Source organism: Catharus ustulatus, chromosome 6 (genome assembly GCF_009819885.2).
Source record: "Catharus ustulatus isolate bCatUst1 chromosome 6, bCatUst1.pri.v2, whole genome shotgun sequence".
Classification (NCBI taxonomy): Eukaryota; Metazoa; Chordata; class Aves; order Passeriformes; family Turdidae; genus Catharus; species Catharus ustulatus.
In genome coordinates this window covers 17,485,755-17,607,650 of record NC_046226.1, presented here as the reverse complement: position 1 = coordinate 17,607,650, position 121,896 = coordinate 17,485,755, and the positions used below count along the sequence as shown (strand labels likewise).

The 121,896-nt window shown below is 40.1% G+C and overlaps 3 protein-coding genes and 2 long non-coding RNA genes across 13 annotated transcripts in view; 4 read left to right on the top strand and 1 right to left on the bottom strand.

Annotated features, from left to right (window-relative positions):
- The first annotated feature begins 10,761 nt into the window (after nt 1–10,761).
- PSMC1 (proteasome 26S subunit, ATPase 1) lies at nt 10,762–18,757 on the top strand. The gene is made up of 11 exons (XM_033063444.1): nt 10,762–10,834; nt 11,215–11,268; nt 12,086–12,182; nt 12,578–12,702; nt 13,172–13,357; nt 13,548–13,676; nt 14,577–14,673; nt 14,858–15,047; nt 16,074–16,225; nt 17,515–17,669; nt 18,463–18,757. Exons 1-11 carry the CDS (start codon nt 10,832–10,834, stop codon nt 18,595–18,597), a joined length of 1,323 nt encoding a protein of 440 aa, XP_032919335.1. The 5' UTR covers nt 10,762–10,831; the 3' UTR covers nt 18,598–18,757.
- A 207-nt stretch (nt 18,758–18,964) lies between these two features.
- Nucleotides 18,965–69,658, bottom strand: NRDE2 (NRDE-2, necessary for RNA interference, domain containing). Of its 3 annotated transcripts, none has more exons than XM_033063443.2 (15): nt 69,521–69,658; nt 67,352–67,416; nt 44,836–44,944; nt 42,465–42,683; nt 40,287–40,436; nt 38,133–38,595; nt 37,532–37,934; nt 34,095–34,228; nt 32,006–32,123; nt 29,797–29,972; nt 28,729–29,115; nt 27,442–28,370; nt 25,125–25,263; nt 22,887–22,958; nt 18,965–22,233 (listed from the first exon to the last, which is right to left on the bottom strand). In XM_033063443.2, exons 1-15 carry the CDS (start codon nt 69,529–69,531, stop codon nt 22,108–22,110), a joined length of 3,501 nt encoding a protein of 1,166 aa, XP_032919334.1. In that variant the 5' UTR covers nt 69,532–69,658; the 3' UTR covers nt 18,965–22,107. The 3 variants fall into 3 exon arrangements, with proteins under 3 accessions (XP_032919334.1, XP_032919331.1, XP_032919332.1); XM_033063440.2 differs by having other exon boundaries at nt 67,352–68,229; nt 69,521–69,615; XM_033063441.2 differs by lacking the exons at nt 67,352–67,416; nt 69,521–69,658 and adding an exon at nt 48,723–48,900.
- LOC116998089 lies at nt 49,348–63,134 on the top strand. 7 transcript variants are annotated; one of them, XR_004418303.2, is made up of 6 exons: nt 49,348–49,902; nt 50,207–50,369; nt 51,463–51,923; nt 53,237–53,293; nt 56,540–56,645; nt 59,332–63,134. It is a non-coding gene; the product is annotated as an uncharacterized LOC116998089 (long non-coding RNA). The 7 variants fall into 7 exon arrangements; XR_004418304.2 differs by having other exon boundaries at nt 51,463–51,927; XR_004418302.1 differs by lacking the exon at nt 51,463–51,923 and having other exon boundaries at nt 49,812–49,902.
- An 8,306-nt stretch (nt 69,659–77,964) lies between the features above and the next one.
- Nucleotides 77,965–88,976, top strand: CALM1 (calmodulin 1). The gene is made up of 6 exons (XM_033063830.2): nt 77,965–78,176; nt 81,056–81,086; nt 82,029–82,172; nt 84,180–84,286; nt 85,735–85,870; nt 86,101–88,976. The coding sequence occupies exons 1-6, from the start codon at nt 78,174–78,176 to the stop codon at nt 86,127–86,129; spliced, it is 450 nt and encodes a 149-aa protein (XP_032919721.1). The 5' UTR covers nt 77,965–78,173; the 3' UTR covers nt 86,130–88,976.
- Nucleotides 88,977–117,026: 28,050 nt separating this feature from the next.
- Nucleotides 117,027–121,896, top strand: part of LOC116998301 — a 9,098-nt gene continuing 4,228 nt past the window's right edge. Inside the window, exons 1-2 of the long non-coding RNA XR_004418346.1 lie at nt 117,027–117,171; nt 117,946–117,983. This is a non-coding gene — a long non-coding RNA (uncharacterized LOC116998301). The remainder of the gene's footprint in view (nt 117,172–117,945; nt 117,984–121,896) is intronic.

The window sequence follows — 121,896 nt, the reverse complement described above, 5'->3', positions numbered from 1 at the left end:
CTGGCTAGGCTGACTTTATGGGACGTGAAGTGTTGCCAGGATATCTCAGCCCAGAGCCAAAACTGTATGTCTTTTACCATGGGAGGAATCAATTGCAGCAATTTTTGCCTCCTCCAAAGAGTTTGAGAGCACAGAGATATTACATTCCTGCTGGTTTTATGTTAATTGGATACATGTCAGACCTCTGCCTCCCCAGTGCTCCTTTTTATTTGGGATGCATGTAAACAGTGATCTTCCAGTGCTCCTACCACAAGCTAGTGATGAAAATTGAATGATGTTCCCATTTTTAGCAGTTTATTGTTATACATCTCCTCCAGACTTTTACTTTACTCTTACATAAATACCTTCTCTGGCTATAGGTGTCAGCAATCAGATGAAATCCCATTGTACTTCAGCCAGTAACCAGGCAGCACAGCCCTATAAAACTCTGCTCCCCTGCCTCTTCTTTCATTGCTTCACCTGTTGTTGCCTTTTATCTAACCAACTGTTTCTTACTGTTTCATCATGCCTTGCAAGGTTTGTGCTCCTGGAGTGTTCATCAGTATTCATGGGATTTGTCAGTACCATGATTTTATTGATGAATTGAGCATATTGAACACTTTCTGTGGAAAGTCCCTGTGTCACTGTGATCTGGGACAATCTCAGCTTTTATAAAAGAAAGTACTCTGTCATGGTCCCAAAGAAAAGCTGGAACACAAGGTCCTGGTGCACTCTCTAAAGTCATAAAGCTGTGGGCAGAGGAACCATTAAAATGTGTTTCTAAAAATCATGGAAAATATTGCAGTTCCCATTTCAGTGTTTACAGCATGGCTTTGGGATTTGAGGTTGGAAGTGCTGTGAATGTTACACACGAGCCCCGCAGTGAGCAACTGTTAGCATGGGGCTGTCTTGTCTGCAACTCCCACAGAAAAATTACCAGGAGGAGACAGCAGAAAAGCCTGAGAAAAGCTTACAATGGATTTAGCTCCTTGAGGGGTAGAGTGGACTCTGCAACCTGGTGAGAACAGAAGGTACCCAGTGCTATGAACGTGTAGACTCAAGCAAATGGTGCTGGCTGCCTGCCTGGGGGCTGCACTGCCTTCAGACAAAACTTTAGCCTGCTTGGCGTGGAAATCAGTGACTTCTGACTCCGCAATGCAATCCTGGCTTCTGCCCTGAACAGTCTGCAAACAGCCCATGCACCAGCCTCCCACAGCTTGTCCAGATTGCTGTTCACTGATCTGCACTGCTTCAGATTCAGATGAGACACCTCACCTAGCAGAGATCCAGCTCTGCTGCCTTCCCTGCTGTGTTTGGGTTGCTCATCAAACCAGGTGTCCATTCCACACACAGTCAGTGGTCTGTAGAACAAACTGATGGGAACATCGGACATCGAGCTATTCAGAGGAAGACAATGAAACAAACTGCTATTTCAGGATGTCTTGTGGCCTTCTCATTGGACAACCTTAATAAAAAATGTTTATGTTGCACAGGAAATCTGGTTAGTCTCCATGAAAGAACCTCTCAATTGTTAATTTCATTTTGGCCAGAGACTAAAATTTGGCTGCCGTGATCATTGTCAGACTGTTGATCTAATATTCGTAATCATATCCGTAATTACACAGCCAATCACTTTTTAACGGGCAGTAGGACCTCTGAAAAATGTATCTGGTTGGGCTAGCAATTCCACCCACTCTAGAGATCCCTGCTTCTAGTTTGTCTTGCTTATGATATTGAGCAGTTTGAAAACTTTCACTGAAGTCCACACAAGCCACTATTGATATTGTTCCCCTTCACTGTGCAAATGCATAATTTGTGTACTATTTGTTTTGATTCCATTTATCCTGTTGGAATACAGCCAATAACCCAGTCATGAGGTGAAAGACAGATCAGCTGTTTCAAATATCTTGGGGAGACACAGACTGAAGTGAGTTAATGAAAAGAGAGACAGTATTATTATAAGGCAATGAGTCAGTTTCTTTTTTAGTTTCCTTATATCTTATAGATAGCATTTTGATTCCTTATCTCTTAAAGACAGCATGTTCATAGCTTGGAATCCAGCATAAGTCAAAATACCATGACTATACATGCTACAGATTTTTCTGTCTAGAGAACAGATATTTAATGCTAAGACTTAACTATCATAATTACTTACAGTACCATGCCATGCCTGCTTCTCATTTGCCTGGCTGTGGCTCATACTAGTACAGGGGAGTAGTTACTATAGAGATTAAGGCCATATATTTAGATTCTCAAATGATTAAATGTCAAATTGGTCATCAGAAATCCACCAAAATCCTCTGGAATTGCATGATTGTGAATTCCTTCTTGTCACCTCTTGGAAATCATGTCCTTCACTTGGCTGTGGGGAACACCTAGAAAAAGTCAGAACCCCCAAAACAGTGTTGGGCTGTGTTTAAGACATATTGTGTATTATCTACTATAGAAGAAGCATGATATTAAAGAATAGACCAGGACCAAAATAAATGGACTTTTCACTTTCCTTGATCACAGCTGATTCCTGAGATTTATCAGCTTTCTGGGAACACAGCATTGCTGTCTAGGTTTCAGAGGAGAGCCCTACTTTTCTTTTAAAATCACTTTGTAGATAATATGGTTTGCATTTGCCCAAGCCCTGGCATGGGGATTTCACCTTTGTTGGGACACTCACTTTCAAAGCTCCAGTTGTTTCTCCAGAGGAATAGTGCTTATATTAAGCAAAAAAGGCAAAGAATGTCTCATTATCAAGAAATATAAAAAGAGAAAAAAAGGATTGCTATTCATCACTCACATCGTAGACAAGATATGTCTTTATGAAGTCCTCCCCCCAGAGCAGAGAGGAGGTGGACTAAGAGTGGAAGTCAAAATAATGGGAGAGGGCTCTTGCCTACCTTCCAGGGAAACAGTGAGAGTTCCCAGTAACACCAACTTGGAAGCACTTCCAATTTACCATGTAGTAACTCTGCTCCAGTCTGAGTAGCCGAAAGCCTGGACTGGTTGGTAAAATACCCTGAACACCCTGTGAATACTCTGAAACTCAAAGCTTAAGCAGAAGACAGAAAACGAAGTATAAAAATATTGACAGTGTTGCTAATGAACCAATAGCAAATTTGGTAGGTTCCCCTTGATTGCTTTCTGTAACCTTTTCAATAACCCTGCCCCACAGCTGCCATGAAGACTCTGCAGAGCTGCTGCATGGCCAGGGCCAACTCCACCCAGCTCGCCAGCGGTGAGACAGGAGGATGGAGGGAGAGTGCCTTGAGGGTGCTTATCATCTTTGTGTGAATGAAATAACACTACCTCTTGAATGTTCCAACTTTGACAGTCTTGTGCACTTTTGGCAGCATGTGGGAACCTGAAGTGATGCTTCAAGTCAGTCAGAGCTGAGGGACCACATGAACCAGCAACATGAGGAGAGATTTGCATGTTCAGAAGACACTCTCTAAGAAAACTCCACAGTCGTTGTGTAAATAGCTGAACTCAAGGTTGTTTTCAGGGAGTTTTCAGAGCCACAGGCAGTACAGTTACCCAGAGTAACAGTGCAAGACCAACAAATGGTTTCCAAGAGTCACCTAAACGCAGAAAAGGAGGGAGAACTCTGTGACAGTGTAATGTGAAATGTAGTGTTTCCAGCTGTTGGATGCAGAACTGAATTTATTTTATTGCAACAGTTCTATATTCAGTTTCAATTAAATGCACTCAAGAGTCCCATTTTCAAGTGTTATTCATACTGTATGACCAATTCTTCATTTACAAAAGGAGCATCCTGAGACAAAAAGACCACAAAATGAGTAATTCCTTTTAACACAAAAAAATTCCCAAGAAAGCAGGTTTCCGCAGAAGGAAATGATGTGTTCCATAATACTAGGAAGCAGACAATCTAAACACTTCACACTATAACTGTTGAATCATAGATTGTTTTGAGTTAGACGTGATCTTACAAAACATCTAGTTTCAATCCTCCTGCTTTGGACAGGGATGCCATTCACCACATCAGGTTGTTCAGGGCCTCCTCCAACCTGGCCTTGAACAGGATATTATTAAGTATATTGTCCTGATAGATGTAACATTTGAGTAACATGAAGGAAACTGATATAGAGAGCTGTATTTACAGCAGGGAATACAGATAATTCAAGCAACTACAAATGTATATCTGAAAACCTTTGCCAGGGCTGACTTTATGTGAGACTGGGGCAGGAGGGGGAAGAAATCTCTATCAGGGAGGGACAAAGTTTATTTAACAGACATGTCTGTAGAAGTTAAAATACAGCTTCAGAGCCACAGCACCTGCATGGTTCCTATGTTTTTCCAGACAAGACTAGCATCTCCAAGTACTAAAGCTAAAGGAATCATCTGTAAAAACTGCTTCTTGAGGATGACTGACTTGACTAACTCAACAGATTCAATTTGCATTATTAACAATAAACATAATTACACAGATATATCAACAATACTTCCAGATAGTGCTGCAATTACAGGCTGATTGAACAGACAATGCATCATGAAATCAAAGCCACAATTACTCAACAGAGAATGTGAACATGGTAAGACACTTGTGCAGTATTAGATTACAGTGCTGCAGGAAATGACAGAGGAGCCATTACATTATAGTCAACAGATTAATGCAGAAGCAGTACTTCAGGGAGGAGCAATTAAAGCCAACATATCTTCAGTACCAGTGGCAAGGTGGTGAACTAGTGGCTCCTAGCTTACCAGGGACCTTGTTTTTCTGATATCTCAGACAATTACTTCTCATTCCCCTACACTGATGATAGTCCTCTCCCTTCTTTCCAATTTTTACTGCCTTTAATACTCCAGTGCGTTCAGCCCATGTATGCTTTTCTTTGTTAGATTCAGCCTTTCTTTGCATCTGCCTCAGTGGGCTTTGGGACTGTCCCAAAATGCTTTCTGACTTAAAGACTCTTGTCCAAACTCCTGTCTTTAATGAAGACTTCGCTGATGTATTTGTGTGGATGTGCTCTGCCCTCTGGCCTCCCTCTGCACTGCACTGTGAGGAGAGGACCTGGAGCAGGCATAATGACTTTCCTGGGTTTTGCAAAGCAGGAGCACTTGCAGCATTAGATGAGTAATTATAACAACTCTGCCTTTTCATGATGGAAAACATACGAATCATTAGTAGTTAATAAAACAATGGAGCGCAGATTTGGCAAACATTTATTACTGTCTAGGAATTTCAGGCTCACAGCCTAAGTAGTAGTCAGTATAATATTTAGAAACCATTTGTGTCCTTAGAAATACTGCTTACTCTGAAATGAAATGCCTATTTCATGTTTTTCTCTTTACATAAAAATTATTTCACTAGCTCTTCATCATTTGATTGAGTCTTGCAAAGTGAATACAGCTAATTTATGTGAATGTTGATGTAATTATTGAAGAAATGTTCATTTTGTTGAAACCATCCTTGGCTATTAGTGTATCAACGGGTTGACTCTGAGGAACACCGGGTGATGGCATCTTTTCAACATCAACAACCATTAATCAGCCAGGTGAAGAACTCTGTATTCTGTTTAGATGATAACTCCATATTTGATCACTTATCTTTCTCTCTTTGCCCCACATGTAGTAAGTTTCTTATCACATAGTCGTTTGTTCCAGCTTCCCTAAAGCTACCAAAAACTCTACAGAATTTGAAGCAACTAATACGTGAGACTTTATGAAAAAAATAAATTTATTACATTTTCCTACCATGCAACAAGAAGTCACCATAGCAACATCATTCTGTGCTCACTGCTGAAGTACCACAGGATCTTCTTTTACCAAAATAGGAGAACCAATAAGCCACACTGCCTGCTATTTTGCTAACCTCTGCACAGTGAGAAAGGTACTTTCTTCTTATACTCACTTTCCATTGGGTTTCCATTGGTCTTGTTCTGCTCTCACTCCTTGGAATTCTTTGGGCCAAACTTTTCCATCACTTAAGGGAATGTGTTTGCCACCAGGTGAATGAGGTGTCCCTGATGCTTCTCTCACTAAGGGAGAAGTAATTTCACTTCAGCTGTTGGATGGCAAGACTGACACAGTCTCTTTCAGCTACTGGCCTGCCTGTAAGACTATGAGCCTAACTTAGCAGAGAGACTTCCAAATGAGATTGTATAAAGACATAGGATATAATAAACATAATTTTAAATTAACTTACTTGTTCTATACTATTCTGAAAACATATATGGAACAATCTTCAAGGTGTTAGAGTTTGCTACAACATGGAAAGACTCCTGAGAATTTTATTACAAAAATGTTTGAAAGTATCCATGCGCTCAAGAGGTTTTGAACTCTGCTTGTCTAGTTCCAAGTAATTCCTGCTCCATGAAGTCTGTTTTTCAGTGGTAATCAGACCATAACAGCAACACATATCAGTGGGAGTTGACATGCTGATGAGTCAGTAGCTGGAAACTCAGGTGAGCTATCCAAATGAATAGCTATTGCAAAAAAAATTAGGCTTATTAGTTGTGGCACTAATCAACACCTACCACAGCCATCATGTAAGCAGGATAAAACAGATACTTTATGATGTGCCAGCACAACTCAACCCCTAGAACAGAAAGGTGAACCAAAATTTATGCCATCCTGTTTTTGCTGTAGTAAAGATTAATACACAGTGGGATTAATACAGCTCTAAGAGTGAAGACTTGCTGTACTGCTCAGCTGTCTCCTTAATAATTATTTACCATGTAGTAAGAAAAAAACATATATTTCCATTTCCTTATGACTCTTGCTATTCAGCAGTTGATAATTTTTTCTTATTTCCTGATCTCCCTCTCTCAAATACATATATTTTAGTGCAGTACTTTCCTTTAACTGTAGCAATGTCTGAACGAACTATGCCCTTTGCAGATAGAAATAATTTTTTCTACTCCATTCAACTTGGCATAATTTGCTCTTCAAATAGATCTTTGATATATCAAATTTGGTCCTTTTGGCTACAGAACCAAAACCAGAACCAAATTTGCTCAACTTTATTTAAGGTAGTTGTTAATCTGGAATATGGACAAACATGTCACTTCCTCCCTAATTAGGGATATCCGGTTGGACATTTTGGCATTTTTCTTTGCAAAGTGTTTGGGGGTATTTTTTTTTCCAAAAGTAAGATTATGGCAAGGGTTGGTTATAATTAATTTCTTTATTCAAAGAAAGCTTGAGAAAAAAACTTCAACATTGTCAGCTCATTCTACTTGCTTTTTAAACTAAAAACAGTCTCATTAATGCTTTACTGTTTATAAATTTCAGCTAATACATAATCATAGAATCATTAGGGTTGGAAAAGACCGCTGATATCCTTGAGTCCAACAGATAACCCAGCACTGCCACCTTCACACCTAAACTATGACCCCAACTTATTTACTTTAAAAGTGACAAATAAATATGTTAAAATCACAACAAATGCATTTCTGTTTTAGAGGGATAAGCACACGGCGGCAGCCCTCTGCTACAGCTGCTTGGTGCTAATCCACAGCCATGAAGCTGTGCTAAAGATGGGCATCCATCTGGGCTCTCCAATGAAATGAGGAATTAGCAAGGTGCCTTCATTTCCTGTTTCTTCTCTTGCCTGGCGTAGCAGCCTGGCCATCAAAAGGAAACAAAGGCAGGGCGAGAGCTCTTTGCACCTTGAGGACACAGCAGAATCACTGCAGAGATGGTTGAAGCTGCTCTCATCCACACTAGAAGCAAGGCACAGAACATCAGGAAAGCATAAGGCCCACAGCCCTTCTCAGCTGAGAAACAACACCGTGATCAGAGAACTTATGACTGATGATTCAAGAAATGAAACATCAGGTGAATCTTTTCTAAGGGAATGTCATCTTTGTGAATACCCAATAATTCACATCAAAGGCATTTTGACTAAGAGTCATTGATGTAGTTAGGGCTGAAGCTTATTGGCTTCCACTCCTTTTTGGGAATGAACTGGCTCAAATGTACAGTACAGATTTCAGGAAAAACAGTGGAGGTGAAGGTGACGTTCCTATTCTTAAAACCTTATTTGATTCTTGGTGATGGGAGAAGGAGGAAGCAATCATGTTGCCTGATATCAGGCACTTATTTGAGCACCTTAATTTTTGTTCCATGGATGGACACTGTAAAGTAAAGACTCTTCCAGAAGGTGAGAAGCCTTATTCTGAGTTTGGGAGAGCATCTTTGCCGAGTTGTTTCTGTGAGGAGCCCACAAGAATTAGTATTCTGCTAATAATTATCCTTCATGTTTTTACTTGCCATTATTAGTAGGTGATAGGAATACCTTCCACTTGTTAACTGTTTGAACAACTTGTAAGCATCAGAGAAGCTTAATGGTTAATTTGGTACTTTGACACAGGCACACTTAAAAAGAATCCCAATGGTCCTTAAACACTTTCATTTTTATTGATTTATTGAAGGTGATGTAAGTTCAAAGCCCATTTACCAAAAGAGGGAGTCCAAATGGCAGCTTTTGAAAATACAACCCACTATATGTAGCTGTAGGTACAATCTGTAGGTTTATTTCTTTTTATGCAAACACACAAAGCTCTAGGCAGCTAGACATACACTAAGAAAGACAAATTGACATCAACAACATAAGCAATCCTCATAATTTCCTGTGTGTGCCAAGGGAAAATAAACCTCTTTGCTATTTACTAATCCCAAGCCCAATATTCTCCCAGCCCTCAGCTGCCTTCTTCCTCCTCAAAGGCCTGGGAACAGAGCTGGGGGCTTTACAATACGCCTAAAAGATCAGCCATAAGTTTACTGTTGAATAAAGAAGAGGGGTAGAAAACACCAACTAAAAACAAACCACAAAAATCCCACCCTCTCTTGGTCTTGGTATTTTTTGATATGAAGAGCTTTTTGATGTCCCTGAGGCTATGTTCATCTTTAACAAACAAGGACTGGGTGTTCCTTCCTGTTACCGCTGCTCACTCTTTTGAGTTTTTTTTCCTAGTAAGCAAAACCCTAGAAATCAGAGGCACTTGGATAATTTTTATTGTTTATACTATATTTATTGTTCAAAGTTCCTAATTTGACATTATCTGTACTCTGAAACCAAACCAAAATTTTGGATGTGTAAAGTTAAGGCAAGCAGCCAGGTTACAGAACCACATTTCTATTTCACTTCCAGTTTACCAGCACTATTCACCCCAAGAACTGAAAGCCATTAATCAGAACACCCCAAAGACAGTGTTTCCCTTCTGCAGTTCATGTTTTCTGTCACAGTTGTTCCATAGAATGTCTTTAAGTGAATGAGCTGGGAGACAATCTTGGCAACACCCTTTTACAGTTGCTCCCATTTATAATTTCCTAATATTTATTAATACTACAAAACCAGATAGGCTGTCACAGACTTGTCTTGTCAGCTTTTAAATGGAAAGTTCAGCTTTTACATTCATCCTACACCCCTACCATCTAGGTCGGTTTTGCCATAATCCTCACAGTTAAGATGTCTCCAAAGCTACATGGCACTAAAATCAGGTTTTCCAAAGGAAATATGTCTCAATCATAACCAGAACTACCAATTTGAATATAATTTGGAATAATTGGAAATAAATATGAGTGTATTTAGTCTAAAGGGAGGTTAAAGGGAGGAAAAATTGTGTGAAGGGAAGAATGTTCTAGCATCTTTACACTGTAAGGTTAAAAGAAATACAAATGCAACCCTGTGAGACTATAAACGCCAAAAAGTGAATTTTATTAAAGAAAATATTTTATATTTAATTTCATTTCAATGTCCTTAAAAGTTACAGAACAGCTGATACTGTAGCAAAAAGGCAGCAAATTAATAAAACAATAAAAACAGTTGAGAAGTCAAATTAAATCCACAGTGCAAAACAGTCACTCTTGTGAGCAAATAGAATCAAAGCAAAGTGAATTATCAAAACCTCACACCTTTCTACACTGCTCAGCCAGTTACATTAATAATTAATAAAGTTCCTTACTCAGACAGGAATTCTAGGGCAAGTGTGAAAGAAAAAAAAACCACATCAAAGCAAAGCAAAACAATCCCACATCCTACTATCTTCTGTAAACTGAAGCGTCTACACAAACGCTCAGATCTCTACACTCAAAAGAGTGATGGATGTAAATATAATCTCTATGCTGGTTGACTGGGTGAGAGCAGGCTGTGAGTATTTTTAGACTATACCCTCATCTTGACTGTAACCTTTCTGCTGATAGTGATGCTCTTTCAGCCCAAAGCAGAGGAAGTACCTGCAGATCTCCCAGGAGCACACAAGAGCTTTGGTTCTGGTGGGCAGATGCAGAGCAGCTGCTTTGGCCCCGCACAAGGACGGGACCTCTGGTACAAAGAAACGGTGTCAAACAGGCGTGACCCAAAACTGGCTTTGGTTCGGGATCGGGCACCTGCTTGAGCTCAGGTTTCACCTTCGGGAGTGTCAAAAGCAGACACTAAAAGTTTCTACTGCATTTCACCAGGAATACCACATACCAGTAGAGCTCAGTGTAGGTATAAAAGTCATGTTTTTGTGAAGGGAAGGACTTCCTGAAAACTTTACCCATATCCTTAGAGTGCTGCCACTCTATAAAAACAATTCTTACAGCACACACAATAATGTTTTTATATTGACCAGCTGATGCAACAGATGGAAGGAAGGATCAGGCCTAGGGAAAAGCCCCTGTAGCTTTAAATAGAGGCCATGAAGGTTTGCCACACTTGCCCCTCTGCTGCAGTTCTGCGCTTCACCGCGGGCGCACCGCGCCCCCCGCCGGCCGCTGCCGGCACCGCACCCGCGCGGCTGCCGGGGAGCGTGCTCGGCCCCGCCCGCTCGCGTGTCCCTCGCCGCTGCCCGTAGTGACGCGGCCGCGGCCCGTGGCGCTGCGGTCCGAGCGGTTCCGGGGCGGTCGCGGCGCGATGGTGAGGGCAGCCCCGGCACCCCCGACCCGGGACGGCACCGAGCGCGGCCTCGTGGGGCTCAGAGCGCGGCTCTGCCTGCGGCGCCGAGCCGGGGCCCCGCGCCCCTTCGGGCTCCGCCGCCAGCGCCCGGCGTTTTGCGGAGTCACTGCCGGCGCCTCCAGGCCGCGGCCTGTGGGGTGGGAGCGCGGGCGGTGGGGCCGGGCCGGGCGGGACGCTTGTTTCTGTTTTTGGACAATAACCTGGAATGTGTTAGCGTTTTGTTTAAAAGGAGAAATTTAATTGCGGGATTTCTGTACGGGGAACTGCCCGTAGGCTTCTCGATTCATAGAACTGTACATCCATATAGGTCTTTGTCGTTTGTTTTTTTACCTTTTGTCTAGGGTCAAAGTCAGAGTGGTGGACATGGTCCTGGTGGTAGCAAGAAGGATGACAAGGTAACTGAAACCCAAATAAATACTTACAGCATGAACTACAAGTGTGTTGCTACAGAGCCTGGCTGCAGTAGGCTTTTAAAAATTACTTTTAAAAAATGATTGTTGTATTTGGAACTGCATAGAATTATGCTCTTGCTGGCTCTAATGAATGTCTTTTCTGGGTGTATGTTGGGGAAAACAGGTGTTCATAAACAAAAAAAGGGAGCTTAAGAAAAACTGAAATTTCTTGACAGTGATTTGTTTTTTAAAGAAATAAAACTATAAATGTGCTAGGGTTAGGAAAGACTAGATGCCTTCAAGGTGTCACTTAAGGATCTGTTGTTGGCTTGTAAGTGACATCACACAGTGATCTGCAGTAGGAGTGTACTTCATGTTGTGGGACATCAGGGGCCTCCCTGGGCACCTGTGGAGCTGAAAGTACAATGCACACAGCAAGAGCTGGGGAACTGAACATGTCTGATTTATTGATTGAAGTGCAGCAGAAAGGTGGAGATTCAATTTTTTTCTCATTATCTCATCTGTTAGTTTTGTGTATGATTTACATCAGTCTTGAGCTTTCCATGTCCTGCATTCACTGAAGACTGGCAGAAGTTTAAATTAGAAACAGGGATGTAAAATAAACAGGACAAGAAATTTTTGAACATTCATAAAAAATAATAGTCATGTTTCTTTTGGGCTTCTTACTACATATCATAAGGAGAAGGTTTTGTTATGCCTTCACCTTGAGCTATTTTTTAGTCTGTGCAATTAACACCTGTGTGTATTGTTTGTTATCCCGTTTTTTTTCTCTTCTTATGGAATTCTTTTTATGAATTAGGATAAGAAGAAGAAATATGAACCTCCAGTTCCAACCAGAGTGGGGAAAAAGAAAAAGAAGACCAAGGGACCAGATGCTGCCAGCAAACTGCCCCTGGGTAAGCATCCTGCCTGCCCTGCAGAGCTGTGGACTGTCCGCTCTGTGGGAAGTACAGACAGAGCTCATCTGTCCTTGAGATCTGCCTCTGGAGGTCAGCAACACAATGCCAAATGTAATTTTATTTCTAATTAACATTTAAGAAGCCCTCTACAGAATAAGATTCTTATTTTGCAAGATGCAGCCCATGTATTCCTAGGTAAGAGAGAGAAAAATCAAACTGAGGAAAACTGCAGGGGAAATATTAAATCTGTTTTTCACCTGGAGTTACAGTGAGACAAGTAAGGTACAAGTTACAGTCAGGAAAATAAAGCAGGATTTCTAGTAATGAATTAGTGGTTAGTTGGTACCACGTCAAACTTGTTCTAAAATACTGTGATTCTGCTTTGCTTACAGTGACTCCTCACACACAGTGCAGACTCAAGTTGCTGAAATTGGAGAGAATTAAAGATTACCTCTTGATGGAGGAAGAGTTTATCAGAAATCAAGAACAGATGAAACCTTTGGAAGAAAAACAAGAGGTGAGGTTTGAGTGAACTGTTACTTCCAATGTTATAGTAAAGGCTCTTAATTAATGTGAAGTACTTCATACCAAAGCAATGGAAATAAAGTACCACCAGTGTGCAAGTTGATACAAACATAGCAGGTTTATTACAATTCCTCATTAATTGGCTAAATTGTTTTAGACCAAACATGGTTCACTACAGGTGAAGCCATGGCAGTTTTTTGTTTCTTAATGCTCTGTCAAAGTGCAGCTTGCAAATATCTATCAACAGAGAAAGAAGGTTCCAGTTATTCACATCCACATAAATGGTTCTGTTGGACTAAATTAAAAGTGGATTTTTTTAATTGACCTCTGCGTTTTTGGGGCAGTAGAACAATAGGAAAGATTGATTCTGCTGTATTCTATCTGAATTATTGAGCCAGTGGTGTACAGGAGAATTTTTGCCTGTGTTGTTCACTTGTTTCTTGGATTCTTCTTGGCAACAGGAAGAAAGGTCCAAGGTGGATGATCTGAGAGGAACACCGATGTCTGTGGGTACCTTGGAGGAGATCATTGATGACAACCATGCCATTGTGTCCACATCAGTGGGATCAGAGCACTATGTCAGTATTTTGTCTTTTGTGGACAAGGACCTGCTAGAGCCAGGATGCTCTGTTTTGCTAAATCATAAGGTGAGTTGTTTTTATAAAATTAAGTTTCTTACGTGTTTTTGTACTGTTTTTAACTGGCCTTTTTTTCTGAAGACTACAGGAGAGAGAATGCTTATTGTTTATTTCACACACCTAAATAAGCGGAATGAGACGTCAGCTTGTATTAAAAATGCTGCTTGCCTTCTTTGATGACTTCTAATTCTTGAATTAGGTTCATGCTGTGATAGGAGTCCTGATGGATGACACAGATCCTTTAGTGACTGTGATGAAAGTAGAGAAAGCTCCTCAAGAAACGTACGCTGATATTGGTGGCCTTGACAACCAAATTCAAGAAATCAAGGTATTCAATTGTACTCACAGTTAAACCAGCAATGTAACTGTTGTGCTAGGAGATGAGAAGGGAAACAGCAGGACTAGCTGCAGTTCCTGTAGTGGTGTACTTTATCTTTCTGTAGTGCATTTCGTCATTAGATTTACTAGGCAGACTTGTGGACCTCAGTCTTTTAAGTGGGTCACCAGAGGCTGTGTGCACAGGAACCTTTCACAGTTGCTCAGGAACCTGTAGAGCCTAGAGCTTATAAAATCTCTCTAATAGCTTATTACTTTGCAACATACAAAGTTTTGGTTGTTACAAGATGAGAGTTAAATTGTAAAAACTGCAGAGGTTATTTTGAGTGTCTGATGCTGTCCAATCTAAGGATAGTCTCTCGGGGCTTGTTTTGGTTTTGCATTTGTCTGTTGTTTGGTTGGGGTGTGTTAGGTTGGTTGTTTTTTTCTCTACCAGCAGAACTCTGCCTGAACCTTACTAAAACTCAACCCTTTTGTTCTGGGTAGGTATCTAAAACTACAAATGCTCTTAAAATCTATGGTATCTGGTAACTCTTTGTACAAGGTACCCTTTCATAAAGGGTTCCCTGGCCTCAAGGTCATCCAGGGGTGTTGGGGGTTTAGGAACTCCAGGGTTCTAAATTTGGGATGATGCATTGAGGATGGAGGAAGTGGAATGTTCGCTGCTGCTCTACCACATGTCAAGTAGAAACCATAGGAAGACCTGTGCAGATGGAGTAGTTGTCTGCCTTAGAACTGGAGGCGACAGAGAGCCATGCTGTTCAATGTCTGTCTTGAAATCAGTTAAGTTCTTTTTGCCTTCACTGCTTTCATTATTGCTGAAGATTCCTACAGATCTTTGTTGTAGACCGCTCAGTCTTACAAAAACATGTTTGTGTTTCTTGTGCTTCAGGAGTCTGTGGAGCTTCCTCTCACCCACCCTGAATATTATGAAGAGATGGGTATAAAGCCACCCAAAGGAGTCATTCTGTATGGCCCACCTGGCACAGGTATTTTACAGTTCAGTAACATCTATGCTGAGATAACACAAATAAAATAATTCACGCTTGGTTAGTATTTAAAGCATTGCCAAGTCTGTCACGAATTTCATACAATTGTTTTGTTAGGGCACTTTTTTCTTTCTCTTTCCTTCTCTGCAAACTAATTACAATTTTTCTTTCCCACTGAAAATAGGCAAAACTTTACTCGCCAAAGCAGTGGCAAACCAAACATCAGCAACCTTCCTGCGAGTGGTTGGTTCGGAGCTCATCCAGAAGTACCTGGGTGATGGCCCAAAGCTCGTGCGCGAGCTGTTCCGCGTGGCTGAGGAGCACGCCCCGTCCATCGTCTTCATCGATGAGATTGATGCAATTGGTACAAAGAGGTACAAGAGCTGCTCTCTCCTACACACACAGGGATTGCCAGGGACAACAAAAGCTTTTCTAGAAACACTTCTTTTGCAGCTATACTAAAACTGAGTTTGTTTGCTCTGCTGCCGTTTGCATACACTGTTTTGATGTAAGCATTTGTAACAAGTAACACTTCAAATAACTTCCATGGGAACACAATATAGCACAGCCTCTTCATACTAAATAGTCATGACCAAAGATAACCTCTGTTCTCTTGCTGCATGGCAGCATCTCTAGGAGAGAGTGTCAAAGCCAGAAAGAGACTCTGTGTAGATGGGATCCTCTAACTGCAAATCCATATACAGTAATTTGCTTTAGTGATCCAATGGTAAAGCAGAATATTTAATGTAGAATATACCTGTTTGTTGTTTGCCTCTTAAGTAGGTGGCTAAATATTTCTGCTTTGAGAGTATTTAACAAGTTACGCAGTGTATATCATGGAGAAGCATTGCTTGTGCCACACTAAACTGTTGTTCAGCCCATATCCAAACTGTATTTCCTTGAAAATTCCGTAGGTTTGTTGGAACTGTCCAATGCAAATAGTCTTTAAAGTAGTCAGTGTTTTTTAAATAAATAAAAAGGTGCTCGTACATGTTTACTACGTGGTCACCAGCCCAAAGTGCCACTAGACTGAAGTGCCAACTGCTACCTCATGTATGAATGTATATGGTTTTAAAAATTAGGTTGTTTCCTTTTTTATATTGGTTTTGTTAGGTGGGAAGAAGATATTTCCAAATATATAATAAACATGGAAAAAAATAATTTCCTTCAAATGATGGCTGTTACATTCCCCAACTACATGAATAGTTCAGTGTCTCTTTACTTACCTAGATGTCTCAACATGACTGAAAACCTGTGTTTTGTTTATGTGGATAAACATTACATTTTTTATTTTAATCTCTTATGGATATTTGTAAACAAAGTTCCCCTCTACCCCTTTTGTTTATACCTTTGCATCAGTTACTTAGTGCTTTTTCAGACTATACTTTTTTTTCTTAAAGGTATGACTCAAATTCAGGGGGTGAGAGAGAGATCCAGCGCACGATGTTGGAGCTGCTGAACCAGCTGGATGGGTTTGACTCTCGGGGAGATGTTAAAGTTATCATGGCTACAAACAGAATAGAAACACTGGACCCAGCTTTAATCAGACCAGGTAAGGGACTTACTTGCTGTGTATGCTTAAGCCACTTTTCTTGTGAAAGGACTTGTCATAACTTGACAAACACAGACTGGTAAAAGGACTGCAAGTTTGTTCTTATTCACCATCTCATCTATGCTGGTGTATCTGTTGAAATCAGAACCCATTCACAAGCTTCTAAATGGGAGAAAAATCTTCGGAAGAGAAGAAATGTGTTAATTTCTTTACGTATACAAAACCAATTTGAATATTCTTCCTTTCTATTAACACGGCACCGCCATTTTAAGTAATTGTTAAGCAAGCAGTGTGCAGCAGCAGCAGCAGCACACCTGCAGCAGCAGGGGAAGGCAGGGCAGCACCATCTGTGTTTTGGGGCTGAGAGCCCAGGCCTTACCAGAGACAGCCTGGATCCTGGAGCAAGGAAAGCAGACCTGGCACACTCCTGCCATTTGGGGGATGAGTGAGGGAGACGTGTTGAACTTGAGCAGGCACAGGTAGTATTTTTAAATGACCTCTAAAAATGTACCAAAGCAGAGTATGTCTGTGGTGTCTGTTAAATTGTAGAAGGTAGAAAACAATTCAGAGAATCAAAAGAATAAGCTTAAATACCTCCACAGTATGAAGCTGCAGAGGTATGTGTTTGTCATAATTTAGGTTTAGACCCTTCAGCTCAAACCCAGTGCTGTTAGAGTACAGAGGAGATAATACTATGCCAGAATTGAAAGAGATAGTCTGACCTTTCTTTTTAGTCCAAGAAAGATAATGGAACTGTTTAGGTTGGAAAGAACATTTCAGGTCATTGAGTCCAACCATTAAGCTAACATGGCCAAGTCCAGCACCAAGCCACATCCCCAACTGCCACTTCTTCACCTCTTTCGAACCCTTCCAGGGATGGTGACTTCACCACTTCCCTGAGTGACCTATTGGAATACTTAACAACCCTTGCCATGAATAATTTTTTCCTTAAATCCAATCTAAACGTCCCCATGTGAACTTCAGGCCATTTTCTCTTGGCCTGTTACCTGGGTGAACAGACCAACTCCCACCTGGCTACAACCTCCTTCCAGTTATAGAGGGTGATAAGGTAATCCCTGAGCCTTCTGTTCTCTAGATGAAACACCCCCAGATGTTCCTTCAGATGTTCCTCATAGGACTTGTGCTCCAGACTCTTCACCAGCTCCACTGCCTTCTCTGGACATGCTCCAGCTTAAGAATTACTGTCAGTCAAACCCTTCAGGTGTTCTTCCTGCTCTTTCCAACAGCTACATGCCAAAAAACCAAGACTGAACTTTTCTTTTGCACAGGACGTATTGATAGGAAAATAGAGTTCCCTCTACCTGATGAAAAGACGAAGAAACGAATCTTTCAGATTCACACAAGCAGGATGACGTTGGCAGATGATGTGACTTTGGATGAACTGATTATGGCAAAAGATGATCTCAGTGGTGCGGATATTAAGGTCAGTGCACATCACCATTGTTTATACTTCAAAGCAAAAATCAAGTCTCATTTTTGCTGCATCCAAAACTATTGTCAGTTGAACTGTTCACTCATTTTCTGTGTCTGCATCACTGAGGGACAGTGGGATGGTGTAAAATACCTTATATGAGTGCCGGGTACTCTGCTTTACAAATGGGAAATTAACAGAATCATAATTGTGAGGTAGCTTGTGTTGATAAGAGTATGTACCTGGTGTTACCTGAATTTGAAAGTAGCAAAGTAGAAACTAAAAGGAAAAGTTGGAGTCATGTGCAAGGTATTAAACACGATTTAAGGTGGTACAGGATAAGCAGCATTTTTAGGGACTATGTTGCAAGACATAAAAATTCCAACTGTGTATTAGGAAACTTCAGGATATCCTGTCTGCTTTTTTAAAGCAGAGAGTCCTTGCTACAGTTACCACACTCCACAGTCATGAGCTTAAACCAATGTGACACTACTGTCACCTCCATGCAGAAGGATCACGCAGCTGGATGTGTCTGTCCTTGCATGAAGGAAATTACTCTTGTTATAAAGCTGCCTATCAAGGAAGTCTTAACTCTTGACTACTTCTGTCCTTTTGGACACACTCATCTGGCTTTATCCAGCCTGCTTCAGTGCTAAAGAACAGTATCAAACTTAAGAATATAGATTTTGTTAACACACCTCACTTACACAGCTACTGGAGCAGTAGGAAGGTGCAGCTGTCTTTCACGGTGTGGTTTGAAGGGGTTGCACAGAAAGTGTAACTGTTCTTGCTTCCTGTGTTGCAGGCAATTTGTACAGAAGCTGGATTGATGGCTTTGAGGGAACGGAGAATGAAAGTAACAAATGAAGATTTCAAAAAGTCCAAAGAGAATGTTCTCTATAAAAAGCAAGAGGGAACCCCTGAGGGATTGTATCTTTAAGTCATTTCTTTGGGAACTATACAGAACTTTCTGTGTTGATGAGTCTTGTGTAAAACCACACAGCCAGTTTTCATTCTTGAATAGGTTAAAAGCTGGTGGGTTGTGGGTTTTCAGTCAACGTAACTCTTCATTTCCCAATAAAACATTCATTTGAATTGAATTGTTTTGGTGGCAAAGCCCTGCTATTTACATGGAACTGTCTGTTGCCTTCTCTGACTTCAAGAAAAAGTGCTGGTGACCCAAGTGCTTGTCTCAGTGAGCTACACCACTTGGGAAGGGAGCAATGCAGGTGCCCCAACTCTCAGTCCTCCTGAGGCATGGCAGTCTCTTACAACTACCTTTAGCACTGCTGTTGTTCTTGATTACCTTCTTATATCTTTTTTGGGTGCTTACTAGGACTAGTGTCACTTTTGAGCAACCTGTGTCATCAGTCATTTATACAAGAAAATCAGTTACAAATATGCAACCCTGAGTAACACTGAGATACACTTTTGGTACCCATCTCTAGCACTTAGTAATCTTATCTTAAACATCTAAACATGTTTGGATTAGTTTATAAATTTGTTTTCCTAAATGGGTTTCAGTTCATTAGATAAACATCCAAGCTAGAGAATGTCTCTGAAAAGAACCAACACAGTAGTTACAGGTTCAAGGGCCTCATGCTGCCCATGGCAGGATATGCACACTCATCAGGCACCAGCCCCAGTGCTAGAGGTGCAGGGTCTGGAATTCTAACTACATGGTCCCATGCTTGGTGTTCTGCAGCAGAACCCTGACTTCTTCCCCTCTACACAGTTCTGTTGTTACTGCTCCATTCCCACAGGGGCTGTGTGTGCGTTGGCTCAGTTGTAGCCATGCATATACCGCTTATGAATTATCCTGTGTAGTATGCTTCTGAGAAGGGCTTGTTAAGTTCTAAGTAATTAATTTCCAAATGTTGTACACGTGATCTTTAAGGTTTATATAAAAGTTCCACATACAAACCAGTTATGCAATGTGCAGTCTTTTTTTCTGGGACCTTTCTGTGGGAGCAAATGCAGGCCAGTAACAGACGGTGGAGAATTACACCAGAGCCAGGCCTTTGCTCACTGTCGGTGCTGCAACAACAATGGCAGCAGCAGGGCCAAGAGATTCTATTTTTCTATGTAAAAATTATGTGGCTCATTGTTAAAAATGAACCCTACAGATGAATGGAGTCCTTTGTTTAATCTGGATGACAGAAATCCTAAAATAGAATTGTTTTTCATCTGGAGCTAGAAAAACAAGTTTTATTACCCATTCTTATAAACCTTAGGAGATCTGTCTCCTTGGAAAGGTCATAAAAAGCTAGGGATTTTTAGCACTTTCTAATCATGGCAGTTGATCTCACTGTTGCTTGAGGGGCTGAAGCGCTTTATGACATGTGTGGCAAGCAAGGCACTTTTTATTTGGGACATGGCTGTTACTGCTGGCTCAAAGCAACAGCCACAAAGAGATGGGTTCAGCTCCCTGAAGAACAGCTGCATTGCATTAAATGAACCCAAGGACTCGGTTCCAGTACCCTGTCTGCCACCACAGGAACTGAAAAACACACGTTTGAAAATTCAGTTTTGAGCTTTTGCAGCAGAATTTAACTGCTGCCACTTTTGCCAGAGTTTCTGAACTTGGCGATCAAGACAGAAGTAATAAATATCAAGAGAAAGTGAACAGCAAGTAATTCCCCACAAGGACAGTAAAGCTAATGGGGTCTGAATTAAAAGGCAGGACTTGCTCCAGGAAGCCTCTGACCATCAAAAGCAAGGAAGCAGCAGCCCAAGTGCTGCTTTGGGATAAACTGCAAAGGAAAGGACTTAGGACAGGATGCACGGAAGAAAAGAGACAGATACAGAAGTCATAGCTGCCATCACTGGAAGTTTTCAAATGTGACTGCAGAGAGAGCTTGTTAATCGCATCTAGGCTCCCTGTCCCACACAAGGCTGGACTAGATGATCTTTCCAGGCCCTTCTCAACCTGGGTTCCTCTGTAACTCTAAGCAGGAGGCACAATCAAGCTTCTCCCCTCCCCATGGCCCTTTCAGGTCTTTAGAGGAAAAGGCATTCTGCTGTGAGATGGGAAAGCATTAACAAACATGGGCATAATTTGTCATGTTACTGTTTATGGTACAGAGTAACTTCTACCTCCAATTCAGGAGCTCTGTCACTTTTGTAGACAGTAAAGATTTAAAAAATAAACTATATTTTTCACAAAGACAAATTGATACAGCCAAACCAGCATCACTTGCAACTACATCAGTATTATAAGGCTCTTGAAAAGTGCTGTAATGCCATTTAAAATTATAGCTATTTCCTGCAATATTTAAAATCATTTTAGAAAGGAATAAATGAAATGCAACCTGAACTAAAGTGCATTCTATCTTGTACCATGGTGGCAGACCTGAGCTAGAAGTTGTACATCTTGGTCCAGACATAGTTTCATGTGTAATAGGATCTCACCAGCTGGATGATCCCAATTGCTTTAGTGCTGCTAGTGACAATTAGTTTTCTCATGAAAAATGTCTGAAGCAGTTTTGGGTATTCTGTGGCTACAGGTATACTTGCTTCAGATGAAAATCCAGTTTCTAAGGCCTTGGGTCTCAAGAGCAGGGATGCTAAATAATTCTTTCCATATTTCAGCATGTTCTGTTTTACAAAATAAATAGGTAACATAACTGTATCTTTAAATTGTTACCATATTTCATATTACTTCTCTAGGAGTTTGCTAAATGTCTCTTGGAATATAAGCCACTTTTTAAATAATCATAGAAGACTATGCCTTCTTGATGAGAATCAGATACAGATCAAACCTCTACTTCTCTTTAATTTTTAATACACTCAAGAGTTCTATTAAATCAATAAATAAAACAAGTTACTTTTGAATTGTCAAATATTCAGGTATTTTCCAGAAATATTTATATTAAAACAGTCATCTGTCAAAGCATACCAAAACAGGTGCCTACTCAAACAAAAATTTAGCTTTTATTCACAGTATATGTACAGATGTAATGGCTGTTTGACTTGGCAGTTACATATACACAGGCATACCACATTGAAGGAAATTACTGAAGTCTGCCAAGTGGAGGACAGTGGAGCATCCATTTGGCAGATGTTTATTTCCTATGCTGCTCACCAAGCCATAGTTGGCATGTACTGAACCTCTACTGAACCCTAGGGAATGTAATTTCAAACAACAGAATAAGAAGTGCAGGCAACTTCCAACAGGAGGCTATTTAAAGAGGGTATCCTTCTGTGGGAGCCAGCAATACTTCAGAGAAATGGATCCATTGTTGTCAACAAAATGCAGTCCTTGATTCCAGAATATTTGCAGATAGTAGAACTCCATTTTGACAGGAATTTATATAAAACATTTAATAACAAAATATATCAAGTACATAGTACCCAAGTCCCAACAGAGTTCCTGTATGAAAAGACATGGATCTAATTGTTAGCTTTGGAAGCAGCTTCTGTACTTCACCCACCCTGCTACAGTTTTCTTTTAAATCTCTAGTAGTAGATCCAGCTCTTCCATAGGTACCCGCACCCTCAGTTCTTTTTCAGTCATTAGATCGAGCGTCTCTTGCAGATCATTGGGGAAATACTCTACTGCATCCATATAGAGTACCTGGAAAGACAACAAGAACATTGTCTGTGCTATCTTTCTAGCAAGAAACACAGTATAAAGAAGTAAGTAGACAGCAAAACTCTGTAGCAAGAATGTAAGAAACATCATGTATTTTTTAAAGCAATACAAATGGAATTAGTACTCCTACAGTGACAGCCAAGTAGATGTTTAATCAAGTCTTTTCCAACTCTTACTGAGTAACTTTATTCAAAAGAGACAAAATGGAGGTCAAGAGGCACTGGAGCATTTGCAGCATATACAGACATTACCTGAGGAGTTGCACGTTCTCCTCAGTAATTTTTATATATTAATACATAAATAAATTTTTATTTGGCTATGTATTTCTGATACTATCATGTTCATGATAAAAGTCTGAAAGACTCAATTATTTATAGATCACACAGGACTTCTTACTGCTGTGCCTCAATGCAACACCCTTCTTCCTGAAATAAAACCAGCACTGACTACTGACCATGTTTCCTTTTAAGATGTATCTCTTACTTGCAGAAAATCCTAACATTACTTCCTCAGAAACCTCTCCTTTCACTTGCATATAACTCCTCACAACAACTACTAAAGATCAACTTTTCTTTCAAATACAGAACTTCAAAAATTAAAGTATGATGACAAGTTTACCTGCCTTCTGTGCTTACCTTTGCCCAAGGACAGTTTTGAAGGGCTTTATAAAACAATCCTTTACTTTTTTCTTTTTTTCCTAGTGAAGCCTGTGTGATAAAAAAATGTTCATGCTTCAGTGCAGTAATAGCTGAAATAATTCTGAGACAAAGAAATAATTGCTGAAAAGCTCAATGTTATTCTGTTTAGAAATCCTTTTTGTTATACATTGGGGTAGCTATGTAATTTGAGGTTACACTCTTCAGATGTCTTAAAGGAGTTGCAGGGCTTTTCTTGTAAAACAAGTAAGAGAACAAGGACTCACAGACATTCAAAGAAACCTGGACAGACCAAGAGCAGAATATGGTGCTTTGGCCACTCCTCTTGATTTTGCACCAAGCTGCAAACTGGCTGATGGTACAGACTCTCATCAGCCAGATCATCAAAAGATGATTCATCCATCAAAGATGTTAAAGGGCACTGGTCCCAGTATCAATCCAGTGGCTGGCTGCAGCAGGAGCTCATGCTGCTGACTACAAGCCTTTGAGCCTGGCAGTTCAGCCAGATTCCAGCCCACATCTTTGTCCACTTACCAAACCCATATTTCATGAGCAAAGAGAAAACAGAGGCATCTACAGAACATAGGGGAATACTGAACAATCACAACTTCTTTTATTACTATATCTGAAAATTTGAATGTTTCTAATTGATTTTGCTTCTCTAAACAATATTATTCCAAACTATTACTGTAACAGTATTTTACTCCATCTTATTAGCATCTAGGAAATACTCCTTGTTCTTGTGAAAAAGGTGTCTTCCATTAATGAGGCACTAGTAATAAAATACACAATGAGTAATCTTTAGCATTTGTGCATACTGTGCATTATTAGTTTGTAAAAACTAACTAAAATAACTAATTCAGTTGTACATTCCTACATACAGTGTTGTATAAAATATTGACAAACATGTATTTGTGTAGAAATGGTCACAATTAACAGTCCCACACAAAAGATCTTCTCAAATACAGAACAAGATCTCTCCTTCCCCTGCCTCCTCTCTATTTCACAGCCTTCTGATTGCTGATCCACCCCTGACAGCTTATTATACCAGGGGACATGAACAGAAGAGTAACACTGGGGAATGAAAGTTACTACTTCAGTATTTTCATCTTCCATATTGTGCTTTGGAGAAGCAAGAAAACCAAGATGGCAAAGCTGACTATATGAAGTTGATTTTATTTATGTACATCCATGGGGAACTGTGGAAGAGACAAACATTATTGCTTTTTAGCATTAAACTGCAATGCCAGTTAATGTAACTGGCATATGCAGCTTTTAAGACTCAAAGGACTGTCAAAATTGAAGGGAAGTTAGAGAAGCTATAGCTATGTTTTGCCTACTGTGCATTTATTTTGCATATGAACTGCACCTCAAGTGTTGAGGGAGCTGGCAGATGGCACTGAGAGGTCACTCTTGGCAATCTTTGATTGATCACAGCAACTGGGAGAAGGACCCAAAGACTGAAGAAAGTAAAACATCACTCCTGCTTTCAAGAAGGGGAAGATGATGTACCCAGGGAACTACAGGCTGGTCAGCCTCACCCTGCACCTTGGGAAGATAAGGGAAGAGCAGTGGACATTGTCTATCCGGACTTCAGCAAGGCCTTTGATACTGTCTCCTGTAAGAGCCACCTAAATAAGCATCTAACTTAACATAGAACAAGTCTAGTTACAGGTCAGTGACTAGTGGTACTCCTGGGGACACTACTGGGACCAGTCTCATTTAACACCTTTGTTCATGGTCTGGCTAATGGTGCAGACCACACAAAACTGAGAGGAGTGGCTGATACATCCCTAGGTCATGTTGCCATCCAAAGGGATCACAATGGGATGAAGAAATCAGCTGCCAGGAACCTCAAAGTTCAACAGCAAGTGCAAATTCTTGCACCAGTATATGCTGGGGTCTACTCCACTGGAAAGCAGCTTGTCATCTATTGGTATCTTAGGACATCCTTTTTATCTAAGGTGACAGACACAATGTCTGCATCTATATTATAACACTGCATCTATAACACTGTCAGAAGCTATTAATCCTAATCCATGTGAATTGTCTTTTACTTAATGTTCCCAACAATAAGGAGCAGTACAAGTCAAATATATCACCTTGCAAATCACAGAGGCATGGCAGCATTTAGTATTCATTTTTCTAAGCAGTATTCCAGCTGTGTTCATGAGAATTCCAAGTATGGTAAAACAAAGCAAATACTGCTCTTCTTACCACAAAGTTCAAATACATTCTCCATAGCAGCGGACAATGGGTACCATTTTCACTCTGAACTGCATGTTCAAATAGAGCTACAATCCGATTTGTTAATCCAGTTTCAGGAATAGTACAATGTATTTCACCAACATCTGCCCTGAAACACAGAGGAGAGAAGAAACAACAGTCCTTTAAACCCAAGCCAAGGGACCACATCCAGGTAAGAAGGGGTAAAGAACAATGTGCTGTCTCTTCACAGCACCATACATAGCCATGTTTTTGTAATTCATGCTATAAACTCAGTGTTATACACCAGATTTTTAGCACTTGCTAATGTAATCAGTGCATTTCTAAATAGCAAAATTAGGAAAAAATATAAATTAAGTATTTTTGTGAGAATTCATGTAGCATGTTCAAAAATCATTTCTCTTTGAACATGACAATCCACTATCAGGACCTTAAAACACCTTAGCCTACCTCCAAGATTATTTATCATTCTAAGCAGCTCAAAAGAAATTCACGTCTGGATCAGCACTTCTTCTGCTGGCCAGTCAAGTTTGTTCAAATTTACCTCCCACTTTTGTAAGGACATACACTGGTCTTAGATCAAGGTCAAAATTACAACTCTGGATTTCAACCAAATTACAACAGTAATTTTCACCCAGAGATTCAAATCCCCTAAAGCTCAAGGCAGAACACAAAAGCAGGTAAGTAGTTTTCACCAAAGCACTGATTTCAATCTACAGCTGATACAGACTGGCTTACTTTTGATGCTTGAGCTTGCAGAAACAGACTGGAGCACTGATGGCAACATCACTTGTCTGTGCATGTTCTCTTAGCCTGCCAGCTTGTTCCACTCACCATTAACATTTGGCTCCTAAACTCTTTTTTTCATGTGTCTTTGAAGTAATTTTCCCTCTCATCTTAACCTTTGCCATGAGGGAAAATTATGTAACCTACTCTGCACGGAGTATATTTGAAGCCTTGTACCTAACAGTGACCTAAAAACATTCCTGTTTTACCCTTTGTGCTCATTTTTCCATCTGAATTCCATGCACTTAAGCAGAAATACAAACCAGAATATTAAATAGCTAGACACAGCACAGATATTTTCTTATTTTGTCACAACATCACAAAACATTAGTTTCATGCATGACAGAGAGGCCACTTATCTCCCTGTTGCAGTAGTTCAGCTATGCTCTTGCAACACCCAACTTGTCCCTTATAGATATAATCTATAGGAAAGGCTTTGCTAGCAGTGAACAATCTGGAAAGGAACTCAATGTCACAGAGAAAACAATTCTGAAATTTTCATTTCCAAATAACAATAATGAAAACCTATCATAGTGTTAATCTGAAATTAACAGTACATCAAATTACAATCCTCCTTTACATTTGATGGCCATAAAATTCTTACAACAATTTAGGATGACACAGACTAACAGCTCAGAAATGTCACTATCATATCTGAATGCTTGTTGCCAGCCTGCAGCAATCAAAGAAGTGGATGCACCATTATTTCAAAGTATACTGGCAATTATGTAACTTCATCAAGTGCGAATATTGTGAGCTTACAGCTGTGTAAAACTTCCAGGTAACTGTTTCCTAGAAATGAATTGCCATGTGCAAACACCAACAACCAAGCTGTTGATGCCACTGGTATGTAGGTAGCAGTGGATAAGTAGCTCCAAACAATAAGACAACAGTTTAGCGAGACTAAGCTCTAAGAATGAACATGTACCTTGTTCCCCTATCTCCTATCCTTTCCTCCTTTCTCAGGAGCAAAAAATCTGAGCCCAGACCACTGTGAATTCATGGAATTTCCAGCCTCTTCTACCTATTAACAGCCCCATGCAAAAACTGAACTCTCAAGGACTCACTATGGAAACAGATCTGCCAGAACTGTATTCTGTGATTCAGGAGTAAAGTAGGGCAGCCAGCTCAGGCAGAAACTGCAGCATTACTCTGTATTATGCTTGTTATTGTTGTAGTGCTAAAATGCAGCCATTTCTAAACTCACAGCATCTATCTTGGCCATCTAAGCAGGCTTAGTTATTTAAAAATTCCTTGAATGTGTATCATCCTGATGCTCATATCAAGTAATCAAACAAATTAAAACACAATCTGGCTCAGTAGAAAGGACATAAGACTATCACCCAGGGCTTTTATTTCTGTTCAAGACATTCCATTGACTCCCTGTTCAGCCTTGAACAAAAAACCTCCAGCTACAGCTTCTTCATCTGCAAAATGAGAACTGTGATAGCATTTTCTCTCCTCTGCTGAGTGACTAGACAGATTCAAAAAAGCATAATTGTAAGGAGCTGCAAGGTGTTACCTCTGGACCTTCTCTGTGAGTTTTTTTCTCATCTGCTCTGCTTGGATTGCAAACAGCCACGGCTCTAAGGAGTTAGTAGACCTTGTGACACTATCAAAAAATCTTCGTGCTTTGCTCGCACTGTGAGACTTCCTTTGGATGTGGATGTATGACCTCCAAAGAGATTGGTTGCTAGGATACCGTTTCAGAGCCTCCGTTAGTGCCTCTCGCAGGGGATTCAAAGGATAAACACTAATTTTCATATGGAATCTCAGTAAATTTGTATGCAGCAGTGTGACAGCTTCAAGAGCAGTGGGAAAATTTAGAATGCCAGAATTCTCTCCAGTATTTTCACATTTCTGTGAACCAGAAACTTCAAGTTTTTCTGAAGCCTGTGTATATATTAATACTGCAGCATCAATCCCAACAGTCAGATACTGGAACAGTGCGTAACAACCAACCAGGTTAACCAGCTGATCAGTATCATTGACCTGATCCTGATCAGAAACTGGTGTTCTGCTTAAATAATCCTGCAGTGCGTGCTCATATGTTTTACGAGCTTTCAGGACATTCACAGGTAACACTTGGCCACTGTAGGGCACATATGGTCCATTTTCAGTCAGTTTGGTCAATATATGAACAGCACGTGACATAACAGCTCCTTCTATGCTTTCTAGCAGTTCTACTTCCAGCTGAGCATAAAGCAGGCTGAGGCTGCAGAGCTGGGCACTCCTCAATCCTCCTGTCCCTGCTGTGCTAAGAGCTGTGTCAAACACCTTCCTGGAATCATCTGTGTTACCAAGCAGCCATTCTAGGTAGGCATAGAGTTTCCAGAGAGAAAGGTTGTTTCGGTTGTCAGCTGCTTTAAGGAAATTCTTGGCCAACTTTTTACTCTTCCTCCCTTGTGCTTTTAGCTTCTTTTTCTTTTTTGCTTGGAGACACTGAATTACCTGCCAGGGAAAATAAAGAGAGTATGTTTTGAGAGGGATGGAAACAGAAGGGAGAAGAAAACCCTCACAGAAATTGTTACAATTATAATTATTAAATTATATATTATCATATAATAACATTTACACAAAACTTCAAAAAATAGTTTGCTACAGGTATGCCACTCTTTAACATGTACTGAGGAGAAGGGGTTTTGGTTTTCTTTTTTTTCCCCTTGTGCAATCTTAACTGGCATTTCCTGATTTGAATACCTAGTTCTGCAAAACAACTTTCATCAACATTTTTAAAAATTCAATATAAACATTAATACAGAAGAAAGCTACACATCACAACATTGATTATATGCAGACTCCTTATTACCTTTGATATTTCATATTGTAGCCAACAAATGGCCAGGTTAGATTTTTCCTTTCCTGTAAATATCTGGGACAGAACATGGAAGACATTCTGTATGAACTCCTCTCCTTCTTTATAGTGGCCTATCTGATGTCTGCCTCGTGACATCGTATCCATGTGACCAATACTGTTGAATCCAGAAAGTGGAAAATCAACAGAAGTCAGCGGTTTATCATCATAAAGCACACTGTCAAAGATGTTATTTTCATCCATGGCAATATAGAGACTGGAAGGAAAGAGTTTACTTGTACATGGAACTCCCAGGAATTGCAAAAAAGAGTACAGTAGTTGATGTTGAAGTTTTGGATTAGAAAGACGGATTAAAGATGGTCCAAGATCATCAAATAACACCTAAAAAAATCCAAATTAAAACAAATTCCATTAATTTATGCAATCAAATAAAAGCAGCAAATCTGTAATTTATGTAATTAAAGAACCTTTTCAAATCAACAGGATTTAGAATTACCATTAAACAGTATCAAAACGTCATTCAAATTAAAAATGGACAAGTTAAACAAGCAATCTGTTTTTCCAGTCAGATTGCAAATTTGCTATCAAGAGATTTCTTTGGCTGTGAACAATGAAGACCTTCATAGAAAACATACAAAAATGAAGGTCTGGAAGGCTTTTTTCATAGGCCTTTTAACATTCTAATTTGAAAATCAATGTCTGACTTATCTCCCAAGGAAAAAAAAATATCCAACTATCTGACTTGAAGGCAATGGAACCTTTGTTTATTTAATGCATATCTCTTCTTAAACACATTCTGTGAGATTTCTCAACACAGATGACAGGAATCACTGAACAGCAAGACAGATTGTTTGCCTGCAGACTTTTTTAAAGTTTACCATGAGCTCCCCATGGTTTTCAGAAGTCTCAGCACAAAACCTCTGGCAAATTTTGAATTTCAAAGAAAAAAATCTTCTTTCCCAACAAAGAAAAGTATTACTCTTCTAAAATATCCACAAATATAGCAATGAATTCAAATTAAAGGATAACTAGTCTTATCTCCCCTTGTTCTATCACAGTGACCTGTCTTTCTGGATCTTCACAATCTTCTTCAGTTTCCTTTTTGGTTTTGTCTGGCCTCCAAGGTAACCAGTGCCTTGCCTCACGGGAATATTCAATATCCAACCAAATACGCCATTTGGGAAGAGTTTTATCTTTTATTTCTTCATCCTCATCTATCTCTTCATCATCCTCATCATCTAAAATCAAATCAATATATACACACACAAAATTATTAAAGAAAAGTTACCCCACCAAATCCAAAGGCCAGGCATGATATACACTTTAACTACAATGCAAATAAATATCATGTTAATATAAAAACCACACAAGACAAAGCTGAGATGTCACAGTACTGGATTTTTACACCAACTCTGTAAGAATAGGAAGGTAAGAAGCTTCCTAACTTTTAGAAGCTGTGAATCAGTGTTAGCACTCAAACTTTTTCACAAAGGAGAAAACATTGATAGGCTATGGACCAATTTTATCAACAGCAATTTGCAAGTAACAGTCAAGAGTCAGTCATCCTCTTGAGAAATTCAGATTCTTCACTTCATATCTGGGCATAAAATTTCAAGTATGCTCTATGAATACTAGCGTGCATAAAACATTTTGGGGAAAGCACTGTACATAAAAAATGGTACTTTAACATTAAACACTGCAAAAGAAGTTTGGCCATGCTGCTTTATAATAAGTGGTATTTTCAACAATTTAATTAATGTGCAGTTGAAACAACCCACGTAGTTACACACACACAAAAAAAAGGATGTGCTTAACCATATCCCACTTTTATGATAATCTTTCTGGACTGTTGGATAAAATTACCATATTTTTCCTCTAATAGCAATACATTCTGTGCAGAAACTGGTGAGCACCTATGGGCAAAGGGAAAGCTTGCAGAGATGTTTCTTTGTTACTGCTGAGGAAAAAAATAGCCCTCAAAATGTAATGGTTGCTTGCTGAGGAAAAAAACAGCCCTCAAAATGTAATGGGTTGCTTGCATTATAAAAATCAAGCAATTTCTACACCACCTCCAAATTCTTCATCCTGACATCTGCCATTAACTAGGTGAAACACTCCCAATCCCAGTTCTTAAATTTCAGGTAAAACAAGCAGGTGGTTGCAAGATTTTTACTCTCTCCATATTTTTGTGATCAACAGTATCTCCTTTAGTCAGCAACTCTATGGAAAAAGACAGCATTTCCACAATCTAATCAAGGTTTGAGGAAACCTGACAGTTTTTAATGAACACACTCAATTGCAAATTGCACCTAAACTTTAGGAGTTGACATATATGAGGAAAGCACTGGTATATACTGGAGCTGCCCAAGACTGGCAGCAGTCCTCTTCTCTATACTGAGTCTTCTCAATTTGTGAACAAAATGTCTAGAGCCATCAAAAGTAAAACTGCTGACCTCAGTGAGGGGTCAAGGAAATTCCATCTTAATCCAGGGACAAGCACATAATCATCTTTTGTTTCCTTTGTTTACTAAAAGCAGGCCCAAACTTGCTTCATCAGAGTTGCTACAGCAGGAGCAGCAAAAGCAAAGACTGCTCCTCTTTCATCAGACACATTCCAGCCTTCTGCTTCCTTGCAAGCTATATCTGCTTCAGAAATATGACATGAAAGGAAGTGCTATAGACCACAAGACAAGGTGAGGCTAAGCAGCAGGGAGTGTTTTCTGCATCTCTGCTCATCCACAAGCATTCCAGTCAAGTGAAGACACAATTCCTTTGTTTTCTGCATCACAAAGAGAAAGGAAATGTTTTCCTCCTATTTTAGCTCTAATTTTGCTTGAGAAACTAAAATCTGATTCCAGAAATAGAATCATAAATCTAGGTATCCTTGAGGTAACTTTCATCTAATAATATAATCCCACCTCACCTTACTAATATGGTGAAAGGGTCTTAAGGGAAGTTGTTTCCTTTCACTTCTGACTGGCATGAATCCCCACCAAGTGCTCACACCTCTAGCTTTTTCAACATGAAGGACATGCCATTCTCTCCTCTAATTCTCATCGTAGGAAGGATAACAATGTTCCATAAACAATATCGTGCCTAAAACATTCAACACATGCTATTTCCTGTGAAGTATGATATACATTATCTTGGTATCAGTAAATTCTTTTTAGAACTTATATACAAAAACATGACAAGAATCTAATTATATCATTCTAATCAAAATGTTTAGAAGAACACAGACATACAATTACATGTAATGAGACACACATACCAGGCTTAACAACCCAGCCACCCTTTTCTTGTTGGTGCATCCATGCTTTCCAGCCTCTTGCTCCTTTTTCTCCAATTCGTGGTTCTCCACTATCCCAAAAGGGTTCAAAAAATTCCACCTATTGTTTTCGACAGGACCAACCAAAACAAAACATATAGAAAAATAATTTTTGCTGCTGTACAAACATCATCTCTGTCAACTTAGGTTTCCCAGACTCTGCAAGCACATATCTGGATACAATTTCTGTATCTGAAGCCTTTGTAAGACACTGCTTAAGATTCAACAGGAACAATTGAGTACTTCAGTTATAGCTGTGGCACACAGGGACTGTCATCAGCTCTTCTCATGAAAATAGTTTTAAAAAGTAATAGGCTTTAAAGAAAGCAAAATACTTTTGTGCCACAATCTTTCACACATCTTTCAAGGATAAAGATCCAAAGTCCCCAAGGTATGGCTTTCAGAACCCAAATCTCCCCTCCTCCTAACTTCTATGGGACCATGAAGAATTTGGCTAATGGAATGATAATTCCACCTATGGTAAAATCAAAATGTTACAGTTGCACATAAATATGACCAGACTAAAGACAAGAGGAAAGAGATCCATAAGGACTTTAATCTTTCAGGTTTAAGGATGGCCAAAAAGGTCAGGGCACTTTCCAGTGAATCAGAAGTTCAGGGCTCTAGACTTAGTGACTTTGTCACTGCCCGTATGCAGTCATCTCTATATTCATCAATTCTTCCTCTGCTTTGTGTATCCTAAGCACTAATGACAATCTCTTGCCTATTAAATGCTTCTGCTGTGTACCAACCCTTGGCTTGGACATTGAGATGTGACTGTTAATACAAATATTAACAATAAAATTTACTCCAAGAAAAACTAAGCATCAACACATGAGAAAATTCCAGGTTTACAGCAAAATGCAAAATATAATTCTGCTCCTCATGGATTTATTCTCTGCTGCAAGTGAGAAAGTGAACTGTGAAAACAGTACGGAAACAAGTAATTCCAGACTGAGTCATAACACTTCTGTAAGACAGCAGAATGTGAGATCAGCTGTAAATCTGGCATTTTCCTATTTTCAAGAACTGCACTTTCTAACCTAAACATGGTCCTTTTAAATCAAGGTTCCTTTTCATCCTGCTGCAAGATTTTTAAAATACTACAGATAATCATGCAGTTTCTCAAAGGACTGGAACTGCAAGTACATGTATCTGTACAACTACACCAAATTTTCCATGACAGCTATGACTGAATTCTAAATTTTAGCTCTTTAAGAAGACACCACTACATTTTAACATGTAAGATTGCTCCATTTGTGGATGACAGCATTAATTGAGAGAACAAGAACTGGAGTCTGAGTTTCTGGGGAAGACAGTGAGGTAACTGAAACAAATTCAATTTTTATCCTCTATAGTAGCCCAGCTACCTAAATGGTGGCCTCTCTACCACCCATTGAAAACGAAACAGCTCCTAACAGTTCAGTGGGATGATGCTACTGGCATCTAAATATTAACTTCCTTATTATCAGTGGGGTCCGTGTGCAACATTCTCCTAAAGAAATTAAGAGAGAAAGTGATTTAGTACTTCAACATTTACCATTATAAGCTGAACAGAATCTCATGGGTCAAATAAAAGGCACTTGAAAGCATGCACGTGTTTCTAATGTAGCCATCAAATTAACAGAAATAGGTAACAGAGAAAGTTCTGCACAAACTGTCTGAACAGAAAGATTTTACGTCCTATCAGCTCTCTCCATCACCAGTAACTAAACAACAGCATTTTGGGGGAAAAGAAGTAGGGCAAGTGCTAACTAACACAGACATCAGTCAGCTTTTCCATTTTTAATTATTAAAAAAGACATGAAATGACTGGTTATCACACTTCAATTATATACAGTAAAAGCAGCCATTTGGACTGTAGTTCCAGAGGACCCACAAGCATGTTTTCAATGCATCACCTTGAAGAACCTCTAAGTAAGCTGTTATCTAAAATATTTCTCTATGTCCTGAAAAATTCATCAACATTTTTCTGGTACAGCATTTTCTGTAATACATAAAGACACACACCCATTTAAATGGAAATTGCTACCTGTCCCCTTGTTGGCAGATCTTTTACACTGTCAGGTTTAAAGAAGGTGAAGTCAATCAGAGCCTGAAACAAAGACACTGCCTTCTCAGAATGGCCAGCCTGTCTCAGAAAGTGGCATTGCTGAATAAATATAGCTATAAAGAAAGGAAGAAAAAATTTTAGTATTTCAAATTTTGTTGCAAAGAATTTTATTACAGCCCACAAATCTAAAAATACATATACGACATGTTGTAGAACATAATTTTGGAATAGTATCAAAATTCAAAACATGAAGAAGAGTAACTAGCATAAATGCATGTCAAAATGTCACAGTTTAATTAATTTTATGACTGCTCATTCACTTTTTCTGTATGTAAGACCTGAGTTAAGAGAAGTCCAGTTTTCTGGTCAAAATATTACTGCCTAAAAGTAGGGAAAAGCCCTATCCCTTGCTCTTCAACAAATTATTTATCTAACCACTGCCATATGCCTACTGCACACTGAGCCTCAGTCTCAGCTTAAAAAAGGAAGCAAAGTCCCAGTGTTTCTCTTCCTATTTTGACATGAGAGTCTTCAACAAAAGAGCTGGAGAAGTAACAGGTATTATAAATACCTCCATGATGCAGCTCAAGGACATTTCAGTGATACTCAATCGCTCCAAATTACACACCAGTCTTAAGACAATAGAAGTCGTTCAAATTGCTTTAAATCATTTTAAAAAAACATTTAAAAATCCCAATCCCATAAAGACTTAAATCACTAACAGCTTGGAAAACAGTTCTTTAAAAACTACTGTTCCTTCACTAAACACACATTGGCTTTGGAAGGCTTCAAACAATCCCAATATTTAGGTGTCTTCATAAACATGTAACAACATAAGTTAGCAGCAACTGCTCTTAATCATCATCTTATATTTAAAACATGGGAAATTATTTACTCCTTTTATCTCAATTTAGACATAGATCAGAAGTATACACATAGAAACTTGAATTCAGCTAGTATATACAAACTAGGCATTTAATCAAATTTTTTCTGCAAAGTCAATGATTATTCCTGATAACAAAGACTCCAAGATTTCTGAGGATCTTTAAACAACTATTATTAAGTTTATAATGCAGTCTTCCCTAGTATTTTAACCAATTTAGGCACTGCATCAAACTGACACTGAAAAATTGCCCTTTCCTACTCTCCCAGCTTCAGAGATGAACTTTGATTAAAATACTCTGAATGTAGAAAATCCCTCATCAGGATTTGCTGCCAAATTGATGCCAAAAATAAATTACAGTGTAAAATCTTCTGCATTTTAAAAAACAGAAAGGTATTTGAAGAAATGCAAAGATCAGCATTTTCTTTGTGGCAAAAACTGAAAGCAGCATGAATACATACTTAATGCAGTCCATGATGCTAAGATGCTTCTGCAGCTGAACTGACCTAGAAGATAAGGATGTTCCTCCCCAAACAGCAGGTATAGTTTGAAAAACAGGACTCCCTTTACACAAAGGGAATTACTCCCTTTGAGCAAAAATTAAGAATATTTTATATTCATCTGCTTTGTATTAACAGTTCCTGGTAAATTTAAAGTATTATAAATTCTTATTTCAAAATTTACATAAAGGCTGACCTACCATTTTAAATTCAGCTTTACCTTTTTAAAATGTTTCAATATTAAAAAAAACCCCCACCTATTTCCAGGCAGATAATACTGCATTCTGAACTGAACACTAGATGGCACAGTCCCCCATTATTTAAAATTAGAGCTCTTAAATGTTGTCCTTAGCAAAGGCGAAAGGTTGAAGATATAAGCCTAATGTACATCTACGGTGCTACTCACCTCACAATTAATTTTGTGAAATATTCTGTATATTTATCTTAATGAACAATTTGATAACCTTCCTAATAAGTACATTGTCAAATAAAACTCATCCCAAGAATTACATAGTTGAGTCACTTATAAAGAAATCTCAAATCAAGAAGTCTCACAGTGGAAATTTCTCTAATCCCATAATTTTAATTCTGAAGAGGAAAAATAAAATACTTGAGAGTGTTCATAAACAAATCACTATAGGCTTAAGACAGAACAACAAGAAGTTACTTGTGTTTCTGTTTCATTCATGTATGTGAGTTCATTTTCATTTTAAGCCATCTATGGATACTTCCAGCAAAAAAGTATTTAGAAAAAGATCAATCTTTTGCTAAACTTGCTAAAGGAACTATTAAAAAAAAATCTGCTTCATAAGTTCATATTTCATGACTCACGTATGTTCAAATATGTGCAGGAAAACAAAATTAAAGAAAAATTTTCTTGTTTCCAAAAACAGTTTCTGATTAAAACTTTTGTCCTGAGAATCATACATTGTGGTTAGTGTACAAAGGGACTGAAATACTGAAAATCACAGACAGCAGAACCAATTAGAAGTTATCAGGCTGTACAATATCTACGGGTCAGTAGAGCATTTTTCCTTTGCAGCACTTTTTCCAGTGCTTGATCCAAGATGAATCAGCCAAAGACAGTATGAGATCTGAACACCTGAAACTAATTTGGTAACCCAGCATCTCAATCTTTAAGTCCAAACTGGATATTGCATAACATCATTCCTCCAACAGGAATTACAGGACTGGAAAAAAACAAGAGGTTTCTTGGACTATGATGCACATGAAAAAAATGGACTCCTCCATAACAGTCTCTTTTAGATTGAAAACAAATTTTTTAAAAATTTAAAAATCAAAAATATTAATGGTGACACTAATATTTCTCCACCTCAATGTATTCACAGATTAATAATCACAATGACACACCAAGGCAGTGAAGTAAAATTGAAATGGATAGGTTAAGTCATTTAGTTCCAAGTAAATTTAAAGACCATGCCAGAACTGAGCATGAACTCATTTCTTCCCTGAATCCATTCCAGCATCCTAACTATCTGACTTATTTTCCTTCCAGGGATAATTATATAATAAATTATAAAGTGGTAGATGTATCCATAGAAGAAATACAAAAGGCATGATCGCATATTACAGCTTAGAATTCTCCATCTACAGACTGGGATTCTCAACAAAACTTCACATCAGACTCATAATGTTCCTTCTCTTTTTTGGATTAAAGTAATCAATTGTAAAACTTCTGAACAAAAGATTTTTTTTTTTTTCACAAGTCTCCCTTTTATAAAAGCACATCTCCTGGCTCTTGGCTATGATTCTCCAGTCTTGACATTGTATTATAAACCACTCAGAACATTAGACTTTAATAGATGATGTATCATAAACTGTCCTGGGGAAGAGAAGGATCTGCTATATCCATATTTGGTTGGAATATCTGCTTTAATTCTCAGTTAAGAAACCAAGATGCCAGGCATTTTGAAGAGAAGAAAAGCTTCATGCAATACATAGGAAAATCTGTTCTCAATGCAGTTAGCTCCCATGAAGACCAATCTGACCATAATATGCAGAAAGAACCTTACCCAGCATGGCTTCTTCTGTGCCAGGCAGCAGAGGATGGGATACCATGCTGCCATCCTGTACAGCTGCCAGTGTTGTCAAACATTTTCCATAGAGACTGTTGATCTTTGAAACGGAAAAAGTAGTGAACTGACTTTGGCAGAACAGAAGGTATTTCTTCCACATCTCTGGATTATTGGGATGTAAAAAAATTAGCTTCTGCCATTCTTTGATCAAAGCTGGTGGCTCCCAGAATTCCGCACAAAGCTTCAGCCTGGCGAGTTTCAGATCAACATTACTTGGATTGCTTTCAATTGCTTTCTCTAAAATGGCCAGTTTCTTTTCCAAGATTAACTTGAGTGATTTTCTCTTTGATTCCTGTTCTCCCTTACTGGCATAAGGGCCAGGTCCTCTCATTAATTCATCCTAAAACAAAAAGAGACATCATTTACAACCTTAGGAATAATGATCACTAGAATCAGAAGAATGCTGACATTTGCAAAGATGAGTTAACAGTTCATTCTTCACCACAAAAGATATACAGTTCTAAACAAATGAAATTACAATATAACATTCATGTATTTATTACTTATAATAAGCAACAAGGTCCATTAGAATACATACCTGAAAGGAAATAAATTCCATCCAAGCATTAATATCTCTTGGGTTTTCTCTGACTTTCTTGTTATATTCTTCCACTTTTGTCATTAAAATAGAGTTCATGTTTATCCCAGGCTCTTGAATTGTTTGCTGTGTATTTACAGACTCATTATCTGCACTCTTGCACCCTTTTCCTTGTAGCCACACTGTGGTTGATGTATCATAAATCCCAAGAGGATTTACTTCTGTTGCATCAGAAGAGTCATCAGTTTCCACTTGAGAAACTGGTATAAAAGCAGGTGGATCAGATGGAGAATTTTTATTACAAACAAGAATCCCATCTGTGTTCAGCATCTTCACATTGTTCTTTGTAAAGTAGCGTTCAGGTCGACTCTGTCCTTGCTTCCTTTTTGATGCAGAACTCTCCCAAGTTATACACTGTTTCTTTGCATCTATGCCAAGACAGGACTCTCCTTTCCTTTTATACCTTGGAAGGGACAATACAATTAAATATCTTCTAAAATACACATTAGAAAAGATAACTCCTTTTTGAAAGAAGTACTTTCATTCAAATTAACCCAAATAATGTATGCATAGACCTTTAAAAGTTTAAGAACCTGGTAACTTTCTGCTTATTTAAGACTTCAACTTATAAATTCTTTCAGTGCCATCACACTTTTACTATCATACTAAGCGTTCTCTGAGTTCAACAATATATTTCATACTCAAGCAGAAGAAAATCCCTTTTTCCTTTCCACCATTTTAAGCCATGTAGACAAACTGGAGAAAGAACAACAAATATTATTTAGGGTTACTTAGATTAGATTATTTTAAACTGAAAATGAAACACCAGTTGTTCAGTCCAGTAATTTCCTTCTGCATCCCTAAGACTGTGCCCATTTTCTATGCCAAAAAGTGGAGAGGGGTGTGAAGAGAAAAAGAGAGGTCATGTTCATAAAGGCCACAATAATCCTATGGATTAAGACAGGGAAAGACCATCTTCAAATATTACCAAGAATGTAATTTCAGATATAGTGACATGCAATGCTAAAGTAATACTTTTCATCTCAGAAAATAGCTGACAATCCAAAGGTGATGGAAAATTGAAACAAATGGTAGCCAGGCAATTTTATTTTTACAGATGATACTATTCCAACCCCATGGGCAGAGGCACCTTCCACTAGATGAGGCTGCTCAAAGCTCCCTCCAACCTGGCCTCAAACACTTCCAGGAATGGGGCATCCACTCTCTGGGGAGCCTATTCCAATGCCTCACCACCCTCAGAGTAAAGAATTTCTTCCTAATATTCAATCAAAACCAGTTCTTTTCAGCGTAAAACCATTTTCCCATGTCCTGTCACTGTATGCCCTTATAAAAAGTCCCTCTCCATCTTCATTGTAGGCTCCCTTCAGGTACTGGATGGAGCCTTCTCTTTTCCAGGCTAAAGAACCCAAATTCTCTCAGCCCTTACTCACATGACAGGTGCTCCAGCTCTCTGTAATCAAACTGGTGGCTCTTCTCCAAAAGATTGATGTCTTTCCTGTGCAGAGGACTCCAGTGCTGGATACAGCACTTCAGGTGGTGATTCACCAGGGCAGAGTTAAGGGGCAGAATCCCCTCCCTTTCCCTGCTGCCCACACTGCTTTAGATGCAGCCCAGGACACAGCTGGCTTTCTGGGCTAACAGCACATATTCCTGGCTCATCATCCACTTGCTCTTATCATTGGTCTCATCCACCAGCACCCCCAAGTCCTTTTTGGCAGAGCAGCTCTGGATCTGTTCATCCCCCAACCCATGTTGATACTCGGGGTTGCCCTGACCCAGGTGCAACACCTTGCACTTGTTAAATCTCATGAGGGTCCCCTTGCTGAGCTTGCCCAGCTCCCTCTGGATATCATCCCGTCCTTCAGGAGCATTAACTGCACTACTCAGCTTAGTCTTGTCAAACTTACTGAGTATGCCCTTGATCCTGCTGCCCATGTCATTGATGATCACACTAGACAGCACTTGTCCCAGTACAGACCTCCCAGGGATATCATTTACCACTGATACTGGCCCAACACTTAGCCAAATTTTGAAATAAGCTACCCAGTTGTCTTTTTCATCCTCTGTGTAAAAACGTTGCAGACAGACTCCAGTGACTCTGACAGTTGGGATACCAATAGAGAAGTTCCGTACCTTGCAATGTCCCCGCGATACAAGGATTTGTAGGCCCAGTTTGCAGGGTCTGGCTTTTTGTCTATCCGGAAGGTGTCTGCTGTGGGGGCCTGGATATCATCCAGCCAAATAGAGCGACTGCTGGTAACATTTGATGCTTTCTTACCTAGACTGCAGAGGAGAAGGAGAAGGAGGATATATTCTAAGTATTTGTGCAAATATTCAGCATTTACATAACCCAAGAAATGTTACATTTCTGTAGCTCATAACAGTTTACCTTACTCAAAGTCACTGTACATGATCCACTCTTGAAAAGCCAGTCCCACACTTTGAAAAAAACAATTAGAAATACACTAATAGAACCATCAAATCAAAACACCAAAAGTCCTTGCACTTCCAAAAACTGAATTTACGATTATGAAAGGTAATAACCAGATTTAACCAATCAATCCAATCAATTGCTTGGCACACTATAATGCAGAAGCCACATATTACTACTTTCAAAATTTACTTTTGTCTTGGTAAGATGTTACAACCAAGAAAAATAAAATCTATAGGAGGATTGACTAGCTGCAATTATACCCATGCATTTGATAAAAGTGTGCATCAAAGTGATTTATGGATTACAGTTATACAAATGAACTTGAGTGGAAATCGCCACCTGCCTCTTAACTGTAGATAACTATGAATTTCCAATCTGAATTCATGGTACAAATACATGAGTTTTACAGTCTTGAAAAGTGTTCTGAATTTTCACAACACTTTTCATATTCAAAGTAATTTTGTGGTTCAGGTTTCAAAACTAGTCTTTAGAAAATTCAATATTCTCTCAGCATCAACAATTTATGGAAAGTAGTATAAAAAGTCACCATGAAAGAACTTCAGCACTTCTACTGGGGCAAAGCACTGGTTGGCTGGCCCAACCTAGTAAACAGGTTATGAACCACACCCAGGCACCCTTCCAGCACAATGAATGATGGGGCTGAGCAGAATGGGTTTAGCACCCAAGTAACTTTTACTGTCCTTCCTCACAGTCATGGAAGCCTTAGCCACCACAAGCCAAAAAGTTCACATAACGGAGGAACCACGCGTGGCTAGAGGTATCAGAGAACATCTGCAGTACCTCTGTCACTCTTCCACAGGGAAACAATGCTACCTTGGCATGGACACATTGCATAAACCTGCTTTCAGCTCCTGATTAAAGCCCCTTAAGGGAAGTAGTCAGCTGGGGAAAATTCAAAAACTACCCAAACTACATTAATTGTAACAACAAATCCTTAATGTCACCAAATCCTCACTCTATCCACAGCTGCAGTATGGTGAATTAGAGCCAGAGCTGCTGTTGCTAAAGAAAACACAGGAACCAGGGAATTAGAGAAGCAAAATGGCTGCTCAAACTAGCAAACACAGTGAGAACCAAGAGAAGGTGACTCAGCCAACTGGACAGGGGCCACCTTGAAATGCTGAAAATCCAACAGCCTGAGGAAAGCACAGCTAGGTATGCCAAACCTGCATGCTCGCTGCATTCACAGAACCTCTTTTGCAGCTCAAAGATCATGACAGTCACTACAAGCCTATTTTCTTGTTCCATAAAAAATGACATCTCCACTAATTACACAGTACTTTAGAGCTCCTGGAATTAATGAAGAAGATTTAATAAAACAATTTCAATTGTTCAAATACTAATATAGAAATATTACAAGCAGAAAGTATGAAGCAAAATATATGGATACAAAAGAAATATTACATCATATAACAAATTTTGTCTTAAAATGAAAAAAAAGGAAATGTTAACTCTGTGAGGAGGATGTTATATTACAAGGCAAACCCAACCACATATTAAGATTTTTGACTAATTAAGAATTTTTAACGCAATCATTCTCCAAAACCTCACAAAAGATCTGTGAAAGGAAACAAGATGCTTACAAAAACTGAACATAAGCCTCTACATGACTTTAAAACTATTTCATAACCACCATACCATGCTTTGCTCTGTACAACCGCACTTCACTGAATATTTTAGACACGGTTTTTTTGATATGATTAAAGAAGTGGTTCTAAATCTATTTCCCTTGCTTTGAATGCAGGTTTAGTCATACAAAAGCTTAGAAAAAGATGATCAGTGGTAAAAATCAATTGAAGAGACAATCAAAAGAACACAATGAATTTACATCTTGCATAACGCTAATACATACGTACCTTGCTGCTGCTTCCTTTCCACTACTTTTGCCACTTCCTTTGTCCTTGACGTGCTTAGTGTCCACATCCGATTCACTGCTACTGGAATCCCCTTTGGTTTTCTTTTTTGTCTTCTTACTGTGATGATGATGCTTCTTTTTCTTTTTTCTTTTCTTACCTGTCTGTTTCAAACTCTCATCAGTATCACTCTTCTCTGACAACTCAGATCTTGAAGAAGTCCTGCTTGGAAAAAAGTATATACATTTATATATCCATATATATATATATATATATATATCCATATATCCTATATAGCTAAGCAGTAGAACTGTGAAGGAATACCACCGTAAGAAAGTTCAGAACATTTTACCTTTATTCTCCCTGCATTTTTTGAGAAGGTAGCAGTAACATACACAGCAAAAGTTATATAAATCTGCATTAAATCACAACTACATTTTTCAGCTGCTGGAATTACTGACAACCAGTCAATGTTTTAGTTGTCAGGGCATTTTGATGGTGATCTGTATAAATATCCATCTGTTAACATTGTCAAATTAAAGAAGATGACCAAGATGGTAAAATTTCATAACTTTGCTAAACAACTTAGGTCAAGCTAAAAGACTGAAAAATCTCTCACTGTGACCTGCAAAAGAAAAAAAGTCTCAATTTTCCCCCTGTTTTTATGACTTATATAAGAAGTATCAAAATCACACTTAAAATTATTTCCAGATTTAAAAAATTAAATCTACCAATCAAGAAACTATTTTTTATGACTACTGAACTAATGTTATCATATAATAGAATATAATGTAATAAATTACACTATGTAAAACAGACAACCAAGTTATTGAGAAATCACACAAAGGACACAGTTTTGGGAAAACACATGTATATTACTGTATATACCACAAAAACTCTCACATTTAATAATCAAATGAATAATGAAGGTCTTCTCTAACCCTTAATTAAAGCACAAGCCCTTTTTAAACTTTTTTTTCTGCAATATTTCACTGAAAGAAAGGAGGGACAACTCTCAGTATTCCAAATATGTCAATAAAAGAAAATATTGCATTTCAGAAACAAGGCATCTCAAGCAACAGCCTTGACACAATTTTTTAAGGACACTTAGGAAATAGAAACCAGAGAAGAAGCATCAGCAGATGTTTAAAACAAACACATACACTTCTGCAAAACAAACAAAGCAAACCTTAACCAAGTTTGCTCAAAAACACTAACTAGATTGGATCAATTTGTTTTTTGCTGAACTGAGATAAAATCAATTATTTTTTATTAAATCAAGTACCCAAGTAATAGGCAAAAACCCCCCAAACAACAAACACCCAAACATTATTCTGCACACTACTTTTTGACAAAATCCTTTTCAAAGAGAAAATTAATATGGTGGGTTTATTATGTCATTCCATCTGATGTTAACTTGCAAAATCCTTAGCTTTATGACATTAAAGTCCCAACAAGATTTGAAGAAACATAGCAGAATATATGATTGATAAATGAAACACTGATTGCATTACAAACACACAATGCATGTAAATGCAAGACTGCAGAAAAAGGTGTACTCAGGTGTGCTTGGTATAGTAAAGATATTCTCTATCATGATCAATAACCATCATACACTCAGGAGCTTGTATCAAATTAAAAGTGACTAAGGTTTGGAACTTGGCAACTACAACCTGACTGTATTCACTACTGACTGCTAGTTACAGTGCAGATAAGTCAAGTATAGCAACCAATCCAGTGAACATATGAAAACCATTTCTTCAGCAAATGTGGCTGCTTAAAGCTCATTTCTGCAAAAGGATATAATCACCACTTCAGTTGACCAGTATATGTTCTACAGCCACACTCAACTTGATACATGCAGTATTTCATTACTAGTAGTAGCAATTAAATATAAATAAATAAATAAATAAACTACTAGTGAACTAGCAGTCCACATCAGCAACTGTTTTTCAAAAAGTAAAAAATTCAACTGTAAAACAGTTGATTTCTCTGTTTTCCACAGAGAAATCATAAAGATGATGCTTAATCTTTACATTATTTGAAGGGTCACTTCAGACATTTAAAAGTTAATGAAGAATCATGATTGCTCAGTTCCCCCTCCATTCCAAAATAACAATCATTTAAATGCAGAAAATTTTCTGAGAAAAAGAAAATGGGAATGTAATTGCATACATACAATTCCTCATTATTTTAAGTTAAAAGGCATGGAAGCGTTATTCATTCTTTTACACATGACTCAGTTCAGGCATTTTTAAATACTGAACAGTAGAATGAAAAGCAGCTTTTAGCTTCTGAATTTGGTCTCATATAACAAAAGATGAGCAGGACAAAAGAAAAAGGCTATTTCAATAGACACTGAAGTACACTCTACCTTATTAACGGTGATTTTTCAGGAATGAGATTGGCAGCTTCTGTAGTGCGCTGGTGCAGTAACAGTGCATCTTCTGCAGAGAAGCTTGGGTTACTAAGCCAGTCTAAATCTGTAGGTAAAGAAAAGTGTGAGATCAATTCAAATTAGCTTGCTGTGCTTTTTTAAGTTGGGAGTTAATCTAGTCAGCAGACAGTTAAATTCACAGTAAATCTCACTAAGTTATGTGCAGTAACTGAGCATATTGGAAAACTCTCCGTGAAATTTCCATTTAGCTCATACTGAAAGCAGATTCCATGTTTAATACACAGCTCTCTACATAAAAAAGAATCTATCCAGCATTCAGTTTTATTACTTAAAAGTTTTAACTTTATATATACACTGTATAAATTTGTTATATATATATATATCTATATATATATACACTGTATCATAATATATTTACTACTATATATCAAGTATACATTAATTTCTATATATAATATAGAAGAGAAATAGTTACATATTTAAAAAGTGAAATTTTAAAAATACAGAAAGGCATAATTAAACAAAAGGTATAGATAATGAATGTGATAAAGCTTATACAAACTAACAGGAGTGTACTTTACTGACTATATGGAAAATATTCTTAACACAATTTTATTGACAGGCACATGCATTACTGATAAGAGTACTCAAGTATTTTACATATGGCAAAAACATGCCACTGAATTCTCAGTTCTCTAACCACTGAAATACCATTAGACCTTTCAACAGTGTGAAGGAAAGCTATTTGATGCTAATTTGGATACACTAGTCAGCATTAAGCATTTTGCTTAATCTCCATTTCAGTCGCCAGATGATATCAGACACTGACAGGACGTGGAAGGGAAATGTTTTGTCACAACTGTACTGATATTAAAAGTTTTATAACAATTTTCACAGTTTTCATTTCTAGAATTCTTTTAAGCATGTGAAATTTCTTCGCTAGTAAACAACAAAAGTTATTTTGCATAAATACAGAACTTAACAGCAGCCCCTCTAGTGCCACACTGACAAATATATCATATGGAACAAATTTGGTCTCCCTGCCTTTCTTCCATACTCTTTACAATCACTTTTGCCTCTTCCTGTCACACTCTTGTCTTTGTGCTCTAGACTACATTGACCTCTACTCCTTAAACAGCATGAATTCATTGTCTGTCAACAAGCCATGTACCTCTCCTCCTTCTAAAGTGTTTCTTTCAGAAACAGAATTTTGGTATGAAAAGCTTTCTTCTGTCTCATGTCCCTGAGCTGTCATCCACAAAAGGATTTAAAGCAGAGTAGGCTGCAAAACAGTTTGTTAACCTAAGTTAAATACATCAAGAAATATTTAAAATAAAGCAAAGCTACAGTCTGTGCTTCCCAGGAGTCCGCCCCCATTATGAAAGGCCCCATGAGGAGCGATCACATCCCTGGCACTTGAACCTCCATCTCTGTGCATGGGAGAATCCACAATTCATGGCATTGTCAAGACCAAAACACAGTTCCCAAGACCAGCCCAATCAATATGCTGCAGAACACCACCATGCACCATTTCCCAGTCTGTTCCTGTAGCTTGGTTCTACCTGAGCAGATAAGATCAAATTGCATCTTTAATGCACTGAAGAATCACTCCAAGAGAATCAAGCCCTGTAGCACAGTCAATACACCTCTGTGGCTACAGCAGCAAAGTTCAGAATTCTCCAAATACAATATTTTCTGAAGAATTTAATCAAACTGACCTATTACTTGAAAAAAAATGAGCAATTTTTGCCATTATGCAACATACAAGTTCAAACCATTTGTTAAAAATCTCCAGGTAATCAGTTAGTTGGATACAAGCATTTCAAACATCACAATGCATTCCAAACTTTAAAACACTATCTCTTCACTTCTTAGGCTTTTTTTCTTGTGGAATGTCTAAGAAGTTTATAATTTTCAGACAGCAAATATAAAAGACCTATTTTTTTGATAATATGCATGCAATTGCTACATGTTTATGAGCACAAGAGCAGTAGCAATCCAATGACATTCTCTTTAAACCTTCTCAAATGAAAAGAAAAATTAAAAATTTACAGCGCATGACTACGGAGACAATTTTTAAGAGTTACATGAAGCCTTTTGTTGCCTCTCAGGGCCTTGAAAATCTGATTTCAGCAAAATTCACTCTATTGTCTGACCTATAGCATAGTTCAGACTGCAAATTATGCTATGCATTATGCTTACTAATGTCAGCAGTGTTACTTATTACCACTGGTCTCTTCATGGTTACAGTTAAAATTGCAATTTATCTTCCACCAAACGCTAATGAAGCTTGACAACATAATTGTAACAAAGCATATAGAAAATTGCAGCACTCTAGAGGCTGCTGCAATTGAGCAGCATAGGAAGCACAAACACTGCTTCTGTTTCAGACAGCACTTTCACTTTAGAAATGGTTTAGGAAGGTTTTTAAAAGTATGAGGCAGAGTGGCTGGCTGCATGAAACATGACCAACATATATTGTTATTTCAACTTTTACAATAAAGCTGCGAAGCAGTCCTAAATGTCTGCTAAAGGCACCTTAGTTTTACATAACATTAAAATCAAAATACTCTGGGATTTCTGTATTAGAATGCATTTTGGCTTCATATCAGATCTGAGCAGAGAACCATCTATCAGAGAGATAGATGCCTGTCAAGTTCTCAAGTTCTCACTAGCTGAATGTGTGAAATTTGATATACACCACCATAAATGTGGTTCTGAGTTAATATTTAATTTTTACAACTGACATTAAAATGTCGTTGTCAACAACGAAGTACAATATTTATTAAAACATAAACCAAACAAATTAAGCTCCAGCTTTGTCAATAATTTTCACACAAAAAGCTCCCAGTATACCAAAATTTAAATCATAAGCAGGGCTAACAACTGAAATCTGGATCCAAAAGTCAGCTTTACATCTTTTTCTGTATAATGTGATCTTCCAGACAGGTGGCCTGAAGCAACATAAGCTACTATAACAAACTTAAATGCTAAATTCATGAAGTTTTAAATTATAACCAAAGTCTTATTACCAGAGAATTTTACTGTATTTTTGCCTGACAGAGCAATTCCACTATTCCTAGAAGTTGTAGTTTGGGATCTTACTATGTCCACTACTCCCTGCACCAAGGGTGATTACCAGAAATGCAGCTAGAACATCTCTGTACCGGCACAGTGAGTACCAACCACTGTTATGCCATCAGGGCTAATGCAGAGCCGGTTAGAACAAGAAGCTAATGCACCAGACTGACAGGACCAAACGTACAAGAAATTTAGACTAGGTAAATAATTCTTTGGTTTCCCTTTGCTCTGGTGTCTCGAGAATGAGCAATTTAAGGGTGGTAGAACCTGGCAAGCAAAAGGAAGGGTTAGTTCAAAACCTTTTCAGTAGAATTAATATAGGTAGTACTTCCTTCACCACTTGGCATTACACCAGAAAGTGTTATTTATTTTAACATTATTATTTATTTTATTAAAAGTAATACACACTAGACATCAACTACAACAGTCAATGTGATACAGTGAATCATAATCTCACTTGTAACCTTCCAAAAAAGTCCTTTACAACCAAGATTTGGCTCAATAAGCAAAGAATTAAAAAACACTTCTCAAGATATTCAAAGCTAGTGGCGAAAAAAGGGGAAAAAAAAAAAAGAGAAAAAAACAGAAAAAATAAAATTAAAAAACCAACACCAAACCAAAAGCCCCCGTGCCGCGCTGGTTACGGGCTGATGGGCCCGAGCCCGGCTGCAGCACCGCCCCCGCCGCCGCTCCACGGCGGGGCGAAGCACGGCCGGAGCGGTGCCGGCAGCGTGTGCCGCTGGAGAGCTGCTAAGGGAAAAACGGTTCTCCCAGGACTTTACCTCTCGTGGAGCCCTCGGAGCTGCCGGCGGGGGGCTCCCCGTGCTGGGCGGCCCCGGCGAAGGCCGGGAACAGCGCCATGTCTCGGCCGCGGCCACCGCCCCCCGCCCGAGCTGCCGGCGGCAAGATGGCGCCGAGCAGGCCGGGACCGGTAGTTCTTCCGGCCGGCCCAAGATGGCGGCTGGGGAGGGCGCCTCGCTGAGGGGACTGCTGCAGGCCGGCTTGCAGCTGGCGGGGCTGCTGCTGGCGAGCGGCTTTCTGTGGGCTTTCGCCTGTCGTGCGCGCTCCGCTGCCGCACTGCGGGCTGGAGCAGGGAACTGCTGCGGGAAGAGGCGGGATAAAGTTTCCATAGCCAGCCCTTCCTTCTCACCACCCTCATCCCTCACGAAGCTCCCCGGGACGGAACACCCGAGCAGTGTCCAGAGGCTGGAATGCTCGGCTGTGTAAAAGATGATGCTGTGCGAGACCAGGCTGTCTTTCTGGCCTTGGTAACCAATGCCTGGAGACCCGTGTACCCCGGCAGCCTCCTCAGTACCGTCAGCGAGGGCACGGGGAATAAATAAATAAATAAATAGCCTCCTGCAGCCCGGCCTTCCTCAGCCTCCCGACCGGGGAGACACCCAGCAGGTCCGATAGCATCCATGAGGCTGCCCTCCACAAAGGAAATGGAAAAATAATTTTTTATGCTTTTACACTTTGTGCTTTCTTGGACAGGATGTTCCGCTTCTCAATTATGTATTGTCTGAAAGAGTATTTCCTTTTTTTTTTTTTTTTTTTTTCCCTCTAGCTAATGCCTGATTCTTGCACTGTGAGGAAAAAATAAGCACCCCATTCGCTTTTTCTGCAAAATTTTATACTCTATTTATACTCTATTAATATACTTCACTATTCTCCTTCCTGGACTCAAAAGTTTGCCTTTTTTCTTTGTATGCTAAAGCCACTCCATAATAGTCTCCTTGTTGAATTTCTTTAGTTTTCCTAATTCTTACACTAATACTCATGCATGACCAGAATTTAATGTAATGATTAAGGTGTACAATGAGTTTAGGGATTATATGGAATTAAAATGACTGCTTTGTTTTGTGCTCCTTTTCCAATGCCTTCTGATCATTCTGTTCGGCCTTGGTCTTCTGAGCTCCAGGATCTGTCAAGAGACCGTTTGTGACTGGCAAAAGATAACAGGTAAACTACTGTGTGTAGATGATGGGACTAGCTTCCCTGTACACACTGCTTCACATCTACCAAACTGATTTTTATAATTCACTTTTTAAATACTGCAGTGACCTTTCTCAGTCAGGTTTCCAGTTGATTACTGTGAATACCTTTGCACCATCTGCATACTTTGTCAACTCTGCAGCCACTGCATTTGTAGCCTTTTTTTAGATATTGATGACTTCATCCTTTAGAAAACTCTAAAACTATTTCTTATTCTTTGTTTCTTACCTTTAGTCTATTATTATTTCCATAAAATGCTATTCATCAACAGGAGAGAAGTATGAAAGTACAGAGAGAAGAGGATTCAGAACAAAAATTATCGTGGACACTGATAGCCTGGAAGTCATGAAATGACTGGGGTCTGCTGGCCAGCTTGGAAAATTTGGCTTTAAGTGTATGCTCACCTACTGATGTGGAGCCAAGTTTTTGTTCAGGTATGTTATCATCCATGAAGTTTTGCAGTAAAACATAAGAATGTAGAAAATGTAGTATGTAACAGATAGAAATATTTATCTACCTAGAACTGATACAGAAGATAGGGAAGAAATCTGAAAGAAGCACCTTACCAGTTTTGAAGAGAGAATTTTAAAATAATTACCTTGCCACATGCACTTTTTAGGCTTTTTCCTGAGAACAGAAAATGTGTGTAATTTTGCAACCTGCAGTTGTCTTTCTGTCTGCCTGGCATAATTTCTCCAGGTAGTTTTATAACTCATGATCAGCGTCAACTAAATTTAAAAGAGGGTTACAGGTTATTACATTACTGCAAATCAAATGAAAACAGGTTGGAACTCAGAGCAGTATTTTGAGTGGGAGCAGAAAAACTCCAGTGTGCATGCAGTTCACATTGGGAGACTGACCTACCGAGAAAGTTGAGTCGGAACTTTCCTGTTCATGGAAATATTCGTTATAAGCATATTTGAATAGTTCCTGAAATCTGTTTATTCTGCATACTTCAGCAGCAGGAAAACGACCTATCTACAGAACAGTAATTATTTCCCTCTTCTCTTATGAGTGAGACTCAAAGCCCTTTCAAGCTTTTGATGCTCCAGTGCAAGATAAACTAAATAATGTAATGTACTGAACTGCCTAAATAGATGTGAGTGACTGTTTACAGCAGACTTAGGATTTGAGTTCTTTTGTATGTTTTGATAAAATCCTACCATTATATTCAGAGGCAAAAAAAAAGAAAAAAAAAAAAAAAGCTCTCTCATGAGGTCCATAGCATTTTCCTTATTGCAATGAAATTGTACGGGATATTTGTGAATCTGATATTTGTGAAATGGGTGCCATGTGAAGCAGTAATTCGTATCTCCATTCTGGCCACAGAGCTAGAGGGACAGTTGGATGTATTCACTTCTGCCATCGTTGGCTCCCCTGAACAGCCCTAATGTGATAAACTGCAGGCTTTGTCTCCACCAGCCTTTTCAAACCTCACCGATGCACTGAGTGCTGCCAGCATCATGTGATGATGCACTTGTATGATAATGGGAATGCTTATGCAGTTTACTCCTATGTGGCTTTCAGACGATGCATTCAGCATGTTCCAGGATTGGGAGGAACTGAGCGAATGGAAAAGGAGGGGGCTATAGCTGTATCTTCCTGCAGCGGGAGCTGTGGAGCACAACAGCATTTCCAAGAGCACAGGTTCCTGTTCTGACAGCATGCCAAGTTTCCAGCCTTACTCTACATTTTCCCAGTCCTTCCTCAGGTTTCTTTCACTAAAAATCCTTTTATCTATGCCAGCACTGCTCAGATGTATTGAGTTCTACTCAGTAATTTTACCAAGGTCTAATTTTTTATTGACACCTACTCAGCATGCAGAAACACAAGAACTCTGTTTTCAGCCCTGCCAGGTGCAGCGTGTGGCTGCTGGGCTGTAACCTCAGCACCATCCCATGGCCACCCTTGCCAGAACAGCACAGAAGAAATTATCTCCTGCAGGACTATCGTATGTTTGGGACTTCAGTGGTGCTATTCAAGTCCCTGTAGGTATTTTATTTCCTCTTTCTACTCTGTTGTCAGGGTGCTGTGCAGACTGGCAGCTCCTGGGGGCCCCATCAGAGCCCAGGAGCTCTCCAGTCAGGAGCAGAGCACTGGGAGCACCAGGGGCAGCCCTAGCCCTGGAATCAGGCACCACCCTGGGGGCAAGGACAGGCTGGGACAGGGACTCAAGTATGCCCAGCCTGGAGGAGCCCGTGGCTGGGAAGGGCAGGGCTGTGAGGAGCTGGAGATTGGCTCTGCTCTCTTTCCCTGCAAAGCTGCTGTTACATTTCCCAGCCCTTCACCCTTCCCACATCTGCTGCTCACTTCAGGAAGGAGAGGACTGGCCTGCCTGGAGATGGACGGACTTCCACCAGCTCTCCCTTCCTGCTCCCTCTCTCAAGTAACCAGCTTCACGCTGCTAGCATCAGGCATGGCATGGCGGGGGCATTTCACAGAGGAAAATATGTAGAGCTCTCCATCAACTTTGCTGTTGTTTGAGAGAGGCAGCTCAAGAAGATGTCTTCTAATTCTTCTTTAATATTACTGTCCCAATCCTCAAAACTGAAAGATCAAAACCAAACATAGTTGGATACTAAGATATTATAATTTTCCATCTGTCTGTCAAAAGGGCTTATCTTGTACTTTTAAAGGGAAATAACTCATATTTAGCAACAAATTTCAATTACTAATGTTCTCTTCAGTTTTAATTATCTGTTTTATTACTTGTACAATAAGTATTCTATGTGATGATTTTGTATAATACTGCTATTACATTTAATGTATCATATTTTCTCCTCAAAGGACCTACTTTGCAGGTCAGTATGTATATGCTTCCCAGAGTATTTTACACAGAGATTTTGAAAATTACATTATAAAAATGCAAGTCTACTACCTTCTTACAATGTAATAAACAATACCTGAATAAAATCTTAGCAGTTTAAATTATTGATAAAATAGGGCTATAAAATTATATGGGAAAGGTGCAAACATTTTTCCTTCAACAGATAAAATTAAACAGAAAATAAACATATACAAGTTGATTGATGCCTTATTGCTAATATTTTTACAAAGGCTGTCATGCTATCTTTCTAATGCTTTAATAAATCTGGTGGTTTATTTACTGATCCAAGTTCTATCTGTAAAATCTTCACTTATGAAAAGCTTGCTGGGCTATCAAATGCTTGCTGGGTCGATCATTTATTACAGGCATATTTGTGATGGACATATCACAAAGATAACTGTTTCAGTTCAAATACACATTCTGATACTACACTTCAAAAACCTAAAGGAGTTTTTTTTACTTGTTTTTTTTCAGGCTTCATGGCAGTGCTGGCCTTGAACTTCAAATTGAAGCCATGGTCTGACTGATTCTGTAAGCAAGTTTGAAATACCTACACACTGTTACAATATATAGAACAGAAACAGCAACAAAATTAATATGAAAAATCTGTATCAAAGTCATACTCTAGACAAGTCTATGAGGTGTTTAGACATAAACCTCAGACTTTTAAAGTATTTTAAATTCTGCTATGTATTCATGTATGCACATGTGAATGTAAGTCTGTATTTCTGTATAGATTCCAAATAAATGAGGGTCTTAATGAGGGTCTTGATATTGTTCCTAGTACATTTACTGTGAACAAAACACAGTAGGAGAGGAAAGAGGTATTTTGCAAACATAAGCACAGTATTTTGTTTGCTAGAAAGGCCAGCTGGCATTTTATACAAGCCTTCTCAGAGTGAATACCAGAGAATTTTAAGAAATTCAGAATAATCAGAACTTCCTGTATGTATCCAGACCTATAAAATTCTATCCAGTTTCTTTTTGCAGAGAAAACAGGAAAGGAATTTTAGTCCTCAAAAAAATGCAAACCAAAAACCCCTACCCTACATCCACCCTTATTTTTGGCCTATTTTTGTATTTTGTATAACCCTGTAGTTCTGCCATCTTTCTTTCTAAAATACCACACAAAATTACCTCCTGTAATAAAAATGCACTTGATATACTTCTTTATTCTCACATCAAAACAAGTGTTACATGCTACTTTGTCAGAAAACATTCAACTTACTGCATAATTTTGAGATTTATCACTTTATGGCTTTATTGTGTGGCCACAAGTGAAGCTTCCAGTGACTGTAATGAGGTGGGTTTTTTGGTGTCTTGGGATCATAGGATCAGATGTTAATTTGGAGGAGGAGTCATATTCCTAATGAACCTTTCAAAATGCAGCCTATGAAACAGTATGCTTAAATACTCAGTATTTAAAAAATAAATAAGCTACACCAACGGTCAGGATCTTCCATTTTCTATTGCATTTAGCAATTCTGCATTTTCCCTGGATTTAATGATTTCTTATGTAAAATCCATGCTAATGTCTCATTAGACTTTTCCCCAAAATAAAGTTGAACTTGCCATTTATCCCTAGTCTCTAACCTTTTGTGAACATATGTCTGAAGGGATGGTCTGAGTCACAACATTTAGTTGGCTGAATCATACTAGTGGCTCATAATGACTATAATTAATAATTATAATTGGGCATTTCCAAACAATTGCTTCCCTTACATAGATTCCCCCTATGATATCCAAAAATCTTGTTATTAATTCCTAAGGACATGGCCTTCTATTCTGTATTAAATTCAACTTCTGTAGATTACCTGTTTTATAGGATTGAAATTTTTTATATGGATCATTGTGAGCAATGCCTCTTTTTTGCCATCAGCAAGTTTAATTTGTACATTCTTATTTTTCTGTCATTGCTTTTATTAAATAATATTGGCCAAATGTTGGTATAAGGATCGCACACTGAATTCCCTCTTTGGTCTCATAGTCCCCTTTCCAGCACAGACCTATTCTCATCCCTCTTTCAGCCTTTTTTAATCTAACTTACATTTCTTGTGTTATTTTTCATTTCACCTAATAATCCCAGAAGTACTACATTGTCAAATGCTTTACTGAGATAAAAATTAATTGTATCCAAAAGATTTCCATCATAAAAATTCTGCTGCCCTTAAAGTACACTCACAGTCTATCTTTGGTGAACTTGAACTGCATTTTATCTCATCTTCCTTTTATTTCCATACTGTTCATTAATTTCAAGCTTTATTTTAAAGCTTTGTGTATTGTTGTAGACTAAGAGAATAATTGCAAATATAGCAAATGTTCATAAAATAAAAGTGATGCTTGTTATATAGCACCACCACAATACCACAGGTGGATAAAACTCTCTACCACAAGCAATAAAACTTCATTCCCTACTTTTTTCACTAGTCAGTAATGCTTCCCTACCCCCTTGAATTAGTTGAGCTCCTCTAGTTTAGCTTCCACCCCACAGTTCTTTTCACGTTGTGTATATTCTCTTTTGGCTTTGACTTTCCTTTCTACATCTTTGTGTGTTCTGAAAGCTGCAAAATTAACTCATTAGGCTGGGCCATGCATCTAGAACCTTCAGGGCTCCCCCTCCTTTATGTGCTAGCTGCAATGTACTACCTATATTGCTAAATAGTCTTTTACTTTTTGTTTCAGTCTTCTGCAAGATCTAGCTCTGAGTTAGGTTTGGCAAATCTACCTTGTGTCTGCACCTCCAAGATGCCAAATCATAGCTTTCTTGATTCATTCATTTCCCTTCTCCAGTCTATACAGAGATTTTCCTTGTTTTTTCTCTGACTGTGAAGATATTTACACATCCCTCTTTCATACTTGGAATGTAAATTCCAAACAATTTTTTATCTGTGTTAGATAAATTCCAGACCTCTGAGTTATTGCCTCAATTACTATGTATAATTTAGCAATATTTGTTCTTATAGTATTAAAAAAACCCTATAAAAGTTTGTCAAAACAGTTTTGTTAATTCTTCCATTTAATTTGGATTTTTCAGCCAGGTGGGGATGGAGAGAGGACTGTTCTGTTTTTACTTTAAACACAGTTTCCTCCCCATCTTTGCTACCTACATAAATTAGTCTAAAACAGCATCAATTTGCAGCCAGTAAAAAAATAAAAAAGCTTTTGTTGTTACTTGCACAAGTACGTGAGCTGTAGTGGCATTAGCAGCCCATGTTTTTCACTGTACAACTGCATTTTTAAATCTCTATGCAACCTTATCAGAAATCTTCCTCATCCCCATGTTTTGCCAACAACTGTGCTGAGATGCCTACAGATTTTCTTTTCTCCAATCTCCATTTGTGCTGTAAAATTACATTAATTCAGCTGCCAATGAGACAGTAAACTTACTTCAGTTTTCTAGAGTTTCAATTTGTAAATAATATCACATGGATATCCATTATTGGTATTGAAAAGTTTATTACCAGACAATTTCTATAATGGTTGAGTTGTATGCAATGTCACCTCTCTGCCAGAATGCTGATTGCTGTCACTAGACCACTGATATACAGGCATTGAAACTAGGAGATAAATACACAGTTTTAAAAAATCGACAATATAATGACCAGAAATCCTCAACTATTTCACTGCTCTTTCAGCACACTGAAGATTATTAAGCCTATAAAAAACCCAGCCTAATATACCTAAATTATGGATGCCATCACTAAGTCATAATACTGTATTAACTGGGACTAATCAATTACATATTTATTAAAATTTAATCCTCTATCTTACTAACAGTGAAAGTCCTACCATACAGACTGCAGTTATTCTGCTGATGTGCTGTTCCTTTTGGCTATAAAAGCATCAGTATGCTGCACAACCTTGAAAAGAAGAGAATGCATAGGTAAGTAGACTTGGTAAGCGCTATAACAACAATTGGAAATTTAATTTTCATGTAGAGAAGAAAGAACATTAATTTTACTTTTATGGTTCTTCCTCAAAGAACCATAGGTATGTCCTCAAAAGTACGTCTGTGCTTTTTCCATGCACTTCACTTACACCTTACCCATCCCTTAGTCTATGCCACATTAAATGGCATAAAAGCAGTTCTTTTGGCTCAGAAGGCTGGAGCCAGTTGTACATTCATTAAATGTATTAGGAGGAAAAGTAAGGATGATGGCAATTCAAACCTAGTTCTTAGTTCAAGAATAAGAATAGCCAAAATAATTTGAATGCCCATATACCTGCATCAGTGTAAGATATATACAATTTTATATTCTATAGCTTATTTTATATACACATACAGGAGTAGAGCAGTTTGAAATTTACAAATTCTCAAGAAAATTCAGTACTTCAAAAATCTGTACCACAGATTTTTTGTTAGTCTGTACCATGAACATGAATATGCACAATTTTATCAAAATGTTTGCAACCATCTTCATTCTCTTGTGAGCAGGAGGTTGGACTAGAAGATACTCTGAAGGCTCTTCCAAGCTGACTCATGCTATGATCCTGTATGAATTGTCTCTCTCTAGAATTCTCTGTCTTCACAACCATTATTCCACGCCCAGACATGCACAAAACCAGATGAGAACCCTTCGTTAAAAAGCTCGTAGCACAGATTTGTCTGCCATACATATTTATTCCCTTTTTGGTACCCAGACTCAGAATGATCACGACCACACATGACCATCTGGTCACAAATGGCCAGGCATATATTGTTCCTTTCCTTTTCCCAGACACTCAGTATTGTACACCAATCACTTATCTCACTGTCTATCCCAAATACTTTTTCTTCTCTTATTAAATGTTACTTTCCTTTTTAATTCCCCAAAGATTTTTCATTACTTTCTCTTAAATCATAAATTTTTTCAAAGCTGTTGGGCTTTCATGAATCCTAAGTTCATTTTCTCAACTGCAGCCATTATCTGAAATACTTCCTACCCATCTGGCTAAAAGAGTTTTTTGGACAGAGGACTTCTCACCTATTTTCATGACTTCACTTTATTTCCGTGAACTGTCATGTAAATATCTACAACTTCTAAGATGCTTCAGTGACAGTTTCTTATTCCATACACTTTGCTTTGATAAACAATTCTTGTCTACTCTTTTCCTTATTATGCACATTAGATATAAGCTCTTCTTTCTATAATTTAGCCTAGCAATCAGGTTACCATTCCAAACTAGAAATCATATATATACACACATATATATAAAAAACAATTTAAAAATCCTTACAAAAGTAAATAGGAAGGCAGATAACAATTTACACAATTAATTAATGACTAAGAAATTATTGTTAGTGTTCATCACTCTATCCAGAAAAACTTCATTAAAATATAGCTAATCATGGCAGACAATCTTGTGCTGAAAGCAATGTAACACTGCAGCTTCATTTCCTAGGAATCACAATCATTTATTCCTGATCTTTAGGGCTGCTCAAAGTCCTAAAATCAAAATAATACTTAAATGGCATTCTGCCAACTCTGCTATCAAAAGTGTGTCAGTGAGTTTTAGAATTAAGTACTTCTGAGATAAGCACATGGCTCTTTTAATGAAGAAAGTACACCATATACTTAAATCAAAAACTTCTGTCACCTTCACACTGAAAGGGGAAGCTGTGCTCCACCCCTAACCATGTTACAGCCTTTGGCAGAAGCACACAGTAGCCTCATATGAACTATGGGATCTCTAAACACTGTCAGAGCAGCCTTCATTTAGGAAGAGCTACATAAAGCAGGCTCTGCTAGGTTCATCCAAGTTCATTTATAGAACACTGCACCTTCAGTTTGAGTTGGTATCCCATATTTGTTAGCAAAAAATCAGGAACACTATACTAGAAAGGAAAGAGATTCCAATGTTGACATTGCAGAAGTTCTTGAACAGCCATAATCATTAATGGAGGCCAGGTACTAAAGTACCACTACAGAAATATGAATCCTGAAGACTTTAAGACCTTGTCTGCAAAGTATCCTATTTTAAAATGCTAAGATCAGGGTTCTTCTTTGGCTGCTAGAAGTAATTACTTTCTATTGCTATTCAGAAAATAACTATTTCAAAAAGGTAAATTACTAGGACTATGCGAGTCACAGATGAGCTCAGAGAGAACGACATTCAGATAATCAGCACAATGAGTTAGTGAGCTGTCAGAAACATAGTTAAGATGAGGAGAGGTGCTTGGAGAGACTAAGGAGGAAAGGGAGGAAAGCAGTAAGAAAGGCCAGAGTTAGAAAAGGCCAATAATGTCAATCAATAGCTGTAGCCAAACAGAGTATTCTGGTGATAGAATTTGTTCTTCTCAAGTCAAAAGAAATAGAGTATTTTCATGTGTTATTTTTCCCTGTTGTTCAGGGATCTTCTTCCCTAGGGCAGCCAGCAGATTGGGTGGGAGATTTCTCCAGCAGCAGATTCTGACATAATTTTTTCCTGTCAAGGAAAGATCTTGACAGTCATCAATTACATTGCCGTTCAAAAGGGAATCTGTTTGCTCCTTGTCAAAGTGCCTGCTCTGCATTTATTACCTTTGTTTGGATTTGTTTACATTTTCAATTATGTTTTCTGCACACAAGGATTCTCATCCTCTCCAACAGAAACTGCAGTTAGACTCATCAGATGGCACTCCTAGAATGGATTTCTGAAGCCTGATGATCATCAGTCTCTCTCCACCCTGTAGATTTCCCCAGCCCCACAAGCAGGGTGGTATGACAGAGGACAAGAGTCATTTATTTCTCTGCAATGTCTAGCCTGCCATCCCTGGCTGTGGAGCAGAGGGCCCCGGAGCAACTTTATTTGTAGCCTTTCCTTCACTGCAGTCAATGACAAAGATGACTGGGAACCCGAGGCTCTATTGCTTCTCATTCCCAACAAGTCACAACGGGCACAGTGGTACATGGCTCAGTGAAGCAATCGAGTTTTTCAGAGAGTTTGGTGTGTGTTTTGTAATTCTGTAACCCTGCAGTTTTCCAAGTGGTGGTTCAATACCAAAATGAAGATAATCCTTTTAATTCTGCTGAAATCAAATAATTCTATTCATTGGTGGCATTCCTAAATTATTTTATTTTCAAGGGAGAAAAAGCCTTCTCTCAAATCTCCAATTACCTACCATCATTTTTCTTTTTTTTATTATTTCACCTTCTTAAAACATGTTTGGTGATTGTAGAAGCATTGTTTTATTTGAGATTACTCCTGATTTATAATGGTATAGTTAATAAAATCAGTGAAAAATCAGAAATTACAGCTGAACAGTGACCACTGTTTCATGATAAAAAATGGCAGTAGTAACTTAAAACTTTCTCAATACCCCTGTGCCCCTCACCTGTTCCAACAAAATTGCTTGCAGGGCTTCTTAACTAAGGTTCTTTAAAAAGTCGTCAGCACTAAGTCAAGGAACTGACTGGAGTTAAAAAAGAATTATTGATTGTGATAATCACTAGCACATTCAGTTGCTAGCATAACTGAATGGCTGGCATACCACAGGCAGAAGAGGCAACAGGAGCAGGGAAGCAGGAATACCTCATGCTGATAATGGTGCCTGGACAGCAGCTAAATAACAGCCTGTGTAAGATCAAAACTGAGAGCAGGATTGTAACACCCATTGAGCCAATTCTCAAATATCTGTGTTTAGATTGTCTTCATTGCAGATTATCTGTGCCACAAATGTAAACCAACCACCCTGCATCCAGCATAGGTATTAGCTGAAGCTCATGACTGTACAAACATCTCTTGCTAGACTGTGCCTGGCTTGGAAACAATACATGCACCTTCCTGCAGAGACAGAGATCATAAATTCTGTCAAACCAATGTGGCCTCTGTGAAAAAACAGCTGAAGTTTTTCCTCACTGTGTTCCCAGAACCAGGATGACAGACAGCATGCTGCAGTCACACCGCATTGCTTTCCCTCAGGAACAGCTCAAACCTAGCTGGGCTTCAGGCCAGCTGTAGGCGCCTTCATGTGGAAATGATCCCCAGCAGGCAGGATTATGGGAGGCCTTTTAGGTCAGGTGAATATGATACACATGCACGGATCCGGTTTGGATATCTGACCCAACAAACTCTCCCACAGGCAAGACAGCATTGAAACATCAACAGCAAGAATCCTGGCCAGTTCCTGGAGGAAAGTATGGGAGCAGAATGGAAAGGCCAAAATGTCATAGGTGACACCACCAGTGAGGCATTTACACTATTAAGTATTACTTGCAAAAGAAAATGGGAAACATTACAATTAGGAGGAGAAGGGTGTTGAGAAATATCCCATCTTCGGGTCAGCTCCAGCCCATTTGAATTGCATGACCCTGAGGATTCAGCTGAAGTTATAAGAATCACTTATAAATCACCTTGGTTGTTTGCTACAGTGCTAACACTGTAACAAGCACAGTTGTTTTGTACAAACTATGATCACCTCTCAGTTTTAGTTCTGGATAGCATTTTAGTAGCTGATTATTCTGTTTTATTTGTATTGCAACACAAATGTGCTTACCATTTTGGATTGTTTTGAAAGAACATCGTTTGCCGTAGAAACGCAAGCCAACTTACAACTGAGCACAAGTAATTTTACTTCAGCGTAATCACTGTCGCAGTTTCCCCTAAATGGATGATCAAAAATTCACAACTAATTATTTTCACACTATATTCAGATAAAGTGCATAACTTCATAAAAAGAAGTTAGCTTCAGGACTTGCAGTTCTGTGTGTCTTGTTCTGTGTGCCTGCCCTGTATAAGCAATACCAAACAAAGCCAAACAAGCTGTTGGCCTGTCCCTATGTTGCAATCTTGTGGAATATCATATTCTCTAGAAATGTCAATTCCTTTTAGCTGCAAGAGTTGCTCAGATTTCTACATCTTTAAGCATTTTTCCATTAGGAAAAGAAATTAATGACATTTGCTATGATCCTTGTTTTTTTAGGAATAATGGGCATTACAACTTAATTTATGGAGTACAAAGAAATTCACATGAATAGGAGCAATTTATTTGCCTGTAGTTCCCAGACTTTTTGTAGACAGCTGTATTCTAAAAATCTTCCTTCCAGCATTTCTGACGTCACACAGACAGAATTAGAGCAACTTCCCAATGACTTCCTCAGTTCTGAAACGATTTCTAAATTCTCAGAAAATCAGCTGAACTCTTTGACCCTTCTATTGTCTGCATCTACACAGGGCCCAGGGTGAGCACAATATTTTCTACTGCCCATTATGCAAATCAAAGATGTCATTGTTTCTTGTGGTCTCTGAATGGAAAGTGGCTCTCATGGCCCCTACTTTGGATGAAATGGTTGAACTGTCCAAAGTCCAACATGGTTAGCATGCTCTTCAAACTTCATTTTTTCATATTGTCAAGCAGATCTCTTTGGAATCGTACAGAATCTCTTATCTTAGCCAGACAGCACAGGCAATCCCATGTGGCCATCCACTGAAGCCAAGAGAATTACTGCAGGGATGGATCTGGCAGTACAGTGTGTTGAACTGAGTTCCCTTAAGCAAGAAATCAGCACAAATGTACAAATCCAACTGTGTCTGAGGGCTCTGTTTTGCAGCCATCTGTACAGGCTTCTATTGTTAAACAGAAGTAAACCAAATGTTAGACTAAATGACACTCGTTGATTTATGTATGAAGGTAAAAAAAATACACATAATTATGAAAGCTGAAAATAACTAGATAAAATTGGTTTGAATTATTATAAAACCCAAAAAACATTATGTTTCAGCAAAACACTAAGCATCCACCCTAAGACATGTTGACATTGCAAATTAACACCAGATTCCCAACATGACATCTTAAGATAATCTGGTCTAAAAGACACAGCCAGCTGAAGGCAGTTTGCTGTACGTCAGTTTCTCAGACAAAACAAGAGAGCTGAAATGTCTCCTCCTTTGTAATGGTACATAAAATCTTGCATCGTTTTTGTAGAATAAAGAATGTGCTTGATTACTGTTTGCCAAATCAATAAGTAATTGCATAGTGAAACATATTGCTACAGAAAACCACCAAGGTCAAGAACTGAGTAAATTCTAAAAATGTACATGAATACCAAACTACCTGGAGCTGCGGCTGTTCACAATCATTCTGGAAGCTTTTTAACAAGTCACGCTTCAAAGTTAAGGAAATATTTTACAGTTGAAGTGTAGAATACAATCCTTCACGGGATGGACTGATTCCTCTTACCAGCAGCAAGTTCAAGGACCTCATCTTGCCATAGATACAGAAAGATACTGACCCAATCTGATCTCCAATCTGATGCAGAACAGCATTTTCTACATAGCAACCTCGGAGCTTTCTGTGATCCCCCTGCTGTTTTGGAGTTGAAAAAAGCAGAGTGGATGCCAATTTCAGTTAATTTTTTTGCCATTTTGTTTTATCAGTAACAACCATTTTAAGGATAAGCCACATAAATAATATGACACCAACTTACAGATTTTTTTTCTCAACAGAGTAACTCGAGTATGTTTTAATCTCTGCAGTTAGAATTGTTTTTAAATGCAGCTCTGCACAAAAACTTGATCCACCTTCTGCTTTTGCTTGCATTTGGGGCCAGCTTCTGACCACTTTAAGCAGAGAAACACAGCAAGGGTTTAAGCACTAAAGTGGTCTCTGATTCAGACAAGATCAATAATCCCATTAATTAGCAACAATATTTTGCCTTTTAAACACTCTTTTAATTGCAATGAAGGCCACAAATGGAATATACACGAGCTGTGGAGCAATTGCCTCTGCAGAAGTCTTTCCAAGCAGTCACTAACCATACTGTGAAGTCTTTCTGTAACTCCAGTATGCTTTGGCACAGAGCAGTTTCTCTACAATCTGGAAGCTCCTCCACCCCTGGAGTTGTGTATGACCAGCAGCTAAGACCAGCCAGCTGATGGGCAGTGTTTTGCTGATGTCTGGGTTAGCAGCTCTTGCCTCTGCACTATTGTTGCCCTCACTGTAGAAACCTAGCCAAGAGCCACCTTTTCCAAAACTCTGGGGACAAGTATGGGAATGTGACATGGGTGGAGTGCAGGCATATGAGGAAATGAAACCAGCTTCTTCTTCTGGAGATGAGTGAAGCAAGTTAAAACTTGGGACCTCAGTTTTAGACGCAGGTACAGAAGTGGCATAAGAGGGCTGGTGTGGAAGATGTATCTTCCTGCACATGCAGCACATCAGTCAGGGGACAGAAATTTGATGCTTCCAGTTGTACCAAACGCCAGCCCCTATCCAATGAATTAATCCTGTGAGCTCCTGCTCTGTATCCCTCTGTTTTGTTGTCATGGAATGTATACTAGCATGGAAAACAAACAAGTTAAAGTTTACATTCAGGAAGTCAATCACATGGAGAGACTGATCAAGCCAGCACCACAATGAAAGAAGGCTCAGAGTAATAACCCCCACCATAAAACCTGTGACAGAATTAAGTCAAACAGTTGGAGCAACAGGGTACTATAGGAAAAGCTCACTGCATAACAGCCCAGTTTTAAGAAACCAGACAGGAAATAGCACACAATTATTGACTGTAGGGCTTTCCATAAAGCAGCTGGCTCTTAAACAGCCCCTGGTTCCCAGCACAGTAAATTACTCTTCTATGGGTGGGTGGGTGTGTCAGCTATACAAGAAATGGTCTTTATGATCCTGATATGAGAGCAAGAGAAACCACAGTTTCCATTTACTCAGGGTAGAAGACAATGTACCCTTTATCACATACCCCAAGATTTGAACCATGGCCCCATCTTTGTGCCATGTTAGCTAAACAGCTGGAATCAATGATCCACCAAAGTAACAGTGTTACAGTACACAGCTCATACTCTAACTGGAGTACATGAGGAATGGTTCACTAAAGTATGAATGCTATCATCCAGCATTCACTGGAATTAAATATTAGTGTTTTGACTTTACATGGCAGGGCCAAGTCAAGAAGTTGCAGTTTTAGGTACATGATGAATGGGAGGACACAAAACTGTCCCAGAATCTGTATTAAGAGAGATATAAAACATTAAAGCACCTTCTGAGAAAGGCTAGTAAGTGGGTACCAGAATGATTAAGACATGTAGGGAGTTATGATTTATTTCAACAGGATGCAAGGAGAGGATTGCCTGTGACAAAATTTCTGGGAATACATATAGTAAACAAGACTTGTGCTGAATATAGCATCTTTCTCTGTGATGGCTACAAAAACCACACAAAAATAGGATACTGAAAGAGGTACCATGCAAGCTTTGCTGGGTGGAATTGGTATAGGACCACAAACATTTAATTCATTTAATACAGAAATTCTAGCAAATAAATTCTCAATATTGTAAGAATGGAAAGTTGTGGTAACCAGAAGAACAGCAAGCTGGCTACCAATATCTTTATAAACTTCCATACAAGTACCTGGCAGTACCTTCAGTGACACACTAATCTATCACTGTGGTGCCCATTAATAATCTCTGAAACCATACCATAGGAAGCCAGCTGTGCTTTATCTTGTATTCTATTTCAACTAACTAGCAACTAGCATATATCAGGTTAATCAAATTTGGATAGCCATTGAAAATAGCCAGAGACAAATCTTAGAAACTATATTCCCTAACTTGGTAAGAGGCAAATTCAATGGAGGATGGCTTAAAACTATTTAAGATAATATTGAGGGTTGTATAATGCAGCTACAAAGGAGTTATTATTGCATTGTTAGGAATTTGTCAGATGAGTGCCACTCATATAAAAACCATACCCTTATGTAAATTTGCTCTCATTCCTAAAGTCTTTCATAAAAGATACCTATAGTAGCAGGAGATTGTTTGCATTGTAATACACATGCCATCAATGAACTCAGCAAACACTATGCTCCCTGGCTATCATGCTGAGGACGCGCTTGCCTGACCACACCCTGAGCTCAGAATTACAAAGTATGAAATACTCCTCTGGTATCTGCATCTGGCAGCAAGTCTCCAGTGAGATGTGTATATGGCAAGAGGTTTGAATGTGTGTCTGTATCCACCTTCAAAACTATCAACTTCAAAGATAATGTAAATTTTGGACATGGAAAAATCTGCAGCTATCATAGATCTGTGGTTTACAGATTTACAGGTTAACTTCTTGTTGACTGAAAAAATAAAGATGTCTTATTTTGTACTGTTTAAGACACAGTAACATGTCACATGACCTTTGAGACACAAGATAACTTCCTCAAACAAAATGCCAAGGTTACCTAACATCTGTCTGAAACTGGAAAACCTTTAGACGAAAGACAAATAAAACTTCATATATGACAATAAGGAACTGAGGGAAAACCAATCATGCTAAGACTTCTTTGTAGTGGTAAGCAGTACTTCACACCACCAAATTCAGTTGACAGCAATCTAAATGGCAGTTTGTGTTTAGTATCTTTTCCTAGCAAGAGTATCAGGGTAGATAAGAATATTTGCAAATGACACTAAATGGAGAAAGTATAATGTAAAGTATTTTCTAGTACAGGTACAACTGGGAAAAATCAGGCATCCTCCTGCATGTTTAGATTCCAGACACTAATAGATTTTCCAGCAGCTGGTAAAACTCTGCAAAGCTTCACTGAATCCTGGACAATTTGCTTATCTTAAGTGTTCCACTACAGTATCTGACTGTATCGCAACCACTTAGATCAACCACTTTCCTAACTCACCTCAAACTTTTCAAAAGCAAATAATAAGGTCTTCCTGAAGAATTCTTTTCACCTAAAAATAAATTTGCACCAGTTAAAGAGAAAATAATGTGTAATAATACTTCATGTACTAATTATAACATTCTTGTGTTCTTGTGCATTTGTTCTTGGCTGACCCAAAAGTCACTTATCAAGTTTATCTGACATCAGCTTTTACAAAAATAGAAAATAAAAACAAACAAACAAGCATCATTTTAGCAACTTTAATAGCTGTGCCAAAAAATAATCACTTGGGCTGAAAATTGCCATGATGATTGTCTGTTTTGGACTGTAAAAACTTAATTGAAAACTGTTCATATTATACTCTAATAATAACAGCTGCAGAAAAGCCAATAGAGGAATTAATAATTTCATCTTTAGAACAGGACTTGACTAGCTTGCAGCAAATACAGCACAGTCACACTCCAAACAAAGAGGCTAAAGCAAAATTCTGAACAGTCACTCACTAAATAGCACCATCTAACCTGAATGCTGAATCAGACAGATCAGATAGAACTCTTCCAAAAAATTGCATATAATTATGTTGTTCCAGGTTATCATATAATCTAAGCAACCAACCTTAACTTCAACTTTTCCCAGATTGTATAAGCTTGAACTTGCGGTGAAATACCTTTATTTATTGTGTTTACACGTGTACACTTGCATGCACGCATAAATCCCACAAATATACAAACCAAATACAAAGAGTGCATCCAAATGGTGGAAGTTTTAGAAGAAAGCACACATTACCTGTAAAGGAAAAATTCAAACTATTCACATAATACAAACATGTAGCTCCACATTCTGTTATTTGGCAGTACCATTTAGGCTCCATAAGATGGCAGACCTGCATACATTTAACAGATGTTGGTGTAATGACATTGCAGTAAATACATTATTTTTTAAATTGTTGCTTTAAATTGATGGGGCATGTTTTCACTCAGAATGTTTAGAAAGTCATATATTTAGAACTATAACAAACCTGTCTTACTACTCCATATTGCCTTTGCCATACACTCTGATGGCTTTGGACACGGCCTAAAGCACCTGTAAAAAAATAACATGTAGCATCATCACTCAGAGCTGATAGACTGGGAATTACCATTACTTGATCAATTTAATTCTTTCTAATAAACACATAATTGGTATTTATTCCCATTGATTCATTCTAGAACGTCTGGTCACTGCAAGCTAACTCTAAGAATATTGCTGCCCTGAACACACCAAAGCCCTTGAGGTTATCTTTTAAATACTCTGCTTTACAGGAGACTGTTTGGGGCAACAATGACTTACTTGTTAACCCTGAAATTGGTATATTTATTTCCCATTGAATGATGAGATGATGTCACTTTTAAAAGCTTTTTTCAGGTTCTCCGACATTAATGTAACTCTATTATTTGTACAGTCATTATAGTATTATTATGGTGAATTATTACAACAAATTTATTTTATGAGTCATATTAGGTTGTTCTGGAAAATACTGCAGAACAAGGTGATGCCTTTAGCAATGCTTTATACCAATTTCCTTTCCATTTGTTAAGATGTCAAGCTGGTTTAGACCTAAGGTGTTCAAACATGATTTTTTCAAAAACATTATCATACTTTAAATGACCAGGTAAGAAACAGAATGAGTTTGCAGTCTCACTTTTATGTTTCAGTTTAGCAAACTTGGACTCATAAACATTATAATTACACAGGCATATAATTATCCCATAAAGGTTTCATTGCACTTGCTCCACTTGGCTAAGATTACAAGGAAAAGTGGTTAGATTGTTTTCAATATTTTGAAAGAGTTCTTTGGAAAAAAGACAGTAAGAAGTGTTCATGCCAACAGGAAAGCAGCTTGTACTCAGTAGGACCCTGAAAAGGAAATCAAGATAATTTTAAATTAAAAACTGATCTACTTCCAGGTAATCAAATGGAACAAAGAAAATAAATTACCAAGAAATTTAACTCAAAATCCCTACACCAGCCCATCAAGAATGTTATCCTTTTCTAGTTAGGAAGAAAACTTTCACTAGAGTGAAAAAATTGGGCTGTTATGTTCATATGCAAATTTGTAATTTTTCCATATGTAAACATGCTCTTTAATAATTGCTTAGCAGCAAACCTTATTTAAAACACTGCTCCTGACACATTCACAGGCTTCTTGCTGACTCACTCATCAAGAATGGGATTTTGAAAAAGAGCAATGAAAACACTCCAATAACAGAAATACGGAAGAATTCAGATAATGAGTGTCTGTAACCTACTTCTACCTTTAGACACTTATTGTATCAAGCTTCACAGATGTGCCAGGCAAATCTTGCTGTTTTGAAACCCCCATCGTTTTTAAGGCAGTCCTGTAAGCTTCTTACTAGTGCAGAGAAGACTTTCTTTGCCTCTGGTTTATGTGTATTTATTTCAATTAGAGACATACAAAAAGCCCCACACAAGTGGTTATGGAATCTCTGCAGCCCCTTAGGCAACAGGGCTCTGGTGGGCTCTGGCCAGGCCCGAGGGGGCTCCCAGCCCCACAGGCATGCAGACCACCCTCGCGTGCCTCGGCACAGCTTCGCAGTTCGGGGCTAATTTTGCAGAAGCATCTCTTTTGTGTTGAAAGATTTTGCAGCGTTTCAGCAAGATATTTCAGCGATCAGTCATCACTTCGCCGTGCCTATCCTCCCCCAGCTGCCACTCAAGCTGTCACTTGGAGCAGCGGTCCAAGAGACGCTTCTCACAGGGCACTGCAAGGGCAGCATAAGCAGGGTTGATCTGCCACATTGTGCACCTCTGGCACTCTGTGCTGTGGAAAAGAATTGAGAAAAGAGGCTTTGTCTTTCTGCTCCTTTTTTAAGTAGAAAGTCTGGTCTAAAGAGGTCACGGACTGAGGAACAACTTCTTCCTGCCAGCTCTGGCTTACGAGCAAAGCAATTGCTATTGCTGCAAGCTGCAGCGGTACGAAGAGGCGGGAAATCCGCTGGGCCGTGGATGCTGCCGAGCAGGGCCGAGAGCGCCCAGAGGCGCCGGTGCTGCGGACAGCGCCGGCTCCGGCAGCCATTCCCGGCGGGGCCGCGGCCGCCCCCCGGCAGCGCTCTGGCACGCGCACCCCAGCATCCCCACTTGACGCATTGCAGGTGCCGCGCGACCAATCGGAGGCCTTGACTCTTACCAGATAACCATTGCAGAGTCCCGTTAGCCAATCAGGCGCTCCTTGACAAAGTGCTGCCTCAGATGCCTCAGCACCGCTTCCGTCGGTACTGCCGTGCCAGGCGACAGTAACCTTCCGCGAGAGCATATAGGTCCCGCCGCCGGCCAGCGGCTCGCTGGCGGGAGCTGCCCGCCGGGGGACCGAGGGAGCCGGGACCCCAGCGGCCGCCTCAGCGCTGCCTCCCCCTCGCTGGCGCTGCAGCATCTGGCAGCGCCCGGGGCGCAGCTGCCATTCCCGGGCAGCGAACGGCCGCCGAGTCCGGCACAGTGCCCTGCTGCTGCGGCCCTTTGCCTTCGGGAAAGTGGGGGAAAACGGGGTCCCTCGGGAGGCCGCAGGAGGCTCCGGGAAAGCGAAGCGGGTTGTGCTGTGCCGCCCGGGCCCTTGCTGGTGGGTGTAACGTTAATGGCCATCGGCAGTTCCTGCATGGAGAATCACCAGCGCCGAGCCGAGCCAAAGAAAGCCTCGGTTCAGGCGAATCCCAAAGTGACTCCAGAGGAGCTGCAGAGCTGCCTGTGCCAAGCTGGCAAATGGCATCTGCGAGAGGCACAGCTGAGAGCCCTGCAGTGGCTCTCGGTTCATTGCGGATGCCGCCACAGCGCCTTCGGGAACGCCGGCAGGAGCCGCAGTGCTGAGCGGCACCGGGAAAGGTGCGAGGGGCAGGGCAGGAGGGAAGCCTGGTGTCTGGATCCTCTGTGGCCAAAGTCCCCAGCATAAGGACAGCTATTCCTCTATATCCTTCCAAATACCTACCATGGGTGTACCTGCTTAAAAATCCACCTGCTTCCGCATACCCGCTGACCACATAATAAATCCACTTCACTCTGAAGTGCAGGTTCAGGTGTAGCTGTGTTTGCATTCCAATTCTGCCATGCGAGATCGCTTTCTAAAAAGGATGCTCCCTGGCCCCACTGGTGGCTGAGGGTTTGCTGCAAGGATCTCGGGACAGACAAAATTCTAGCAATAACTTTTTTTCCAAGAATTAAGCTAGATGACTACTTGGCACCCGTGGACCCATCCCAGAACAGATTTCATTTTTTTCCGCACAAGCCTGTGGGCCATCAGTGCATCCTGAGGGAACAACAGGAGACAAACTAAAGAAAGATGTGGGAGGGGGAGTAGGAAGATATCTTATGTTTAAGTGATTGAACCCCATAATAATAATAACAAAATAGCCTATTTTGAGTCTTTTGCTTTTTGCTTATTTAATGCTGAATATCTTGTTTCAGTTATATTTTAGCTGAGTGGATTGGTGTTCCGTAAGCCCCTAAAATAGAATATGGAGATAGAGACAGCAGAAGCAGAATGGTTGCCAAAGTGAAATGATCTGGAGTGCTGAGCACTGCATCAGCCCACACACAGGCCCACCCCAAGGATAGTGATGCAGAGAAGTCTTAGATGGTGCTCCCTGCTTGGAAGAATGATGTCAGTATTGGCAGACCCAAAACTAAACCAAAGGCTAACCAAAATAAATTCACTAAATGTACTTCCCTTCCATATAGCATAAAACCCCCCATTATCTGTGCAGTGCACCTTTGTGTTAGGCTTGTGCTCTTTAACAGTGCTGCTGACAGCTTCACAGCCAGCACATAACAGTGAACTTACTAAATATAAGTACTTCATTAGCATCTAGAATACTTCTGCTACCACAGAAATAACAACAAATAGCCATACTGTGGGGAAGGTCAATGCTGCTTGCCAGGAAAGGTGTGCACAAAGTGCTACATGCCTGGGACAGACCGGATTTTAGGCATATTTTTATTCCACAGAAGCTGATAGCCTCAGAATAAAGCAGGCAGAACAGAGGTTTAATTAGGTAGCTGATGTGAACTGTACCCTCACAAAAATGCAGGGAAGAATATGAAGCCCCATGGGAGAGCTCTACTTTTTAAGTTTACAAAAAAAATATGGCTTTTCTTGGTACAATTTCTGGAGTTTTAACAATGATGGGAGTTGCTTTAGGATAGAGACAGATACTCTGAGGGTTTAGACATTTTAAGTGTCTGAGCTTCGCATGAGCTAGTGTCCCCAAAACTAAAAACCTAAAGGTCTACATAAAGAACTGGATCAAAGAGAAACCTGAAGGGGGATATCAGAAACTACATTCTGGAGACATCAGATGTCCCAGAACACTTTACAAGAGATGAGCCCTCAGGAGAGGACTTGGTAGGTGCTGCCATGGAATGTTCCCAGGGGAGAGGCAGCCTATTGGCTCCCCGACAATAGGTTACAGAGATTGGAATTTATAATTTTATACTTAAAATACATCTTCTTCTCAAGGTTGTTAAGACAGTAGGTTTTTTTTCTCCTCAGAAGTGTTGATAAGTTGGAGAAGTTATTTCTTTGTGAGGGTGCATTCACAAACAACATAAAATAGCTATCCAAAGAAGTGCAATGCTCCCATAGTTTTCTTCCTGGATGTAAGACAAAGGAAGAAGTGTCATTTGGTAATGGTGCTGGCTTCCAGCACCTGTAATTTGGGATGTATCTATACTTCCCACCTCAGGCCAGATTAGAATGCTGGATGTGTCTTCAACAACAGTATTTGACATCCATTATTAACTCAGGTGGTTTTGATCTTGAGCTTCTTATCCTCAGATAAGATTCTATCCCAAACTTATTGAAACACCTTGATTCAAGTGTCTAAGGGAAAGGAAGGGTAGAATAAATCCCTAACTCATGAAAATTAACATGGATTTATTGACTTCAGGGCGTGTTTACATTGCTGAAAATCTGTACCACAAATTATGATTCTGATTTAAAATTATGATCACCCTTGAACTGCATATGTAGAGTTGTTGAATTTTTTATCATTAGCTGTAGCATGAAGACTTATGACAGCTTCACCTCTGACACAAAGAAATTTCATTTAACGTAGACCTACTACAGAATTACAATTTGGAGTTAAGTAAAGGAGGCTTGGCCATTAAAGGAGGTAACTGTGGATTTTAAATACCTGTCTGCCTATATCATATATATTCTTTATATTTGTTAAGTTTATCTGGAATTTTTATAGCAAAATTGATATCCCAGCTTGCCCCACAGCAGTATTCAGATGAAGTGCTCAGGGTCAAAGGGACGGTGTAAAAAACAATGCAAAGAGCTCATTTAATAATTTCCATCATGTAAAAAAGCAATCCTAAATATCTGTGAGGATCTTTTTCCTATGTTAAGCAGGACAAACTGACATGAGGAACAACATTACTGGGGATGAACAAAATTATTTCCAGCCTTTCTTCAGCACTTAAATTCCAAAAGACATTTGTTTACCATTGTTTATTGTATTATTATAAGCTATACAGTAGTTCAAAATCTTAGCAAATGGCAACAGCTGTTCAGTTTTTATCAATTCTAATGCAGAAATTTTACATATTAAGTAAACTAGTTTTTGGCCCACTCTTTTTTCCAGCATATTCTTAAGAAATAAAATGCAAACCCAAGACATTCCTAATGAGGTAAATCTGACCCAAAAAAATCTTGTTTGTTATGTTATATCGCTTAAAAATTTGAGGAACCCATCTACTGAAATTAGAAACAGAATTTTTCCTATGATTAGAATAACCATTTCTGTAGGTATTGTTCTATACAGAATAATTTTAAATATATTTATGGTAAAAATATATTACTTGCCTTTGACAGATAGATTACCTGGATTCATCATCAGGGAATATGGTTCTTATACATCAGTATCTATCAGTGAAAAAGCAAGACCTAGGTATGCTTGACAACGTTATGTAAAAATATGTAATACTTAGCAAACACACAATACATAAATATCCTTTTTTCTGCATTTGAATCTTGAAAAATCATGGATACAATTTGGCTTTTATCTGTAAAAACACTAGCGATAACAAAACACAGAAAAATGGAGTGAGTAAATTGTTTATATCATGAATCATCCAATGTTTACCTTTCTATGAAACTGGCAACTGCAAAAACTGAGAAGGAAAATCCTGTTTTCACATATTCCAATGTCTCTAGAGAACTCTTTGTAAGATTATGAAGAAAGGTTGGGGATTCTAAGATTGTGTGGAAAAGTTTTGGGTTTTTTCATTTATTTTACATTGCAAGCGTTAATGAAAAAAAAAAAAAAAAGTTAAGGAAAATACCTTTGGTTTAAAAGAATTGTTTTATGATGTTTAATCTGCAAGATATACAAGTGAGAACTATATGTGGATGCAGGTCTGTAATTCCTATATTTCCAAGTCTTTTAAAGACAGGATCTTGAAGGTTCCCAACTCAAATTATGCAAAAGTTTAAAACATGAAACTTTTCAAATTATTGGGTCTCAAGGATGCCATTTTACACAGGTATTTGAAAAAGCACTCACTGATTTAATTGCAATGTGTAAATAATTTAGTTCTAACTAATGGTTAAATTAATTTCATATAAACATCTAAAACTTTTCAAGACAGGAGGCACTCAACATAGTAACAATACCAATTAATCAGTTACATAGATGACCTTCAAAAACGAAATGTTCAGTGAAAATCCATAATTGTATGTGCTTATTGATGCACATCAGGGGGAATGAGGCATATGTAAATAAAATCACAAGAATATAAAAGATTGAGGAATTTGGGTTTTTTTTAAATCTCTCTCAGAAAAGAAACAGTTACCTACAGGAATATGTATGTAGCTATTTAAAATGCTCCAAGATCTGGAAGTTAAATATTAACATGAAAGCAACTTTTATTTTCACCTTTTATAAAAATAAATTCTGTTCTAGCTTTTTATTTCATTGGAGTTCCACCCACTTATTTGCAATCTTAGCAATGCTTATAGTTTGTAAAGATACTTGCTTAGGTCTTCACAGCTGCCAATGGCATTTAGAATCATTAATTTTTGTGGAAAATGGTCTCAAAAAACATTGCCTATATGAAGAGAATTTTGTAGACAGTGTAAAAAATTGATATAACAACAGAAGTCCAGCTGACTTGAAAAACAGTACAACAAATTTAGTTTGGGTAGCTCACACATACAACTGGCAATATACCATGCATGAGAACTAATCATTATTAATTAATTATAACTTTTTCCAGTTGCACAGATGTTGCATGCACATATATACTTGATTTTGGCTTCTTGTACTTCTGTCTTACTATAAATTGGTTATTTATGCTTATTGCCATAATATCAGGCTCCCAGCTGTGCATTAAATGATATAACCAACTTCTGTCCATCTGTTCTCACATCCGTTCTCTCAGGACAGATGTCTGTGGAATGTTTTAATTTATTTTTCAGGGGTTTTAAAACTTATGTACGTAAGAAAATAGTTGATATGTGTGAGGCCATGTTCTTCAGTGCTCATCTTGACAAACAGCCAAAGCTGAAAAGCACACCTTGTATGTAAGTAGTAAAGTTTATTATTTTGTCAGGTTGTCAACAGAATTCCTCCTTATATCTTAGGCTGCTCCCAAGGAATGGACATGTTAAGTGTCTGCCGAAACAAAGACCAGCTGTAAGACTGCAATCTTACCATCACAGCAAAGCAAAATTTAGGAATGTAATATTAGGTAGAATGGTTGCACGTCTTTATTGCAATAATTTTATTTATTTTATAAATAAATTTATGAAATAGTATTTTCTTACCATTGCAATTCAAACACAAGTCAACAAGACCATACTTAGAGAGTAAAGTAATTTAGAACAGTAAATTTATCCAGTCAAAATTCATCTTAACTGCTGTTGCACAGATAGCCCTCTGTTCATAGAAAAGCTCTGTGGCAATGGGATGGCCAAGTCCTCTGGTGTCAGGCACAAACACTGAGTAATTCCATGGCCTAGTCCAGCTCCCATTGAGATTCAGGAGATTTTGAATGAGACTGTAGAAGATCCTGGCAAATCATTTGACATTGTATATCATTGGAATGACAGCGGCATTTCTTGCCTGGCCACAACTGAATGTAAATTTTAAGAGAACAAAGAATACTGATCAAGGTCTAGCTGTACGATTGAGTGAAAGCAAATTTACAAGGAGCAAGGAGATGCCAATTTAGATTATTTTTATTTGCATAAATAAGCAGCAAAAGATTAGTATTCTGTTTTGTTTACATTTATCGTTGCCATATGTCAAATTAGGAAAAAAATCACAAATCCCCTTAATCAGAATGGTATTTTGGAAAATGAGCTGTGAAATATTTTCAAATACAAAATGATGCAATTTAAATAGAAACTACTGCAGAACTCAACTGTGGTACCTTACTTGATAATCCTGATTTTTTTTAAATAAAGCAAGATAGCTGTATTCCAAACTACTTTAAAAGTAACTTGATTTCCCAATTTCATTTTAAATATAAATTAATTATCAATATGAACCATCAAGAGTTAGGAAAAGTAGATACAAAAGGTTAAAGAAAAAAACAAGAAATAGGAATAAATGCACAGCAATCCTTCTACTCCTTCTACTCAAAGGCCCTGTTAATCTTTGGCAACATTCATTGAATGTTACTGAGTTGCTTTCTACTTCATATTTCCAAGTTTCATCACGTATGTCCAAATGCTGGAATGCTGATAGTTTGTAAGAGAATCTACATAAATTTTAACTACTTGTCTTATAGTCTCCTCAACAGATAAATCTAATAGCTTTTTAACAAGTGAAGGTTTGGATCAACGGAAGAACATATTACATGTGCTTAAAATTAACTTTAAAGAGATTGAAATAAAGCACTCACATTCTAAATGGTCACATTTAAATATTGGTAAGATTATTCTACTGATAACACCTTTTCTTTGCAAGATAATTTTACAAATTTACTAGCCCAATATTTATGTAGTGTTTTAACAATGAGATCTTCACCTGTGTAAGACCAGCACAATAAGCTGAACCATTTGTACATGAGCGTTGTTCTTGACATATCCCTGTGAGTCTCAGAGAGTTCCAAGATTCACTTATACAAGTAAACACTCTTGCAGCTTACACCAATCAAACATTGTGCCATGCTTTCCAGAAAGAAATTAGGCTAGGAAACTAAGAGCCTAAAATTGATGGTCTGGTTTGAAAATGAAAGATCAATTATATGCGTATTCTTCCACAGGGAAAAAAAAATTTAAAAATTTTAAAAGAAGATGAAAGAAATCAGCATCACTGTTTGGTAGTTAAAAAAAATTACTAAAAAAAGTGCATGTTAAAAATAGGAGGCTGGGCATTTCACACATTGTACATCTAAAATGGAAGCTGTCTATAAACCTATCATTTGGAGACTAGCCAGCTGCACATTGGTTTTCTGACACCATTTCATACAGTAGTTGCTATACAAATGTCAGAATGGTTTGGGAACCAAACTATGACACATTGAATGTGCTATTTTGTTTACTGAGAAATCTCTCACATTGCAAGCAGGTAACTGTTGTGCTTGCCAACCTATCACTATGTTCTAGAAAGGCAAGCTAATAAATTGTAACTTCAGTGGCAGAGCTATTGAAACTTAAACAAACAGAACCAAACTGAATTTGTCTTTATTTGAAACACTGAAAGTACGGGTGATTTTTCAAAAACAGAATAGACAAATGAATTTCAAAAGATTTAGTGCTATATTGCAAGCAGATTTATCAGAATTATGACCACACTGGAAATACTACAAGCCTCCCAATCCAGAGAGAGGCCCAAACTAAAACCTTCAACTAAAAATATCTTGAACTACAAATCTCAAAATCTAAGGGAACCTGTCATGAATGGAACCAAAACCCTAGATTCCAAAGTGGGCCCATGTTTGTTTGTGTTTCCGTGCCTGTTAAAGGAGCTACAGTGTGAATACTACAATATTTTTTTGGGTTATTACCAGTGTGGACAAAATCCTCAGAACTGACAGGGAAGAAATGAAGAATGCAACACTGACATCAGGACATGGTTTTGCTGCCTCTCAATTGCAGGCTTCCGAAGAGGCTGAAGTGACACCTCACTTGTAGACTATTCCATTCTAGATTGAATCTTGCCGTCGCCTGGATTTTGGTGCTTGACAAAAGCCCTATGATTAATAAAACGGCAGCTGTGCTCGCTTCAATATTTTAGTTTTACAGTCGCTGTGACAAACGCCTTCCCACCGTAAAAAGAGTCCTTTATTGAAGTTTTCCCCCGTTCCCGCGCCATCATCCTCTCCCAGGTGCCGATCCGGGCTCCCCGGGGGAGCGCAGACCCGCCCCGCCGGCGGGGATGCTGCCTAGAAATTAAAAAAGCACCAACTTGGCCGAGATGCCCTCGCTCCGGGGGTTCCATCCTGGAGAGCGGCGGGGAGCCGGCAGGGCCCGGGTGGCGAGGAGCTCCCCGCGGGCTGCTCCGGCACCAACGCTGGGCACAGAAGAGCCAGCGCCGGCTGCGGGCTGCCCTCGCCCCTCTGGGGGCGCTTGGCTGCGGGAGCGGGAGTGGCCCCGCCGGGGGAGGGGCCGGGCCGCCGAGGGGGCAGGGCCGCCCGCCGCAGTCACCTCGCACATACCGCGCCGGGGAGGAGGGAAAAGGGCCCCGCTCCGGCGGAGGGATACAGCCCCACGTATATAGCGGGCGGCGCAGGCTCACAGCCCCAGCACTCTGTGAGCCGCGCCGGGAGGAGGCAGCAGCCGCCGCCGCCGCTCGTGGTCGCGCAGTTCGTGCAGCCGCCGCCGGGCCCGCCGCCGCCGCGCCATGGTAGGGGGGCTCGCTGGCTCGACCGGCCGGGCGTGGCAGGGGTGCCCGGGCTGGTGCGGGGACTGGTGCGCAGTGCGCTCGCTGCGGGGCTGGGGTCGGTCGGGTTGGTGGAGCTGCGCTGTCCCCGGGGAGGAGCGGGGGTGGCGGGGGCCTTCCCGCCCGGGTCTCCGCGGGGTGAACGAGTTGGTGGCTGCGGACTCTTCCTCTCCGTACCCCCTGCCGCCTTGCGCGGGATCGCCGCGGAGCTGCGGCCCTTCCTCTTCCGCCGCTTCCTTCCCCTTTCCCCGGGCCTGCCGTGTGGGCGCCCCGGCCTCGCGCCCTCCCGCCCCGCCTCGCCTTCCCTCCCCTGCGGAAAGGGCCGGGCGCGTCTCCCCGGGGCCACGGCCCCAGCGCCGGGCAGGGTGCGCTGCGGGGCGGGGCGCGGGTTTGCGGGCGAGGATCTCGCTCGGCTCCGGCACCAGCTGCACTGCGCAGGGAGCGGGGGGGCGGCCGGGGGAGGGCACCGCGCTGCAGCTACTGCGCCCCCCCGTCCTCCCCAGTCCCCCCCCAAAAAACGCAGCCGCGGCGGCGAAGCCCATCGCTGTCTGCATTACATCATGTCTCCTCCTCTTCCTCCCGGCCCCCGCGCAACCCCCGGCCGCGGGGACCGGGGCGCTGTGCGAGTTGCTCGGTTGGAAGCGGCCCAGCTCCTGCATGGGGGGCTCGGGGCGGGAGGGGCGCAGCCTCCCCTCTCCCCGGGGGCTGCGGGCAAGAGCTCCTGCCCCAGCCGCCCGCTGTAGGAAAGGCGATGGGGAGGGAAGGCTGGCCGGGGTGCCCGGGCGCCCTCGCGGTTGAATGATGAGGACGTGGTGTGGCCGCCGGCTGTAGAGGGAGGGAGGGGAAACGGGGACGCACTGCAGCAGTGGGTGGCTGCTGGCCGGAAAGGGCGCCTGTTGCGCCGGCGGGCTGCGAGCCTCCCGCCGGGCCGGCCGGGCGATGCCCGCCGGAACGCATCGCATCATCTGCCGGTGCTGCGCGGCTAGCCAGCGCTGCTCGCAATCGAGAGCAAGGGCTGGGGTTTTCCCGGAGGTTTTTCGCTTCCTAGGAGAGCGGAGAAACACTTGCAGACTGACCTCTAATCGCTTTTTGGCAATCTGGGTGTTCCTCGACTCTGTCTCTCCATCTCCCCTTCCCGTAGGAGAAGGCTGACATCACCAGGACAGGATTTGATTACTTGCCTGGGTGGGGTGATGGCTCCAACCCTGGCTGGGTACCTTTGTCCTGTAGCAAGGGGATAGTGGCTGTGCCTGTTGCTCGGGAAGGTGAACCCCTTGGCAGTGTAGGGTCGGGTTGTGTGTGTCCTTAGGCATCACCAGGCGTGTGAAGGTTTTGGGGTTTTATTTCGCGGATTTTTGTTCTTTTTTTCATTTGAAATGCGATTTCTAGAAACATTCAGCGAGTTCTGATTAATGGGGCAATGAGCTGGTGCTGTGGGCTGGAGGTTTTTTGCCAAGGTGTGGCTCTGTTTCCTGTTCTGCAGGGCAATGAGTCTGTTATGTAAATTCCTTAGATAATCTTTAAGTGAAACCTCGAATTTTCTGGAAAATCACAAAGAGTGCAGGAAGTCGAGCTGGATTTTGAACACAAGCTTTTTGCCATTATTAAAGAAGACTGCATTTAGCAGTTAGCGTTTCTAGCCTTTTCTTCTGCCTCCAACCCACTGCATATGGGGAATTGTTTAATTACATACAGACCTTAAAACAAACCCCATACCTAATTAGATGAGATCTGTGTATTTCCCTTAACATATAGAGCAGATTTTCAAGCCCGTCTTTTTCTCATATGCAAGAGCTTAACATTGTATAGCTGATTAATTCTCCGTTGTATTTGTTGCTCTTTGCTGCTGTTAGATGGTTTTTATACTTAATAATATTTTAGGACAAAATTACCTTCTCTGACCTATGGCATTCTGTTCTATTCATAAAAATGGTCCAGTAAAATGTGTTTAAAACAAATTAGTACCTCTTATTCTTCAGTATCTGTGATTGGGCATGTTAAAGCCTCTTTTTTTCCTTTACCAGGAAAAGGCATATTTTTCCATAAAGAACTAGTTAGCTCCTTTGCAAACAGTGGAGGTTTTTGTGATGCTCTATCCCTACATGGGGAGAAGTTTCTGGAAGGATGTGGCTATCACAGCTAAGCTCTAGAAAGCCCTTTTGATTGCCCACTGAGCTGTATACCTTTATATGCAGCTGTGGCCTCTCGATGTACACAAGGTCATAGACAGCCATAAGTCTTGCCACTTAAAATTATGTATAAAACAAACTGCATACCAGGATGAGGCACCTTAAACTGCTTGGCTGAATGGAAAAATGATATGATGCATGAAAACTGAATTTTCTTTTGCCAGAAGTGGCAAAAATCTGACACAGATGGAATTTGTAATATCACAGCAGAGCCCCTTCTGTGGTTCTGGCAGAGGGCTGGAGGTGCTGCAGTGAGGTGGAGGGTGGGCAGGGCTGGAGCAGTGGGTGGCACATCAGCCCACGCGTGTGCAGTACCCCCACGCTGTGCTGGGCCACTGCACTGCTGGGAATGGCGTGTGCTGTGAAACCCCAAACACATGGCATTAGGGATTTTGTGTCTAACCAATTGCAAGGAGCCCGCCCTGTATCCATCAGTTCTTCACGTGCAGTTTTAAACCAAGTTAGCCTGTATGCTTTTGGAAACAACTGCATAGTGTAGGTGAGTGCAGTCTTCTTGTGGAGACAGAATTCCAGGGTTTGAGAGTGATTTCATGGAAGTAATGATAAATCACTTCTGAAATATAAAGGAAGTGCCTCATGGCTTGTCAGATCTAGAGGTAAACAGTATTCTAAAATGTTCTATTCTTCGTGTAGGCTGATCAGCTGACTGAAGAACAGATTGCTGGTAAGTGTTTTGATGATAATTTCTTTTTTTTGCTAGCTCTTGTGACTAAAAAAATATTATCTCAAGCATAGTGGAAAAAAAATCTTTGACAGTTTAAAATCTGCACTACCACTTTGGAAAAGCACTCACTTAAAAAAATCCCAAACTAAAAAAAAAAAAGCCAGACAAAAATATTCTGGAAGATTACTGGTTCAATGCCTCTTAATTTAGACTTCTTATTCCTTGGACTAATGATATTCAGACTTGAGCCAAGTTCTCCTAGATCTCTTGCAAACAGAAATAATTGATAGAGTCAAAATGAACTACTTTGAGTCAAAGCAGACCTAGGTACTCTTAATAGAGTGAAGATAAACAACAAATGAAATGGCAACAAATAAACCTCAGATTGGTTTATTGCACATTGTTACAAGCCAGTGTCTTTTAAATAAATCTTTTAATAAACTGTCTGTAGTTCAGGCTGGTCAGGAGAAGGAGCATTATTTGACCTCTGGAGACCAGTTCCCCATTTGTGGCTGACACTAATTCTTATTGTCTGCTGACTTACAAAGGAGTGGTAAATGACAATGCTTTTGTTCTGTAAGTCTTTTAATTGTAAAGAGAGCCCAGTGACTCCTTTCACTTGTTTCAGACAGCTGCTGTTCATGGAGCAACTGTGCCTTAGGCAAGATGCAGATGCATGGAAATTAATTGCAGAGTTGTAATGCAGATAAATAGCCACATGAAATAAGTGTGAATTTACTGTGAACATTTTGTGTTGGTATTGTAAGTAATTTTTTTATTTGTATTGGAGAGTGTTAATTCTCTAAATACAGGGACACTTAGATAAGAAGAGAAAAATGCTTCTTAGAATTGTACCAGGCTTTGTGAGTAGAATGCATTTTTAGTCTGTGGTTTTATCGTGCTGGTAATGTTTCTAAACACTGGGATTGTTTCTGCCTCTAGAATTCAAGGAAGCCTTTTCCCTATTTGACAAAGATGGTGATGGTACTATCACAACAAAAGAACTGGGAACTGTTATGAGGTCACTGGGTCAAAATCCAACAGAAGCAGAATTGCAGGACATGATCAACGAGGTAGATGCTGATGGTAAGTGTTGGGAAGGTGCTATGGTCATCTTTAATATGTATGACCTCCACACCTGGGCTTAAACTGCATAGGGAAGACTATGACATAGTGCTCTTAAAGCAGTTTCAAGATGCTGGATGGAAGGATGTCAAAGATGCTAGCAGTATTCATGAGACTAAAAACAGGCAATGGGCAGAGACAAAGTTACGCTATTTGTCTTTAATATTTGATGGGTCACAGGCTTCCTATTGCTATCTGGCTTCCCCTGACCTGCCATTCACCTGTCTTTCCATCCAGCTTTTCTGTATGTGTTTTGTCAGCCCATGCTTGTTTTAATAGCTCTACCAATGTCTATGATTTTGGCAAGGCAAAAAATGTGCTAGGAGTGGAATAGTGTTTTCAATGGAAGTTTAGCACAACAGGAAGAGACTATATAGTCTAATGTATTAAGTCCCTGATAAATTGAGAGGAGCTATTGGAGGCAAAGGCAGAAAACCCTTCCCATATCAAGGCTAATAGAATTGTTTTAAGTGAACACCGGAAAACTCCTATTGAAGCACATACATTGTTTCTGAGCTCCACATAGGCTAATAGTTTTAAAAAGGAAAAATATTTCCCCTGCTCAGGGTTGTCAAGCCTTTAATTTTGTATATTGGTTGTGATAGTGATTTTTCTCTAACCTTTTTGTAGAATAAGAGTGAAAGTGTATTGGCAAGAGTATAAATTATTGGATTATCACTCTGTATTAATTAAATTACTTTCTTTTAAAAAAATGTAAGTTGACATTAATTGCTAAGTCTTTGCAGAAATTGAAAACCTTCAGTGTCTGCAGTGGTATGTAGAGTTTGTGTAGAGTAGCCTCTTTAGTCTGCAGACCAAATGCTGCTCTGGTGGATTTTAAACAGAAAGAGGCTTCAGCTAAGTATGCCTCCCCAACGTTTAAATTTGGGTTACTGCAGAATGCTTTCCTATTCTTCTGCATGTTCACTGAGGTTTTTTTCAAAGCAGAGTATGAGACCTGTGTTCATATTTTACTGGTGTGTAAAGCTGGCCAAGATGGTAAATGGCTTTGTATGTCTCAGGCTGGAATCCCTAGGATGCAAGGATTTTCTTAAACTTCAGTTGTTGCGCAATTAATTTGTCTGCTTTTTTTAATCAATAAGTAGGTCTTAGTTGCACTGTGAACTGTTTAATGTTGTTTTGTGAACTACTTAATGTGCCTTTCTGGCATATAGAGGTGAATCCCGACTCTATAACTAGTTTCTTCACCATACCACTTTTTTCCCAGCTTTGAGCAGCCTGAATTTAAATCTTTGCTTTGAATGAAAAGCTTAAGATTAAGGTTGAGGCCTGGATGTCAGGGATTTTAAGTTTTGCAGTAAAATACCTGTGAGAGCACATACAACTAAGCTTATCAGTAATAACAAATAATGTCAGCTTTTCTTGTGTCGCTGGAATTTGCAGATCCTTGTTGCCCCTTAGAATGGTTTGTTGCTTTTGTGGTGTGCCACTTTGGTTGATGAGGTAGTTTTGATTTTTAGGAAGAAAAAAGTATTTATGAACACTTTAGTGAAGTGTGATGTTCCCAAGTATTAGATAACCTGGGATTGTAATGATAGTTTAATGTGTTCTTCCTGGAAGACACAACAATTGAGATATTATAAAGAAATTAAAAGGTCAATTTTGTGAGTTACTTGAAATAAAAATAAGTCTCACTATTGGTTAACCTCAGGATCAGACTGACACTTGTGGCTTGGGTGGCAAATGGCATGGCTTAACCTTGAAAAAAGGCAGCAGTTGATTTTCTGCTGAAACAGAGTGGCTGCTCTAGCTGCTGCATGTTGTAATAGCAAAAAAGGCAATGGTAGCAATTTAGAGAGAAGAGCCAGTTTATCTATAAGGACAGTTAACAGAGCGTTTGCCAGTTTTGTCCCTGGCTAAGTCAAATGCCAGATTTTTTTTTGTTTGTTTGTTGTTAATGACAAAAAGCATGGAAGTTTAACTTTTGGAAGTTTCTTTTTTATTAAGGCAATGGCACTATCGACTTCCCTGAATTTTTAACTATGATGGCCAGAAAAATGAAGGACACAGACAGCGAAGAAGAAATCCGTGAGGCATTCCGAGTCTTTGACAAGGTATTACTGCAAGTACAACTGCTCCTCCAAAGCAATAATGATGTCTGTATTTTCTTTAGTGTTGTCTCCCTTCTTGTCTAGAAGGAGAAAGAGTCCTCTAGTAGAAGCAGAGGAATTGGAAACATAGCAGAGATTGTTCTGAATACAGAACCAGGACTGTTGCAACCTGGTTCTGCTTGCTTTATACAGCCAGATCTAAGCTTTAGGCTCATCATCCATGAGGAAAACTTTCTGGCCTTTCCTCAGAGAGATTAGCAGAACTTAATGCTTGAGAGGGTGTGGGAGGGACTGTGGTTTTTTGAGATGTGTGGGTAAAGGAGGGGGATTTTTCTCTACCTTTTGATTTTGGGGAGAATGGAGATGCATTTGCATGGATGCACATGGTTTTATACTACCCTATGGATGCTTTTGAAGTCAAGATGATGTCATGGGTATTTGGAGGGACCCAAAGTATTGTGTGTTCTGTTTTCAAAATGTCAACTTTGAGGTTGCTTTCATGAAAACTGAAGAGCTCAGCTCCCCTGACCTTGTTTAAGAATACCTAGGCATATATCAGTTTTCTAGAACAGGTGTTCCCCTCTTTGGGTTGTTTGAACATGAGGGATATAAAAGAATTGTGGTGGTTGGTGCAGCTGTAAAGCTAATGCATGTGCAGAAGAAGACTTCTACTACTACTTTTCATAGAAAAAAGTGTCAGTCTCTAGTACTTTGCTGAAAATGTGGGGGTGTTTCTGCAGACTAGATGAGTGTTTAAAGCCACTGAGGTGGGTTATCTACTGGTGATGGACATATCCTCCTGCTTTAAGACAGTGGATTCTTCCAGTGTATGGAGTTTCTGAAGTGACTCAGAGTGAGCTTTAGGTTTGGATGTTGCAAATGGGGACGCTGGCTTAGAAGTGTCCATTTCTCTTTTTAATTTTGCCATAAAACTCTAAACTCCTTATGAGTAGAATTTAAATGCTTTCTTTGATTTGTTCTATATCATCTGATCCAGGCAACCTAACACAGCCCGCTGCAGTCTGGTTATGGAGGCAGTGTTAACACAGAAGAGACAGTTGACTGACTTCTTTCTGGTGGGGAGGCAGGTCTCTTTTTGGCCTTGCTTAAACAGTAGAGACTAAACAAAAACTTTTTTGGTTTTGTTTCTGTGTTTATTTTTGAAAGCTCTTTAAAAGCATTAAAAATACCTTATCACAACTACAAGTCAGGCATGCAGTTGTTATTACAGCACAATAATTGTATGAAAGGATATGGTGTCATGCATACCTCAGAAGGTGGTGGGACTAATACATACTGCAGTTTGTACAGTGTGCTGGGTCTCTACATCTGTCCCAAGTGCCATAAGGTTGCTTCAGAAGCAGTTACTGGAAGTGTAACCTAAGTGTAGTTTCCAAGTTAGTCAATGTCAGGATTGTTGTTCATGGTCTTGTGCAACTCTTTTCTCATAGGATGGCAACGGCTATATCAGTGCAGCAGAACTACGCCATGTTATGACAAACTTAGGGGAAAAGCTAACAGATGAAGAAGTAGATGAAATGATCAGAGAAGCAGACATTGATGGGGATGGGCAAGTCAACTATGAAGGTAAAAAGATACTTGTCTTGACTCAAAACCATTGTTCAGACTGAGGAAAGCCTGTTACATAGGGCATTAATTTTTAATACTTGAGACACTAGTTTATTTGCTTGTCTATTTTTGTGGACAAAACCATAGATGAAGTGAAAGGTGCTTTTTTTATGCCAGATGTGTTTTAGACACTTTTGACTTGAAGTACACTGGAGACAGTAAATCACAGTGTCTCTTTATCTTTTCAGAATTCGTACAGATGATGACTGCAAAGTGAAGAGACCTCCTTTACACCTTTTTTCCTCTAGAAGAATCAAATTGAATCTTTTACTTACCTCTTGCAAAAAAAAATGTTCATTTATTCATTCTGTTTCTGTATAGCAAAACTGAATGTCAAATTACCTTCTGTCCACAAACTGCATGTAATGGTTGGTGGTCCTGTCCCTAAAAGATAAAGTTAAACATCAGTTTTACAATATAAATAATTGTACTACCTTGAAAATAAAAAAAAAAAAAGGAAGCACTTAGTGAACTCGAAAGTTCCATTTGCTAATGACTATTACACTGTTTGGGCTGGCCAGTTTTTCATGCATGCAGCTTGACAATTGAGCACAGTCAGACATGTGTATTAAAAGGAAAAAAAACCTAAAGGATCCACTCTTGTTCAAGAGTGGATTCTAGTTCAATTTGTAGTATAAATTGTCATAGCTGGTTTACTTTACAATTGGTTTATACCTCAGGATGGTATGCAGCAAAATGGTTGAAGGATGCAAAACTTAAGGAAAATGCCCTAAAGGTTGAATGGTTCTCCTGTACGTAGCAGTGTGCTCCAAAAATAGGATGATCTTAACTATGGATGGCATGTCTGTGTTAAAATACTGGTTTAACATTGTCTGCATTGCACTATAGTGAAACGGGTGTCAGGCTGTTACCGTTCACAAAATTTTTAAAAGAAACCTTCACCAAGGGAGCATCTTTGGACTCTCATATTTTTAAAACCTTCTGTACCATGACTTGGAGCTGGCGGAGTAGCCTGTGGACTTCAGCACAACTATCAACATTGCTGTTCAAGATATTACAATTTATGTCCATTCCAAGTTGTAAATGCTAGTCTTTTTTTTCCAATAAAAGACCATTAACTTAAAGGTGGTGTTAAATGCTTTGTAAAGTTAAAATATATATATATAATTGAGATAATAAACCAAAAAAGCAGTAGGAAGGAAGTGTTTCTATGAATGACTTGCTGCTAAATTATAATGCACATGTATGCAATAAGTTATCCCCTATCTTTTCAAGATGGCAAGAACTGACCTCCTGTAACCCAAGACCTTTGCTATAAATAAATGAACTTGTGCTTGCCTTTCATATTACGACAATGTTAATTTAGTTGGTCTCAAAGTCGTGTAATGCTGACTCGTCAACTATCAGCACAGAAGTAACACCTCATTTCACTACAGTGGAGAGCTCTGAGCATGCATGTCAATACTGGGGAAACATGTATAGGTTGCTTATGTTTTTTTGACAGGTTATAAAAACTAGTTGGAGAATTTAAACAGCATGGACTTCATAGATAGCTGTGATTCTCAAACATGCCAAAAATGCATTTATCTACCCGCAGAAAGAAAACAAAAGGACATTTTACAATATCTATTTAAAAAACCAAATTAAGCCTTTTTGTAAACTGGGGCTATTGTGTCTTGACTTCTCAAACACTTGCATGAATTTTGTGGGGTGGAGAAGAGGACTAGGGTTAATTTTAAAACGATCTTGTTACTTCTGCTTTGCATGCACTAGCAGTGCTTAGTCATTCCAGTTCTCTGAATAAGTGTTCTCTGATCCTTCAGCTTCCCCATGAATGAGTGGCAAAGCAGTCGTGTGCACTCTTCTTTGTCTGAAAGAAGAATGCATCTTTCTTTTTTCTTATTTTTTTTTAAGCAGAGCCTCCATGTGGAAGGCTTTTATGCTTGGGAGGAAGGGACTACAGCATAATTACTGACTGTAAGTTTTTGTTTCCAAGTGTAATGGGTTGCAAACTGTAATTGCTTGATTGCATTTGGTTATGGAGAGTATTGATACTATCTCTAGGAAGAGATGCAAGTCTCCATTCATCCTGTCTAACTGAGGTGCGTGTGTTAAGAACTTGGTTTGCTCAGTGGGGGTCTAGAGACACCTCCAGAAGGCAATTGAGAGTACCTGCCTTCAGTGATTTTTATTTTTTTTTCCCCTGGGGGGTGGGTAGAGTTCTGGGTGACAAAGGACTCGGACACCTTAACCAAGTGCCTAAAAGTTAGATGGGCTGAATGTAGGCAATTGCTTAGGTATCTATTTGTTGCAAAGGCTTATTACTGTGGCTGTGAATGCTGTCCTAGCAAACTGGCCTCAATGATGGGAATGTCTGACTACCGTTTCAAAGTAGGGTCTTGCATAGCGGCTGTGACCTGCTACTTCAGTAGTGCTTGAGGATGGCTGCACTCATTCTGTAGACCAGCTTTTAAAGAGAACATACTCAAGAGACAGGCTAGGTAGGAACCAATGGTTGCAGCTCTGAACTAATAACTTCTGCCTGGGTGTGCAGACATCTTGTCTAGTAGGTAAATGCTTCTTACCATCAATCTGTCATTCACTCATGGTTGGTAGGGTAGTTCACCTAAGAACAGCTGCTTTTAGCTTACTCAGTGTGCTCTGTGCTTGCTAGCAGAGACCTCATCCTGCAAGAGGTTCTTGGCTTGATTAGAAATTGTCTGGCAGTGTGCAGTGTTGGTATGCCCTGTAACTGAATCTGCCTGGAGGTATCTAATTATTAACTGACTTCAGTACCACATCAACCTCGAGTAAATGTATCCTCTGTACAGGACTTAAGCTCTGTTCCCTTCTGCATAGTGAATAACTAGAAAATGAAATGGTGTCATCAAGGTCTTTTTTTAATTTTTTAAATTTTTTTTTCCTGTGAGTGTGTGTGTGTGGCTTTGGCTTTTTCCAAATGTGAAAGTGTGGGCTGGATACACTTGGTGCATGGCTTAGAAACATGGGACTGGAAAGAACTTCCTGGGTCATCAGATCCAGTCCCCTGCTATTGCAGGCAACCGTGTCATATAATCCTTTTAATAAACTGATCAAGCTTAAACACCTGCTTGTAAGTGGCTTGTTTTCATGGAAGTTCTGTAACTCATGTTGCTCTCAACTGATGCAAATAATATATGAAATATGAAGTTAATCAAAAGGTCCTCCAGCTTAGCTTTAGGTTTATCATTACATTTATTTACCTGACTTTCTTGAACCTGTTATTATTTGCACAACACTCAGGAAAGTGTTGAGTCTTTACCCCCTCTTCCTATGAATAAGAGTTGGTGTGCTTGCTTATTTTTTTTAATGGAAAAGATGGATGTCTGGCTTGTTGATACCTGTTAGAGATGTTAATTGTCAAGGCAAGAAACAATTGAGTTACTTGTATTTGATACATAAATTTAAGGCTAGAGTATACATAACCATTTTTAAAACACATCAACTTGCAGTGTAGTTTTATATTTAATACTGAAATTGTACTGCTAAAGTTTAAACTGCTGTTAATCATATTCCTCTTCTGATCATAATGAAAAAATAAAGGGTAAGAAAATGCTTAACATAGATTATTCATTATCATGCTTATTTTATTAATATTTCAGGCATCGTAACATCTCCAGGTATGGGGCATTTGTTCTGTTTCCTGGGTGGGCTGGAGTGAGGGGTGGGGAGGGTTACTGATGTAGAAAATTCTTAACTCCCAACCATTTGTCACACTTGCACAGCTTCAGAAGCACAGACATTATTGATGCCTAAGATGCACATGTGGGTGGGGGGCTGATCTGTGGGCAGTGGTGTGGCTGCCCGTCCCTGTGCCCTGCCCAGGGCAGCATGGAGCTGGGTGGGGCTGTGTCCTGGGCCCTGGATTGCAGCACACGTCACACATGTGATGGGAATGCAGATTCTTGTTCCCAGATGACAACATCCTAGACTAAAACCACAGTCTTGGGGTTTAGAAATACCAGAGTTGCACAGCTTGCTTTTCCCCTGCCATGAAACTAACTGGAACACTTGTTTTGCTGCAATTCAGTTAGGCTTTGGGTTCTTTTTATTTCATAGTTTTGGTATGGGTTTTTGTGGTTTGGTTGGTTGGTTTGTTCATGGGGATGGGGATTTGGTTGGTTTGGTGTTTTATTGTTGTTCAGGGGTTTTTTTCTATTTGCTAAGTGAAATCTGACATAGGACTGTGGTAGAGCCACAGCATGTTCTTCTGATACACAAACATACAACTGTCAAGTGAACATAGGCAGTGAAGACTGATGCCCTGGTTCTCCTGACTGACATTTAGGAAACCAAATATTTTCTTTTCAAGTAGAGTGGGTGGATCTTTAAAATCAGCAAGACAAACGAAGTTGTGTGGGGATTTTTTCCTAACAGCATTGCAATTCCAAAATATTAAGATGGTGAATTACATGATGAATTGTGTAAAGAGCTGGAGTTCCAAAGATGCTCGATATTGCTGGCTATAGAAACTTTGCATAAAGGCTCAAGTACTTAGCAGATTTTATGTTTTCTAAGAACCCCTATCTGAGTATCCTAGGGTAGAAGTCAGAGGATATTTGAAAGACTTGGTAATTTCTTTAATAGTAATGAATTGGGTTTTGAACTGAACAAGTATCTCAATAAATGGCAGACCTGCTGATTAGGTAGATACCAGGAAAACCTCTTACAGTCTCATAGATGGTTACGGGCGCAGTTATGTATCAGTAAATGAGTGTGTGGTTGCTCTCCCTCCGACTGATGACTGTAACCAGGAGCAGAGCACACTTCAGAGCACAGCACAGCCCCTTTGGCCCTCAAACTGTTAAACTCCAGGAGAAAAACCCACAAACACGTAACACAAAAAGTAGTATTGTTGCGTGGGGTTAAATTTCTCCCACACCCAAGTGGAGACCAGCACCTGTAGCAACGCTGCAGAAACAAAGCTGAGAAGCAGGTCTCCCAGCATTGCCACCAGGGAACCTCAAAAAGAGGTTGCAAGTTTTCCTTTCTGGCATCCCTGGAGGTGAGGGACAAAGCTAGATCTGCATGGCGGTGGGTACCACAGCCTCCTTTGTGGTGTCTTCTTGTTTTGATCTTTCACAGATGTTTCATTGACTGGGAAATCTTGCACAGATCTCCTCTGAGGAGCTGCTTTCATTTCTGTTGCCATTAAAAGTCAGCATCCACAGAAATACTGAAAGAATTATTCATAGTGCAGCCTTTTCCTGGCAAAAACAACTCCTAAAATTGTGGTTGAAGTACAATATGAAAACTGTTCTAATAACCTAAAAATTAATCAAAATTATTTCTGAATATTACTTATTTCTAGATCTCTAAATATGATATATTTAAAAAACAGATTCTTCAACAAATGTCATGCTTGCCCTAAAATTTGCAGCATTTAAAATGAACACAGTATTTGAAAAGGAACCAACAGAATCAGTGGAGAAAACCATAAAAAGGCATTAAAAAACGTTCCCCATTTTACTAGTTTGCAGTGGGATTTGCAATAATAATGCTGTCAACGTAGCAAGTATTCTGAAAACGGGTATAGTGAAAGAAATGGATGGAGGGAGAGTAAAAAGAATACCTATGCATGAGACTGCTTTGTAGTCTTGTCCTGCCAAGTATTTGTTGTCCCTAAGGCTATAAATATTTAATTGTGGGCTCTCTGGGTTTTTTAGCAGTGGTGCTGTTACTTGGATTGTCCAATTTTCCTGGCTCCCATAGCTCCCCCCCTGCTCCATGCTAATTTCACATTTCCTTGAAAATATACAACCTGGAAAAGCTGTCTGCTTTTGTTCAGAACTTACCAAAAGTGCTTTGCTCATTCTCAGCTTTTAAAAAAAAATATTTAAAAGAATATTTTCCTTCAGACATTCTATTAGGAGAAAAAATACAACCATGATTTCATAAAGGTTTTATTGACTATCTTGTGAATGGAAATTTTAGCCCAGAGTATTTAGCTGTCTAGGAATCTCTGTGCAACATCAACAAAACTAGTTTCTCAAGGGTTTTGGCATAAAATTTGATGGATATTTCCTAATGGCTAATTTGTTTCTTTAGCTATTAATAAATAAAAATTCCTACACAAAGATACCAGATGCCCTGACAATCAGTGTGTATGTTACTGCCCACCTTACATAGCTGAATTAAAGACAAGTAGATTCAATCAGTTAATTAAGTCAGTAAGTAAAACAGATTTTTAGTATCAAAGAAGATATCTTGCACTATGGTACGGTTACAAAAGCATAGCTAAATTATGAAAATAGCCTTACTGTTTCATTTTCCATCAAATCGATTTATAGAGGAAGGTAATTAAGTAGCTCTGGTTATTCTTTTCTTTATTAAACACTTGCACACATGGAAAATACTATCAGAGAAAAATGAAAAAATGGTCTTAGGGCTAACAAAACTAAGTACTCAGAATTTAAGAAAAACCAAACAATTAAGGTTATCCATGAAACTTGAGGCTGGCCTATTGCAAATATGATTGCAAAAGACCATGGAACTGTCTGATCTCATTCTATACTGCCCTCGGCATCTTTCCATCAGTGTATTAAACATTTCATTGCAACTTTCCTTCTGAATGCAACATTCTGTCCATACCCTAGTCAGTGCCTGCTACCCAGCTCTTGCTCCAAAGCCAGAATTGCTATTTTCCTATGGCACTTAGGTGTCTGAGTGCTTCACAAATACTGTGTTCTTTTAAGGACACACAGTGAATTGAGGACATGCTTTATCCTCACCAAACAAAAGCAGCTGAGGTACACTGAAGTCCAAAGCAGTATTTCTGAGAGTTCAATCTGAGCCATTTTCATTTGTCAGAATCAATATCATGCCTGATGTGTGGTACAAAGACACCTTGTCAGTAAGAGCATCTTTCAGGTCTGAAAACCAGTCTAGGACTCTGGGTTTAACCAGTCTAAGCCTCTGGGTCAGGCCGTTGTTGTCCAATGTTCTTGGAAGAAGCGGCTGCCTGTAGTCAGCTGAGCCTGAGTGGTTGATCCCACCCCACACAGGGCTCCATGCAGAGACCAAGAGATCTTGTTTTCCAGGGCAGTCAAGACGTCCATTGCCTGGGAGGTCAACTCCTTTCTTTCAGCCCCCATATCGCTCGCTGTGCGTTGCCTTGTTCATGCAAAGGAAGAAAAGACATCAACTATGCAACATTTCTTTCATTGCATCACACCAATTCATGCCCAGAGCAGCAGGGAAGAGAACAAACTGAAGAAAAGAGGGTGATTTCATGCTAGGACCACAAAATAGGGGGTTGCTGGTGGTGGTGATGGCTTGTGAAAGGAGAGTAGGGGAATAAAAGTGGCAAACCCCCTAAATTGCAGCACTTTGTGCTTTTCTACATAACCTTGTACTTTCATTGCTGTTTCAATCCTGTAATTTATTGCCACAAAAGGGAAAACAGAACTATGCCCCCAGCACAGGAAACTCAGTTGTGTGGCATCATGGTGACACCCCAGTGAGTCACCATCTGAGCTGCTGCCATTGGGTTCCACACAGAGCTCTGTGACCTCCTGAGGTAGCAGAGGAGCAGCAAGCAGAGCTCTTCTGCTTCCGCAGCCAACCCAACTTGGGGAGAGAGATTGCCCACAGATTTGCAGAGGAGATGTGGATTCAGGACCGTAGGAGCAGCTCAGGATGTTGCAGGAGGCTGTGCTTTAATGATCCTAAGCTTTTCCACCCATCCCCTGTAACCATGACCCCATATCTCCTGTTCTCTTGTTGGCCTGCCTGCTCCCTTCCTCTCCATTTTATTCTCTACCCATCAGGCCCAGCTTGTACCTCTCAAACTTCTCTAGGTTTCCTTGTCCCACAGTCCTTGCTCCTTTTTCATTTCTGCACTCATGGGCTAACCCCAATTGGGAACTCAGCCCCACCAGCCCCTAGCTTGCAATCCTCCCCAGTGGGATGAGAGAGAGAATCAGAAGAATAAAAGTGAGAAAATTAATGGGCTGAGATATAGAGAATTTGATCAGGAAAGATCATACACGTGCACAAATAAAGCAAAACAAGGAATTAATTCACTACTCCCCTTGGGCAAGCAGATGTTCAATTATCCCTACAAAAGCAGGGCTCCATCCCACATAATAATTATTTGAGAAAACAAACACAGTAACTCCAACAACATTCCCCTGTCCTTCTTATCCCCCCAGACTTTAATGCTGAGCATGATACCATATGGTATGGAATATCATAGAATAGTTTGGGTTGGAAGAGATCTAAAAGGTCATCTAGTTCCAGCAGTTCTTCCACTAGACTGGGTCAATGTCCCATCCAGCCTGGCCTTGCACACTGCCAGGGGTAGGGCATCCACAGTTTTTCTGGGCAGCTCCCTTTGGACAGTTGAAGCTGGCTCTCCTGGCTGCACTTCCCCACAGCCTCTGTGCTTCCCCAGCCTGCTCGCTGCTGGGGTGGGGTAAGAGGCCAAAAATATCTTGATGTTGTGCAAGCACAGCTCAGTGATAGCTAAAACATCCCCTTGTTATCAACATTTTTTGTGTCACAAATCCAAAACTGAGCACCATACGAGCAACTATGAAGATAATTAACTCTACCCCAGCCCTAACCAGTACATCAGCCCATTTATGTCTCTCAATAATCGGGGCTGCCAATGATATATCTTCTTCCAGATCTCCATTCTCACAACTTTTGGTCCTGATTAGTTGATTTCTCACCAAACAGCTTTATTCTCTATGTTGTCTAAAACAGGGTGGTCACTCAGGCCCCAGGCTGCAGGTGAGGATCTGAGCCTTGCCTGTCTTGCCTGACTCACAGCAGCAGAGAGCTGTGGTTGCAAAAAAAAAAAAAACAAACCCAAAAAACAAAAACCAGAAAACAAAACAGTGCAGGCTGCCCCAAGCTTCAGGCTGGAGATACTTAGTGTAGATACTTAGTCTAGGGTGAGGCAGCTGTTCAGCTGTTGGAAGTCTACCTTGGTCATGAGTGCTGTGAGCTCTGCTCTGCCTCACCACTTTCCTGAAACACTGCTTTTGTCTCAGAAGAGTTACTGCTTTTGTAAATGTGGAGTGCACCACTCATATCTTCTGCACCACTTTCACACCTTCTTGCATTCAAGAAGAGTTTTGCTGTCCATTTCTACATCCACATCAATAAAATTAGGTACCTTTTTTAGACTTTTGCAGTACATTGCTTGCTATGAAATAATGGAATGTAATTTAGTGCTTCTCTTTTTAATAGGGTAGGGAAGAATTCCGATTTTTGTTTACAATTAATGTCCATCACATACAAGCTACTTCACACCACCAGTCAAATGATGTTACTAGTTCAAGGATGAAATAAGAGGCTGTCTGTTTGCAGATTGTTAATTACTAGAAGAATACGGAACCTCACATGCAGCTTTAGTTCCTAAGATGTTACCCAGAGGTCATATAATCTACTTGCATGGCAATGTATTTATTTTTAGTGATTTACAACATGCCAGGTATTGTTTTGACCAAATTCAAGATTAACTTAATATGAACAGTTAATACAATAACAATTGGAGCCAGCATTAGGTCACATGGCTGAATTGGTGAGAAAATGGAACTATTTTTTTTAAGGCTATTGCTGGCTGCACACTGTTGACTGCTAGTTTGGGAATTTATTTCATCTCTTCAGTTTTACTCTATTAGATTGGCAAAGTCCTCTTACCTGCAGCTTTTCTAATGAATTTGGTACACTTCTTGCTGAGTGAATAGGTTGCTGTTAAATATTTCAGTCTGGGATTTGACCCGTTTTGCAAATTTATCACCTTCTAGCAAATTTTACCTTAATTTTATGTTTCCAAATAAGAAAACTTCATCACTCTTCTCAGCACAAACCAATGAAAGCACCACTCTGTGATCATTTTGTTCTGTTCCTGCACTGACAGCTCAGTGCCCATGAAACTCTGGCAATTAGGCATGATTAGCTGAACAAGGCAGATTCATCATTAGCTCAGAATTTCTTTGATTCTGGTGATCTAGGTCAGACAAAGTTTTACAAAATGAGGCTTTGTGGTTTAACTTAATTTTTTATTATACCCTCTATAGAAAGAGAAGAAAGGTTTAAAAGTGTTACTGACATAAACAAAGGTAGAAAAGCCTGACTGATGGACCTAGGGAGGAATAAAAGATGAGTGTGTTTGGCAAAGCACTCGCACAGAAGAGCTCTGCTAAGGATGATGAGAGATTTCTGCAGAGCCAGCTCTGGGAGAATCCCTGCAGAGAATAGAGGCAAGTGGGGGCAGAAGTGTGTGAGGGAAGATCTAAAATAGATAAAAAATGTGAAACATGCAAATGGCCTTGGGAATGCAACCTACTACAAATGATAGGAGCCCTGCTGCAGAGGAAAAGCTGCCACAGCCTGCATTAAGCTGAGCAAGGGTTTAGGGAACAGTGACTTGGGAGGAGTGGGATGCAATCCTTTGTGTTTCCAGTTCCAGCCATGACTGGGGATGGCTTGGCTTTCTGCCTAGTCTTCAAAGCTGACTATGTCTCCTGTGCTGCAATCCATGTTTCCAAGATGGGTACTATTTTTTAGGGTGTTTTCTCTATATCTGCTTATTGCCCACATGTAGTTCTCCTTATTTTTTAAATATTAGCAGACCACAGTTTAGGACCGAAATCTTACAAAGGACTAAGCTTGAATATGAGCTAGTTGATTGAAAACTGTCAGATGAGAGCTCAAAACATATATGTAACAGTTATGAGTGGTTTAAAAGACAGAACTATATTTTCTAGTTCCCTTTTTAACCTCTATCCCTATTTTTCTATTTCATCTCACCAATTTTAAAACCAGTGAAACAGAGACTACAAAGAAGGTATAGCAGGTCTCAAATTAACACAAAATCAAATGCAAGCACTGTCCTCATTTTGAATAGTTTAGGACATGGTCTAGAGAAAGGAATATGGTGCAGAGACATCCAACCCAAGTCCATCAGTTCAGATGTGATTTGCAAGTTGAGTTACTGCTAGCAAATGTCTGCTCTCAGTCTGCAGACGAGACCTCCTTGTAATGTTCCCTCTCCTATGGTTGCCTATTTCCCTTTCCCAGGTGTTATTATGGCAGGGGACCTAGTGTCTCCCAGTCTGGTGGTACTCCAGATGCTAAAAAGATGTCCTTGTTTTCAGCAGGCTGAGGTCACAGCAGTGACTTTTAATGACATAGCTCTGGAAGCCACCCTGCAGACAGAGCCCCAGGCTCCATGCGTGGCAGTGGTGACCAGTGGCTTCTCCAGCAGCAAGGTTTGGCCAAGTGTCCTGATTGTCACCCTTTGTGGAGGGGCAGGGACTCACTGCTGTGGTGACACACATGCTGGCCCGCTGGAAACTTGGGCTCAGGTACCTGCTGGGCATCATTCACTTCCTGGGCAGGTTTTGCAGCCTGTGCCAAGCACTCTGCTGCTCCCATCAGCACAGGCATCTGATGAGCCCAGCCTAAACCAGCCATGAGAGCCCTACACAATGCTCTGGCTGCTGCGAATTACCTAGAGTCCATTCTGGCTGCTCCACAGGACTGGGCTGGAAAAAGGGGTTTATTGTTATTGTTGATGTCATTATTCAAGTAAACAGACTGGTGTGAGGTCCCCACTCACTGCTTTTATTGTCCTTCACAAGGAAGTCGGCCATGGAGCTGGTTCCTTCCTGCCTAGCCAAAATTTCCCTGTGCCCACAGGAGCAGAGCAGCCACTGGGTTGGATCCTGTGGCCATCTGATTGCTGCCCCCAGCCCAGAACTTGCAGCTCACTGGCCCATGCACCCAGTTGCCCAGCCCAGGGAAATGGGACAGGACATTTGCATGTTGGCAGGTGGGAAGGACTGGTCTCTGCTCAGCAGCTCCCAGTGCTGCTGCCTGGGATATAAACACGGGGAAGGAAACACCTTATGGCTGGATGGTGGCTGTACACAGTTTTGTGAATGAAACATTGGCAGCTGAACCACCAAAAAAACTGGCAAATTCAGGTTTAAACTTTATTAGTGGTCTCTGTCTTGTTAATCAAATGAAACAGCTCTATCTCCCTTTGAGCCTCAAACACAGTATATTTGATATTCATGTGCTGAGGGAAATTTTACACCTTTAAACCGCCCCATCCCCCAGCTGTTTATATCATCAGTCACGCTGTTCCTGTTTTTTTTTTCCTTTCTAGATCAATAGGAACATCTTTAGTACTTTTATGATTGGTCTCTATAAAAATTATCAGGAAAACAAATGCCAGAAAAGAATGGTCATTTAAATCAAGGGATAATGCTAGAAGAACAAATGTGTAGGAGGGTCCCAGGGTAAACCAACCTTGCAAACAAAAGTTTTCCTGACATTGGAACAGCACAGCTCTGGAGCCACCTCTCTGTGAGTCACCTCAGGAGAAAAAAACTGGCTAATTTTTGCTCAAGCCTTGCCCAATGGACCTCTGTGACCTGGATCCAAACACCAAAACCAAGCCTATGCATCATCTCCATTACAGCACTTGAAGAGAAGTAACCAGGCCTGTCTATTATATTGTATTTCAATAAGAGTTTTATGGCAAAATCGTTGTTTTTCCTTTGTCCAACCAGTCTCCCTTTCCTAACTGAAAAGTTGTCTCATTATTTTTGGCTTGAATTTGGCTGTAGATTTTAAATATTGTGTAGCAATTACAGAACATGCTCAATATGCCCACAGAAAACTAAGCAGAAGAAGGGCTTTCAATCAAATCCATCAAATTCTCTCTGTCTTACGCAGCTCCCTTGTTTGGTTTTGGACTTTTTTTTCCCAGTTAAACCCTGAGTGTTTTGCAGTGATGGTACTGGGAAACTGCCTGCCTGCATATAAACAGCATTGTCACATTATTTCCATACATCCAAGTGATTAACTCAGCTTCTACCTGTCTTCATTTTGTCTTTTTTTAGATAGCTAACAGAGATTCTTGAGTGTGTACTCAGGACAATGAGCTCAAGAGCTAATGCTCAAAGAGGAAGACTTACTGGGAAATAAAAAGAAGAACTCAATAAGGATTTATGACCCTCAGTCTGGTGAGGTTGAAGGCTGATCTGAGGCAATAGTGACAGGTAGGCTATTATCATATGCCAAATATTTAATTTTTTGCTGGAACAAGTTTGATAGTGACAGTTGACTTCCCCCAGGGCAAGTGGCCTCTTATGGATGCTATCTTCACTGTCAGCCTTGTTGGATGTCTTGAAGGACAAGCTGAGACCTAATTGGGAGCTGGATGGCAAAGGGCTCATGCATAGGGATGAGCCCTGGGCTGTGGGTAGGTGGGATAAGGAAACCCGGTGTTATGAGTTCCAAGCTGTATCTATAATGGGGTAATTAGAAGATTTCAATCTTCAGGGGTGCGCAGACTCTGTTATTCAAACAGTCATTGCCTGAATTAGTCACAACCCATTTAAAAAGATAAGGAAATTAAATATAAGATATATGCACATAAATCATTGTGAGATCTTCCAAGTACCTGGTGTGGTCAAGAATGAAACCCAGCTTCCATTACAATCTCATTTTCTCACTCCATGCTAACTTAGAAAATAAAATGAAAAGAGAAACAAATTTTGGAGCAAATATATTTGGGTTGGTCACTCTCCAAGATTAATATTGGGGAGGAGTTTGACTATCACCTTTATGCCTTCGCCCATAAACGTTTGGGGTTTTTTTCCTTTAAAAAGAAAATTAACAAAGAAATTTAAGGCAAAGTGTTCAAGTGGACAGGTTCCAGGATATATCAAACAGAATCACCTTCTAATCATCTAATTGTGCAACACTAGGTTTAATATAAGTTATATAAAATATGTTCTCTAGTTTAACTCATACCTTGTGGACTATCCAGGGACCAGGTTTTCAAAGTCAGTAATATCAAGGTTGAAAAGAGAACAGAAACTGCAGAATGGCAACTATTTGGGAAAAATATCCGACCTCTTTCCAATGCAGTGCTATTCCATTAACCCAGTGGCTACTTGGATGATGTTAGAGGATGCAAGGTCACAGACCAAGTGAACTTTAAAAATATACTGTGCAACTGTGCATCTAATCTCCTCACAGTGAAATGCAGGTTTGACTAACATGTATCTTGTTGCTATTAAGAAATTGGTAAATTAAAATAAGAGAAACAACTGTAATTGGGTGCTATAAAAGTCATCCTAGCATCAAAGAAGGCTCAAGATCTGGGGCTTGGCTCAGGTCCTAAGGACAGTTCAGAAAGCTCTGTGGATGGCTTAGTAAATTCGTAGGCATCAGCAGTATTTGTAGGCAACAAGATCGGTGGATTCGATGTAGGCACATATTTTACAATATGGAAATATTGCGAAATCACTTTACGTGGCTTGATCTGCATGGCTGTGATGTGTGATACCTTCATGGATGGCTGAGTGCCTGCAGACTTTTTGACCCAGTGAAATAGTGAAGGTGTTCACTAGTGTCTAGATTAGCTCTTACAAATACTGTATCCCCTCAACTATAATTTATGTTAATAGCTGATGTGAACACTGAGTACTTGGAACTGCACTGATGAGGTCGATATTACCAGGTGCTCTGCAATCCTATGAGGTGCTGAGAGATTTCTAGTGAAGTCAGCGAGAGGGAGACTGTCAGCCTCTGGCTTGCTTGAGGCTTTGCAGAACACAAATTAGGTCCTATCTACTTCTCTGCACTTCAGCTGGAAATGCTCACTCTTTCGTGCTGGCTAGTTATTGCTCTGCTTTATTACAGCTTATGACAAACTAACAGAGTAATAAGAGTCAGGTTTTTTTATAATCATATTGGAGTAGTGATTTAACAGGACATCGTGTTTTCTGGGGAGATTTTACAAAGCTTGTTTTAGTAATTTGGAATGAAAACACACAAAGCAGTGCAGTCCCATTACCCAGTTAAAGATCATTGGAACAAATACACAACGTCATATGTAATAGAGTTGGACGGCTTATTTATTTGGAATAAAATACTGAAGAATTGCTCCAATTAGACTGATGTTTGTTCAGACCATCTTTGTGGGACTTGAAAAGTAATTACTGTGCTCTCTTTGCTGTCCTTTTCTGGATTTTTCTTGCTCTCTCATTCTTGCTTAATCTCCTGGCTTGCTTGGTCCATGGCTACTTCGAGCCACACAATTTAAGAAAAGAACTGCAACTTGGGATGTTTTGGGTTTTTTTTCACTATGCATATATATTCAAGCAAAAAAGAAAAAAAAGGCAGTATTTGAAGATAGCGAGTCTGCTGACATCACTAGAGAGGTGTTTCTGAGGACGTGGAACCCTGTCAAATGAGGCATGGGAAACAGGATGACACACTCTTTTTTTCTCCACTCTTTATTCACACAGAAAACATCAGGGTTTGAGCTCTCTCTCTGTCTGGCAATCTCCTGGACAGGAACATTTTGTGCAAGACCACACAGGAAAAGATGGCATGCTCTTGAATCTCAAGAAGATAATAGTCCATGGAGATGCTATCCTGCTGGGAGCCTGTCCAGTCCTTAGTGTGCAGACCTGGCTCTTGGTGCCTCTCCCGCATTCTTCCTGTCTACAGCACTTGCTTCTGCTGTTGGTTTCCTGGCATGCAGTTTTACTGCAGCTGCAGTGGAGGTCCTTGCTCTGTTTCCCAGTGTGGATTTCACATTTCAGTCCTGCAGTAAAAGCCATCTCAGGACTTTTCTGGAAGCTGCACAAACTCAGGGACTGGTAGTGTTCCTCAGGAGAGGATGTGAGCCTGGGAGGTAACCCCCCAGGTGCTTCATCCCCCAGGATCTGCCCGTTCCCATGTAAATCATACCAGGGTTTAGGTTTAATTTTGCTTTCTTCACATACATTTTACTTAAGGTTTACAGCTAACTGCCTCTTTCTGCTTTGCAGCACACAGGACGAACATAATGTGCTCTCTAAAACATTGAATGATGTTCAGGAGGGCTGCAAAGACTCATGACATCTTCAAATAATAACTGTAAACCTCCTGAGAGTCCTGGTAATATTTTAACCAGTCATCCTTCTTCAGGCTAGTGAAAAAACCCGGTATCACCCTGTGTCTGCACACGTAGCACTAGAATGATTCATCACGCTTCCCTTCTTCCTCAGAAGCTGCCTGCACAGCCGTGTGGTCCTCACATGCCTTTTGCAGAACTGAACTGGGCATCTTTTCAGAATTACAGAGAAAAATGTTCACACCATAATCACAAGATGAAAGGAGCTTTGGAGTTTTTTGCAGGCATTTGGATATATGCATTTATTTGCTACAAGCTATTTCCAGCTTCAGCGGTGGATATAGTAGTCACAAAAGGGTTAATAACTTCTCTGCAGTTGCTAGGTAATGCTGTCTTATCATTGGGACCACTTACTAGCTAGTGACAGCCTTTCTGATGATGTAATGCTTAAATAGTCATTGTGGAGTGCATTAAATTGCATTTTTATTTTTCTTGTTTCCTTTAGAAAGCTAGGAAATGAAACATAAAATGGTATTATGGATGCATGGATAAATCAACCGAAAGCCAGAAAATACAGGAGATGAACATTAGTCCAAGGAGACATCTTCAGCTCTGAGAGAGTGAGCTCTTTTGTTGATGTATTGTAGTACAGTTTCTGTTGAAAGGTATTGTTTCTTCATAGTTCGTGGACCAAAGTAGATTGAAATGACAAATCCAAATGGTAGGTCACTTCAATACTAAGCATGGAAATATCAAACAGGCTTTATTACAGTTGAATAATTCTTTGTATGCTTTTTTTTTTTCTTATTTCTGTTTAATTCAACAATTAGGGTCACTCTTATAAAACAACAAGCATTGTTGGGATTCAGATTGCTTTTGGATGCAGACCAAACTTCTCAAACCCACATGCAGACCAAGGTGCAGCCAGAACTCATGGTCAGGTCAGTTCAGAGGTGCATTCTTTGGGTATCAGATTTGAAGTAATTGCTAATTAGTTTCTAGGTAACAGGAAAACATATTAAAGTGAATACAACTATTCGATAAACATTTCATTCTCATTTCTATTCATTCGCTCAGCCAAGTGGTCCAACTCCATGTCCCTCCTTCCCTAGACTGGGAAAAACTGCAGGAAGGAGCTGAGTCTCAGTGGGGTTTTACATCCTTAAAATTCTCAGGGCTTGAGAATCCTTGACCCTGGCTGTGGCAGACCCCACCTGTGCTTGCTCTCAGCCTCCTGGGACCCCTTCCTCCATTCCCTGCCCTTGCCCTGCTCCCTATGGACCAGGGCTGCTTTGCTGATGTCTTTCACAAGGCAACACAGCCCCAACCACGGCTGCTTTAAAGTGAGCACAGTGCAGGCTCAGCAAGTAGTCCCAGACCAGCATTCCAATTCCTCCACAGAGCCTTTTCTTTTTCTCCATGTAAAAGAAATTGAGAGTCTAGGGTCTTGGGGCGATTACAGTGTCTGACTATCTTTTCATGCAAGCAAGGTAAATCCACTTGTGGATGCTCTTCCTGAGGCAGGACCGTACTCTAGGTTAGATAGCAGTCACATCATGGAGAAGCTGGTATTTACTTAGCTGGTATCAAACAATGGAGAGAGAAAGGTACAGTTAAACACCATGTTCTTTTTTTCATCTCTTTGCATGATCGTTTGTGAACCTTTTGGTGACTAGGAGAAACTGCATGCTCACTCAAACCTATATAAATGTGCTGAACTCAGCCCAGATACTGCTGAGAGGGGCTGTCTTAGCCAGCAACAGTGGCAACCTAACATCTTTGTACTTCCCATTTGTCAAATTAAAAGGTCCTATTTCTGGTTATCCCCTATGTATACTCCTACAGTGGACACATGAAAGGAGAGCAATTGCTTCCTGACTGAGATATGTGTGGGACTCAGTGTCAGGAGAGAACAAGAAATCTGCAGGCTTCAGCACCCAGCTTTTGTATGCTGCTGACAAAACTAGCAGGAATAAAATATGCATGCTGAAAAGGGAAATAATTGTTTCCTTACATGAGCCTTTCTCTGGGATCTAGGACATGCAGTCTTAATAATGGTGGACACTACACAGAAAACAATACACAGACTGAGATCATTCTTGTAGTCAGGTTTAGTACAGGCATTATTTAACAGGACTGCAGAGTACAGAGATTGTTTGCAGGGTAAGACTCTCCTATGACAGGTCATTCAAATGCTTGTGGCAAGTACAGTTACTGCTGATATGACAAAGTGGTAGCAGGAAAACAACTGACTACAGACTGTGAACCATTTAGATAGAAAGATTTTATTATGCTGGGTTTTAGCCCATATGTAGGTAGCTATAATAAGTAGGATGAAATATTACCATAGCTGGGAATGGCATTACCAGTCACATTTTATTCCATTTGATTAGATAGGAGATTTCATCCTACTCACTTGTTTATCTCATCTCAGAAAATGTAATCCTCTAATACAAAGCATCTTCCCAGCTGAAGGAGCAGAACTGTTTTAAAGTTGTCCTGTTCTGTGCTTGTGTTTCTCTGCACATAGAGCAGGTGGTTGCAATGCTGAACGTATGCACGGAGGGTTGACAGACATGTTTGTGAGGTGAAGTCTGGTGTGCTGATTTGCTCATTTCTCCATTTCTGGATCCTTCATGAACAGTGGTGCCATGTCTGATGCATGAGATGCATTTGAGAGTGTTACAGAAACATTAAAGGCTTTAAGGGAAGAAGGTTTAGCTCCACAAATCTAGACCATCAGAGATAAACCCAGATGGTAATTCTGTCACTTTTTCCCACTTAAGTAATAAAATCAAGTAATAAAGTCACAACAGAGTGAAACAGGATGGTAAGTAAACTGAACTACATTGCTACTGAAACTGAACTATCATGTTGGTACTCTTTGCAAATACTTTTTGGTTTTAGGATCAGTGCTCTCTGCAGTCATCAGTTACACCAATGTACACTTAGAGCCATGCTGTCTGAACTTCCTGCCAGCAATTCCTGCTGTCCTGCCTTCCAAAGAAACAGCACAGCATGCCAGCAGTCCTCCCATCCTCTTCCAAGTATAAACCATGGCAAAAAGTGTGGCCCAGAATTATTTACCTGGTCTGTAATGATCTAATTGCAGATAACTACAGTTAACTGAATCAATACATTGGGGTCATTCTGGTAGTGCTGCTCACAGTGAGCAGTGTTTCCTCTTCAGTTTCCTTTGGCTTGGAAGAGGCAGAACATTGTCCTCATTCACTGGCTTTGTTGCAGCAGGTGGGGACTTTGCTTTAGCTAACATGAGAAAAACACAGATCACAACCAAATAATGGAAAAAACCATTTTTCCAGTCTCCATTTTTCTAAGTGTATCTGAGCCTCGATCAGTGTCTGTCCAAAATGTTTCCCCATACTTTGTGGTTTTTGCATGGATCCACAAATATTCCCCCTTCTTGCAATAATTTTCTTTGACTATTGCTTATTCTGGAAGTGGCAAGATTGTATGAATATGAAAGCCTAATATGAAAGCCTTCTCCAAAGTTTTTTTTTGTCCCTACTTGCGCCTTGCCAGGTTAATGAGTAGCAACAACATCTGGCTTCTGTGTTCAGCTACTGCCAGTTTCCAACCTTTGCTGTGACCAAAATATCTGTCCAATTTTACCTCCCAGACAGCCTTTGAAGGGCCCCAGCACTCCTGTGGGTCATATGCTCCTACACACACACATGTGAATCATAGATATCCTTGGTTCTGGGCAGAAAGGGGAGACTGAGGGCCTTATAGGGAGCTCTGCCCCGTCTTCCTTCCCCTTACACCATCCAGGCCTAATCCCAGTCTGAGAATGTCTGGTTTGTCCTCCATGCAAACCCTCTCATGGTAGCTTTGTCCACAGGATTGGGCTCCTGACAAGTTATTTCCATTCTGTGCATATGCTGGGTCATTCTCATCAAATGGCTGCTGAGGTTTGTTCATGCCTGCCCCCTCCTCAATAAATCTGCAATTTGGGAAGCAGATTTCATTTTGCTGATTTTTTCTGATTATTTGTTATGCTGGATTTCTAAGGCACTTACACTTGGCTCGGTGGTTCCTCAAAAAGGGAATGGTGCCTATTGTAGTTAACTCTGTAAAATGTCTAATGAATAATTAAATAGCATGTTGCCTGTAGTTCAGCTTTGTCAGTTTGGTCAGTAGATTGCTGGTTTGCTGCTTCTATCAAACAAAAGCCTTGCTGCGAAGCTTGTTTAAAATTCAGCATTTGCTAATTAGCATTGTTTCAAATGAAATTCTAAGTGCCACTTCTTCAGGCAATCCGAGAGAGCAGTGTAGAACTTCAGTGTCTCTATGGAGACCATCTATAATTTCAAAGACACAAACAACAATTTAATGCCTTGTAATACTTATAAAAAAATCACCGGTAGCTCTTCCCAAAATGCCCCCAAAATACCAATAAAGAAAGGATGGGGCCCTGCTAATATACAAAGCCAATTTTTTGAAAATCACTGAATTGTCATAGAGATGATTCAGTAAAACTAGTGAAACTAGTTGAGGGCTAAGTTAAAGCACCAGGATTAGTCTCAGGGGTGTAAATTAAATACTGAATAAATACTTAAAATGCAAAAGATCAAATCGTTAGGCACATGTGCCAGCTATAGGAAGGTAAAACCATTTTGTTAGATTTATGTACAGAAACACCAAGAAATGAATTCAACAGCCCTGCTAACCATCTGGCTCACAGGACCATAAGCCACAACTGACCTTGATTTCCAAGGCAGAGGTGAAGAGGGTTAGATCACCCACACTGGGCATCTTGCCTCCAGCAACGCCTTGTATCCAATACCTCAGAGAAAAGCAGCACTGGGAGGACACAAAGGCAGAGTCTCCCCTGAATAACCACTCCCCACACAGGCAAACTCTCTTGGATGAGCAAAGCAAAATTCGTGTACAAAGCTGTGCCTCCTCCTGTACAGAATATTACAGCCGGTCAAAACCCAGGGCTGAAACTGGTGCTGCTGCAGCCTGCCAGGGAGAGGAGAGCTGGCTGCCTGCAGCAGGGCACCTGGATAAAAGCAGCTCCTGGGGCTCCTCAGGCTTGCAGAGAGGCCACAGATTCCTTGGAAACTCTCAAATCATAGTGCTGGGTATGATGTGGGGAAAATATGCAGAGCAGAAAAATATGTTCCCTACAATCAAGGAGCAAAATAAAGGTGAAAGCAGGGCAGGAGAAAAGATACCAGCAGCTGTGAAAGAGCCCTGTTCCAGTGCTTTGCACAGGGGGAGCTTCCTCATCTGATGGCATGTTAGGACAGCAGGAAGGGTGGGAAAGGGAAACTAGGAAAGGAGGAAGAGACAGGGGAAAGCCTGGGTGGGGAGCAAAGCCTTTCTCAAATTTGGTGGAGACACCAGATATGATGAGGGCCCATCCCATAATCAACAGGAAAACACAGGACCTTGAAAGGCTCAGCTCTGAATCAGGCAGACTTTGGGCAAGAACACTTTGTGCCCTGAATTTCACAGGTCAAAAGGAATACAATGAGTACAAATCTCACCATGCAACCTGTGAGAAGACATAGGAATAAAGGTATGCTACTCTGCCTGAAAAGAGCCAGCAGAAGTTAAAGAAAACATCTAAAACTCAGGTCTTTATTGCTTAAATGTCCATACATTTTTCAAGGTTTCCTTGAAAACTTCTGCTCTCCTGGTGTGAAATATCCTAAAATAAATAATACTCTCTTCTCCAATGGTGCATTATAACCAGAGTAGGAGTTTTTAAAAAATCAAGTGGAAATGTGTGGTGTAATTTCTAGCTGAGCTGATCAGAGATCAGTTTTCTTACACCCTTAGAGGTATTTTAAAATAGTAGGATTTCTTATTGTGCCTTCTTAGATCACAGGAAAGATTTACTATGCATAAAAGGAACACATTTTACCATATTCATTGTCTTATTTCTGTTGTCCCTTTGGCAATAATGTTCATTAGTGCCTATAAAAATAGACATTTAATGAGATGTTTACTTCATTTAATCAAAGTCTGATATTTTTTCCTGGAGTACAGTATCTGCTTAGTCTTTTTTTTTTTTTTTTTTTTTTGCATTAGATACAAGTTAACTACATAACTCAATATTAATAGTGAACAGGGATTTTGTTCTTTAATACAAATAATTCTATTTTTTCCTTATTATTCACTCACTGTTCCGACTGATGCCAACTCAATGCACTTCACGTTTCACTTGTAGCAGTGTTTTTCAAGAGGAAACAAATGATTTTTGTACACCAGTTCTAGTTTTTTAGGTAGCTTATGGGATTTCTTGTCTTGCAACATCTTCATTTGGTGCACTAAGGTACAAGCAGCTGTAGGATGAAAGGAATGTTGGTAAGGGCAGATTTCATGAGTCTCATTTGGCATATAGAATCACAGAATCATAGACCGGCTTAGATTTCAAGAGACCTAAAAATCATCTTGATCTCTCTGCTGTGGGCATGAAGACCTTTCACTAGACCAGGCTGCTCAAGAACCCCATCCAGCCTGGTGACTCACTCCATGCTGTCTGTGCCATCTTGATGCTCAACTCTCTCATTTTTGTTTCCTCTTTCACCTTTATCTTTATGCTGTCCCAATGCACTTTCTTGCTATATGTGACTACTTATCAGAGCCTTCAGCATTCATGATGAATGAATTCACTTTCCTCGTGGAAGCTGCTGCCTCACCCTGGGATCCCACTCCCTCCCGGTGATGGGAGCAGGTTCAGCCACAGGGCTGTGCATGCTGCAGCTGCCCAGTGTCTCACGAGCACACAGAGTTCTGCAGTCAAACTCTGCTCCAGCAAAGGTTAAACCACTGGTTCATGCTGCAAACCACCATGCAAATAGCTGGAAGCCCCACATCCACCAAGCAAGTATCAGTGTATCAGGGCAGAGCTGGTCACACCAAGCCAAACAGCAGGAGAGTTGGATCAAGCCAGCTGTATTTTGCCCAGAGTCTTACCCCCAAATACCCTCCTTTTAAATCAGCCAACATTTAGCCTGAACTTGTGTCTCATCAACACAGCCATGTTTTCTCTTTTTCTTTTCTGGTGGATCAGCATTACTTGACTAGAAAAAAAAAATAATGTCCCATTAAAAATGTTACCTCCATTCACCCCCAGCTCCAGTGAGAGAATGTTTCATGGATCCACACAGCTGGAATCAGCTGGACTTTGCACCACTAAGGCATCCTGCCTGGAGCCAAAGAGGCTGCACTTCTCTAATCAGATGTATAACCATTTTGAAAACAAAAAAATTAGGCTCCCCCTCATTCCACGTTCTTTTTGTTTGATGGCATAAATAGATACATGACTTATCTCAAGAGTCAGTGTGATGCCTTCTGACCCACTGGATTGCACTTCAGATTTCTGCTTCAGACCTCTCTTTTAGTATCATGTCTCTTCCACTTCAGACTAGGTCAGCTATTACTGTATTAAGAATATTAGAAGTGTTTTTAAAACTGTGGTAAATTAAAACCTACCATTTCTTATATGCCTCTTCTTCCTTTCCAATGACATTGTTTGGGGAATATATCATAAAAAATACCTCACTGGAGTGATGTATGGCACTAATCTATCATGTGAGCACTATCTTTTTGGTGATATATTAGAACAATGCATCATTAAAACATCGTTGATGTAGATATATATTACTCAGCTACTGACTGGCTAGCAGCAATATATACATTATATATATATATGGGAATTAGATGAGTTTAATGTATTAAATCAAAAGTACATGGATTTGAATCTAAAATAATAATATCCAAATGCTATTAAGAATGGTGTTAGGTCATACATTAATAGCTATAATGAGAGACACTACAAGACATTTCAATTAAAAAAGACAAATGCCATTTTAATGAAGTTGTGAAAGCTGCCCTTCTGCCACCCACATTGTTTTCCTGTTTCAGAATGGGCCAGAAAGGAAAGTAAAAGTCAGGATGAAAAGATATAGGGCAATAGTCCTAAGGCATCACTGCCTCCCACAGCTTTGATGGAAAATAGGAAAAACAAGAAAAGCAAATTAAAACATTTAAATGGAGAAAAGCAGCACATTTCTTTTTAGGGTTTGATGGCAACTTTGGGTCTTTCTCATATTCCTGACTTCGAAGGTTAAACAGGGTCTCTGATCTTTACTGAAGTGAGGTGGATCATGAGTGTGGGCACAAATAAAAATAATGAAAGGGAAACATGATGTATGTGATTCATTAGTGTCTAGCAAATTATGTGATTTTGTCCTGAAGTATTTGTTGAATTCCCAGTCTTTCTCTAGAATGATTTCCTTTGCCCAAATGAAAATATGGGGTCACATCTGTTGAGGGAAAACTGTGTTGACAGAGCCCTTTCCAGACTATTTCCACTCATGCCAGAACATGATGAACCTGCTGTTTCTCAATGTTGTTTGTTCTTCCTGGCCTCTCATCTTTTGGGAATATTCAGGAAACAGGGGGTTAGGAAAAGGCCATTGCATTATTCTGTAGGAGTCCTTCTTGCCTCCAAGTGCAAGATAAAGCAGAAAACTGTGTTACAAACATCTGCCTGCTCTGCTTCCGTTGGGGGATGTTTTCGGCTTTGAAGGAATTCTCAATTACCTGAAAGATAACTTTTTTTTTTAATCATCTGCTTTTCATTTTACAGGGCAAGGATACTCTACATGGTTAGTAATTTCATTTCATAACCCACCTTTGAACCATAGAAGAATTAACTAATTTTTCAGAAGCTTATTACAGCAAAGCATAATAACTCCTTCATCCAAACTCAAGTTGTCCAAGCTGGAATTGCAGTTAGTAAGCTCCCTCAGTATCTTCCTAGAATTTAAACCATATTTACCTTCCAGAACTTCCAACAGTCCTTCACATTTGTTAACCACTTTTAGTCAGTCTGATTTCTTGTATTACCACATTACTAGCATAACCAAATTTTCACTGCCCACTGTCATAGCACAATAGATGCATCTCAGTAATATAAAATATCACAAATTAATAGAACAATCTGGGTTGGAAAGGACTTCTAAGATCATCAAGTCCAACCATTATCTCAGTTCTACCAAGTCCACCATTAAACCATGTTCCTTAGTGCCACATCTAGTTGTCTTTTAAATAACTCCTGGGATGGTGATACCATCACTTCTCTGGACAGACCGTTCCAATGCTTGATAGCCCTTCTAGTGAGGAAATGATGTGGACAGGGTTTGGAAAGGATAATCCAAACTCCAGAGTACAGTAATTTCACGATTATAAGCCGCACTGAGTATAAGCCGCACTTCTGGGTTTCAGCAACTTTTTGTTCTTTGTCCATATATAAGCCGCACCTGATTATAAGCCGCATGTTACAATACAGAGTGTGATAAAAGGTATCTATTCTATCACCATCTGTTGAGGGTGGGGGCAGTGATCCTTATCTCAATGGCAGATAATCTGCTAATGGGCCATCCATTGAAACCAGGCAAGGCATTGTTCTTTATCTTTTCACAACCCATCCTTCTTCCAGGGAGTCATTGTCTGCTAATGGCCCATTGAGTCCCACTGTATGACTGATAAAATTACTTCATCCCATTGAAAGTTGCTCCAGCCAGGAGGAAGAGCCCAACATTTCTTACCAAGATAAAAACAGAGGCTTTGGGACACTAAGGGAGCCCTTTCTTCACTGGACGCCAGTGGAAAACCGGATTTCTCCACATCACCACTGGACCTCCAGAGGGAAACTGCACCTTGTACAGGAGCACTGCTCCAACTGAACCACATCTGTCACTGCAGGAGGATGCAGCCACCATGGGATGGGACTGCTACCAACACCCTGCCTGACAGGGTGTCAGGTTGTGCTCTGACTTTGTCAGGGTTTGGAGTTTGTTTCTTTGTAGTACTGTATTTCTATTTTGATTTCCCTAGAAAAGAACTGTTATTCCTAATTTCCATATTTTTGCCTGAGAGCCCCTTGATTTCAAAATTATAATAATTTGGAGAGAGGGGGTTTACATTCTCCATTTCAAAGAGAAGTTCCTGCCTTTCTCAGCAGACATCTGTCCTCCAAACTAAAACAGCAACTTTTTGTTCTTTGTCCATATATAAGCCGCACCTGATTATAAGCCGCACTTTGGGTTCGGACCAAAATTTTAGTCAAAATGGTGCGGCTTATAATCGTGAAATTACTTCTCTATGGTGCATATGTACCATGATATGTAGAATTAGAAAGCTAATATTAGTCTAATATTAATACTAATATTAGACTGAAATCTTGATATGTTGTGGTTCAGTGTTGAAACTGCAATTTATTCAGCTGAGTTAACAGAAAGAGAGAGACAGAGGAGTAAGGAGCAGCAGCTTCAGCACCACGAGGAAACCACTTGGTAGCATTTTGTAATGGTGGGGGAAGAACAGAGTGTGTTTCCGATGCCTGAGGCATCATTTTCCACACAAAGACCTTTCCCAGTGTACTGCCTCAAGTACACCCTGTACTCCACCAAGGCACTCCACATTACCAGGCATTGGGTCATCATATGCCCTATAACTTCCAATAATTAATTTCCCTTTCCATGGGAAGACTATGTTAAATCAGTGAATATCATTGACACAGTGAGGTGGCAGCAAATATCCTGGTTCTGCTGTTAGTAATGCTATACAGGACCCAGAAAATAAAGTGCCTTGTAGTTAAAAGGTCCGGGAACATGATGTGGCTGTAAAAAATTGGTAGTACAAACTAATTTGTTCTTTTGCAGTTTGGGCCATATTTTTTCTGTGGCTTTCAGCAAATCCCTCAGGTTTTCTGAGCCCAGTCTGTAAAATCAGGCTTGCAGTCTTTTGTCATGTCCCACATAAGGGACCATTAAAGATTGATTCATTCGTGTTTGAAAATTGCTGTGAAGATGAAAACTGCAGTATAAATTCTGCCTATTGTTCCTGTGGCCTCCTGATTTCAAAGGCTGCCAGGGTTAAAGTGGTAGACTGATTAAAGTGGAAATCAAGACACAGTGTGGCTGATGGAGGAGTCAGACAGAACATGTTCAACCAGCAGCAGCCTGAGAAGAAATGATACAGAGCGATGATACATAAAGCTCTTCAATACTATAAAGTTGCACATAAAATAAATCTCATTACTGCCTTTTGCACTCTCTGGCCACTGCTCCTACAACTCTATTGGACTCTGGCAGTAGTGAGAAACATATTAATGAAACAGAACAGTATCTGGAAAGGACATTGTGTCAGGTTGTATGATGAGATACACAGACATCCTTTGGAGTTTACTAAGAGTGTGACAGTAATATGCACGCTCAGAATAAAACCCTTGCCTTTGCAAGCAGACAGCAAAACATCAGAGGGGCAAAGAGGTGGGAAGACAAGCTCACACTGTGACACACAGTAGCTCTGTCAGAGTGCATGAAAGGAGCTGGTGAACGCTTCATCAGTGCCTTTCATAAAACCTGTCAAGGTAAGAAAAGAAGTGAATATCAAAGCAATGGATACCAGCGTGCTTGCCTTGATAAGAGCCGAGCACAAGCCCATGACTCCACCCCACAAGGGCACAGCTGTTTGTTGCTGCAGACAGGAAAAGGTCCAGAGACTGCCATTCAGATTTTCTGTCTAAGAAACGAAACAACAAAATTAACAGGGCTAATTAATAACCTTATTAAATCCATCATTAATTAAAAAACAGCACTGGCTCATTGAAGTCCAAGGATATTGGCACTCACAGTGAGGATGATGATGCTTGAGACAGAGACCTCATCACCTAGTTGAATGCACTGTTGATCTATGCAGCCTCTGTGGCACAGGAATGGGCCTGGAATGGGAATGCCTCCCACCGGTGTGTTTGCCCCTGCTGCCTGTAAGAGATCTGGAAGCCATGCGGAAAGCTGGGACAGTCTGAAAGCAGAAGCTGCACTTGGGAGCTGACCAAAATCCAGAGATATCTGTAGAAAGAGCCCCATACATAAAACAAAAGATGTTCTAACTTGTGTTACAGTGTTATTACCATCACTTCTCCCCTTTCTGGCTGTGTCTGTCAAGGTGACCCATGGTGCCATACATGCCTGTGGTGACAGCCTGGCCCCACAGCTTGGGACAGGACTCAGCCCGTCCAGCAACCTTGGTCTCTATCAACCCAGAGACCTGGAATAAGATGAGGGAGCACACAAACATGTGGAAAAATGCCATCCAAATGGCGAGAAACTGCAAATGATTCAGTAGATTATCTGACTCAGCAGTTTCCTGCTGAGTGCAGGCTGCCATGCAGTGACACAATGTATGGGAACGGCTTTCCCAGCACACAAGGAAAACATGGTGTACATGGAACAAAGAAGCCCAGGACATTCCTGTAAGCTACCAAGATGCCACTATGCTTCCTGCAGCAGCCCTTTCCCTCCACACATTTCAAGGACCAGCAATAATTTATTAAAACATTGCCCTTTTTCCCTGCCTTTCAGTCATGGCATTTTATAAGCAATGCCAAACAAAGCTTCCCAATCCCTCTGGAAGGTGATTATTATCCATATTTTTTGTCTGAATAAGCAAAGTTCTGGGGAGATGAAAGGCTGGTTCCTCCCTGCCTTGTCTGAATGGGCAAGAGAAGAGACAGGGTCTATAAAACCTCTCCTTTCCCCTTTTCTACCCCAGCTGTCCCACAGGAAAGAGCCTGGGAGTTCTAGCGTATCTGCCTGTCACTGTGACACAAGGGAACTCTTCCAGAGAGATGGGATTTTGTGTTTCACCACACCATGCCAGGAGCAAAGGGACCACTTACTAGGACAGAGAAAATGGCACATACCATCTGACAGATAATTTACTTGGTACCAGCAGGGAATTTTTTTGTGGGTGAGAATTTGCAGCCCTGAAACTCTGACTTTGCCCCTGCCAGCAAGATAGCATGACTTGGGATGGCTGAAATGAGCAGTCTGTAAGTGAGCAGGCCAAGCTTTTCATCATCTAAAAACGGGAGATGATCTTGGGTCAAGACATTGGAGTGACGGCTCATAACCAAGATGTCTTATTAGATTGCTAGCTCCAATTTTGGACCCAGATGTTGTAGCATATAAAAACTGACATAAATTTATGATAGAAAAGTTGCCTTTGGGCTCTCTAGTGTCCATCATGAACAGTGCACACAGTCATTTAACGTTTCCTCTGGGCATCCAGCATAAACAGTGCTTTTATGTAACATACATACACACATGCACATATGCACAGGAGGATTTGGGAATACTTTCCCTGAATTCTGAGTGGAAAAATTAGTCTACTTGAATGCCATGTTGAATTTCATTGTGCTCATATCACCACACATCTGGCACAGCTGTGGCTCTCTCTGGCAGACTGACAGCCTGTGCCTCCCACAACAGCTACCTGGAAAAGGCCTTCTGTTTGTAATGCTGCCTTCTGCAGCCCTCTCCCTCCCCTAAGAGTCTCTCGAACATGTAATCTCACTCATCTCAAAAAACATCTAGGAAAGTATTCACACTATTTTAAAATCTCCCTCCCCAACAGTGAAGCAGCAATTGCCACAAAAACTATAAACAAAGTAAACAAATACATCACTGAGACTCAGAAGAAAGCAATAGTAATGCTATTCTGCAACCACTTCAAAATTCAAAACAAACCAACTAAAATCACTTTCCTAATTCTCTTTTTATCCTTTTTCATAGGCCTTTTCCATAAGGTACCTAGTGGAAATTAAAGCAATAGTTTTATATAGATAAATCCATAGCATTGAAAAGAGTCTGATCTCTTTTACCCAGATGCTCAAAGACTGCACCAGTCTATATGGTGTTTGAAAACCATGTGGGAAGGAGATCATTCTCTCTTAAATTCAATAGGCTTTTAGAATCACATTTTTTCACTTCTGTAGAGGTTTTCCATATGGGATTTCAGAGCCTTTTATACAAGAAGGTGCCCCCTCTTCTCCTCTTCTCTCCTTCCTTTGTGCTTGCTCTTTCATCAGCACAAAGCTGAAGTGAACAATAGTACACACTCAGCTTTACATCCCGCAACATCCAAGACTCTGAAGAACAAAGAAACAAATATCTGACCGAGGGACAAAGATAGCAAATTCAGTGTGATGGGTAACTTTAGCTACAGTGGAAAGTTCTGTTGCTGGTGGAAGAAGGTTCATTTTAGGAGCCAAAGAAGATGAGTACTGGAAGCTGGTTCTGTTGTGGACTGGCTATAAAATCCGAACTGAGTCACTCTGCCTCTCCAAGCTGCATTTTCTACAGCTGCAAAATGGGGTTTTGGCCCAGAAACCTGGGTAATGGTTTTATAAGGCACTGTAAAGGACTGCAAAAAGTATAAACAAATAACTATTTTTTTATGTGGGAGGGGAGGAGCAAAGACAGAAGGGAGAAAAGCAAATACACTGAGTGGGAGTGTGGGGACAGCAGAAGGGACAATTTATTAATTTGGTTTCCATCTCACTCTCATAAACAACCTACAGCTGAGTGAATTGCTTGTTGATCACTCCCTGCCTGCTGAGTGTTTCCCTGCACTAGGTCCTTGGTCCTGCTCCATGCTGCCCCTTGCTCTCCTGCCTGCACTCAGCATCTCCACCCTGTCAGAGCTTTCTCCACCTCAAGGTGCTGAGCCCAACCAGCTCCCCTGCTTTGGTCCATGGGGACAGATGGGGTGACTGGGACTCTGCACTCTTGTGTTGCTGTATCATCCTGTTTTCCCTTGGTCTGGAAACTGGGCTGGGGAAACACATGTCCTAGCCCAACTGACTTGTTACAGAAGGAGAAAGAAAACTGTTTTTCTCTCCCTAGCTCAGCTGTCCCTCAGAGACATCAGTGTGAAGCAGATGCTGTCAGTGAGACCTGCAGAGCAGGGAGGGGGAGTGGGGCAGGATGAAGCCCCAGGTGATGCTGTGTGTGTGTATGGAAGACAAGATCTTGCATTTGTCCTCTTCTCACTGAATCGCTGGTAAATCATGTCCTTGCCTGCTGCTATAATCACTGATTACATGGCATTTGCCTGTTGCATTAAAGCTGCTTTCCTAATTAATATCATTTTAACGGGTGGGCTTGGCACGAAGGAGACAAGCTGTTTTGAACCCCAGTAAACACATTTTGTATGTGATCATCCTAAGCACTCCTGCAGCCTTTCTACGGTGAGCAGGCAGAAAGCACCACGAGTTAATGAACTGTGTTTTAACCACCTGATGCTGGCCAAAGCTTTGATCTGTCAGGTTTAAGGCTGGGTGGAGGAGGGGAGGCAGAGTGCTCTGCCACGCTCCCCAGTACCACTGAAACTGTTAATCAGCCTGCTCTGCAGTCTGCTGCAGAGTTTGCTTTATTAAAGCTCCCTGCTGCCTGCACACGTTCACTGGCACAGACATCGAGAGACAAGCAAACACCCAAGTGCAGAGCACTCGCTGCTGCATTGCAGGCTTTGCTGGCATAAAATGATGGGGGTAGGTAATCGCAGGTGGAGCCTTGGGTCCTCCCTCAGCCCGCCTGCATCTGCAATCTCCTGGATTTCTGTAACACAGGATGCAAAGAGCAAAACATGCTTTTTAGGGTTCTCTCTCTCCAATTCCTGAATATCTGGATAGCTGCATTGCTTGTACTAGTCTCAAATGTAGTCTATACTGCTTAATGTGGGTTTTGTTCAGTTACTCTAAAAACATAAAAATTAATTTCCTTTGAGGTACTTGAAGGGGTAAGCATAATTTTATTTATTATTGTTATAAACTAACCTGGCCTCTGCCTAGAGGCCCTTTCTAAGGCTGAGGATGCTGTTATGCTGTTGAAGTATTCAAATTAAATTCAGCCTCCTTTCAAGGATCTGGCAGCCTGAGTATTAGAGGCTTCTTAGTTTTCCTATAGGTTGTCTCATGTAAAAGGTTAAGCAGGATTAAGTCACTTTCGGAGGAAATTGTAGGTGATTAACTCAGTTCATTTCCATTGTCCCCCCCTATTCTATCTCTTTTCCCCCCTTATGCTTTTTCCTTTTCTTTATTTCTTTTGTGACAGCACAGAAATATTTGATTAATTCTTGAGGTTTCATACCAAATAGCTACTCTGTTTTGTAACATCTGTAACCACATTGGATTTGTTGTTTTTAACAGACAATTTTTTTCTGGAAGAAAGCTGATATTTGCTTAAGAATTGTTAGGCATTGCATTTCTAATCTGTAAATATGCATGTGGAAATTTGATTATAATAATTTTGTTCTTTGTGTCCAGCTGATTCAGGATTTCTTAATTCCCCTTGTATTTCTCAGGTATGTATTTCAGCTGCCTTTTTTTTTTTTTTTTTTTTTTTTTTTTTTTTTTTTTTTTTGGGAAACAAGGATCAGATTTCTTCTCCTTACATGTTTCCAGGTGATACAGTACTGCAGTCTCTGTCTTACTCAGCTTATGTCTAATTGCAGAGTATTTAGCAAAAGAAGTGCAAATTTTAGATTGGAGTTAACCATCTATTATACTGGGCTTTGTTAGAAGATGTTCTCTGAACAGCAAAAATAATCTAATAAGAAGTTCATCTTCAGACCTATGTGAAGGTGGGTTTGCATCAGTCTGAATCAAAAACTTGTAGCTTGGTAGAGTTTAGGGAAAAGGAAATTTTCTTTCTACTGAAAAGCCAGGATATATCAGTGCAAGTGTGACATCTGTTGCAGCACTGCTTTCTGACAGTCTTCTGGGACAAGCTGGCCAGAAGGGCTGGATATTGTGAGAATTAAAGCTCAGTGTTCGTATGGCAGCTTAACTGCTGAGTGCATGTGTTCTGAAGGAAAAATGTGATTTACCTCAAAGGATCTACTGAGGCTGGAGTTCTGGAGCTGTTGAAAAAATCTCGACTCCCACAGGAACTGGTGGGAGTCCTGGCTTCCAGGTGCTTCCAAAAGCGAAGTCTCATTGTCAAGATGAAGGTTGTGACAAAAGAACCCAGATATGATTTAATTATTATTTTAACCTTCCACATCAGAATTTTCATACCAATAAAACAGGAATGATATTTGACTACCTTAATGAATTGTAAGAGTTAACATAATATAATCTTCCTGCAAGGAAGACATTGGTAAGTGACACAGTTGTTATGCTGTTAGTGGCCATTTTTGAGCAATTTTTCCTCATTGTTCAGATCCTACTTTAATTTGCTTTTTCAAGTGACCCTTTCAGTGTTAATCCACCACACAGAAGCGTTGCAGTTTTAATTAAAAAGGAAATCTCTATCTCACTAAGCTTAGTCTGCCATCTGATCATGCAGTATGGTTTACAGACAGTATTATCTGTCTAATTTACATCATAAAACCATGACTTAAGCAAGGCAGAACACACTGGCAACCCCCAGGAAATAATGCTGCTCTGACCAAAACCAGCCATGTTTTAAGCAAAACTCGACTGTAAGAATGGAGATGTGTGTCTCACATGGTGCTGCTCACAAGGAGGGTTACAGGGGCACAGGAGCTCAGTGGGATACCTCTTTAAAATAAAATCTGTAGACCAAGTTTGGAGCAGCTCCTGAAAATATATGTTCCATCTTGACAACAAGATAGGAATTTGAAGCAGGATTTACTGGATTAAAATTTTTGACTTCTGGTGTAAAGAAGGCTAGTGGTGCCTACTGACCTTTAAAGCCTGTGATCTTAAATACAGGCGGTTGTATGTCCCCTGTCACTTGCAACTTCATTAATCAAATCGTGTGGTAAGCTGCAAAGCTATGATCTTCCCTGAGAGCCTGCAGGCAAATATTCTCACTGGGCTGGGTAGTATCCCCAAATGCCATTCCAGCAGGTGATGGCATCAGCAGAAGTCCATGACTGGGCAAAAATCTCCTCTTAGTTGTTCTCACATTTGGATGGAGGTAAAGCAGCTGTCCCAGAGCAGGAAAACCAGGCTCACTGCTCAGCCCCAACTGCACTGGCACATCAAGGTAGCAAACATAATCTGAGAGTTCACTGAGTGAAAATAGAGCCATACAAAAATACTTTTTTGTATTATTGTCAAATTTTTCAAACGTTGTAGGAGGAAAGCAGTGGGGGAAGGGAGAGAGAAACCAGATCTTGTATTTCTTATTAGCAGAGGAAGGAGGGAGGTACGAGATCTGTGTTACTCTGTAAGCTCTTTACCTCTGAGGAAGGTGAACCCCACCTGGCAGAAATTAAATGTTAATGTATCAAATTATGTCCAAAAGCACATAAAGCTCAAGGGACAGCTTATGATACCCTTTGAAAACAAGATCAAATTTAATTAATTTGCATATCCTGATACCTAATACTGCAAATTGGCATTGGTGGGTTAATGCACTGCTACCATTAGGCTCCCTTGAGCTTATTGGAAAACTGTAGTCAACAAACTGCAGGCACTGAATTGAAGTGTTTGGTCAGGGAAAACCAGATCAAACTACATCGTCTTAATTGTGACCCATTTTGGGATGCAGAAGGGTGGCAGCAACCCTTGGTGGAAAGAAACAGTAAATTGATTTTGCTGAGAACCTCATCAATCACTGGTCACAGTGACCCATGGATCATTAATCTCATTAAAAACTTCAGCCTCATGGCAAAAGTAACAGCAGACACACTACAGGCGTGCAAATTAGATGTGCTTTCACAAATGGGAACAGGTCTGGCTGGTGTCCCTGAGGAGAACTCCATTTCTAAATTGGGCAAACTTTTCACTGACTTCAGCTGAACTTCAGCCATTTACTCTGCGTCAGATGCCATCTTTAAGACCTGTGAAAACTGCATGGAAGGTATGTGGTCTGTTAGTGAGTCGTGTTTATGTACTCAGGGCTTGGAAGGAAGAGCTGAGCAGTAGGCATGGGACATCCTCTCTTAATGCTGTGATCTTCTTGACAACTAATCTCTCTGCTGCCTGAGCTCTTTAGGTAACATGATTCAAAAAGTCTGGGAAACTGTCCTGTTTCTGGCCCAGATCTGCGGGAGGGCATGGCCAAGACTTTGTTATTTGATACCATCTTATGTCATGGCTGGGGAAAAGGACTCCCTGAGAAGGAACTTCTGAGAAGAAGGGGTGTTCCAATTGGGAAAAAGTGTGGCACATGGAGAAATTGTGGTGGGGTGCCACTGACTGTGGTCATATCAGGTTTGGCTCAGGGAGCATTTTGCATGTAAATCACCCTTTTTTTTGCGCACTTTTACACTTGATCTGTTACTGTTTTCTTTTCTCATTGCTATTTCCAGTAAGTTGTTCTTATTTCAACCCATGATTTTTCAATTTTTCACATAATTCTCAACTTCATCCCTGGAGCAGGAAGTGGGAGGAAAAATGGGGGAGCAAGTGATTGGCATCTCATTTGGGTGAGTCTCGAAAGAGGCCGTGACAGCAACCCATCAACAGTACACAGACAACACTGATTTTCTGTGTGTCTGTGAGTCCAAGGAGTTTGCATTTCCTTGGAGGATGATATATGTCAAAGAGTATAGTCAGTTGGTCATGTTAGTCCTTTAAATACAGCAGAGCCCACTGTATCACCGAGATGCTGTCATCTGTAGAGTTGTAAGAGCATTGTGCAGTGCATCCGTGCAGTCCATTTGTAGTTACGTGGGACTTGGCCCTGGTCTCCAAGTCAAGGCCCTGCTGAAGCAAGCTAAATAGCTGCCTCTGTTTAGAAAGTTTAGAAAGTTAAGTGCATTTGAAAGGGTTGTTCTCAGGGATTTGCACACTACAGACACTACCTACCCAGACCAGGGCATGTTCACTCCCTCCTCCCAAGAATGTTCTCCAGTGCCTCTAGACTGATGCACACAAATCTTGCTCACCTGTGCTTACCCGCCTCCCAGCTGGCCCAAAAAATCTGGGGAGCTCTTTCTTCTTACTATTTGGCTGCTTGGGATTTTTACTGAACCTTGTGAATAAAAAAATCTAAAAACTTTTTGAGTGCTAAAAGTATTTCAGGGCTGCTGTATTCAGCACTTGCAGGACCTCCACACACCACATAACTGAGGCTAGTTCATGCTGTGGGTTTGGCCTGCAACAGTAAGTACCTTGGCTTCAAATTCATCAAAACAAAGGCTGTGCATGTAGAGAGCTGTGATGCCAGTGATTATTCTGGAGCAGCTTGGCAGACATGCCTCCATCTATCATGGACTACACCAGCCCGGGACTGATGTGCCACAACAGCAAGCTCCCTGTTGCACTGTCACCCAGGACTTGAGCATCTTGCTGGGTCTG

Excerpts from the sequence above, each read along its gene's own strand:
- PSMC1 (XM_033063444.1), top strand. Across the intron at positions 11,269-12,085 it reads GTAGCAAGAAGGATGACAAG|GATAAGAAGAAGAAATATGA; the intron begins GTAACTGAAACC and ends TTTATGAATTAG. Across the intron at positions 17,670-18,462 it reads TCAGTGGTGCGGATATTAAG|GCAATTTGTACAGAAGCTGG; the intron begins GTCAGTGCACAT and ends CCTGTGTTGCAG.
- NRDE2 (XM_033063440.2), bottom strand. The coding sequence starts at position 67,433 with ATGTTATTTTTTTACAGGTGCTTTAGGCCGTGTCCAAAGCCATCAGAG. Across the intron at positions 42,684-44,835 it reads GAAAAATCACCGTTAATAAG|GACTTCTTCAAGATCTGAGT; the intron begins GTAGAGTGTACT and ends TTTTCCAAGCAG. Across the intron at positions 22,959-25,124 it reads GAATGTATTTGAACTTTGTG|GCTTCACTAGGAAAAAAAGA; the intron begins GTAAGAAGAGCA and ends TTTATCACACAG.
- CALM1 (XM_033063830.2), top strand. Across the intron at positions 82,173-84,179 it reads CAACGAGGTAGATGCTGATG|GCAATGGCACTATCGACTTC; the intron begins GTAAGTGTTGGG and ends TTTTTTATTAAG. Across the intron at positions 85,871-86,100 it reads TGGGCAAGTCAACTATGAAG|AATTCGTACAGATGATGACT; the intron begins GTAAAAAGATAC and ends TTATCTTTTCAG.